This window comes from Stegostoma tigrinum, chromosome 28, assembly GCF_030684315.1.
Source record: "Stegostoma tigrinum isolate sSteTig4 chromosome 28, sSteTig4.hap1, whole genome shotgun sequence".
NCBI lineage: Eukaryota > Metazoa > Chordata > Chondrichthyes > Orectolobiformes > Stegostomatidae > Stegostoma > Stegostoma tigrinum.
This window is the reverse complement of record NC_081381.1, coordinates 30219322-30363500: the sequence shown is the minus strand read 5'-3', so window position 1 is coordinate 30363500 and position 144179 is coordinate 30219322. Positions and strand designations below refer to the sequence as shown.

The 144179-nt window shown below is 40.6% G+C and overlaps 2 protein-coding genes across 3 annotated transcripts; both read left to right on the top strand.

The window, feature by feature from the left end:
- The first annotated feature begins 48052 nt into the window (after nucleotides 1–48052).
- On the top strand, nucleotides 48053–128689 carry ssu72 (SSU72 homolog, RNA polymerase II CTD phosphatase). Its single transcript, XM_048561588.2, has 5 exons — nucleotides 48053–48239; nucleotides 60394–60537; nucleotides 124318–124457; nucleotides 124549–124667; nucleotides 128399–128689. Exons 1-5 carry the CDS (start codon nucleotides 48160–48162, stop codon nucleotides 128498–128500), a joined length of 585 nt encoding a protein of 194 aa, XP_048417545.1. The 5' UTR covers nucleotides 48053–48159; the 3' UTR covers nucleotides 128501–128689.
- A 240-nt stretch (nucleotides 128690–128929) lies between these two features.
- On the top strand, nucleotides 128930–133808 carry LOC125466787 (transmembrane protein 240). 2 transcript variants are annotated; one of them, XM_059655679.1, is made up of 4 exons: nucleotides 128930–129151; nucleotides 129646–129752; nucleotides 130368–130576; nucleotides 132147–133808. In XM_059655679.1, exons 2-4 carry the CDS (start codon nucleotides 129667–129669, stop codon nucleotides 132293–132295), a joined length of 444 nt encoding a protein of 147 aa, XP_059511662.1. In that variant the 5' UTR covers nucleotides 128930–129151; nucleotides 129646–129666; the 3' UTR covers nucleotides 132296–133808. The 2 variants fall into 2 exon arrangements, with proteins under 2 accessions (XP_059511662.1, XP_048417766.1); XM_048561809.2 differs by lacking the exon at nucleotides 128930–129151 and adding an exon at nucleotides 129248–129484.
- Nucleotides 133809–144179: the final 10371 nt, after the last annotated feature.

Below are 144179 nucleotides of genomic sequence, written 5' to 3'. Positions count from 1 at the left end.
GCGGAATATGAGTTGCTGTTCCTGCAACCTTCGGGTGGCATCATTGTGGCACTGCAGGAGGCCCATTGATGGACATGTCATCTGAGGAATGGGAAGGGGGAGTTAAAATGATTCGCGACTAGGAGGTGCAGTTGTTTATTGCGAACCGAGCGGAGGTGTTCTGCAAAGCGGTCCCCAAGCCTCCGCTTGGTTTCCCCAATGTAGAGGAAGCCACACCGGTACAGTGGATGCAGTATACCACATTGGCAGATGTGCAGGTGAACCTCTGCTTAATATGGAAAGTCATCTTGGGGCCTGGGATAGGGGTGAGGGAGGAGGTGTGGGGGCAAGTGTAGCACTTCCTGCGGTTGCAGGGGAAGGTGCCAGGTGTGGTGGGGTTGGAGGGCAGTGTGGAGCGAACAAGGGAGTCACGGAGAGAGTGGTCTCTCTGGAAAGCAGAGAAGGGTAGGGATGGAAAAATGTCTTGGGTGGTGGGGTCAGATCTCTGATACAATCTCTGGGGAGATGTGGTTAATGAAAGCAACAGAATATCGCTTCGAGAGTTCAACAAAAGCAGAAATTGCTGGCGAAACTTAGCAGGTTTGGCAGCATCTGAGGAGAAAGAAACAGTGAACGTTTTAAGTTCAAGGGTCGCTGGACTCGAAGCGTTAACTAATTTCTCTCTCCGCAGATACTGCCAGATCTGCTGAGTTTCTCCAGCACTTTCTGCTTTTTTATGTTTCGGATCTGCAGCATCCACAGTTCATTTATATTATTGAATCAAACCGGGTTGGACACTTGTAATGCAGTGACAGCGCCCTTACCTCTAAGCTAGGAGACCCGGCTTCAGTTCCCGCCTGTTCCAAGAGTCTGTTGTAATATCTCTGAAAAGATTGATTAAACATATCTCGAGTTAAACGAGAGAGTCTACGTTCAGGACGTTGGCACAAACTGGGCTGAGCTCTGGTCGGCTTGCACCTGGAGTTCCTGAGTCAGTTTCATAGGTGTAAGAACACTGCTGGACAGACAAGTAAAATAGAATGAAGGAGTTGCCATTGAGCATTGAGATGAGGAGAAATCTCATCACTCAAAAGATGTGAATCTTTGGAATTCCATACCTCCCAGAGAGCTTTAGTCTTTAGGAATATTCAGGACAAAGGTAGATCTATTTTGAAAGGCAATCTTGGGAAATGTTTAGTACTGCAGCAAGCTGGAATCGAAATAAAAGATCAGCCACAATTTCAATGAAAGATAGAGCAGCATGCAAAGACTAAGTAAGTTAGTTCACTTTCATGATGAATTCTTCTTCCACTCGTTTCTGGAAGGGCATTGATGTCTGAACAACTCACTGTGAAAAACAAATCTGCTAACTTGCATTTTTTTATGTCCTTGAATTACTGACTCACCACTAAAAATTGTTTTTCCCTTTTGACCATGACCAAATCTTTCTTGATTTTGAGCACATTGATTAGATCTGCTGTTTCCATTTCCTGATCCAGTCCTATTTTTTTCGCATCTCTCTCCTGATTATGAAAGGGTCTCCCCTGAATAAACAACTCACTAAAACAGACCCAGCAGGTAACAAGGCTAAGAAAGGCAGATTTGAAACAACACTTCAAGATAAGTCATAACTGACAAACAAAGACATGTTCGCATTAGACAAAGATAAATTTACACCAGAGAATTGTTCACTAATCAATATGGTATTTAGAGGAATGCCTGGGCAGCACAGTACAGGAACAAGAAATGAAACATTTTATAAATAATTGATGAGAGAACTAAAATGGGCTAAATGAATATCTCATGATTTTTAGTGTAAGCAGATGGAAACAGGATAAAGATAGAAAGGTGTTGAGCTGGATGAACACAGCAGGCCAAGCAGCATCATAGGAGCAGGAAGGCTGATGTTTTGGAGCTTTACACCCTGTTATCTCGGATTCTCCAGCATCTGCTGTTCCTACTATCTCAGAAACAGGATAAAGGTGTGATTTAATTTGACTTTAAAAAGCATGTTAATAATTTATAATTTTGTCTAAGGTGAACTAAAATATGTGGAGGCCAGGTGCTGAACTTAGTTTAATGCTTGTGGAATTTTACTATTGTCCATACATTGTTATAGAGCTCATCATGAAATGTATCCATATCCTCTAAATCACAATCCACTTTCCTAGAGAAAGTTTTGAACAGTTTTGGGCTTAGGAGCAAAAATAGGGCATTTGGCCCTTCAAGCCTGCTCCACCATTCGGTAAGATAATGGTTGATATATCTATGGTTTCAATTCCACTTTCCCATCTGAATTTCATAACCCTTGACTCCCTTGCGTATTAAAAATCTATCTCAGAGCATGAATAAATTTAAAGACAGCCTAAACTGTGTTCCCGGTTTTTGCCTTCACCACAAGTGAAATTCTTTGGTTATGTACCATATGCAGTCCCGTCAAGACCTTATACGAATGCTGCAAGATGAGGAAGTTATTCTGCTAGAGATATGTTGAATATTCATATTTGTTTCAACATTGAATGACACTTTTTTGTAACATCTTTTAATAACTACATACTGAATGTATTTTGAATGTATTATCTAATAGTGTTGCATTTTTGATGCCTAATGCCTCCCTGTAATGATTTGCAGGGGTATCACAGTAGCAGGTTATAATATTTATGGGCCATCTGATATTTGGCAAAGACACAATGGAGACTGTGGGCAAATTGATTTCAGTGAGGGAACTGAAAATGGAACAGACTTGGATGCATTCCTAAGCAATCTTGTGTTCAGAGGGATTTGAGTGTCCTTGTGCAAGAAGCAGAGAAATATAGCATGTAAATACAGCAAGCAAATAGGAAGGCAAATGATACTTCAAACTTCATTGTAAGAGGGTTAGAGTTTAAAATAAGGTAGTCTTGTCACAATTGGCCAGGACTTAGCAGAGATTTCACCTGAAATACAGTGTACAGTTTTGGTACTTCTACTTAAGGAAGGAAACATTTGACTGAGAGGGTGTGCAAGAAAGGTTAACTTGGTTAAGAGGTTTTTCCCATGAGGAAAGATTGAATATAATGGGCCTATACACTAGGGAATCCCAAAGAATGAAAGGTAATCTAGTTGCAACGTAGAAGATTCTGAAAAGGGTTTGACAACATAGATGCTGAGAGATTGTTTCCCCAGTTGAAGAGTTGAGAACTGAGTCAGGGTCTCAGAATGAGGGTATTTTGAATTGACATGAAATGTCCTACACACAGTGTGTTGTGAATTTTTGGAATGCTCGACCTGATAGGGTTGTGAAGACTCAATTACTAGGTATAATCAAGGTTGAGATTAATAGCTTTTTGGACTGTAAGGGAATAAGGGATTTGGGGATCAGGTGGAAAAATAGAATCGAATCCAAGGAACGAACATGAACTTATTAAATGGTGAAACAGAATTAAGTGATTGTAAGACTGACTCCTACTCTGATTTCTTATGTTTCTTATCATCCAAAAGGCTTCAAAACCTACTCACCGTGTGCTTTCCCATCCAACAACCATTTGTGCCAATTGTTCCCATTTTTACCTCTTCCTTCTCTGAGGGCCCTCCTTTCTTCTTCTCCTTCACCCAATCTTCCCTTTTTTTAGCAATGCTCCATACTTCTGATTTCAGAGCCCTCTGCTCTCTTTCTCCTTTAAGTTTCTCCTCTACCTAGCACCCTGCTGCCACTGTATCTAACATGCTTAACACCTTCCTATCTCAGCACCTGACCAGTCAATGCCCTCCACTGTCTCACACTGCCAACATCATTAACTCGACCCTACCTTTAACATCAAACCAGCTGTCTTTACACTGCCTTTTCTGTTCTCCCCAGAGTGAGAGTTGCTGGTTATGTGCCACAGGGAGCAGTCTACTTAAACCACTGAATCTTGGAGAATCTCAACACTTGAAGGAGCTTTTGGGAGTGGAAATTGAGTTCTCATTTTCCTCCAAGAACTGTGGAGAGTGCTCAGGATGGCAAGTGGTTTGATTCTGCTCTACTGTTATACTAGTCCCAATAATCAGAAAATAGCTAACACTCAATGCATTTTTATTGTCCTTGCAAAAGTTCACAGTAGGCATGCATAACCGATTACATCAGCAGTACCATAACCTTGTCACTGCACAACAGCGCCAACATTTACAACCAACTAGAATGCAGAGAGTTGGAAAAGTAAGATCTTTATGCTTCTTGCCCAGCGCAGATACTATTGATATAACTGTAATGTAGCTCTGTCTTCCAAAAAGATCTGCATCAGGCACTGGTGGTGAATTGAAGAGATTGGAGATGAGGCAAGATGGAGCTCTCTGATTCTTGGTAGACACAGTCCAACAACAGACACTTGTTTATCCTTTAAATCCAGTTTTATCCTCTGTTCAGGAATATTCCAAGCCAAAGGCAAGTTGACTGCTTCATGGACACAGCTCTCCCTCACGCAGGCCAAATGCAGCACCTCTTAGCTCTCAGGTAATGTGGTCGCAGGTCTAGTGCCAAATGGAGAAGTTGTTTTGTGGGCGTCGTGGAGAGGATACATTCAACAACAAGGCTACAATTGATGAAGCCAAGCGGAATGAGCCACTTACATCTGGTTAATTGCTGTCCCTGAGGCTTCATCTCCCTGTTCACTCAAAGCACTCTCCTGAACTGCTGCCATCTCAATATGATGGAAAATCTAAAAACAAGTATAAATGTCATAACATATTTTGAGCAGGTTATTTTAATGATTGATATGGATTATTGAGAGCAAGATATAATTCAGGAGGATGGGCAAGTGTGGAGATTATGCAAGCAATTGGGAGGTGACTGACTTGTTTTCTGTTTCCCACTGACATTTTGTATAGCTACTCAGTACATCATTGTAGCCTGGATAACACCCATCACAGGCTTTCTGATTTATCCTCTGTGACACATTCTTTTTCAACTTTATTCTTACAGCTCACGAAGATAACTCAGCTCTGAGCTACTCGGCTGTCCCCTATAGCCCTTTGTTCAGTTGCATCAATAAGAGATGATGTTGCTTTATTTGACAATCTCATTGATTACTTTCTTCTAAATATTTTAATGAAAGCTCACTAAATATGAAGGAAATGGGGAATTACTTTAAATAGGCTTTTGAAACACTTGATCAATGAAAAATAAAGATATTGCCTTTGCGTATTGACTTTCATAACCTTAAGAAGTTCATCTTATAACTAATGAAGTCCTTTTTGAAGTGAGGTCATTGTTGTAATGTTGGGAATGGCAGCTGCCACAACAACTATATGATGATATTACATTTTTAATGATGTTGAGTGAAGGATAAATGTTGGCCGGGACACTGGGGGCAACTTCACTGTTCTTCGAAATAGTGTCATGGGATCTTTTATACTAATATTTACTAGCTTTTCTGAATAACATTAAGTATTTGGCCCTATTTTTACATCATCCTCATCAATCAGGAGATTAATTTATAAATGTGATAGCTGAGTGACCATTATAACCCCTGACTATAATCTGGTCAAAGTCACAATCCCCTACAGCATAATTGTGCACCCTTTGGGAAGTTCTTTGTAAAGATGCTGAACCCTCTCTGGATTCAATTAAATCTTGCTTTCTCAGAAAATGAGGTACATCTCACTGTCCCAGCTCCTGCTAGGGCTGCAGAATGGAATGTTTATCATCTGAAAGTCAGAGAGAAAGACAGAGATAAATATCCTAAAACAAATGTTCTGAAAATATGACTCCTGAATGTTGACATGAATCCAAACCCATCAGCTGGGGCCAAGTGAGAGCACTTGATCATCTGGGAGAGTGCAGTACTTGTGCTGTGAATTGGCTGCTGTGAATAATCTGTCTCTGTTCATCAAAAAGTATCCATGTAGATAACAGTTCATTGAGTGATGGAGTACCCTTAATTACACATATTGAGACCACTTAAGCGTTCATTTAAATACCGAATTTCCATGTAATTATCCTCTTGGTTTTCCTGTACCTATCATTGAAAATTCATTCACGCACAAACTGACGTATATGCGGCTGTTAGTGTTAGGAATCCGACCAATGAGCTTGTGTATGACACTGATGCCTGAATATTGAGTGCCAATCAACCTCCAGTCTGGTTCGGTAAACAGCAGTAATGAATCAGTGAATTCTGTTTTTGGTGGTATTGTGTTTCTTTTAAATCAATTTAAGTCAAGTTTGTTTCATTAATATTCTAGGGGACCAATTAAGCATTCAAAAACAAATAAAAACTAAGATTTTTGACACTATTTGCAAATTAGCACTTCCAGGTCAGGTGCAGAGCAGGTTCGGTGCAGGTTAAAACTCATTTATCTTCTTCATTCTTTCATGGGACGTGAGTGTTACTAGCAAAGTCAGCATTTGTCACCAATCCCTAATTGCCTTTGAACTGACTCATTTACTAGGTTATTTCAAACAGCAGGTAAATATCAACAATATTGCTGTGATTCTAGATTCACACATAAGCTGGACAATGTCAGGATGACATCCCCTAAATACTATTAGTGAAACTTCCCTTGACAATAACTCATTTGCACTTCCAAATCATAACTCAAATGATACACAGAATTAAACAATCGTTTATTTTCTAAAAATGTTCATGGAACGTGGCCATGGTTGGTAAGGCTAGCACGCGTTGTCCATCCCTAATTTCCCTTGAGAACGTGAGAGTGAATTGCCTTCTTGAATTTCTGCAATCCGTGTAGTGAAGGAACACTTGTAGTACTGCTAGTGAAGGAATTCCAAGATTTGGACCTAGTGATAGTGAAGGAACAATGACATAATTCCAAGTCAAGGTCATGTGACTTGGAGAGCAACTTGTAGGTGGTCATGCCCCAGCTCATCTTCTGCTTTTGTTCAGCTAGATGGCTGAAGTTATGAGTTTGAAATGTACTGTTGGAGAAGCCTTTGTGAGTTGGTGCAGTGCACCTTGTGGCTGGTAAACACTGCTGCCACAGTGAGCATCTGAAGCCACAGTGTTTATGTGACTGGTAAATAGTGTTCCCAGAATGTTGATAGTGGTACATTCAATGACGGTAATGCTGTTTAATGTCAAAGGAGAGAGTTAGAATCTCCCTGGTTGCAAATAGTCATTCTGTGGCATTTGAATTAATATGTATCTTACCAATTATCTGTCCATCATGAATGTTATGCAGCTCAACTTGTTTAGGCACACCTTGTTTAATTACCTGTGGAGTTGTGAATGGGATTAAACACTTTGAAATCATTAGCAAACATCCCTGCCTCTAATCTTTTGTTGAAAGGAAATTATTGCTGAAATAACTGAAGAAAGCTGAGCCTAGGACACTACCCTGAAGAACTTCTTATGTTGTCTTGGAATGGAATAAGTGACATCCGAAAAGATAACCACCTTCTTTTTTTGTTAGGTATTATTTCAGCCAATGAAAAGTGTCCTATCCCCACCCACTTTTTAGAGTGTCTAAAGAAGCTGTTAAACTTGAATAAGAAGCTCAATGTTCCAAAGAGAGTCACTGATCCTAATATCGACTGCAGTGGGGCAATCCAAATTGGGTTAGGGTGAGGTTCTGTTGGCTTCAAAAAAATGCGGAGTTTCAACTCAGCGGCATGCCTATTTTGTAACAATAATTCCCCGGAAATCAAATTGGTCGGACAGGAGAAAAGACCACAGCCGAGGTGCAAGTGAGTTTGTGTTGTATGGGTTACAGGTTACAAAAATGGCAAATGTGGAGCATGATGTGGAGGATTAGGTGTGAATGCAGGGATTTTGAGAGATTGGGAGAAAAGGTGGTGAGTTCATAATAGTGGAAGGTGTCCAATGTATATGTGTGCCTGCGTGTGTGCATTTGGCGAGGGGATCCCAGTTGCAGTGGATAAGTTCCTGGGGAAAAGATCAGATTTTGTAAGAAAGAGTTTGCATCTATATGGTGCCTTTCTACAAATTCTGAATGTCCCAAAATGCTGTCCAATCAAATGTGTAGCCACTGTTATTAAGAAAGAAATTAGTGCTTTTTTTCTTTAACGCAAGCACAGTCAATGCAATCCCCTCAACCAGGATTTAATTTAAGAGAATTAGAGGGAAATCTTCAAGCTATTTTACCCTCAGCATTTTATGTCTTTACTTGGCTAGTCACAGGAGATGATCTGGCTCCAGTTGAGTGAGGGATATTTATTCACAATGTTTCGGATATTAAGTCAGTGTAGGAAAGATTGGATGGAACAGATGGTCCATTCCTGTCTACAATTTTCTGAGGCTCATTTGTCATCATGCACATGTGTAGCGAGCACATGGGCTTTTTATCTGTCCTATTCTAACACATTTTCCCATCTGAGCCACATGAAGGCTTGAACTTGAGGTACAATTGGCTGATTCAAAACAGCAGTAGACTTTCAAAAAGAAGGAAACTCAAATAAAGGCCCTGTATTTGACATGAACAGTAAGAAAGTTGTCTCTTTGTTATGGATTCCTTAGGACCTTCTTCCTGACAAGTGAGCATTGTTTGGGTACAGAGGAATTTCATACTGTAAGAATGACCAAGAATTGTTCAAACACATTGGGATTTGGTAAAGAAGACTTGATGCAAATTAATTCGATACAACAGGAACATTGGAATATAGAAACAAGGGGTCATTTAACTCTTGAGCTTGCACTGCCATTTAATTAGATCATGGCTGGTTTACATCTTAGCTTGGTTCCATTACCCTTAGTATCTTTGCAACACAATCATGTATCTCAGCATTTTCATATTCAATATCAGGGCCTAAGCTGAGATAGAGTTTCAGGTTTCCATTCTTTGGGTGGATAAAGATTTTGTACAGAATTACCTGCCAGAGTGAAAAATTCATGATGTGATTCATATTTGAATTATTCTGACAAGTTTGCAAACATATTGCCGGTGCCGTTGGATCAGATTCAATGTTGTAGTTATATAAAATATGCATGAACTTTTATTAGTGGCACAATTTGATGATTGTGCAGAATGTTCAGCCACCAGTGAGGAAAGTCAATTGTGGCAGCCTTTGGAGATTAATTCACATCTCCATGGATTATAATAGATGGTTGGTTTAAGCACTGCAATTACCTCAAAAGTCATAACTTTAGGAAGAGCGTATTCGAGTTAGAACCATCAGACTTTACTGGGTAGCACATGAGAAATCAAATCCTGTTATTCCCAGTCACACGAAAATTAAATATTTGAAAATAAATAAAGCAAAAATCCCCAATTTACCTGATTTTCAAACCCAGATTGATAGAAAGCATGGACCTGGCTTCTGCACTGAACAAGAATCGCAATTTATTATAAGTAAAAAGACTCTAGCTACAAGTAAACAATTATAAGCCATCTTATTAACTGCTATTTAAAACTCTAATTCCCTTATAAACACACACACACACACACACACACACACACACACACACACACACACACACACACACACACACTTTAGGTAATGGGCATAGAAAATCTGGATGCAGGTAGATGGCTAGCTTATAAAGGTTTCATCTCCGTCTTATCAATTTAAAAGCTTACAACACAGTGCAGGGCAGCATGGTGATTCAGTTGTTAGCACTGCTGCTGCACAGTGCCAAAGACCTGAGTTCAATTCCAGCCTCAGGCAAGTGTCTGTGTGGAGCTTACACATTCTTCCTGCATCTGCACAGGTTCCCTACAGGTGCTATGGTTTCCTCCCACAGTCCAAAGATGCACAGGTGGGGTGGATTGGCCATGCTAAAATTGCCCATAGTGTCCAGGGATGTGTAGATTAGGTGGATTAGACATGGGAAGTGCAGGGTTACAGGGATAAGGTAGGGGCTGTGGCTCTGGGTGGGATGGTCTTCAGAGAGTTGGTGTGGACTTGTTGGGCTGAATGGCCTGCTTCCACACTATGGAATTCTATGAATACACAGACCTTACAATACTTAACTAATGTTTAATTCTCAAACAAAACGTTTACACAGAGAACTTGCAATAAGGAGCTGTTGGAGAATGGAATTGGAATTGTGAGCATTAAAGAACATTATTTTTGGGTTGAAACTTTGCTATTCATTACTGCAAATCACAAGGATCACTCCAATCCTTGAATCAATTGGGTCATAAAAATCCAGATATGCCCCATAAAGCAGACGAATGATCATTAGGCCTCCCTTGTCAACTGCATAGTCATGAGTTCTTGACAAATTGTTTGAAGCTGGAATGAGTCCACCCACTATGGTGCATATACCACTACTCTCTCTCAGGATTCAATGGTCAATAACAACTTATAAACTAATGTTTGTATAATCAGCCTGATGGTCAGTGGGCAAATGTTCTGTCCATCTATGGAACCGAGGTTTACAAACAAGGTCCTGGTGGGTAAAGTTCCATTTAATGTTCAATTTTCTTGCTCGGCGAGGATATTAGTTTTCCAGGAAAGGAATTGACATACAGCAATGGATCATTGGGATTGTTTACACAGCTTTAGCACAGCATATGTCGATATTAAGCGAGTGGTACTACAGCATGTGTTAGCTAACAAAGACACAAACCCTGGTAAATCAGCAGTAGGGAAGCTACCCAAGCATAGGGATCTGTACTGTGGAAATGAGTGCCAGCTGAAGATTCCCAGTTAAGCCTCCATGGAATCATACCTCAGTGTATCAATGCTTGCACACTATCTCCCCACAAGGTCAGTTCCAGGTGAGATGTACCCCAACCAGACAGTCCCAGTGGAATCAAGGAATTAGATAAATTGATTTAGATCCTGTGCTGGGCACAGGCTGAATTTCACACAAGTATGTTTTGCAACTCACACTGGCTTTTATGTTTTCCCTGATTCTGTAATAATGATATGTCTTGTGGGACGTTTGCTTCAGTTGGAGAGATTTATAGTTCACATAGTTCTATTTTATTATACTGCTAGATTGTGATACTTCAGGCAAACATCAATCAAATATTCTCTGGAGATCCTGAGTGAAATTATTTGTAATACTTACTAAATAATGTACTTGTAAATGTAATGCTTAGGATGCTGCTCACGTAGATGTGTATATGACTAAATATATTTTGTATTTTGTATCCTAAGACCACAAAAGTCTACTGTCTTCATCCCAGGAGCAATGCAGCCACAAAACAAAAAGATTTGGTGGGTGTTATAATGTGTCTGAAGCAACAAAATTGTGTCTGCAACATAGAGACAATGAGGACTGCAGATGCTAGAGAATCCAAGATAACAAAGTTTGGGGCTGGATGAACACAGCAGCCCAAGCAGCAGGAGCATAAAAGCTGACGTTTCAGGCCTAGACCCTTCATCAGAAAAGCTGAAAAAATGTCTGCAACACGTCTTAGTGACTACCGCCCAGCAGTTCTGACCTCCATAATCATGCAGTGCTTTGAGATGCTGGTGATGGCCCACATCAACTCGAGTCTCCCAGCCTGCCTCAATCCTCTTCAATTTACCTAACCGCTGTAACAGGTCCACAGAGGACATGATATCCATAGCCTCATACTCATCTCTGGAACATAGGGACAACAAAGACGCCTACATTAGACTCCTACTCATTGATTGCAGCTCTGCCTTCAACACTATTGTCCCCTCCAGACTGATCTCAAAACTCTCAAAGGAATCAGTGAAGATGGACAACTGTACCTCCTCCCCAACAACACTCAACACTGGCACACCCCAAAGATGCACTCTCAGCCCACTCCTGAACTGCCTACACATCCATGACTGTGTTGTCAAATTTTGAACAAATGCCATCTCAAGGCTTGCTGACAACACCACCGTGGTATGATGGATATCAAACAATAATGAGCCAGAATACAGAAAGGAAATAGAGGGCTTGGTGACCTGTTACAATGAGAACAACCTCACTCGCAATGTTGGCAAAACTAAAGAATTGGTCATTGACTCTAGAAAGCAGGGTACTGAGGTTGAAAGGGTGGGAAGTGTCACATTCCTAGGAGTGATGATAATCGACTGCTTGTCCTAGACATCCCACGTGGATGCAATAGTCAAGAATGCACATCAATATCTCTTCTTCCTCAGGCAGATCAGGAGATTTGACATTTCCACAAGGTCCCTCACCAGTTTTTACAGATGCACCATTGAAAGCCTACTGTCTTGGTGCGTAACGGCCTGGTATGACAACTGCTCTGCCCAGGACCATAAGAAACTACAGAAGGTGGTGTGTACTTAGCCCAGACCATCACAGAAGCCAACTTTCCATTCATGGACTCCATTTACACAGTCTGTTGCCATGGAAAGACTGCCAACATCATCAGAGACCCATTGCACCCTGGCAATCCTCTCCTACAACCTCTTCTGTCAGGCAGAAGATACAGAAATGTGAACACACACACCAGCAGGTTCAAAACAGCTTCTTCCCTGCCATTATTCGACTGATGAATGGAGTCTCTAACTTCAAATAACACTGATCTTGCTAAGGTTGATCTTGCCTAGCGCACACACTATGCGATGTAATTTGTAAGTCTCTGTCCAGTTGCTTTCACCATTTGCTTACTGCTGTACTGCTCATAAACAAAGCTTTTCACTGTACTTAGGTACGTGTGAGACTAAATCAATCAAATCAAACAAAAGTTACAGAATATTCTCTGGAGAGAGTAAAGCTGCTTTATACAACTAAAGATGTTGTTTAGAAAGCCAACTTACTTCTTCTGAGTTTGATTAATACTTAAAAAAAGTACAACGTTGCAGACTTGAACTATTCCAATTTAGCAAATATTTGCTGGTGTTGACAAAATTCCTAATGTAAATATAAAACCTGCTCCTGCAGTATTGTGGCTGGTGCCAAGTTCACCTCAAGACAACAGTGCCAGAAATTCCAAATGAATGTTCTTTTGGAAAATATCTCAGCATTGCTGTTGTTTTGACTAAAATCACTGACAGAATGACTAAAATGTTCATGCTGTAAAATTGATCACATTGGCAACTTTTACCCAAAGTTTAACAAGATCTAGAACCGAGCATGTTTTTCCAGGTCAGGGATCAGTAGAATGTCGCATTCATTAATTGACACAAACTAATATTACTTATGGCAAGGCTGTTGGATGATTTTGAAACAGTAAAATCTCTATGCAGTCTATTAAAAAGGATGTAATAGCAGAACATTTAGAAATACATTTGTCATAATATGATCAAGCAGAGTCAGCATGGCCTTATGAAGGGGAAATCATGACTGAAACATTTACTTCAATTCTCTGAGGAAATAATAAGCAGGATATATAAAGGAGAAGTAGTGGATGAAATATATTTGGATTTTCAGAAGGCATTTGACATGGTTTCTCACATTAGGTTACTCAATAAGAGCCGATGGTGCTGTAGGCAGCACATTAGCATAGATAGAGGATTAGATAATTAATAGAAGACATTTGGGATAAGGGAGGGAACCTGTAACTAGTGGGGTGCCATAGGCACCAGTGTTAGGCCGTAATTATTTACAGTATATATTAATGATTTGGAAGACGAAAGTGGAAATACTGTAACCAATTTTGCAGACGGCACAAAATTAGATGCCAAAACGAGTGGTGAGGATGACACAAAGAGTTGGGGATACAGACAGGTTAAGCAAGTGGGCAAAAAACTGGTAGATGGAATATACTATGGGGAAATGTGAGGTTACACACATTGGTAGGAAGACTAGAAGAGCTGAAAGTTATTTAAATGCAGAAAGACTGTAGAAAGCTATGGAAGGGTGAGATTTTGCGGTCAGGGGAGACAAGTGCAATTTTAGCCTGTACTTTGATGGAAATAGAGAATAAAAGTAGCTAAAGCTGTAAAAAGCATGAGTCAGACTATAGCTGGAACACTGAATTGTTTCAGATCCCTTATCCAAGCAAAGATATACTGACATTGGAGGCAGTCCAGAGAAGGATCATTGGGTTGATTCAGGTGTGGAAAGATTGTTTTAAAAGGTGAGGTTGTGGAAGTTGTACCTGTACTTACTGGAATTTAGAAGAAAGGAAGCAATCCTGTTGAATCATACAAGATTCTTAGGGGACTTGAAAGGGTAGATGTAGAAAGGTTGTTTCCTCTTATGGGGGTATTTAGACCAGAGGGTATAATCTTAGATTAAGGGGTCAAATATTTAAGACAGGGATGAGGAGGAATTTCTTATCGCAGAAGGTAGTGAATCTGTGGAATTCTTCACTGCATAGGGATGTAGGGATTGGATCATTAAGTACATTTAAGGCTGAGCCTTTAAATGAGTAAGGGAATGAAGGGTTATGGGAAAAGGCAGGAAAGTAGGATTTAAGGTTTTCGCAAGGATTTATATACTGTTTAAATAGTGTCCTAAGACAGCTTTGCTTGTGGATATTGGAGTAGTTGCTGCATAAGTTGAGGATTTGGTCGGCAACCAGCCCAACATCCATAAACAAAGCTGTGTCAGGACACTATTTAAACCACCGCTGCAACACACCAGAGATACACAGGAAAGAGTAAGAGCACTAATACAAAATCTTTGCTATGAACGATATCCCCTCAACTTCATCCACAGGTGCGTATTAAATAGACGACACCAAGAGGACAAAGTACACCCTAACACACTGGCCACACTGCCCTACATCAAGAACATATCAGAACTGGCAACAAGACTCCTCCGACCACTAGGAATCATGGTAGCACACAAGCCCACAGCCACACTATGACAACCACTCACAGAGATTAAAGACCGCATACCCATGACATGCACAACCAATGTAGTCTACAAAATACCGTGCAATGAATGCCACAAACATTACAACAAACAGACAGGAAGGAAACAAATCATCAGAATACACAAACATCAGCTACAGCAAAATGGCAGATGAACTTTATGTAATGTCAGTACGCTCGGACAATGAAGAGCATCAGTTTAACTGGGACAATGTAGCCACAGTAGCCCAAGCCAAACATAGACATGCATAGGAATTCCTGGAGGCATAGCTCTCAACCAATAATGAAATGAATAAACATATAGAATTGAACTCCATATACAAACCCATAAAAAACAGAACTGGAAATGATGCTACTCACCATAATGGACTGGACAGTATAAATTCCAAGTGGAGTAGAACAACTTCTCATCATCAGAGGCCTCACTGATAATGTTAACTAGCATGTTGATGAAATGTCCGAATGAAAACAAACTAGAAAGGGAGCAAGGAAAGTGGGATTATCAGGTCAGCTATGGTCTTGTTGATGGTGAAGACCCAATGGGGTGAATGGTCTATCTTCGATTTTACATCTTATGGTCTTATGATTTAATCTATTTATTTGATTTGTGTATTTTTGAACTCAGAATATTACATTATTATTTCTTAATCAGATGTTTTGTTTACCATTAAGGTGGTTTGTCCCAGCTTAACCAATTTTCAGCTGCAAGTTTGGTGAGTTTAAAAATAAATAAAATATTTATTATCACACACATGCTCCAGCTTATGACCATGCAACATATCACACACACTACCATACATACGAAAGATTTGGTACAACTGAGATGAGGAAAAATACAGATACAAGTTGTAATGATTTCAATCTGTTTCATAGCAGCCCTGTGGTTACTTGGCTGAATTGGTGCTTCAGCTGAAGTGGAGTTGGCAGAAGCAGATTATAATCAGTATGCAGCAAAGTTTTTTATACAGTAGAATTGCTGGGAAGTTAGCGAGCAGATGACCATGAATTTGTATGATATTGAGACGGTAGTCTATCTCATACTTTTAAGGCATAGCTGTTTCACCATTGTTGCTTAGTTCATTGACAACGGGTTCAACAATTCTTCAATAACAATATAGATTGTATACCTGATCTGAACAGATTCCACTGATATTTTTAAGGACAAGTGACATACATAGCTATGTTAAACATAGGCGTTGGGGTGATAGCCATCCTGTGATCTGGCCTTCATTCTTTGACAATTTGAGACAGCTAGGGTCTGCTTAAGTAAATGACCTATTTAATAAGAGGGAGGTGGTGGCTTAGTGCTAATGTCACAGTACTAGTAATCCAAAAGCTCAGATTAATGTTCTGGGGACATGGCGTTTAGGGAGGAAATTGCAGGGCCCCTTTCAGAAATATATGTATTATCTATAAATACATGTGAGGTGCCAAATCACAGAAGAGTGGCTAATGTTGTGCCTTTTTATAAGAAAGGCTATACAGGGAAGCCTGGGAACGATAGACCTGTGAGTCTGACTGCGGAGGCAGGTAAGTTATTGGAAGTGATTCTGAAAGATAGGATGTATATACATTTGGAGAGGCAAAGATTGATTCGGAATAGTCAGCAAGGCTTTGTGCAAAGGAAATTGTGTTTCACAAGCTTGATTGAATTTTTTGAGGAAGCGACTAAGAAGATTGACATGGGCAGAGTAGTAAATATTGTTTACTTGGACTTTGACAAGGTTCTGCTGCTGTGGAGGTGCTGGTGTTGGACTGAGGCAGACAAGGTCAGAGATCACACTACACCAGGTTATAGTCCAACAGGTTTATTTGAAATCCCAAACTCCTTCCAACGCCTTTAGCAGGAGTAAGACTTTGAAAGCTTGTGTTTTCAAATAAACCTGTTGGACTATAACCTGGTGTCATGTGATTTTGACAAGGTTTCACTGGATTTACAACTCGTGAAGCCAGATTACATGGGATTCAGGGAAGTTTGCCAATTGGACGGATCATCAGGTGACAGAGAGTAATGGTGAAGGGTTGTTTTTCAGACTGGAGGCCTGTGACCAGTAGTGTACCACAGAGATCACTGCTGGGTCCATTTTGGCTTGTCATTTATATAAACGATTTAGATGAGAATATAGAAAACATGGTTTGTAAGTTTGCTATGACACCTTGGTGTTTTGGGGACAATGAAGAAGGCTACTTAAGATTACAAAGAGACCTTGACCAATGCTCAATGGGCTGAAGAGTGGCAAATGAAGTTTAATTTGGACAAATGTGAGGTATTGCATTTTGGTAAAACAAACAAAGATAAGACTTATACAATTAAGAGTAGGGCCTTGGGCAGTGTTGTAGAACAGAGAGACCAAGGGGGTTTGGGTACATAATTCTTTGCAGTTTGCACCATGTATAGATAGGGTCGTTAAGAAGGTGTCTCGTACACTTGCCTTTGTTGCTCAGGCCTTCGAGTATGCAACATTGGTGAGGAATCTTCTGGAATACAGAGTCCAGTTCTGATATCCTTGTTATAGAAAAGATATTATAAAGCTGTAGTGGGTTCAGATTTACCAGGAATTTGCCGGGAATGGAGGGTTTCATTTATAAGGAGAGGCTGGATAGGCTGGGGCTTTTTTTGCTGGAGGGTTGGAGGTTAAGAGGTGACCTTATAAAGGTTTACAAGATAATGAGAAGTATAGATAAGGTTAATGGCAGGTGTCTTATCCCTAGAATGGGTGAATTCAAGATTTGGGGGCACATGTTTAAGATGATAGGAGAAAGATTTTAAAAAAGACCTGAGGGCAACTTTTTCTTTACACCGTGTGGTTCATGTGTGGAATGCACTTCGAGAGGAAGTGGTGGACATGGGTATAGTTGCAACGTTTAAAAGCTATTTAGATAAATACATGAATAAGAAATGTTTGGAGAGATATGGGCCAAGCGCAGGCCGGTGGGACTAGTTTAATTGTGGATTATGGTCAGCATGGGCTGGTTGGATCAAAGGGCCTGTTTCCATGCTGCCTGACTCTATGATGAAATTTGAAACCAATAAAAATTTGAAAAAAAAGTTAGCCTAATTGTGACCATGCAACCAGTGTCAATTGCCTATTGTTCACATTCAGGCAGGAAGAAGACTCAGCTGGAATATCATAGTCTTACTTGTTTAAAATGACTTAAGTGGCTGGGATTGTCTGTATTTATTGAGATTCTTGTTTGTCTGAAGCCAATATGACCAAAGGCACCTGCTGTGCCATTTTAAAATCTGGTGTTTATTTGTCAAAAATACACTTTAAAATTTGTTATGTCTTAATACCTGTATTAGACATGACGCAGACTTCACTGCTGACCAATCTTCTTCATCTCGTCTCCCAACTCTCCCAGTCAGACCTTTCTGAAATCTCTACACCTTGTTAGTGTTCATTGAAATCTGCAGAATCCTCTTCAAGTTGCCTTCATTCAGGTGCCAGCATAGGTACAAAATTCTTATAGGCAATTCAACTATAGTAGGCATCACTGAGTGCTCTATCGTACCTATCTGCTTTCACTGGTCATCCAGGAGCACTTTGAAGGCAGCTGCTACCAGGCTGGCATTCTGACGAAGGGTCACCAGACCCGAAACATTAACTCTAATGTTTAAGATGCTGCCAGGCCTGCTGAACTTTTCCAGCAACCTCTGTTTTCGTTCCTGATTACAAAACTCCATCTGGTCTGTATGCCTCAGTAGTACATTTAGCCATTTAGATTTAGCCCTGAGACCATATCTTCTAAAAGAGAAGCATCGCTTACTTGTGGATATTTAGCCTGAAGCCCTCGGGCGATATATAAATCCTGATGCTTGATGATCTGAACCTCAAAGCCCAGGCAAGTGATGGCTGAGATGTTTGGGAAGGACAGCATTTAATGTAATTGTCAGATTGGCAGAATAATTACAAAGAAGAGTGGTAAGATCTGTTTTATTGAGAAACCTATGACAAATGCCAAATTTTTGATTTAAAATTGCTTAGCAATTCCATGCTTGAGTCGGGGTCAGGGATGGTGGTTACAGGTTTTGTAGATAAGTCAAATGTTCTGGAAATTAGGCCTGATATTGCCTTAATCAAATAGGGAAAGGCAACTGAGATATGGGAGTAAGAGCTCACAGTTCCATTTTCTAATGTCCCACAGAGAATTTGAAGGTATATCCAAGTGAATTCCATGACTACTCCCACTGGACGCAACCCTGATGGGCCCAGCATTGCTGGTGTAGGTGCCATTCTCAGCAAAATGTAGGCCCCACCAGAAAGGAGCTCAGGCTTACATTTTCCAGACTTACTTGTCAATATGGGATCATATCTCCTCATTCTGCACATAAAATGGGCATCTGGCAAGTTAAGTGATTCCAGATTATCAGCTTAAGGGACGAGTAATGTCCTGGGGGTGGTTGCTACTCTGACATTCTGGTTGGAACTTTGGGTGTCCTTTATAGGCAACTACATATAAATCCATCTAAAGATTCAGAACAAGGTAATATCCAGATCAAAGTAATAGCTGGAAGTTTTACAGGGCTGAACATCCAGTGGTATATTGGTCGTTACTACAGAATTTGTGGCTGTGGAAGCTGTATTGTAAGCATTCATCTCGTCCATGAAATCAAAAGCTTTAACAAACTTGAATGTAAGTCATTTATGTTGCAAGGTATTATATGTGTATCAGCTAAATTGAGCCTACTAACTATTTAATAGCTAAATCCCACATCTGTTTCAGAAGAAACATCAGCTCTGAGCAAGAATTGTTCTGATGTACTTCCACTGGAGTTTACTGACAAGAAAAGAACAATTTAAAATATAACTAATGAGATAGTCTAGGCACTGTCATGAAGGGAACAAAATATCTGGAAAAGCAAGCATAAGAAAAACTAATGTTTGTGTTGGACTTAGTAATAGTGGTGACTCAGATGGATCCATTCATTGTGTAAGGTCTGTTTCTCCCACTTGATGTTGCTTCCAATAATGTGTTCTGTGAATAACTTACGTTTACTTAAGATGACTCTGTGTTTGTTCAAGCAGAAGCTTTTCCATGTGCCTGTGTTCTCAATAAGGTAGAGCTAATTTCATCAATAGCTCATTCTTAATTTTTCATTTTCTCTCTGAGGTCCTGTGGGGTTTGTTGTTTTAGCACATGTCCTTTCTCACACAAGATAATTCATTGAGCCTGTGGCAGGTCATTCTCGGAAAATGGCATTCATATTGGCTCAGAATAAAAGGGACCATTCATCAAGTTATGTTTCCTTTCAAGCTAAGTAGAAGGCTAAATCCACCTGACATTCCCAGTATACAAACAAATTCAAATATTCTAATCATTGAACACATATATTCAAGCAGAGCTTTTCTGATAAAATTTACTTTTTGTCCATTTTTCTCTGTGCTGTAAAACATATCCCAACTGAAGAACAGATCATACAAAAGCAGAGAGGGGAACAAATGTCATTGACTGTCTTTCCAAGCTGTATACCTTTTTCCTAAAGATTCCTCTCCTTTGCAGTGAGTGATTTCTCATTACTGGTAATTGTAAGCTTCACTTCAACTCCTGCAGTCTATTTTCCTATTGATTCACATATAGTTTCACCAATCTCCCATAGTTTCTAAACAACATACTTAAGATAAACTCCTCTTTATTTCTTGTACCTCACTATCTCACCTGGGCTTTTTGTACCCTCACATTAAACTCTAACCAATTTCTCATATCCTTTATTATCCACACCACCCACATCCAACTCCATCCTGACCTGAATCACATCACTTTCACCTTACATTCATGAAAAATAAACTATTCCTGAATCTCAATTTACAAGCCAAATTTCAATTTCCTTTGCCTTTGACCCTCCACTTTTCAATACACCTTACCAAAAAGCATTTAGCCTGTTTAAGCACTTCGTCACTGCCAGGTTCAATTTTTTTTTCTTTAATCATTAACAGGATGAAGGGGTCATTGGCTAGGCAGCATTTATTGTACATCCCTAACTGTCCCGAGGGCAGTTCAGAGTCAACCGCATTGTTGTGGATCTGGAGTCACATGTAGGTCAGACCAGGTAAGGATAGCAGTTTCCTTCCTTGAAGGATGTTAGTGAACCAGATAGGTTTTTCCAACAACTGACCATGGATTCATGATCATCATTAGGTGCTTAATTCCAAATATTTTTTATTGAATTCAAATGCCACCATCTGCTATGGCAGGATTCAAACCTGGGTCTCCAGAACATTATCTGGGTCTCTGGATTAACAGTCCAGCAATATAACCACTAGGCCATTGCCTCCCCTTTTCAAAGTTGGGTAGAGTATTTGTGATTTGATAGGCAGGATGTTAGAATATTTGACATTTGCAAAATAATAAGGAAGAAGAATATGTGGTCCCTTAAAAATGATGTGCTTTCTTCCCTGGGCATGGGGAGTTTAAGAAAGTCTGTAAGCAGTAGCAGCTGCACAATAAATTCCTGAATTGAAACATTTGTATTGAAGGAGTATACTGTGAGCAGGCAAGCTGGTTTTTACCAAGACAACAGGCTTTGAATTTAACCAATTAATTTAAACCTGCCCCTACATTCCAAAAACCAATTGGATTTGGACGTGATGGCTTTGACAACCTCGGACCAATCCTATTGTAAGGAATTAATAGCCCATCAAGAGTATTAAAGGAGACAACATTTGAAAATCAGCAAGAGCTAACAGGCTTCTGTTAAGAGAATAGCTCTCAACAGCCATCAACACTAAAGAAAATATCTCTGGCTGTCACAGAAATCTGTAAAATCTCAGCACTCTTACCTAATACTCCTGACACAAGAATTTGATGGAGGAAGGTGTTCCTGACTGAAGGATAGCGGAGCAGGCAAAGAACATTCTGGAAGACTTATCCTGGCTGTAATTTTGAGAGATTAAGCATTTTTTAATTTATTTGGTTTATATAAGTGGGATTTCTATTTACTGGAACAGGACACCATTAGAATTTTGTCTTATTCAGAAATAGTTAGTAGTTAAAGGGGAAATGTTTGGTTTGTCAGTAGTTATGTTAATTTATTAACCGTAAGGGTGAGATAAATTGTTACCTGTTGCTTGTAGAGTGAGTGAAAGGATTTCATTTAATTTAACCTCCCCTTCATAGCAGATTAGAAGATAAGAGGCAGGTTATACCACTTTTCACATTTCTTTAACAGGTTCCGAGATGAGGTGAGCTTCTCTGGGGGTTTCATTTTTAATTATTAGAGAGGTGTCAACCACTCCTTCATAACAAATAGTATTCTGAACTAAGACTGAATTCCAGCTGTGCAATCCCTCTGGCATATGCCCCAGTTCTGTGGGTCTCAACTTTGAGGATCGCTAGCTCCAAAGCACCTGGAACATAACTGGTTTGGTAGGCCATTGTCAGATTTGGTATGACCCCATCAAGAAACGTTTCATTCTCTGCAATCAAATTAGCCCACTGTAAGAGCATCTTGGAAAACAAGGATAACCTCAGCAAGTTTTCTACGGGCAGACATAAGGATCTAGGCCTGAAACGTCAGCTTTTGTGCTCCTAAGATGCTGCTTGGCCTGCTGTGTTCATCCAGCCCCACACTTTGTTATCTCAGATTCTCCAGCATCTGCAGTTCCCATTATGCCTGCCTCATATTAATCCCTTTCATCTTGTACACCAAATATGAGGAACTCACAGCTTTTGTCTGTCCAATCTATACAGCTGCCAATGTAGCTCTGCGTTTTCCAAGACAAATTCAATCCCATTTAGTTTATTTGTGAAGTCTTTGTTTGGAGATTGAAAAAGAAAATCACAATCTCCACACGTGGAGTGTTGCTAGCTGGCCAGTATGTATTGCCTGTCTCTAGTTGCCCTTAAGAAACAAAGTAAACCTACAGCACAGGAACAGGCCCTTCAGCCCTCCAAGCCTGCGCTGATCAAGATCCTCTTTCAAACCTGTCATCTATTTTCTAACAGTCTGTGTCCATTTGCTCCCTGCCCATCCATGTACCTGTCCAAATATATCTTAAAAGACGCTAACGTGCCTGCATCTACCACCTCCGCTGGCAATACGTTCCAGGCACCGACCACCTTCTGTGCAAAGAACTTTCCACACATATCTCCCTTAAACTTTCCTCCTCTTACTTAACTCATGACCCCTAGTAATTGAGTCACCCACTCTGGGGGGAAAAAGCATTTTGCTATCCACCCTGTCTATACCCCTCATGATTTTGTAGACCTCAATCAGGTCCCCTCTCAATCTCTGACTTTCTAATGAAAATAATCCTAATCTATTCAACCTCTCTTCATAGCTAGCACCCTGCATACTAGGCAACATCCTGGTGAACCTCCTCTGCACCCTCTCCAAAGCACCCACGTCCTTTTGGTAATGTGGCGACCAGAACTGTACACAGTACTCCAAATGTGGCCAAACCAAAGTCCTATACAACTGCAACATGACCCACTAACTCTTGTACTCAATACCCCGCCCAATGAAGGAAAGCATGCCATATGCCTTCTTGACCACCCTATTGACCTGCGTTGTCACCTTCAGGGAACAATGGACCTGAACACCCAGATCTCTCTGTTCATCAATTTTCCCTAGGACTTTTCCATTTACTGTATAGTTCGCCCTTGAATTTGATCTTCCAAAATGCATCATGTCGCATTTGCCCGGATTGAACTCCATCTGCCATATCTGCCCAACTCTCCAGTCTATCTATATTCTGCTGTAATTTCTAACAGTCCCCTTCACTATCAGCTACTCCACCAATCTTAGTGTCATCAGCAAACTTGCTGATCAGACCACCTACACCTTCCTCCAGATCATTTACATATATCACAAACAACAGTGGTTCCAGCACAGATCCCTGTGGAACACCAATGGTTACAGGCCTCCAATTTGAGAAACTCCCTTCTACTACTACCCTCTGTCTCCTGTTGCCCAGCCAGTTTAGTTATCCATCTAGCTCGCACACTCTGGACCCCATGTGACTTCACTTTCTCCATCAGCCTGCCATGGGGAACCTTATCAAACACCTTACTGAAGTCCATGTATATGACATCTACAGCCTTTCCCTCATCAATCAACTTTGTCACGTCCTCAAAGAATTCTATTAAGTTGGTAAGACATGACCTTCCCTGTACAAAACCATGTTGCCTATCACTGATAAGCACATTTTCTTCCAAATGGGAATCTATCTTATCCCTCAGTATCTTCTCCAGTAGCTTCCCTACCACTGACGTCAGGCTCACCGGTCGATAATTACCTGGGTTATCCTTGCTGCCCTTTTTAAACAAGGGGACAACATTAGCAAGTCTCCAGTCCTCTGGGACCTCACCCGTGTCTAAGGACACTGCAAAGATATCTGTTAGGGCCCTGGCTATTTCCTCTCTTGCTTCCCTCAGTAACCTGGGAAAGATCCCATCCGGACCTGGGGACTTGTCCACCTTAATGTCTTTTAGGATACCTAATACTTCCTCCTTCCTTATGTCAACTTGACCTAGACTAAGCAAACATCTATCCCTAACCTCAACATCCATCATGTCCCTCTCCTTGGTGAATACCGATGCAAAGTACTTGTTAAGAGTGTCACCCATTTTCTCTGACTCAGCGCATAACTTTCCTTCTTTGTCCTTAAGTGGGCCAATCCTTTCTCTAGTTACCCTCTTGCTTTTTATATATGAATAAAAGGCTTTGTATTTTCCTTAACCATGTTTGCCAGCAATATCTCATGTCCTCTCTTAGCCCTCTTAAACCTTTTTTTCAGATTCGCTCTACATTCCCGATATTCTTGCAAAGCTTCGTGTGTCTTCAGTCGCCTAGACCTCATGTATGCTTCCTTTTTTCTCTTGGCTAGTCTCACAATTTCACCTGTCATCCATGGCTCCCTAATCTTGCCTTTTCTATTCCTCATTTTCACAGGAACATGTCTCTCCTGCACGCTAATCAACCTCTCCTTAAAAGCCTCCCACATATCAAATGTGGATTTACCTTCAAACAGTTTCTCCCAATCTACATTCCTCAGATCCTGCCTGGTATAGTCGGCCTTCCCTCAGTTTAGTACTCTTCCTATAGGACCACTCCTATCCTTGTCCATGAGTATTGTAAAACTTACAGAATTGTGGTCGCTATTTCCAAAGTAGTCCCCTATTGTAATATCAAACACCTGGCTGGGTTCAAGAAGATGGTAGTGAATTGTTATGTCTCTCTTTGAAAATGAAGGAAGTAGTCATTTAGAATATTTGGAGCTTTGTTTCTCATCTTCATTTTCAAACCAGTTTACATCTTTAAAGTTTTCATCTCCTGATTGCTCTCTTGCTGTCATGCTATTGATTTCTTTTTACTATCACACTTGGCTTAATTTACAATGTATCTTGCTAATCTCCTTGCTTTCAACATCACCTTTTAAAATGAGTTTCTCATTTTGCACAGTTTTCATTCCTTAAACATTTCCTTCCTGGGAATTTGTGGAGGCCACTTCCCACTTTTATCTCTCTTTTAATTTGTCATGAACCAGCTTCGGGTCACATTACTAACTGTGTGTGAGTTTTAGGAACACATTTATCCTGCAGGCTAAGCATAAGAACTTTAAAGGTATTCCATTTGTCATCTGAAGAATTGTTGAACCACCTCCCCCAATTTATTTGCTTTAGCTTGTTTCTCAATTCATTGGACTTAATGTTAAGTACATATCTGACCATTTGGCTTAACCATTTAGCTTACATAATTCTGATGCCTGTATCATGTTACCTTTATCATTAAGCAGTTTCTACCTTCTGCTGGCTTCCCCAACTTTCACTGTCTATATATTTTATGGGTCACATCAATGCCAGATAAAGATGAATATTGCTTTCCATGGTTCTTTTGATACATGGGGCCAAGAAATATCTTGGCACAGTGAGTAAGCCCTATGCTCTTGGGATAATCTCAGCATTCACTTGGTAAAACTTGCACTCTTTAGATACATTGAATCCTTGAAAACAGAAATGACAGGTGGATTCTAGTACAGAAACTACTGTGTGTTGTTCTTTTAATCCTGAAATAAGAAACCAGCATTGTCCTTCAAGTCCAAACAGGAAAAAAAGGTGTAGAGCTGAATGAACACAGCAGGCCAGGCAGCATCACAGGAGCAGGAAAGCTGACATTTCAGGTCAGGACCCTCCTTCAGAAATCTCCAGACCCAAAGTGTCAGCTTTCCTGCACCTCTGATGCTGCTCGGCCTGCTGTGTTCGTCCAGCTCTACGTCTTGTTATCTCAGATTCTCCAGCAACGGCAGTTCCTACTATCTCTGATATAAAGGAAATATATTTTTAGATAAAGAATTACTACAATCTCCAATGCACAGCCTGAAAGGGCAGAGATAACAGATTCAATGATAATATTTGTCAGGAAACCGGATAAGTAAATGACTTAGAGGTAATATGGGGAAAGAACAGCAGAATAGGATTCATTGGAAAACTCGACCAAACAGCTGGTACAGTCATGAGGGGTTAAATCTCCTCTATTTGTACTGGATCTTCTCAGATTCAATGAACACATTTGCAATAGTGCAAGGCATAACATCCATATCAAGTCTTCCTCAAGGCAATATATTATGTTTCATTGACAGGTTGTTTTGCATTTGAAAATGGCTCTGGATGTATGACTGATAGCCTGCACTACAAGTGCACTATCTGAACTCCAGAAATGATAGAACAATGATTAAAAACTAAAATGTGGAACAAAGAGTAATTATCTATATTAGAAGAAGGTAGAAAATAGTTTTCCACAAGCACCAATGCTTGGACAGTCATTCATAATTTCTACTAATCGTTTAAACTCGAGACTAAGTAACTCTATGTGACAATTTGTATGTGTTACCAGGCTACATAACAATTGAAGAAAGCAATAAGACATTAGAAAATTCATGGACTAGACAAATTGGCTTTAACATAGACAGACAGAAGGGTAAAACAGAAATATGACTGATGCCTTAGAAAATAAGAGACTAAATATTGTGGAAGAGCAAGTGAATTTAGAGGTAGAGGTGAACATTGAATTAATAACAGGATTGCATGTCAGAAAAACAATTATAAATCCTGGGAAATGGAGCTCAAAAGTGCTTAAGTTAAGGTAAATTTGTGTAAGACTTTGTTTTGAGTACTCTGCATAGTTCTGGTTTACATAATACAAAATTAAGTAAAACTACAGAAATTGCAAAGAAAATATTCAAGGATGGTACCAAAACTGAGCATTTATAGTAATTGGGAACTATATGATCATTTTTGGTTGTAGGTTGAGGCTACCTTCTTTAGAAAAGCAATTACTTGAAAGTAACTTGATTAAAATTATTATTGGAATGGAAAATATGCATGTGGAAAGAATCATTGCATTTATAGGAGAATACAAAACAAGAGAACATAATTACAAGACAGTAAATTAAATAGGAAGTGGTTAGAACCTGCAACCTGAAATAATTAAGGCAAGGTACTTGACGTTTTCAAAAAAAAGTCACACGGACACATGAGTATGTAAGGAATAAAGAGGTTTACTGAATAATTTACATGAAGAATCATCATTAGGGCAGATGAGCTGGGCTGAAAGGCCTGATCCCATGAAAGATATTCAGAGTAATTCTGTCATAACCTTGAGCAGTGATATAAACCATGTGATTGGAGTGAGAAGTGAGCCTTGACTTTTGGTCCTAAAACAATACCCATCTGTTTGAAGGAAATGAGAATCTGGATCCAAAATTATGCTGTGGGTCAATTCAGTTATGTTCTTGTGTCCAATAACTTTTGACAATAAGATGAGCCAGCAACTTAAAGCTGAAAGTCCACAATAGATTCTGCAGTGATAAATACATTTGTGCATGAGGTCTAAAGAGAATGCAGTCCCTGTAATCCAGTCATAATTAAGAGAAAGGGAGCAAATTATTTTATTTATATTTGCAGACCTGATTCAACATGTCAGCTCTTTAAATACGAGCCACGTTTCAAACAATGTTAGGTTAAAAATTAGATCTGCTTTTTTAAAAAATTTGCTTGCAATTCTGTTTATTGCTCCAATGTTCTATTCAGTTTTTGACTCCACCATTTCTTTGGAGGTTAAACTGTCAGCGAAATCAGGATTTATATCAATGTTTAGTGATCTCATATGGGGAGTCTGATTACTTCATTCCCAAATGGAGCAGAGAATATTTCTCCTCCATTATTCCATAGTGCCAATAGGGGGCAGTGGCAGCCTAACGATTAAATTTATATGCTGTCCATTTCGGCAAAACAGCAGTGTAAAACACTTTCAAGTGGATTAATGGATGGACTGCTAGTTTGTGATTGTAGAAATGACAGTTTACAAATTCAACTGCTGTACAAATCCATGCAGAAGAGAATGGAATTAAAATGTGTTATAATTCATTCCTGAGACTTTCTTCCCCCTTCTGCAGAGAATGTGCTTTTTCTCTCGTTTACAACTATATGCCAAAGCTTACTTTGTTTAGAAACATTAACAGTTTAATTGAACTGTAGTATGTATTGATCAGCAGGCTGTAGACAGGTTGAGAGACAAAGAGAAAGGACCAGTGTTTGATTCCTTACACTCTCACAGTTTTCTTGATCAACTCTTATTTTCTCAGCATTATCATTGTATCCATATTGACTCAATGAAGGCATAAATTCAAACTGATCGAACTAAATAATATAGTTTTATAATGGCAACCCGAGAAATGAGGTAGAGGAGAACAATGGATGCATTTCTATTCTACACTTAATTATTTTACATTGTTATTCTCCATTTAACTTTACAACATATATCTATTCTTCATTTAACCTTTTTTATGTAAATTGATAAACCTGTAATGAAATGGATAATGAAAAATGTTATATTTTGAAATTTTGGGCTCGAAATAGGATCAAAAGATACAGAAAGTTTAAAAAGAAAAGGATCAGAGTGTACAAACACAGCAAATAGGGCCAAAAGGGGAAAATTGTTAAAAAGGCAAAATTAATGGCACGAAGAGAGGTTAATGGGTATGGTTTCCTAACCATTATGGAGACATGGTTGCAAAGACATCACGGCTGGAAACTAAATATTGAGAGTATATGTAAATTTTCAGAAGGACAGGCAGTAACAAAGGGGTCTGGGACAGCTTTGTTTCTATAGATTAGAATAAGAATGGTGGCAAGAAATGGTCTTGAGTTAGAGGACGTCGAATCCATCTGGTGGAGGTAAGAAATAACATGGGGAAAAAGACACTGGTGGGAGTGGTCCCTTAACTGTAGAACAAAGAATAAGTTGGAGATGAAGGGCATGTAAAAAAGATAGTAGACTAATCACGCGTGATTTGAATCTTCATGCAGATTGGGAAAATCAAATTGAAGAAGGTAGCTAGGAGGAGAAACTTATAGAATGCATTCAGGACAGTTTCCTAAAACAATATGGTGTGGATCTAAACAAATATTAGGTTATTTTGGATCTGATAATGAGGCAGGTTTAATTAATATTTCCAGAACTAAAGATTCCCTAAGCAACAATAATCATAACATGGTGGAATTTAGAATTCAATTTGAGGGTGGCAAACTTGGATCAGAAACAACAGTGCCAAACTTTAACAAGGGTATTTGGAATGGAACGAGGGTAGATTTGGAAGAAGTGGACTAGGGAAAGGTTTTGCAGAAAGGCAGTTAATGAGCAGTGACAGATATTTAAGAAAACAGTTCATGACTTGTAACAAATATATATCCCAGTGAGGAAGGAGAATATTAGGAAGGCAACCATGATTAACTAGGACAGTTAAGGATAGTATCAAATTGAGAGAAAAAACATCCTATGAGGCAAACATTAGTGATAAATCAGAGGATTCGGAAAATGTAAAGACTAACAAAAGATAACCAAGAAATGAGGGTGAAAATAAAATTTGCAGTTCAACTAGCAAGTAATATCAAAAAGGACATCAAGAAAACTTTAAATATATATAAAGAGATAGGCCAAAGTGAACACAGACTCTCTAGAGAATGAGGCTGGGGAAACAGTAATGGAAAATCAGGAAATGGCAGAACAGTTAAAGAAATACTTTGCATCAGTCTTCATTGTAGAAGAGGCTAATAGCACTTCAACAATCCTAAATAATTGAGCCAATAGTGGGGGATGACATAAATATAACTACAACTGGAGAAAAAGTACTAGGGAAAGTAACAGGGCTAAAGGTTGATAAGTCCCCTCAACTTTGTGGATTGAATCCTAGGATGTACTGATAGTAATTTTCTGAGAATCCTGAGATTCTGGAAAATTCCCACAGGATTGGAAAAATGTCAGTGTAACACCCTAAAACAAAAAGGGAGATAAAAACAGGTTTTTATAGGCCGATTAATATAACATCAGTCATTGGGAAAATATTAGAGTCTATTGTAAAGAATGTACAGTAATAGCAGAACATTTAGAAATACATAAATCAAGCTGAGTCAACATGGCTTCATCAAAGGTAAATCATATCCCTCAAATCATTAGAATTCTTTGATAAGGTAAAAGGCGGCATTGATAAAGGGAACCAGTAACCTGACTGAATTTCTGAAAGGCGTTCAATAAAGTACCACACTTAAGGCTACTTAATAAAGAGCTCATGGTGTTTGGGGACAGCATATTAGGCTGGATAAATGATTGGTTAGCTAATAGAAGACAGTTGGAACAAAGGCATTTTCAGGGTGGCAACCTGAAATCTGTGAAATACTGGGACCACCACTGTTTACAAAATACGTCAATGATCTGGATGAGGGAAGTGAATGTTCTATTGCCAAGTTTGCAGATGTGACAAAAATAGATGGGAAGTGTTGAGGATAACATAAAAGAGTTTACAGTGTGATACAGACAAGTTATGCAAGTTGGCAAAATCTTGCCAGATGAAATACAATGTGGGAAAGTTTGAAGTTATGCACATTAGCAGGAACAATAGGGAATGTGAATATTATTTAAATGGGAAAACATTGCACAATCTGGAGCGCAGAATGGATCCTAGTATGTGAATCACAAAAAAAGTATCCAAGTTCCAAGGGTAGCAGGGAAGGCAACTGAAATGTTGATCTTCACTTCAAAGGGAAAGAGGTATAAAAATAGGAAGTCTCACTAAAACTATACAAGACATTAACCAGCCCACTCCCAGAATACTGTGAATAGTTTTGGTCATCTTATCTAAGGAAAGATATACTGTCATTGCAGGCAGTCCAGAAAAAGTTCACTAGGGTATGGATGCATTTTCCTATGAGCAAAGACCGAGTAGGTTGGGTCTATACTCATTGGAGTTCAGAAAAATTAAAGGCAAGCTATTCAGTAGACCCAGACCTCAAAACCAATCTCTCTTCCTTTCATCTGGCAACATTGAGGAGAGAGTGTATTTGCTTTAATAGAGTTGTTTTATCCAAGACTGATTTCTAGGAGCAATTTAACTTGAAGATCTGCTGCATTGACTATTGCTACCTTTTCACAATCTAACTTAAGGCCAATTTGACTGAAGGTCGCCATTTAGCAAAATCTGCACAAATGATTTAGAAATGGGAAACACTGATCGGTTCCTACCTAATCACAAAGTACAACTTAATTAATGGATAAAGGACATGTTATTTTATTTAAGAAGCCTTTGCCTAGTAACATTTATGCTTAAAAGAACCATTATGACATTACTAGTTCGGAGTTTGTACAGATATTTTGAGAATGCTGACATTGTTGTCTATTTTCTAACATTTCAAACACAAAAATTGACAGATTTTAGAAAGATGAAGAATATGCCTATTGACCTAAGGTGGAAGGAGAAATTAGCACACAGGTCTGCAGAGCAATTGTAGTGTATTTATAACTTGAAAAAATGCAGAAGCACAAAACAGGCACATTTTCTTTAAGAAGGAAGCTCTTTGGAGAGTTGATGTAGGCTCAATAGGCTGAATAGCCTCTTTCTGTACTGTAGAATTCCATGATTATTTGGGGAGGGGGCTGAATACAGAGTTGTATTAGAAGGAAATTAACGATAGTCCGATCCATCTTCATTGTGGTAAAGAAGACTAAATATCAGGACCTGATGGGACAGGAAAGTTTCCTTAACACTATACAAGACACTAATCTGACACCAAGCTGGAATACTGTGAACAGTTTTATTCCGCTAATCTAAATTAAAAAAATTGGCATAGGAGGCAGTCCAGTGAGGGTTCGTTCGGCTAATGCTGATTTTGGAGAGACTATCTTATGAGAAAACATTAAGTAGATTGGGGCCTGTACTCACTGTCTGTGCCCTCTCTCACTGTACCTGATGAAGGAGCGGTGCTTCAAAAGATTGTGATTTCAAATAATCCTTTTGGGCTATAACCTGATTTTGTGAGATTTTCAACTTTGTCCACGTGAGTCCAACACTGGCACCCCCACATCATCTGTACTCACTGGACTATAGAAGAATGAGAGATGACTTTATTGAAATATGTGAAATTATTAGGGAACTTGAGAAGTTATTTCTTGCTGAGGAGGAGACTAGGACCTAAGGGGAAATCTCAGAGTAAGGGTTTGCGTGTTTAAGACACAGATGAGGAGGAATTTATTGTCACAGAGGATTGTGAATCTGTGGAACTCTTCACCATAGTTGGCTGTTGAGGCTGAGTTATTAAGTATATTCAAGGCTAAGACAAACATATTTTTAAATCAGTAATCAAGGATTATAGGGAAGAGGCAGGAAAGTGGAGCTCAGGATTGTCAGATCAGCCATGATCTCATAGAATGGTGGAGCAAGCATGACTGGCTGAATAGTCTATTTCTGCTCCTATGTCTTATGGTGTTCCAGGATGTATCCTAGGACCAGAGGTGCCTGAGAAACGAAGTTGCCAAGGTAGTAGAAATTTTAGGGAGCAACATTAACCTAAATTACTGCATTGGAATGTGGCTAGGGGGACAGAGTGGCAGGATTGGGTCAGCTGTTCATGTTACACCCTTCCCTTTTTTACCTCCAATTTAGAGCTTTAGAACTGTACAACACAGAAACAGAACCCTCAGTCCTACTTGTCCATGCTGACCAAATATCCCAAATTAATCTAGTCCCATTTTCTAGCATTTGGCCCATATCCCTTCAAACCCTTCCTATTCACATACCCATCCAGATGCCTTTTAAATGTTGTAGTTGTACCAGCCTGCACCACTTCCTCTGGCAGTTCATTCCCATGTAAGGCAGATAGCTGACTGCAATACCCTCGACTAATCCTGTTTTGTCCCTGTTGGGTTAAGTTAAAATATCGCCTGCATTTCTGGGCTGTATTCAGTGCAGTGCACTTGAAGACTGGAGATACTAAAGTACCCAATTTTAAACAGGAGACAGAGTTTTAGTGGTTGGTCAAAAGTGAGTTATCCAGTGAAAGGGAATAAACTACAATATTTAAGGATGATTTACCATGTACCTGTGTAAAGTTATGATAGAAGTAGGCAGTTCTGATTCCAAAATTGGTGTTCTTTCTTGAAACAGAATTCTTGAAATGGTTACAGAAAATGATACATGGATAAAATCTGCTGGATGTAGTATGCAAAGTGTTTAAGGAAAACCTTTTAACAAGATACAGAAGATGACTGGAAGAAATTAAGCAGTATAGAGACAATGAAGGATGTTAAGGGTTTTTGATAAGGAGTCCCAGGTTCAAGTCCCACATACTCCAGAGGGATATAATAAGATCTCTGAACAGATTGATTTGAAAATAACTCAATGAAGAATGGCAAATTGGATTAAAAATGCTAGAAAGGAGGAAACAGAATAAGAGTTCAAGGCAATTGCAAGTGGCTAGGGGTTGCCTGACCCGGTGTTTATTGTGGGATAATTCTATTCACTGCATATAAAATAGAAGGTTTTGTAAATAATTTAAATGCTTAAATAAAACTGAAATTAATAAGAGGAGTATGTAGGCAGTTGAAATTCAGTACCAGTCAGTCTAGTTTGATGAGATTTGTACATTTTGGCACAAAGATAGCATCAGTCATCATTCTGTTAATAGCTGTTTACTCATACTATTGATGATCAGAGAGCTTACCTGATCACAGGACGTTACAGGCAACATCACAGGTTGACAAGATTGTTTAAAGAAAAAATAATGGTCTTATAATCAAGATTTGATAGAAGTATCAAACTGATGAAAGCTGTAACAGGGTATGTAGAAACAGCCTGTTTCTAATTGGTTAAGGTTTATAGATGTAAGATTAATTGTGAGGAACGTAGGAAAGTAGGTTACATTTACACATTACAGACTGAAATTCACTTCTAAGATTTGTGCTTGAGGCAGAGAGTGTGGTAATATTCAAGATTCATTTGGATAGGTTGATGAAGCGGTGTGGGAATGGAGTTGGTCAATATGAAAATGTGCTCATTTGAAGGGTGAATGCCTTCACTGTTTGATTGGACTGAATGGGCCATTTCTCTGTTGTAACTTTTATTTATGGATGTGAGCAAGTATGAATGACTTTCAGTGAACACACAGGCTTGCATTCTCACTGGGGCTGCCCAGTGTACAAATGTGTACAAATGGTATTATTATCACTTAAATGGTGAAAAATTGCAGCATGCTGCCATGCAGAGGGAACTCGGTGTCAATCACAAAGAGTTGATTTTAAGGTATAGCAGGTCATCAAGAAGGCAAATGGAATATTGTCCTTCATTGTGAAAGGAATGGAGTTTTAAAACAGAGAGGTTACGCTGCAGCTGTATAAGTTGCTGTTGAGGCCACACCTGGAGTACTGTGCACAGTTTTGGTCTCCTTACTTGAGAAACGATGTACTGGTGTTGAAGGGGGTGCAGAGGAGGTTCGCTAGGTGGATTCCCAAATTAAGAGGGTTGCATTTTGAGGAGAGATTGAATAGACTGGGACTATGCTCATTGGAATTTAGAAGAACGAGGGAGAATCTTACAGAAACATATGAACTTATGAAGGGAATAGATATGATAGCATCCGGGAAGTTGTTTCCACTGGCAGGTGAAACTAGAACTGAGGATCATGGCCTCAAAATAAGGGGGAACAGATTTAGGATGGAATTGAGGATGAACTTCTACCAGGGGATTGTGAGTCTGGAATTCCCTACCTGCTGAAGCAGTTGAGGCTATCTTTTTTTTAAGGTTATTAAGGCAAATATAGATTTTTGAATAGTAAAGGAATTAAGGGTTATGGTGAGCTGGCAGGGGAGTGGAGCTAAGTCCACAAAAAGATCAGCAGTGATCTTCTTGAATGGTGGAGCAGGCTCGATGGACAAAATAGCCTACTCCTGCTCCTGCTTCTTATTTTCCTATGCTCTCATTACCAGAGAAAATTTAATGGGAGCATATTTCTGTAAAATATTGAATAAAAGCTAAAGGAAAACATTGTTACACAGAAAAGTGATTCAGTGAATCCAGCAAATAGTTGTCTCTGATGCAGGGCTCAAATCCTTAGAAGCAGAAGTTAAAATTGAAGAAGCGTGAGGAAAGAAAATAGGAGACTGTTTTCATACGATCAACAATCAAATTGTGGAGTAGGCCAGTTCAGGGCTTTCAGCACAGGAGTTAAGACAGTTCATCAATGCTCATGAAGTAAGGGCAGGCAGTGGCATAGTGGTAATATCACTGGCCTAGTAATCCAGAAACCTAGCCGAATGCTCTGGGGACGTGGGTCAAATCCCACAACAGGTAGATTTAATTGAATTCGATAAAAAGCTAGCCAAGTGGTCACCATTGCCCTTTAGGGAAGGAAACCCTCCATTCTTAATTGGATTGGCTCATGTGACTCTGAAGGTATGGACAATAAATATTGGCCTAGCTAGTGATGCAAATATCCCATGAATGAATTTTAAGAAGTGTATAAAATGGCTTGACAGGTATGAAGGATATTCTACAAACGGTATGGTGAAAGAGGTCAAAAGGTGTGTTGAGAAGCTAGGCAGGATTGAAGAAAATGATACAAAATCTTGGATTAAGAGATACAGTGAGGAAATTAGATCTAAAAGAAGGGGACTTTATGGCTTGTGCAGAAGATTGCTTCTGTACCTTCATTAATCCATTGGGCTAAAATGGGGATATCAATGATGGAACACTCCAAGGATGCACTTTGTGTTGTTAGAAATGCAGCAGTTAGGTTGAGTACTGCAATTGGGATGTTAGTTTCAGAAACAAAAGTTTCATAAGAATGTAGAGGAGTAGTCAGCTTTTCAAACCCTGAAGCCTGCCCTGCCATTAATTAAGAACATGACTGGTCTCAGCCTCAACTCTTTTATGCCAGTTCCTCAATGTCCTCAACTCCTCAATATTCCAAAAATGTATCTGCTGCTCTTTAAATACTTTCAAAAGCACAACTTTTAAATAGCACAACTGTCTGGGTTAGATCATTTCAGACATTCATAACCCTGAGAGAAGTCATTCCCTCACATCTCCATTTTAGATGAGTGTCCCTTATACAGTAACGGTGACCCTATTTCGAGATTCCCCATGTGGTATCTATACCACCAAGACCTCTCAAAATCTTGTAGTTTTCAATAAGACCACCCTTCATTTTCTCAACTCTAGTGAATAACAGCTTATCCTTGATAAGTCCAACCCAGGAATCAGCCTCATGAATCTCTATTGAATTGCCTCAAAGCTAATATATCCTTTCTTAAACACAGGCAACAAAATTTGTATGAAGTACTTCAAGTGCAGTCTCACCAACATCCTGCAGAGTTGTGATTAGACTTCCCAATGCTTAATCTCCAAATCCCTCATAATAAAGGCCAAAATTCCATATGACCTCTTAATCACTTGCTGCACCTGCATGCTAACCATTGTATTTCATGCACAGGAACATAAAAGATCCCTTTGTGCCATGTATTTAGTTAAATATTTTATCATATTTGCAAACCTCAATGCATCTGGATTCTTACAGTCAGAACATACAATCAGATTTTTTAAAAAACTGTACTGCACTATTCTTCCTCAGAGGTCTGTGCACCCAAAACAGATCTTGTCATGCATTCAAGGAAAACACTTGATATATATGGTGAACCTCTTGTTCGCTGTCTTTGGTCTGTTGAATGTTTCTGAAACAAGTCAGAATCTGAGGCAGAAATTAAAATACAACAATTCTTCCTTTGCCAATTTTCCTCCTCCTTCCTCTTGAGGTCCTGGCTGGGGTAAGGATTACTTAGCCATCAACCACCTTTAAGCACATTAACAGAAAGGCCTCTGTACTTTAAAAGAAAACCCAAACAACCTGCAAGTGTGTTGCAATGAAAAACATATCTCAAAGAACAATGGATGGTGGCAAGCAGAGACTATGTCATCACTATTTCATGTAATCCCTTCCCTTTAACTCCAGCAGTTGTGGCTTAGTTGGTGAGAATTCTTTAAGTTCAAGTCCCAGTTCAGAAACTTCAACCCAAAAAATCTTATCTGACACCCGAATGCAATACTAAGTGATGACTGGCTGAAAGGCTAAACCATGACCCTGTCTGCCCTCTCAGGTGGGCATACAAAATCTCATGGTACTAACAGCAGGGGAGTTAAACCTCGTGCCCTGGCCAATAATTAGCCCTTAAGCAACATGGCAAAATAAAAACTCATCTTGTCATTATCATTTGTGGGATCTTGCTGTGTATGATTTAGCTGTTGTGTTTCTATAATAGTGAAGACACTTCAAACAAAACCTTGACTGGTTTTAGTTTGCTCAGAGATTATGAAAGACTATATATGAGCCCAAGTCTTTTCTCCCTCCTGACCAAATCTCCACATTTTCCTTCAACGGTCACCAATAGTGATTAGGAGAAATCCTGGCAGATTTTACTCTATCTAGTACATGACAAGACCTTGTTTCCTTCAGTACAGCTAATTGCTTGTTTGTATTGTTCATAATAAGTCAGCTTCTGAAGAGCCTTCTGCCCCTTGGTAAAAGTTACCATTTTATCCATTGGTAACTTGTGCCGGTCACTGGACAGCCAGCCACAATGGAAATCCCCAAATTAATTGCAAAACAACATCTGGCGTCTCTGGGACTGAGGGGAGTGATGATCAGACTCATCTGTCATCAAGCTCTGCTTTCTTTTCCTATACTGACAGCTCTGTCCTGGCACATCTCCTAGATCAAGTACTCAGCACATTATTCCCAGCAGACTGACAAACATGGTTTACAGAATCAGACTGCTGCTGTCAGCAACCCACTCTCTGTCCACTCTCCAGCTTGATTAAAAGAGAAAAAAAAGATTGAAATTAAATTAGATCTGTTCAGTTCTCCTCTAATACAAAGTGTATTTTCATTAACAATCTGCCTATTATAGCTAACATTTGTCAGTCAGTTAATGAAGGCCGTTGTCAGAGAGGCGATCGATTATTAAACTGTAGGAAGATTCAAGGACTAGTCAGATCTGTTTCCATTCAGATAATGAATGCATCCTCCATCTAAATGTGTATTGTTTGCTCTACAAACTAAATTTGATTTATATGTAAATCTGATAAACTCCATCCAGCCCATATTCCAGGGAGAGGACAAATGTTCAGTGTTAAAGTTAGCTTGTGTCACTATGAGTTATACCGCACTGCTCACACCTTGACTTAACTCCAATGATAAGGGTTTCTCACATAGCAGCTATCAACTCTGCTTATAACAATGACATTTCCATGGCTTCTGTACTTATCAATGCTTGTGGCCTTGCATTCACATCAAATGGAGGTCTTCCAGAAGCAGTCAACTGTGCTTTGAAGCAGACCTGAACGTAAATATGGCTTGTGAGTTGGCACAACATGATCTGACAAGTGAGGGTATAAATTCTGTTGTGCCACTTGTGGTGTGGCAGGACTGCAGCTTCTTCTCTGTGTCTTATACCCTAGGGTTGGTGCTGGTGTTTGTAAGGATAACAGAATCAACTCATGGAACCACTGTGATGTTGAAGCTACAGTCTAAGAGGATAATCCCATTGAAAATGAGACTAACAACAAAATATGGTTGAGCAGAGCTTATATGACACAAGGCTTCAATTGCAATGGCAATGCATCCTTATGGAATCAGTTGCTGTTTGCTGGTGAAGTTTAAAACCCATTTTATTGACCAGGAAATCTGTTCAGCAAAAGGCACAACTTGCCATTGATGGCTTGAAGATGGTGAGGAACACAACAGGCCAAATTCTAAGAAGCAGGGAAATTGACGGAGCTTATTATGTTTCAATACAGAGAGGGTTGAAGGCATGGAGCAGAATTTTCATTTGTGGGTCCTGATCCATGATGAAATGCAGGTCAGGAACTGACTCAAGCTGGCATTGGGATCCAGAGGATTTCTGGAGAAGGAGATTGATTGGGTTGCTGCCTCAAGGGCCCCAGTGTTATTCACAATACAGAGCGGGCTTCTAAGGAGGGCCAAGAGGAGGCTTCCCAGCTGTGAAACATTGGCATCCCCACCATCGGGGCACACCCTCCTACTGAATGACTGGAGACTGCATCTGTGGTCCTGTGGGGCAAGTGGTTCTGAAGATGTATGGAAAGGTGACACAGGCCAACTACCTTCCAATCTGTCTTGGGGAGGCTGCTTCAATCAGTTAGTATTTCAGATTCAATGTGGGGCCCATGCACCGACTTTAAAATTCCTGTCAACTTGTGAACATTGGCCTTAATCGGCCCTTTACGTGACTCAAAAGGTTTGGCAGAAGGAGGAGCATGACAGGAGCCCTGGCAAGATGATGAATGGCAGGAAGGTGCAGACATTCCTGCCTCCAGTGCTGTCTCTAGCTGTGGCTGTTTAAAAATTTAGGCTATGGCAAATTAGGAATATCATCGCGGATTTAGGCAGCAGAGACTTAAGTAAAGTTATGGTGCCGGCCATAGAGCCACTGGAGAAATAGGTTTAGTGTTATTACAGACAAATATAAAGCTTTCAGCTTGAAATTGGGTGGAGGGAAGGCAAGCATTGTTACAGAGTTAGTGGTTAGTGGTCTTAGTGATGGGTAGGAATGTTAGAAGATTAGCTTGGAGCTGAACATATTGCCAAGAATACAGTGTGCCTATGGCATTATGGAGAGTGGAGTTAAACAAAAAAAAATGGGCAACCCTGGGTCTAGCCGGAGAGAATTAGATTTCACCCAAGAGTGAGTCAAGCAGTGGGACAGAAAACAGTCATTCGAGGCACATAGAGAGTTGCTGAAGAGGTTGGAACAAATTGCACCAGCTTGCATTTAGAAGGTAGCAGTGAACTTGGGGGAATGAAAAGGAAGAATAAGCAGACTCCTGAAACAGCTCACAGAGGCTGGTATCTCATCACCAAGTCTCCCTTTATTTCCACGTGGAAAGCCCTTGACTCTGGCACAGAGTCAGCACCCACAGAGTCAGAATGTCTGGTGCTCCTCGTCTTAATCTGTCTGCCAGAGCTCCCTGAATGGATTAGATTAACAGCCCCAATTAGTGAACTCCTACTGTATGAGGTCCAACTTGTTGACCTGATTGACTCACCTATGAGTCCGAACATATAGGTCAGTCCTTTGTCTTGGAGGGTCTCCTGTGGTGCTTTAGCACTGGCTTAGAGTCTGATACAAACGTTGTGTATCGTACAGGAGCTTGCCTCTTGCATCATGAAAACCTTGGAAGAAATTCACTCTTCTTCAATCGGCAAAGGTATCAATGTGGATCTTTCCATCTTGGATTCAGAAGACTTGCCAATACTTGGCAGCGAGGGCAAACCCAAGGGTTCCAGCAGCCTTTCTGACTGTTCTGAGGGGCAGGGTATGTTTTGGTTCCATGCTATTTGCGAGTTTGTGGCTTTCATATGGTCCACATGCTTGTTCTGTATTACATGGACCCAAACTTTAAACATCACAGGTCCTGGCCTCGTATCAACCATGGCTTTTACCCATGCAGGGTCATTTCCATGGTTATTAAACCAAACATCATCCCCCGTACTAAACAGCCTCTCTCACTCTCTTGACAGAGTCTTGGGTCTGGCACTACATGCAACCCTGCTGCTTCTACCCCTGTGGTTTCATGCAGGGTAGTTGTATAATCAAATATGAACTGTGACAACTTGGTATCTAGGGTTAGGCTGTAGGCTGTTCTTCAAGCCTGCCTTTAAAATTTGGCCAGCTTCCAAAAATCTGTGATCCAAAAAGATACGTGCAATTTTTCTGTTGTTGTGCCCACGTTTGATGAATGGATTCTATGTACATCCAACCACTTTGAGTGGGCATCCACAATGTCTAAGAACGTTGAGGCCACAAAAAGACCCACACAGTCAGTGTAACTATGTATAAGGTTTACCTGGCTATTCCCACAGATGTCGGGGTGGGGTGTGCTGCTTGTGGTAATTTTTGTCCTTGTTCGGTACTCTGCCCCACCAGTGCAGCTTTGTCTGGCCCAACCAGCAGACATAACCTCTCACCAGCATCTTCATTTTGGAGTGCCCTGGATCATCCTAATGAGTTCAGCTATTTTCTGAATATCGTTCAATTGGATACCATTTATTGTCATGTATGTTCAAAATAAAATGCACTGAAAAGTGAGCACCATTGTTCACACATAAGCATACAGAATAAAATGAAGAAAGATAACTTAAACAGAGTTCAACTTTCCTTCTTTGCTGCTATACCACTGCTAGAGTCCTGTTCCGGGCTTTCCAGCCCACACTACGGGTGTCCTGCTCTGGGCTACATCTGTCCGTGCCATGCTGCTGTCGGGGGCCTCCTGCACGTGGAAAATGAGAGCCCCACTCCAGGCCTCACAGGCTGATTGACTGATTCAGCTGCTGCCACCGAAAACGCAGCTGCTGCTCCAAAGCACATTGAAGCTGCCTCCCATTGAAGAGCTCTCTCGGCCACCTGTTGTTCCTGAACTCTTCCCCACGATGCCCTGGTTTTCATGGCCTCCCCATCACTCCGGCCCACATCTTATCTGCCAATATCGCTCTGGCCCACGCTCACTCTGCTGCCACTGCAGGACACGGCCCATGCACTTAGCTCCCACCCACTCACTGGAAGCAACTCCTTTCTTCAGATTAGGGTTAAATACTTAAAGGTTGTTGGGGTGGAGGGGGGAAGGGGAGACAGAGAGAGGAAAAAAGAAAGGAAAAGGAACTGGCAAGCAAAGAACCTCCGTCTGGAGCGTCTCACTCGACCACCATCCTGCTAGTCGTATCTAGCAGCGAGTATCTGAATATCTCTTATTCGAATATCCTTTTTGTCGCAAACATTTGATGTCATGTCCTTTGATCTAGACAATCACTCTCGCTCCCCATAATATGCTATCCTCTACTCTAAGCTGGTCTGTTGGTCCAAAAATATTTCCATTCTGGTTGTTGACAGCCCATTGGTTTTCTCTCATCATCACCAGCTGTTCCAGTTTTGACAGAACTGGATCTTTCTGCAAACCAAGTCTGACATTGTCAGCTGTGACGAGAAGTGTGTCCAGAAAATTTAAAACCATTACAGACTACTCTATTGGGTGTACCATCAGTGGTGCATCTGCCAATGGGAGGTAGTTCAATGCATCCACATTTGCTATATGGCCTCCTGGACAGCGTTGTAACTTTCATTATAGGTACTTAGTATTAAAGCTCACTGCTGAATTTGGCCTGAAGCTGTGGCTTGCACTACCTTGTCCTCTTTTAGCAGACCGAACAGGGGTTTGTGGTCTGTTATTGTCACAGATTTTCATCCATAAAGGTAACTGCCTTACTCCAAATATGGTCAGCATTCCTTCTTTCTCTACCTGGGCATAATTATGCCCTGGATTTTCTAAAGTCCTGGAAGCATATGCTATTGGGCATTTTCTGCACCTATGAGTTAATACTACCCTGACCCAAACTGGGAAGTATTGCATGTCAACACCTCAGAGAATGGGAGTTGTTTCTTCAATTCCCTGAAGCCTTTGGCTTGGCTATGCAACTATTTCCGAGGCTAATAAAATGTGAGGCTGGATGAACACAGCAGGCCAAGCAGCATCTCAGGAGCACAAAAGCTAACGTTTCGGGCCTAGATGCTGCTTGGCCTGCTGTGTTCATCCAGCCTCACATTTTATTATCTTGGAATTCTCCAGCATCTGCAGTTCCCATTATCTCTGATACTATTTCCGAGGCTGACCCTTTTTGAGGAGCTGATGCAAAGATGTCAGCATGGATGCAGGCTATGTATGAACTTTCTGCAATAATTTACCAGCCCAAGAAACAACATATCAGACAGACCTAGGAGCTGGGGCACTTTTGATCACCATCACTTTATCTTCCAAAGGACGTGACTGGTCGAGTCAACTCCATAGCCCAAGTCAGTCACTTGAGGAGCTTAGAACACACATTTTTCCCTTCTTAGGCATACACCTACCTTGGAAAAATCTCTATGTCCAAGTTCTCCAAGTATTCCTAATCAGTTTTCCATGTTATTAGTGCATCTGGCAGAGCTATGTGGATTTGTTTTTTCCCCTTAAAGAGATGCTTAGAGACTGTTTGTACGAAGGATTAATGATGTAGCCATGCCAAAAGTGTCTCCTAGCTGAAAGCCCAAGTAGGCTTCAAACAGACACTACAACTGGCTTTAGCTTTGGAAAATGCAGCAAACGGAGCACGAGTTGCAGAGTTTTCTGATGGACGTTCGACACCAGTCCAACTGAGTTTGGGAACACCACCTGAGTGCAGGCAATTGCCTAGCCTCACTCAGGAAATAGCTGAATGGAGGGACTTCAGATCAGCCCTTAGCATAACCCCAAAATGGCTCAGCCAAGTCTTGGTCAAATAGTTAAAATTCTATTCAAGATTTGGGCCTGCAAGCCATTGTATTTTGCTGCTGGTACGTGGATTCAAGACAGTAAAATAGCCCTACTAGACATAAACTGAGCCAAAATAACTCCTAATAAAACTAAAAGAACTGCAGATGCTACAAATCAGGAACAAAAACAAAGTTGCTTGGATTCTCCAGCATCTGCAGTTCCCATTATCTCTGAGGAGAATTACTTGTTGCTTTTCGTGCACCCTGAAATCATTTGCCCAGAAAAAATAACATGTTCTTTCCACATGTTGGGCTCAGTCTACAGCAGGGTTGAACAGGTCAAGCTTCTCAAAGCGTGGCATGATACAAGAAATGCTTATCCCAAACTCAAGGACAACTGTTGTGAGCGAGTTTCTTCAGGAATGTTCTCTACTCACATCACCACTGAATTAATTCCACAGAGACCAATATCCAGTCACCAAGTCACCCTTTATTTACAGGTGACCCATGCTTGACTCTAGCACGACTTCATCAGATCAGCATCCAGGGTGTCAGAATCCCTGACACTACTCTTTTTCTGTTAGCCAGGGGTTCTGATTGGACCAGTTTAACAGCCCAAATCAGTGAGCTCATATTCTATGAGGTCCAGCTGGCTGGCCTCGTTATAGTCACTATATTTTCCAGCCATAGAACAACATAGGCATTGGAGAGAAGGTTGGAAAAACAGGGTGATATCAGCATTTAGGAGATTTCCAACTTTGAAGGCCTCGTTCCTGTGCCACACTTTTCTTTATTCTTAGAGCAAAATGCATCATTTTCCAAACGAGTGTTGAATAACAACAAGAGTTTCTGTAGTAAGACCAGTTTTCATGCATTAGCATGTATCAACATCCACTTATTAGTTAATCACCTTATTAATACACAGTTTCCCATTGTCCGTCCATTGAATGGAAATTAGATAGTGGCAGTTTCTGATATGAAACTCTGAGCAGTAATTGGGCAACTCCAACTTGCTAAACAAAAAATTGAAAGATCTGCAGATATTGGAAACCTGAAACAAAAACAGAAATTGCTGGAAAATCTCAGCAGGTCTGGCAGCGAAGTGAGGAGAAATCAGGCGTAACATTTCAGGTCCAGTGACACTTTCTTCTGAACTTCTGTTTTGTTTCTGACTCCAATTTGCTGCTTGCATATAGGGCTCTCCATTTTGGACAGCAGTCACCAAAACCTCAAGGCACCTTCCTTGGGCAGAGACTGCATGCAACCCCCATCTACCCTCACATCTTTAATTCATTTCCAATATGGTTCTGCACTTCAATGCATTTTGGAGCGCACTGCCTTGCACTGGAATGCTGCTGTCAGAAAACTCTGCACACAGGTACAGGCATCAAACTCATGAATTGGACCAGGCTGCATCTCTGGGATCCTTGCTTAGCCATTTTGCATGTACTTCAATGATCACAGCATCTCTGCTTTCCCCTTCAGCAAGAGCTTAAATTCTCATATGACTTCTATTTTGCCTTGTTATAGATACTGATTGAACCAAGCTGATTTTCACAATTATCAGTCAAGGGGGTGGACATGTTGTTGCATGTCACCATGTCACCTAAATCTCACATTTTTACCATGTATCCACACGTATGGGGCAAACACATTGCATGCGCATCAACCAAATGGCCATGTGTCAAGGATTATGGGAAGTAATCGTCAGTCAAGGGAGATATCCTTCAGTCAGGGGGTGCTGGCAAAGTAAGTCAAGGGCAACCTCTGATGTTAGTCCAAATGCAGTTGGTCTCAAGTGTCATGGTGAGAGTGTCCATATCTCTACACTTTCACAGAGTGGGCCATGGTCTAGTGAAACCAGTCTAGAGTTGCAGGAACTCAAGATGGGGAATGGCACACAGATTCATAAGGACTAAATCAATCATCAGTCAAGGCTGTCTGTTCAGGTTGGTCAAGGGTGTGAACTGTGATCATTCCTGGGGGCCCATCCAATGAGATCAAGGGGAGGGGCTACCAGGGGCCAACGGAGGAAGAAAGCTGCGGAAATCAATGTGTATGGCAGAGCCAAAAAGGCATGGGAGAGAAAGGGATAATGCGGGAGTGGGGCTTCAATGGGTTACAATTCATTACTATGTCTGGTATGATGAGTTAATAAGCTTGAGGCTTAAAGGGAAATGTGTGGAGATGAATGGTTAAATGAATGAGTGGTTGGGAGTGTGAAGAAAATCAAACCCAATGAGTTTGATGGAGATGTCTATCAAAGAGGGAATGGGAAGTTTCTTTTGGGGCAGGGGATGGGTCACCTAAACAGAGAGGCTGAGTGGCTGCATGAAAATAACATGTGTTCAACGGAGATGGAAATGTCTGCCTCACACCTGAAGTGGGTGAGCATGAACGTTTTCATTGTTTGAGGGAGGGTAAAGAGGCCCTTTGCAGGTCAACAGGGGGCTAGTATGTGGTTCATCCTTCAGTGTGTGCTTACTGCCATCCTGTCTCTTTGGGAGCGAGGGGCACCTGGAACCACTTGGCCCCTGACTTCATTACAACCTTGATCCAAATCGAGACCAAAGAGCTGAACTCCAGATGTGAGGAGAGAGTGACTGTCCTTACACTTAGTCACCATTTCACCAAGTATAGCATCAAAAGTCTTACCAAAACTGGAGACAATGGGCTTCAGGTAGAAGACCTGATTTGTTTGGAATTACAAGGAAGATGAAGATAAAACAGGAATCCTTAGTAAAACTCAGCAGCATCCAGGGGCAGAAAGCAGATTTAACACCTTGAGTCCAGACACCCTTCTTCTGAATTGCTGCAGCAATTTCTGCTTTGTTTCAGACTTCCAACATCCTTAGTTCATTGCTTTATCACATGGAAGATGGTTATGATTGTGGAGGTCTATCATCTCAGTCCCACAATATCTCTGCACAAGATCCTCAGGGTAGTGTCCAAGGCCCAACTATTTTCTGCTGCTTCATCAATGGTCTTTCCTTTACAATAAGGTCAGAAATGGACATGTGCACAGATGATAACACAAAGCTTAGCCCCATTTATGATTCCTTAGATTCTAAAGCCTTCCATAAGTCTATCCATGTATGTATGCATGCAGCAAAACTTGGCAATCTCCACATGTCAGCTAAGTGGCAAGTCACATTCTCACCACACAAGTGACAGGCAGTGACCATCTCCATCAAAAATGAATCTAACCATTTCCCCTTGACATTTAAATGCATTACTTCTACTGAATTATTTGTAGTCAACATCCTGGTCATTACCATTATACAGAAAGTGAACTCTCAAATAGTATTAATTGACCTACAGTAGGCCAAAGCTAGGAATTTTGTGGTGAGTAAATCATGGATGCGCGGAAACACCAACAAAGTTTCCCCCAAATCACACACCATTCTGTGGAACATTATTACCATTTATTGACTTTTGCTTGGCTACAATCGTGGAACTGTTTTCCTAAGAGCAGTGTGTGTGTGTGTGTGTCTGTACAGGACTGCGGGTGCTCAAGCACGCAGCTCACCTGCCCTGTCTTCCAAAGGAAAATTTGACAATTAAATGCTGGCCAGAAATGCCCACATCCTATAGTTGGTGTGACAAAAATTGGTGGATGATATGCCAATCAAGCAAGCTGCTTTGATGTGGATTTGTGTCAAGCTTCTCGAGTGTTTCTGGAGGTGTACACATCCAGACAAGTGGGGTGCATTCCATCGCATTTCTGATTAGTACATTGTAGATGGTGGACAGGCTTTGGGGAACGAAGAGGTGAATCAAAACAAATATTTAAGGCAAAGGTAGGTGGATTTTTGACTAATAAGGAGTGGGCCACAAACATAACATCCATCACCATATCAAATGGTGGAACAGGTTTGAGGCCTACTTGTGCTCCTAATTTCTACATTTTACAAGTTATTGACTGCAGAATTCTGTCTTTGAACTGTTCTTATAGCCACAGTATTTATATGGCTAATCCAATTCAGTTTCTGGCCAACTGTAACCAACAGGATACCATGGGCTACAAACATCTAAGTGTCATAACACATGTATTATAGCACTAGTAAATCTAAACATCATAGGGACAACAATTAATAAAAGATTTATACTAGCAGGTAGTATTGTAACTACTTTAAAATAACATTTGAAAATCAGCTCCTTGGGAACAAATCCTCTTATTTTGTAAATAAGAAATTGGATTAGAATTGTATAAACTAAATTTATTTATATAACAGAAATGTTGGCTCGGGAACTGTGCTGGCTGTGGTCAGTTCGTAGCTACTTTTGAGTCTGTTTTATAAGTTCTACTCCAGGCACAAAAACAGAAAATATAGGCTGTCTTTTAAACATGACATTCTCTGACAGATGTAAAACATCTCATTACACAAGTACAAAGTGCATCAGGAAAATTTTCTCTTTTGACTCCCCAATACCCATCCTTCTAGGCCTCCTAGTCTACACGTACTGACTCTACCCCGGCACCCCAAGAAGGCCCAAAATGTGGCGAAAACAGATTACCTAATCATCATCCCCTGGCTGTCAGTGACATCTTGTGACTTAGTTGGCATATCCCCCAACAATGGCCACTCCTCAAACATACTGAGCTGATTCTAAAACGCTTAAACGTATCTTTAGCTTAAAAACAAACTGAGGATTTGGAATCTCTTCAATAAAAAGGCACGATTAAGAATATCAGTCTTGTAATTGCCTGGTCGGGGATTCAACTGGACGCCACACTCAAAATGGAGACGGGTGCGCTCCTCAGTTGAGGTCATTTCCGTTATCGGAAGTGCGCACTTGGATTATTGCCGCCGGAAGTAGGTGATAGTGCGCCGCCATTTTGTGTCTGACCGGGCTCCGGTCGCGCGGTTGCCGCTTCCGGTCGTTTTATTTTCGTTACTTTTGGCGACGGCGCGAGGAGGAGATGCCCCAGAATCCGCTGCGAGTGGCGGTGGTGTGTTCGAGTAACCAGAACCGGAGTATGGAGGCGCACAGTATCCTCAGGTAACCAGCCCCGCCGCCTGCCAGGCCTGCCAGCCAGGAGTGAGCAAACCGGGCCCGACGTCTTGTCTGCCCGCCTCCCTCCTACCCAGCCTCTGTGCCTGCTGCGTCCCTCCGGGAATTGTACCTCTGTCCGCCGCTGGGTCCATCGCGTACCTTCTAGAAGCCGTTCCATCGTTCCGGGCCCAGCGCGCGCCCTCAAAAGATTAACTCCACGGCCTGGGCCTGACGCCGAGTCCATGCTGTGGCCGCACCCTCTGTAACAGAACTTGATTGTCGTTCCCCTCTGTTTCTTTGATCCTCTCTTCCTCCCCTCCCGCGCCGTTATACCACCAAACGAGTCTTTGTGCCGCTTCTGGGCCAACCTTTTCTTCCTAGCCGTATACTGTCTGCTGGTGTGTGGTTCATCTTGCGTTCTCCTAAGTCTTAAGACCAATGACTTGTCTTCATTCCCCTCTTTATTTCTGTCGTCTTAGCACCTAGATTCCAGGAATGCATAATTAGGCCTTGGCTCTTAATGACCATTCACACCCCTTGAATGTGTGATGATCTCCCTGCCTTTGTGAGATCTCTGTTCTACCCTTTTCTCTGAGTATCTTCGCAAACTTGTCTCAATGTTTCACCTCCTTTCGTGTCTCGCCCCCTCTTTCTACCACTACCACTTTGCAATGGTTCTGGACTCCAATCTTAGATCCATCTCGTATTCTCTTACAAATAACTACGAAAATGTAACTCACCTAATTTTCTTTTCTCGTCTCCATGTAGCCTTTGAACATGGAGTACTCCATTTTACAGTTTTCTTATTTACAAATTGCATTTTGTGATTGCCCGCAAGAGCCATCTGCCTTTGTAAACTATTTGCCACATTTCATTGTCCCTTTCCCATCAGGCCTTTGCATGTGTTGCTACTTTGACAATCAATGCTTGTTTTAGCTGTCGTGCTTTCTTTTGAGCCTGCTCATTTGTGAATTTGCTACTTCCACGGTACTGAAACAATCGCAGAGTTGCAAATGTTATCCTAGATATGCCCTAGGCTTACTATTCCTTTTGACCTGTATGCAGTCATTGAAATGATTGACTGCATTCTCCTGCAATGTCTATCCCTATTGTTCAGGTGAGTAGGACTTTATGGCGACACAGTGGCTCAGTGGTTAGCACTGCAGCCTCATAACGCCAGGGACCCGGGTTTGGTTCCACCCTCGGGTGACTGCCAAATCTGCACATTCTCAGTGTCTGTGTGGGTTTCCTCCGGGTACTCTGGGTTTTTTTCCCCACAGTCCATAGATGTGCAGGCTAGGTGGACTGGCCTGCTAAATTGCCTGTAGTGTTCAGGGGTGTGTGGGTTATAGGAGGATGGATCTGAGTGGGATGTTCCAAGGGTTGGTGTGGACTTGTTAGGCCGAAGGGCCTTCTTACACACTGTAGGGATTCTGTGATAAAGACTGCTCATTTCAACCACCCTATAAAGCACAGAGCCTGCTGTGTTGTTTTTGGCCCCAGCCAAACTTCAGTCCTCTGTAATAGCACAGGAACATCATGTGCTGACTCCTGGACTAGGCTAACATTGCTTGAGTGTTTTTTGGGTCAGTTCATGGATGTTGAATTTACTGAGAGCAATATTTTTGGACTTGGTCCTGGTCACTGGCCTTGGTGAGATACTGGGGTTGGAAAATTGGCAGACTTTGAATCTGAGATTCTGATGTTCCAAAGTTTTAAATCATTTGAATATGCTTAATTCAGGGTCAGAAATGAAACTTTGTTTTAAACAAAAGCTTCAGATCACTTTTTGATAACTTTTCTACAGGAGCATTTCTGAATTTTAAAATATGCGTTAACATGCCCAAGTGTCTTGCGTAGCTTTTCAAAAGATTTGAGTATATCTAACTTCTAACAATAATCTCCCTGTGCAGCTGTGTTATCTTGCATTTCTGCGGAGATTTGTGTTTTACGGATTGCTCTTTTATTATCCTCAGTTCATTCTAGAGAAAATCTGACCTTTGAGCAAGAGTGAGGACCTAATTCAACTCGAGAAACCTAAAACCTATATTTCCCACCGAAGTGTGTTATTTCATGAGCAACGTGGGTAGTTGCTTTCTGATTCCACATATGGTTTGCCTTTAATTAGTCTCAGCAATTACATGTTGAGGTGGCTTGAATTGTTGGTCACCTAAGATTACTGATGTTTGCTCCATTAGCTTTGTTCTTGGTTCTTCATTATCTTCAGTTAATTATTATGTTAGAAGAAGTTAACCTTTCAATTGGGGAAAGTGATTAATACAAAATGAGTGTCCCTTATTAACAGTGCATACACTTTCCCCAAAGGATATTTTAACTCTTTCCCACTGACTGGTCTCAAGTGAGCCTGTTCAGTGTAGTCCATAACCCTAGAGAATTTTTGTTTTGTATGAATTCTCTTTTCATAGCTCCATCACACTTAGGAGAACAGAGTTGTATGAATTTCCAAGTGACACTGTTCTAACTTTGATTCCGCTAATCATTTAGTCATGCAAGATTGAGCAAATATTTGACATAAAGGGACTCTCTCTTGATGGAAAATACTTGTTTCCTTCAGTTTTCTACTGGCTTTCATGGGGATTTAGTCAGATGTGTTTAAAAGTGGTAAAGGTCATGACTTCAGCTAGCAATTGCTGGCAAGCTCCATGATTTCATTTTTGGATTGGACTACCCACATGTAGCAGTATCAGACTGTGCTTACTTTAAAGGAAAAGTATGGTTTGCTTGTTTGTAAATCTAATTTAAGCCTGACTTCTGCATTTTCATTTTGACTGTCTTCATTGTTTCAGATGCCAGGTGCATTAGCTCAGGCTATTATGCTGGTGCAGACCTAGTGCCACTTTGAAGTCTTGGGAATGTCTCTGGCTAAAAATAACAAAAGCGCACAGTATTTCAGAAGAAGTATTTTTGGCCTTGTAATGGATAGGGGTAAATATTAAACCCTTAAAAAGCAATATTATGTTGTCTGTTACTACTGTCTTGTCCCCTTTTCATTTTTTTCAAGAAAAATATCTTGATGTGATGGAGATCTCATAAATGATAGTGAGTTGGGTGGAGATGATGTGGAGAAGATGTGTTCCTTCTGGTGGTTCAAACTAGAGACCCATAGTACAAGGTAGTTACTAATCATGGATAAACTTATTTACACTCACAAGATGGACATTACAACCCCTCTGTGCAGGGAGCAGCTGAAGTATGGAATACTGAAAGAAAACTGGATGAATAGGTGAGAGAAAACAGACCAAAATCAAAGATAAAATAGGTGTAGTTTAGGGAGGAGATGGGGTGCTTTGGTGCAAACTAGTTGGAGTGAGTAGCCTGGTTCTGTGCTGTACATTCTTGGTAATTACAAAGTACCAGATTTGGAAACATGTATTTTTGGTAAATCTTGTATTGCTTTCAACTTCCATTAGCCCTGGTTGGTGCAATCCATTTGTAACCTTATTTTGATTTAACTTTCTAGAAACCCTTGGCAAATTATGGAAGCATGGTGCTAAATCCAATACAGTGTGTACCCTGGAATGCTTAGGCTGTAATTGTTTTTTTTTCATAAATTCTGTTGTTTTGGCTGAATAACGAAGGACCATATCCTTATGAAAATAAGGAAAAGTATTTTCTACCTTCATATCCCCTGAATCCTAGTACAGCTTCAGCAAACTGTCTTGTGGTGATCTCCATCCATATTAGTGAATTTTTTTCTTGTTTTCCTGGCCATCTTGCCTTGGACAGCTTTTGTGGTTGCTAATTATCTCTGCTACTTCACAAGTTGCCATTATTGATGGATAAGCAGGCACTGACTTCCCAGAGTTTGGGGCCTATGCAGTTGTAAGTAGAGTTGTCATAGTGTAACAGTTTTGCTTTGGTGAAAGACGAGAGAACTATGTTGGAAAAGTGCAGAGATCTGATGGTTATAGAGCCAGAGAGGTGTACTGTCGGACTAAGTTGAAGTTAGTGGGACAAGGTCATGATTTGGAAACAATAAAGATAATGTTGCAACATTGCTGCACTGCATGCGAAATGTAGTCCGAGTTCATGTGTGAGTAGGACTGGTCTTCTCTGGAAGATAGCACTTCAGTACCAACGTGGGGTTATGAGTTTCATCTTGCAATTTCTGACTAAAACAGTGATAAAACCTATTGACCATCTGATTACCTTGAACGGAGCAGAGCTGGTTAAACCAGTTAACTGCCCACCCAACTGAGATTTGCAAGCTTGGCAGTTATCAGGAATTGCCTCTAGGCACTGTGCTTGAATTGGCTTTCTACCTGGGTGGTAGTTTTATTTGAGTCAGTGGAAAGTTGAAATTTTTTAGCTGAATAATTACATTTTTATAGCTTTTGTGCAGTGTTTCAAAATGCTAGGATTTCTATGCAGAATAGTTTCTTACAAGTTTTACAGATTGATATCAAATACATGATAGTGTGTAGAATAGTACTAGATGAGGCAATTAAAGGTGGATTTAAAAGTTTTGTAATTTTGTTCAGGATTTAATTAAGAGATAATGTCTTGGCCGAGCCAAATGCGAAGAAATATTCAGTTTGGCTTTGATGCAAATCTCATTAAAAGCATTGGTTGAAACTACTGAATCATTGCAGTGGCCTTGTAGTATAATTACTAGTCTGTTAAACTAGAGACCGAGGTAGTATTCTGAGGACCTGGGTTGGAATCCTGCGACCGCAGCTGGTGGAATTTGAACTCTGTAAATAACTGGGACTGAGAGTCCAAGGATGACCATGAATCCATTGCCAATTACTGGAAAAACCCCACCTAGTTCACTAACATGCTTTTAAGGAAGGAAACTGCTGTCCTTGCCTTATCTGGCCTATGTATGACTCCGAACCCACAGCAATGTGGCTGACTCCAAACTGCCCTCTGGACAATCAGGCATGTGCAATAAATGCTGGCCCAGCCAGCAAAGCCCTCATTACGTGAATGATTTTCTAAAAAAATTCTGCTCTTTGAACATTGCCATCTGGAACTCTTGTTCTGATTCCTCTTTCAGTAAAGATAAACTGTACTTGCAGCTGTGCAGGTACAGGTATATGGTGATGTCGTCTACTCTGTAAAAGGAACAGGAAACTCTGCATAGTTGCTTGCTTTGAACTTCTCCAAATGTTACTCACTTTGCAGGCGATGGTTGTGTCATCCATCTTACACTGTCTTTTGAAGCTTTCTAAAGTGTGTTTTTCTTAATCCTTACTGTTTAACCTGAAAACTCACTTGGTTGACTGCTTTTGTTTTAGATCCCACTATTTTCTTTACTTGTTTTCCCTCCTTGCTTGTTAAGTTCTCTTCACCCTTGCAAAACAGTCATTCTAGAGGCCGTGAAATTTGTTTGTAATCTAAGTTTCTTGGCTTCCGTGAATCTTAAAACAATGCACAAAACAGAATTCATCTTAATTTTTTAATACCCGCATCCAAATAAACCCAAGCCTTTGAAATTTTGAGGTGTAGTTTCCAACAGAATGGTTAAAGTACATAGTAGCCTGTAGCTGAAAGCTTCAGAGATTCTTTCACATTCAGAAAGGAATTATTGCTATATAAAAACAGTTTCTATATCTTAAGTTCAGTCAGCCCTTGGTTTTGATCAGAGTCCATAGTTCCCTCTGCACTATAGATTTTAAGTTATTGTGATTAGTTTTTGAAGTGGGTAACTGAGTTTTTAATGTTTTCTCTGCCATCCCCAAAGAGGATGGTTACTCTGCATTTCCTGCTAATTCATGCAATATGAGATGAAATTCAAATCAATTAAGTAATACTCATTAGGGTGTTACAGAAGCATAAGTAAAGCCTAAACAAATCACATGTTTGAATTAGGATATTTGAAGGAACTGCTGCTGAAATATCGTAGCTATCAAATTGCAGAGCGGTAATAGTCAGATGTGTGAATTTGAGTTCAAATTGTGTATTTTTTTGGGATGTAAAATTTGCCTCATACAGAATCCAACTTTAAAACCCATTTGGAAAGAGTTTTCGGAATTATCTTGAGCCCTATTTATCTTACGAATTTTATGGCTTTTGGAATATATTAATATATGGTAAATACTTCAAATCTCTAATAATATGATCACTTTTAATCAGTTTTTAATCTTAAGTCATTGCAATTGTTTAGCAGTTTGGCTTTGCTTGAATGTTACATTCAGTTCTATGGCCAGAATCCACTTGAAGTACGGTGACCTTTTACCATGCAAAGTGTTTCTCTATTTCCCATCAGTATTAGATTGGGCATCAGATCAGATTGCATTCACTCTAGATATTGTTGACATGAGGTGAAACTATGCCCTCTTGCAGATTGTTGGAAATGCAACAGAAAATACTCTTTAATGTAACGTGACAATCATATTATAAAGTAGCTGCAATGTTGAACCCAAGTAATCTAATCAAATTTCCGTTAAAACTACAACTTATTAAGTAGTCAGCAATTTGATTGCAGGTTTTTTTCTGATTTTTATTCTGAATACAAAACAGTTCAAAGCTTTCTGTGTAAACATAACTGAGTTTCTGTGCAACTCTTTTTTTTCCCTGTAAAGTTCAGGTCTTGGTCTGTGGGCAGCTGTAGTTTGATTTTGTTCATATGGGATACCCTAATGAAAAGTTTATCTATGTGATTGTCAAGTTGGGGGTGTGGGATGGCATCAGCTATGAGTTTTGCCAAGCAATTTGCAGGCAGCACAATTTTCTTCTTGTTTCTATTTAGTAATTACTAGTTCGATTTTTGTGAATTAAGAGAGACTTGAGGCATGGCATAGGATTTTGAAAACAAGTACTCTGAAATTGATCGCAGCTGTTTAAGAATGCGCCTGGACAAGTTGATAGGTTGAAAGAACAGGAGATATGGGAATAGAACATGCATGGGTGAGGTCCATTACTTAGATGAACAAAAGTGGGCTTGCTGGGCTCTTCTGTGTAAATGTTATTAAAAGTGCTTTTGACTAATGAAAATCAGAATGCTCAGACTTCTTGCACTCAAGACTTTAAATGAATGCAGACCAATTGGACTGTAATTTTAAACTCAGTATGTGATCTTCAAGTGCCTATGCTATTCACCACGACAATGCAGAAAGTTTGGCTACATCTGGTCTAGGCTACTGCATGGAATTTTTGCCTGGATGAAGTAAATAGCATTTGGCCAAATGAGGCAGAACTTTTCCAATATCAGTCAATATGTTTGGGACCTTTGAATAAATAACAACCCTTCTAAAAAGAATATTTCAACATTAAGATTGATAAACTGCCTGTTGATCTGACACATTAAATGAATCAAATCCATAGTGTTCTTATTCTTACTGTGTCCTTTTTCAGAATGTGTTAGTGATGCTTTTGACATTTTGTAATTATCAGTAAAAATTCAAGATCTTGTGCACACCAGAATTTAACAACTTAGTATTTGACAGACTATTTGATCCCATTTGCCTCAATTAATGTTGCATCATTTGGATTGAGTGCACTGGGTTTCAAACTGTCTACAAGACTTTAACCCTACTGAGCAAGTCTTGTGTCCAATATGTCCTTTAAAGCTCTCTGTTCTGGGAATTTTCTTATTCCTGTGTACCGGCAATGGAGGTGAGTTTAAATTCCTTGCCTTCGATATTTCAAGAATCTCTAATGCAGATTAAATATTCCTACAGTTCATCATTCAACACTGCTGCACACAATCCTACTGTGGAGCCATAACACTCTAATTTTCTGAATCAAAATCCCAGAACTGCTTCTGGAACAGGACTGTAGGTGTACTTACACTAGATACTTTGAACATTTCAAAAAGGTGGTTCACCACTTCCTGACACGCGACTGGCCATTAAATGCTGACCTTAGCAGTGTGCTCTGATTCCATGAAATAATTTTTAAGACTACTTAGACTTCTAAATTGACCCTAGTTGATTTCCAAATTCAAATCCTTCCTGAAATTCTGTTACCTACCTTTTCTTGAATCAACGTGTCTAGGTAGCATTTGCAGCTGTTGTTTGCAACTCTGTTGTCTAGTTTCATTCCCTTTAATCATGGAATTCAAGAACGTGTGAATCTAGATGAGTCTTTAAATGAAAGGCTGTGTTATTTGGAAGAGTTTCAGGTGAAATCAGACTGGTGTGCAATGCCTATTAGGAACTGGTAGTTTCATTTTGACTGTCAGATGTGGTGTTTTCCTGAAGGCAACTTTGGCATTCGGCCATTCGTGATTGCAGTGGCTCTAAGTTCCGAAAGAACTACTTTGTCCAGATATACAAACATTTTTTTTTCAAGGATATATTTTTCAAGGCAGCACTTGGAGTTCTGAACTTTGTTTTTGTTTCTAAAGAACAGTTTTTAATTCTGTCTGAGACACAGTAGATGAGGTTCCCTACAGTGTGGAAACAGGCCCTTCGGTCCAACAAGTCCACACCGCCGCTTGAAGCATCCCACACAGACCCATCCTCCCATAACCCACACACCCCTAAACACTATGGGCAACTTAGCATGGTCGATCCACCTAGCCTGCACATCTTTGGACTGTGGGAAGAAACCGGAGCACCCGGAGGAAACCCATGCAGACATGGGGAGAATATGCAAACTCCACAGTCACCTGAGGCTGGAATTGAACCTGGGTCCCTGGCAGAGTGAGGCTGCAGTGCTAATCACTGAGCCACTGTGGATTATTGTGATGCCCTACAAGTGGGCAGGAGGAATGTTTACTCATAAGTGATGTTTGGGGTTCACCTGTCTAGAGCAGTGGTTTAAACAGCAGTGGTTATGAGTACTAAAAATTTATTTTCCACAAACCTGTCAGTTCTTTAGGTCAAAAGTTGTATTCTTAAGTTTGCATACTTTTGTTTGGCTATGCTGTGTAATGTATTTTCTAATGAGTTAAATAATGAGCAGTCATCAATCCTGTGCTATCTACTGCTTTTAATGTTTTCAATTAAATTTCTGTTTCAGACCACAGTATTTAATGGGCTGATGCACCTTGCGCCTTCCATCTGGAAAGGGAACATGATTGTAAAGTGCTAGTCAAGTGAAAACTGATAGTTCAATAGCTTGATGCAAATTTTGACATTGTCTGTGATTCTCTCAATGTAACTTGTGGGGGTACAACTCCATGAAAGCCCTTGATTTCATACTAAAATGGCCTGTCCTTGCCCAGCGTTTCTTGAGGACTTTCTAGGAAGTAACCATTAGCAAACAATTGACGTTTCTTTTTCCTTCTCCCCTGCCACCCAGACATGGAGACCAGTTGACTCTAATACAATTCTGGCTTAGATCAACTGACTTTGACCAAATAGTGAGGCAAGGATCTTTGATTATTTGTGTGGTGTAATACCATCCCAAATGTCTTGTGCACAAGCTTTAATTCTGCCCACCAGCTGGACTTCTGTGGACTGTTCCTTCAGTGTAATCATCAGTATTGCTTAGTGAGATATTATCTGCCTGCTGAATTCATTTTCTGTAAAATTGTTTGTTTGAGTCGTTGAGTTCTGTCGTGGGCTTGCCTGTAGTTTTCTGTCAAAGATGGTTGATGAAACAATTTTGCTGCTTTTCGCAACCTTCATCCCCACCACCACCACCACCACCCCGGCACCCTGAATGGTTTCAGGCTTGATTATTTGCTTGATATACCTGAATTTGTCCCCTAAATGGCAGTTTGTAGACCAAATCAATTTGAAACCTATAAAGAATAACTAGCCCACAAACTGAGCCAGGAACAAGTACTGTTTATGCAGCCTTTATCATTGTTTGATGCCCCAGTTTCCTGCTGTTTCTACACTGAGATGTTAATGAAAGTACTTTTCTAGTACAGAGTATTAAAAAATATTTTGATTATTTGGAATGTGACTCTGCTTGTAGCTACTTCTGTTGAAAATCTAGCTCCTTTTACGTATGCAGTGACAGCTTGTGTGCATCACTACTTACAATAAAGAAGTGCAGACAGGCATCTTGGTTCATAATTTTTATTTTACCTCCTAATAAATGTGTTATTCAAATTTTAGCATTTTTTTTGCATAGGACTGTTCTGTTGCTGTTTGAAAACATTTTCTTTCACTGCTTGCGGCTGTTCGATTTTCTATTCATAGTCAATGCAAAGCTGCTACTTAAAGTAACTTGCAGGATGAGTTGTAGCACTCTGCAGCTGCTGACACCACTCAGCCCTCCAATTTCTTTTTGTTCTATTTGTATAACTTATGAATTTTTGAATAAACAAGAGAAAAATGATATTTGTGTCGGAGAATGCAAACATCTTTACAAAAACTATGGGTGCAAATTATCTTTTGTTTTGAAATAATCTAGCCATTTAAGCACTTGTGGGTATGTTACTTGAAAATTTTTTCAGATTTGATACCTCTGCTTGACAAAGCCAAACATCTAGTGACCCTTCTGTACAGTATTTATTGTGGAAGTTCATTTATGGAAGATCCTGGTTGGGACTCTTTGGACTATGCGCTATTTTGCAAATGTGAGCATTGAAGTAAATGCAGTTTTTCAATTGGGCTAATTAGCGCTCAGATTCAAAAGCATTAAGAACTTTTGAAGTATTTTGAAACCTAGCAGTGAATGGCAGCAGCTGAACACGGAGGCTGTGCCCAGGTAATTGTCATAAATATGCACCCTATTAGCATCTGAAATGCAACGCAGATCTATGTATCGGGGAGACCAGACACAGACTTGGAGACCAGTTTGTGGAGCATCTATGCTCTGTGTGCAACAGCCAACCCAACCTTCTGGTTGCCATCCATTTTATTCCCCCTTCCATTCCCCTGGTGATATGTCCATCCTTGGCCAACTCCACTGTCAGAGTGAGGTCAAATGCAAACTGGAAGAACAACACCTGACATTTTGCCTTGGGAGCTTACAGCCCCATGCCCTCAATATTGACTTCAGCTTCAAAAATCCACCCCCCCCCCCCTCCATCCCTGTATTTACTTTTGGGCTCCTCTTGCCCCTCCCCAGTCCTGACAAAGGGTTTTGGCCCAAAACATTGATTTACCTGCTCCTTGGATGCTGTCTGACATGCTGTGCTTTCCCAGTGTCACATCTGTTAACTTTGGCATCCAGCATCAGTGATCCTTACTGTCTCCAAGTCACTGAGTATTGGGCAAATAGCAAGACAGCTAACATGTAAAATTTGGAAAGTGAAATTTCAATCAAGATCTAGTTTGAAGTCATTGAATCATTTGACTACTCTAAATTTACTACACAATGAAAAATTAGCTATTAATCAAATTACAGAATTCATAGAGCCCCATTGGTGCGGAAATAGGCCATTTGGTCCAACAAGTCCACACTGACTTTCCAAAGAGCATCCAATCCTATCCCTGTAACCCTGTGTTTTCCCATAGTTAACCTAGCCTATACACCCCTTGACGCTATGGGCAATTTAACATGGCCAATCCACCTAACCTGCACATCTTTAAACTGTTGGAGGAGACTGGAGCACCCAGAAGAAACCCACACAGCCACGGGGAGAATATGCAAACTTCCCCCGTACACTTAAGGCCGGAATTGAACCTGGGTCCCAAGAGCTGTGAGGCAGCAGTGCTAACCATTCAGCCAATGTGCCTCCCTAATACCAATTGGCTGGCCAAAATGCCCTGTTTTTTGTGCTGTGCAGCAAATCCTGAACGCAGTTTTTATTTAGCAGATAAACTTGCGGATACGTGGTGACTGGTCATGAAGTAGCTGTAGTTGAAATCTGTGGAGACCACTAAATAACCTGTCCGTGTCCAGTACTCCACCTACCCTCCTTTCTTCTCTTACCAGCACTGCCTAGCTAGTTCAGAAACTGAATGTCTTCCTGCACCTGCTTTCAGTTTGGTTTTAAATAATTAATCCTTTTTAAGGTACAAAGGTAAAATACTGTGGATCCTAGAAATTTGAAACAAACAATCCTGCAGAAACTCTGATCTGGTAACATCTGTGGAGAGAAAGAGTTGACTGAGTCTTGTAAACTTTAGAACAGCAGTTCAGTTCTGCAGTGGTCTTTTGGACTTGGTTAGCTCTGTTTCTCTGTCCACATGCTGCCAGACTTGCTAAGTTTCTCAAATCCTCCAGGTTCCAAAATGTTCATACAATTTGTAAAGAATCCAGTCGTTTAATAGATTTCGTGGTTGATATTGAAATTATTTGTGATTTTCTGAATTTTAATGTTGTTTATTTCTCCCTTCTTTTACAGCAAAAAAGGCTTCAATGTCCGATCGTTTGGCACAGGAACGCACGTGAAACTACCAGGACCGGCCCCGGACAAGCCAAATATATACGATTTCAAAACTACATATGATCAGATGTACAGTGATCTCATTAGGAAAGACAAAGAACTGTATCCATGAGGCACACTTTATTTTTAGGTCACTGGTTCCAAGGTGTCTGTGTTTGTATTTTTATTGTAGTGGTGCACCTACTCTGCAGTTCTATAAATTCAAAGGGTAAGAAAATAGTGCCAAGGATGAGTCAGGTCTCTTGCGCCTTCTGGTGTTTTGTCAGTCTGCTTTAGTTGAGTTATGCATTTAAGCAAAGTGTTACACTAAGCAGAGGTGAAATAACTCCTATTACAAGGTTGCATCATAACTTGTGTAGCTAATGCAGGGGCCCATTGATTTAGTTGCTGCATGTCCAGCAAATTTCCCCCACTCAGTTTTAAGTTCTTCCTATTTAGGTGCTCCAGCTCCTGTAATAACCTTTAATTTTCATCTGAAAGAAGTAGGAACTTTGGCACAGGGCATCCTGTTCTTCACTGAGGAGTAACAGAAACATAAGGGCCAATTTATAGCTGAATGATCCATCTCTGTGCAACTTTTTTGAATGGGAAATACAGTCATGACTCAACTGCTAACTAGAACAGTCTCAGAAACAAATATAAACAACAGGCATTATTACTGCACTGAATTATGAAATTAGTGCAGTGGGATTAATGTCTTCAGTTCTGATTTGTGTATATCTTCTTCATTCTGAATTCTAGTAATCTTGATTACCAAAATGTGATACGTGGAGTGTGATCTAATCCATGTTGAATGAATTCAAACTAGTATGGCATCATGGAGAAAGCCTTGCCAGACTTATCATTCATAGGTTTGAGTAAAATATATAATTGCAGTAACATGCACCAAGTTTGCAGTTCAGTTCGTTGGACAATTAAACTAGTTGAAGAAGATTACAGTGCACAGAGTGAAGGACTAGTGGCATTCACTCTGGTTAAAAGGTGAAAATGAGTAAATTTATTAGAAAAGTTGCAGCATTAAACTAAATTGTGAACACATTCATTGATATTGCAATTTGGTTGGGACTTTTTTCGTTTGCGCACAGGCTGAAGCAAATACACTACGTTGAAAATAATCAAACCAGTGATAATGATCACTGGCTCATCTTCAAACTAATTGCTGAAAAGTAATTTAACTTAACACTCGTTAAAAATGGGTCGTTTTCTCATGCTCCTGTAGTTTTCCTCGTTTCTGCTGTTTTGGCTTATTTTGAGTTGTACAACTAGATTTGTACCAAATGTATCTTTTCTCTATGTAGTTTTCCTTATTTCCTAATCAAGGTATTCTGCATTCATTTTGCATTTAACTACTGGCATAAACTGTTCTGGAGACTGACAGAATTATTCTCCAGTACTCTTTTTGTTGCCTGAAATGTAGGCTCAAAATCTGGTTTCCCAAATGGCAGCTCAGTTTCTAAGAATTGACATGACTACAGTGCAAATTTTTGTGAAAACTCCTAACTGGCAATCTGCCAAACCTTAGCCTTATTTATCTTTCAAGGTAACATCCTAGGAACTATAAGAGAATGAATGGTTAAAGTTAAGCAGAAATAAATTGTGGCTAACTGATGCTTCATTAGCAATTGTAATCAGCTTAGATTTAGGAATTTGAACCACAGAAGGTCATTTGGCCACTCTGTTCTAGTCAACCATATTAATCTCATTTTCTACCTTTTGACCCATAGTGTTGCCTTCGCCTCCAAACAAGTGACTGTCTAAATGCTGCATGAATGTTACATACGTTTTTGACTCTTTGACACTTTTAAGCCGATTTCCAGACTTCCAGCAACCTCATTGGGAGTAGAAAATTCTCCTCAGCTCTTCTGAGAACCTTATAAATCTTTGTCCCTTGATTTATTGACTGTTCTAATAGAAAAAAAGCCTTCCTATTTTCCTCTATCTGTGCCCTCATAACCTGTACACGGGTAACAGGTCCCCTCTTGGCCTTTGCTGCTTCAAGGAAAATAACCTTAACCTTAACCTTAACCTCACTCAAAGCTCCAACTGGAGCAAGATTTTGTATATTTCCTCTGCACCATCTCCAGTGCAGTCAGAACCTTTCTATGATGTTACCAGAAATGAACAGCTCACTCCATTTCTCCCCTAGGCAGAGTTTTGTACAGCTACAGCATAACCGCCTTGCTCTTGTATTCTGTGCTGTACTTATAAAGGCAGGTATCCCCATGTGCTGCCTTACCCACCATACCTACCTGTCTTGTTACCTTTTCAGAATCTGGATATACACATCAAGATCCACCTGATCTTCACTATTTTCCAGAGTGCTACCATTTATAGAGTAATCCTCCCCAGATACATTACCACACATTTTTCTGGGTTGAATCCCATTTGTGACTGCTAGGTCCACCTGACCCAAGCAGTCTGTTTACAGTCTGCAGATTGTAGCTATTCTCCTTGTTATTTGCTGCACTACAAATTTATGCCACCATGGACATCTTGATCATATCCCCTACATTTAAGTCTAACTCATTAATATATGCAACAAACAGCAGGGACTGCAGCATCAAGTTATGTAACATCTCACTGGAAAGAGACAGCCAAACACACACGCACACACACACCCCTCTACCATATTGGCTTCCTGCCTTTCAAAAGCCTTGCTAATATCCACAGACCACATCAAATAGATAGCCACATTGTCATTCCTAGTGCTTTAAAAAAAAAAGTCAAATTTGTTAAATATGACTTTTTTCTTAACAAATTCATGCTGTCCATACTTGATAAATCAGTGTCTCCAAGTGGAGACATGTTCTGAACCTAAGAATCCTATGTAATAACTTTCCCACTACTGAGGTTGGACCGACTGGCCTGTAATTTCCTGTTCTAATCCTGTTCCTTTGTTAGTAACAGAGCAATGTTAGCAGAAGCCTGGTACCTGACCTGTAGCAGAGAGGATTTGAAAATAATTGCCAGTGCCCCTGATATCTCCACCTTCAGAAGTCTGTGTCCATTTCACCCAAACTTGTGGATTTATCCTCTTTAAGGCTGCTAAATCTGCTGTACCTCCTCTTTCAAAGTTCTCCACCTCATTGTGTAGCTGCATTTCCTCTTCCACTGTATATTCCATTTAGTTTTGCTATACCTCTTTCTTGTCTAGCCTATGTTACCTCTGCTTTCCAAACTCACTTGCATTTATTTTAACTTAACAATTCCATCTCCATTTTTCCCCCTCTGAGCTACTAGCCATGATCTCATACCACTGCCAGGCTAGTTTAAAACCATCCCGACAGCCCTGCCGAAACCTTGCAAGGTTGTTAGCCCTGTTCTGTTTTAGGTATAATCGTTGCGACTTGTACAGAACCCCAGAAATGGTCCTAATGCCTTAATAATCTAAAGCCCTCCCTCCAGTGCCATCTATCAAGCCATTGATTCATCTGCATCATTCTATTCTTCTACTCCCTATTTTATAGCATCAGGAGTAAACCAGAGATTAGTTTTTTAAACTTCTGCTTTTCAATTTCCAATTTAGTTTCCTAAAGTCTGCTTGTAGTACCTAATCTCTCTTTTTTTTGTCATTGATCCCAACGTGGGCCTTGACTCCTAGCTGTTCATCACCTAAGAACTCTGAGCCGGGCACCTAGAGGTGCATGTATGCACGTGCACACGGCCTCTTGCGAGTGAGGTCAACATATCCTTTGACTTCTGAATCTCTGCAAGTGCCTGTTTACTTTCATTGTCTGGTGTGCAAGGATATCCAAATCCCTTTCTACATTGATATTACCCAATATGTCACCATTTAAATAATGCTGCTTTTCACACTGAAGTGTCTTAATTTCACATTTGTCCATGTTATGCTGCATCCATCATGTGTTTGCCCACATGCCGTCAACTTGTCTAGATTACATGGTAATTTCCTTGTTTTTCTCTCAATTGTATATAGTTTTGTCATCAAACTTAGAAATATTCCAGTTGGTTCCCTCTTTCAAGTCAATTATGTCAGTTGTAATTGCTGACATCCAGAAATTGATCCCTGCATTGCATCACTAATCACTGCATGCCACATAGAAAACGACCCAGTTATTCCCATTCCATTTCCAGTCTTGTCATCCAATTCTTAATCCATGTCACTGTGACTGTAATCCTGTTTAATTTTGCTCTCTAGCCTCTTCTGTGGGACCTTTTATCAAAAGCCTTCCTGAAATCCACGCGCACCACATCAACTGGTTCTCCTCCTTCTAGTTACATTCTTAAAAAAAAAACTACTCGATTAAGTTAGCATGATTTCCCTTCCATGAACCCATGTAAGTTGTCTTGTTCTGTTATCATGTCTCTTATAACATACCTCAATATCTTGGCCACTTTTCATGTTAGACTATATGAGCTGTTTCCTTCTTTTCACTCTCAAAAGCCATAAAGAATACTGGTTTGAGACCGCAGTCAAAACATGAAGGAGAAAGGTAATAATTACCAATTTCTCATTTTTATAACAGTTAATGTAGAGAGCAGAGTATTTTTTTTCAGGGGTAGAAAGGGCCTCTGGGAATAGAATGGACGAGTGTGTGGCTGCTGTAACAACTGGAGAGTTTAATACCATGCTTCCATGTTCGTACTGTGGGTTAGTTTCGTCCCTATGAAGTTGAGTCTGCTGCAATTTTTTTTAATGCAAGTTTTATGTGCTTCACACTTAAATGCACGATTACCATTTTTATATCGTGCAATTTTTAAAAAATGTTTAGTCTGTTTTTTTGTTAAGCACCCAACGTCACCCACTGCACTGAACATTGAGTACGGTATGCAAGAAATAGTGCTGCATCCAAGCACTCTTTGGATTATTCTTGTTCCAAATCTATTTTTGAAATTGAATACTGTCATCCTCCCTAGCCTCCCCTGTATCCAGGGCAGGTAGTGTGACAGCATGCAGCCTGTGAAATATGGTGATTGGGAAATTGGGTCACAACACATGTGCAGTTGGAGTAAGTTAGAATGGCATTTTTACTACAGGAGCAGGTAGACCCAGCACTTGTAGTTGTATGCACACAATAGCTGAGGCAGATTCCTAACTTTCCAATAGAATTGGAATACTACTGTTTGAAGAGGCTCAATGGATACTTTGGGCAAAGTATTAAGCTTGTGATGAACTGTGGTTTCTGTCCGGATATATTTTGCTTGAGGACTACTGTAGAACTGCAAATTACTACTGAATTATCAGTATAAATTCTGTAGCTTGTGTTGTGACACCTGGATTAAATGGTGCTTTGGAACTTCCCTTCACATCATCCAGGTATTCTGTCTGTGCTGTAGTTGTAATGGCCAGTTGAAAATTCTCTGGATGACTGTCAGGTGTAATCAAAGTTAAATTGGGAGTTATAGAAGACAAACCCCTTGTCTCGAGTGTATTCCAAAACACTTGAACCATTTAAACACCTCTAGTACAGTCACTTGAGTTCTGGTAGTATACCTACTGGGTAATGTAACTCTATTGTCTTAAGGTGCCATAGCCTTACCAGGTTTAAGGGGTATGCTCTCATTAGAGAGACATTTGGTGGTTTAACCTGAGGTCACCACACCTCATGAGAGTAGAGTCGGAGAAGGAGTTTTTTCGTGGTAACCACCGCCAGTGTGGGAATTGAGGCCATGCTTTTGGTGTCACTTTTGCATTGAAAACCAACTACATAACTCTCAGATTATAATCTTGCTTCAATATTTTTCCTTCCATTTGCAGCATTTGACAGGCAAAAAGTCACTTTGGCCTGTGCACTCTACCATGAGCATAATTTTACAGCATTCCCTTGCCCTCCAACAGCTGTTATCATGCCCAATGCCCAACTGTCCCTAGTTCCTTCATTGGTGAATCTTTCTTTGGCACATTGTGCAAACATCCCAATATCTGACTATGTTTGGTACTATTTGAGATTTCAGATGTTGAACCAGTCTTTGTTCAAATGCAGTAAGGCCTGGATAACATTGTCCAACATCAGTGGTGCAAATGACAGTGGTCTTCAATCAGAGAGAATCTGCTACTTTCCCTTGATATTCAATGACTTCACCATTGCTGAATCCCCAACTGTCACTGTCTGTGGGTAGGTTTGGGACTGATTGAATGCATACTGTGGCAACAAGAACTGGTCAGATCCTTGGAGTTCTACAATGACTAACTCACCTGCCTCCCTAAAGCCTATCCATCACACCCATGTCACAGGTAAGGGGTGTATTGGATACTCTCCACTCACATTTTCAACAGCACATGAAGCTCAACACCATCCAGGACAAAGCAGCTTGCTTGATCTGTACTCTATTCATCACCTTAATCATCCACTCCCTCCATCACCACATAGTGGTAACAGTATTTACCATCTGCATGTTGCACTGCATAAACACTCCATGGCTGCTTCATTACTGCTTGCCAAACATGACACTTACCACGTAGAAGGTTGAGATGAGCAGATGCTTGAGAAGTTTATTTCCAAACCACATGCCACTCTGGCTTGGGATTGTGTCACTGTTCCTTCAGTCAAAATCCTGGAACTTGCTTCATTTATATGCATGAAGGACATTGACTGTAGCAGTTTAAGGATGATAACTCGCCTTTCTTCAGGACAGTTGGGGATAGGTAACATGCTGGCACTGCTTGCATCCAATAGAATTATTTTTGCATAAAACCATAATCAATTTAGGATGCAGATGAACGTAGAAATATAGGAACAGGAGGAGGCCATTTGGCTCATTGAGCCTGCTCTGCCATTCTTAGCAATCATGACTGATCGTCCAACTCAATGGCCTAATCCTGCTTTCTCCCCATAACCTTTGATCCCATTTGCCCTAAGTGCTATATCTCATCGCCTCTTGAATACATTCCATGTTTTGGCATCAGCTACTTCCTGTGGTGATGAGTTCCACAGCGTCACCACATTTCGGGTGAAGAAATGTCTTCTCATCTCCATCCCAAATTGTCTCCTCGGGCAATCAAAACTAGACCAGGTGACCAAATTGACAATGGCTTGTATAAAATGCTGTGTGCTTTGACAATCATAAGCCAGGTATGTGATGTTGTCTACATGTTAAGAGGCTGCACACTGACTTGCTAATTTTTGTAAATGTTAACTTTGGAAGAGAGACTCTTCTAACGTTAAGTTGTTAGGGTAACCTAGTTTCCCCACCTTGTGAAACTTGAATGTATGGATCTTAGTTAATTTTCTTGCTCTTGCTCACTCTTTCTCAAACTGAATAGTGTTTTGAGGCCTAATCAGCACCTTGTTTTGGACTGTGTGACATTGGGTTTTTAGTTTAATTGCCCTGGTATTGCAACCTAATGCTGTATTGTTTCATGGCACTGTTTGCTTACCTTGAGAATTAAACACCTGAGTAATCTTATTCTTTCTCAACAAACTTTAGTTCTTTACCATGTGGGAAACAAGCAGGTGTGACATTGGCTTTGTTTGCCTTAACATCCGACTGTTAATTTTGCCTGATGTAGACCGCTTTGCTGTTGAATCAAGGCCTTCATGCTGGCACATATCTTTGTATCGTACTTTTAGGCTATTTCTAGCCCTCCTGCTGTGCCTACACTCAAGTAATGAAAATAGTTCCTAATGGACTGTTTCCTTTTTGTTCCGAGGCGGTTCTCTGCTCTGACTCCAATTAAGTTCTGGATGGAACATCAAGTTAACGTGACAAATGTATGTTTTAACCTCTTTACATTAAAGGTCCATCTGCAAAAGACAAGTATATTGTTTTCAATGCAGTTGTTTATTTCAGCAAGGACTTACCAGCTCAAAAGCTGAATTAGAAACTTCCATAAGTGACATCACTCTTTGACATCACCTGGAAATTTGTCTCCAAGCAGGCCCATAATGATTAGTTTTGCAGAAGTGCAGTTAATTCTTAATCCAGTATTGACACTTGCTACCTATTTTAAAAGCAATTGCAGCCTGTACAGCTGCTTACTGTCAAAAAAACCTTTACACTAATCCAATGTGATTTCCAAGCCTACCTTCATCTGCCAGCCTCGTAAGTTTCTAAAGATTCTGTTTGATTATGAAGACACTAATTTCTACAGAATTTGAATGTCTTTAAGTAATGTGCCATTCAGATGATCATCTTGATCGTCTAGACTATCTTGCCTCTGATTGAAGTCATTGACTTGCTCTGGTGCAGTTCTGCAGGAACCAGCATCCCTTTATTTCCTTGTAAATGGCTATGCTTCATTTGTGAATACCAGTGGTAAGTATTAACAGTCTATTTCACTACATGTGAAGAGTAGAGAATTGGTAGGATGAAAGTTAAGCTGCATTGTCCTCTTTGACAATTACATTTGCCCCTTCCTACAGGATAGCCATGAGACATCTTTGCAGCCCATAGATTCTAAGATGTCATGGCTCACTATATGTAAATGTCAGCTGCTTTGTGCAGTGCAGGCTCCCTTATTTGTCTGGTTGTGTTTCCTTGAATCATGGAGAAGTTACTTTTGGTTAATTTAAGCTTGCTTTACTCTGTCATTGCCTTATTAGTGAATTTTACCTGTGGTGAAACTCAAATCATTCATACATCAGTGAAAGCCGTTTTCCAATTTCAGAAATTGTGTAGCATTATTGTAGAATGCTTAACTTCTTTAGTTGTATTTATACAACATTCAACTGCACTAATCATTACTCCTGTTGAGGATTTATAATTTTATACAGAGTAGGTAGACTTTAAGAATCTGCCATTAACTAGTGGGTTTTTCTATAACCAGTGAATAATGACGCATTTGTACTGGGCTTTCAAATGCCTGACTAAAGTGTACAAAACTTGAGTTAGGCTTCTTGAAGGTATTGTTAAGTACAAGTGTAGGTTGTTCAGCACAGGTAGATCATTTGGTCCAACTAGTTCACCTGATGTTTACTCTTTCCACCAACTTTGCATCCTACTCTTCATCTAAATGCATAATCTACAATTTGTTTTCCTTTTATGTGCCACTTGAGTGAATCTCTCCTGTTCTCATCAACTGTGTTAACTGTGACATCAAGTTTTACATTCCAGCCTTTCCAGTAAAGACTGTTGAAAAGCTTATTTATGGCCACTTGCTTTTTTTTCTTCCCAAGGCTTTTCCACCTTCATTTGCTATTCTGTTCCTCATGTGCTTTGCATGTACATGAGGACACTAGTAGGACAGTTAATATTTTCCCTTTTGAAATAGCTGACTGGTGAGAGTCTGCTTGCTGTAAATACTTTCTGCACATTGTAAATTGTTACTTCTCATAAGAAGCTTTGGCAAGAGTTTATCAATGCATCATTTGGAGAACCCAAATGTGGGATTTGGACTTGGATACAGTTTTAATAATAGAACAGAAATGGTTGTCTTTGAGTTTGGGTTTTATCAGTCCTGAAAATTCAGGTGAAGGAATTTACTGTGAACTACCATGGACCAAATGAGCATTCTGAAACCAGTATTGCACAGAAATCTTTAAAGGATCTGATGCTGTTGTGACTGGCTGTTTTTCAGTTTGCTCTTTTCCTGTCCCACCCCCTCCTTTTTATCGCAACTCTTTTTTTGAAAGGGATGAAAAGTTCTAAATTTGTACCTTTGTCCATTGATATTATCCCTAATTTGTTTTTGTAACATTTGGGAATCATGACAAATGCCTGTAATTAACCGGCTGTGTACTGTCAAGAATACAAATGATGAATTTTTGGAGTACTTGTTCTTGTTATATTTGGGGCTTAACTAGTTTCTGACCTGGCTTGGGAAGATTATCCAAATGAATTTTTTTTGGCTTTACATCTGCCGAGATATGTATTGATGGCCAGTGAATACTTAGTTATGTAGCTACACCCCAGATAGACTCCACTGGTATTCCTAACTGCTACCATTAGGTGGATCTGGAACCAGTAACATCTTGAGCACTCTAATTCACTCATGGGATGCGGGGTTGCTGTCTGGCTAGCATTTGTTGCCCATCCTTAGATGCCATTGAAAAGATAGTGGTGAGATGCCACCTTAAACTGCTGCAGTCCATGTGCTGTAGTTAGCCCCGTTTTGCTAGGACTCCTTGATACCTATATACTGCTTTGACATCAACCTTGCTTCCCCCTCTGAAGATCAGCTCTTGTCCATGTATAGATCATGGCTGTAATGAGGTTAGCCTGAGTGGGCCTAGCATGACTAAATGTGGTCATGTTGAGTAAGTGTTGCATTATAGCACTGTGACAGCACCCATCAGCCCACTCTGTGTCAGTGATGGAAGGCAGTTGGTTGGAGTTGAATTTGCCCTACTTTGTGGAGACAGAATGTAAATTAATAATTTCCATATTTGTTAGATGCCAGTGTTGATACGCTGGAGTAGTTTAGCTAAGGGTGTAGCTAGTTTGGTGCATAAGTTGTCATTGTCAGGGTCCCCATAGCCTTTGCTATATCAATGACTTCAATTCATTCTTGATACTACGTGGAGTGAATCAAATTGGCTGAAGGAAATGGCTGAGATGGATCCATCCACTTGGCACTTCTGGTTGAAGACAGTGGCAACTGCTTCAGTTTTGTCTTTCACGGTGTGCCAGATCCCACACCTTGGATATATGTAGCAGTACCTCTGATAAGTTAAATTGTCCAGAACCATTCATGTCTGGATATGACATGACTTAAGAGCTTACATCCGATCTGATCTGTTGACTGTGGGATTGTTTAGCTCTCTCTCTCATTTGGCATGCTGATAGTGCTGTGTCACTTCACTAGGTGGTTGCCTCATTTTTCAGTATGCCTGGAGCTGATCCTGGCATTTTCTCCTGCACTTGTCTTTGAACCAGTGCTGATGCCCAAGCATCATGATAACGGTAGAGTGAGGACCATGAAATAATTTAACAACTACAGTGCCTCAGGGTGCCTAATCACATGTTGCTAGATCTGTTCCAAGTCTAATCCCTTCGGTACACTGGTGGTTCCCCACAAGGTGGTGGAGGGTATCCTCAATGAATAACTTAAAAACAAAAACTCTGGTTTAGGCCATTTTGCTGCTTGATCCTGCTCCATCATTTGTTATAAATCATGATTTAACCTCTAAGTCAGTGCCCTGTTCCTGCTTTCTTCCTGTATCCTTCTGATGCCTTTAATCCTGAGAGTTCTATCTACATCTTCATTGGCAGTCTTCAATGTTTTGGCCTCTGGTTTCCTGTAGTAGAATTTCACAGGCTCACAACTCTGAAGAAATTCGTACCTATCTGTTAACTTTGGACTGTGATTCCTGGTTCTGAACTCTCCAGTCATCACCTACCATGTCTAATCCTGTTAAATTTTAGAGGTTTCTATTGAGATCCATCTCATCCGTCTAAACTCCAATTAATCCTAAATTGCCCACTGTCTTCCCATGTATACATCCCATTATTCCAGCAATCAGTCTGGTAAACCTCCTTTGCACTTCAGTAGGTGGAATACCCAACCTCGGACAAGGAGACGGGTAGGTGGGACTTCATCTTTGCACAGCACTATGCTGTGGTCTCTCCTAATCTATCATGAGTAGATGCATTTGCTGTAGGTAGATTGATGTGGACAAGGGAAACATATTTTTTCCCTCTTGTTTCTCCACCACCTGCTGCAGACCCTTACTTTGTTCTTTAGGACTCCAGTCAACATAATCTGTATTGTGCTCCCTTGTCACTGGTGTTAGATCTTCCAAAGTTTCCCTCTCAACCAGTATACATTCTATGCCCTTGCTACTCTTAGTGCATTCTTCAAGTGCTGCTGAAATTGGGGGAGGGATGGTAATCAGGAAGTTTCCTTGTCCCATGTTGACCTGATGCTAGTCACTTTGTGGGGTTCAGAATCAATTGAGAGGACTTTCAGGGCAACTCCCACATCTGGGGCTGTCCTGTCAGTGATGTTTGAGATTTGGGCATTCTGACGGAACCATACCTTACGATAATGTCAGATTGTTTGTTTTTTTTTCTTTCCTCATTCACGGAATGAGGGTGTCGCTGACCAGGCAGCATTTATTCCCCCCCCCCCCCCCCCCCCCAATTTCCCAGAGGGCAGTAAAGAGTCAACCACATAGCTGAGAGTCTGGAGTCACATGTAGGCCAGACCAGGTAAAGATGGCAGTTTCTTTCCCTAAAGGTCATTAGTGAACCAGATGGGTTTTTCTGACAATCAACAATGGATTCGTGGTCATCAGTAGATTCTTAATTCCAGATAGTTTTATTGAATTCAAATTCCACCATTTGCCATGGCGGGATTTAAACCCAGGTCTCCAGGACGTTGTCTGGGTCACTGAATTAACAGTCGAGCGATAATACCACTAGGCCAAGCCCTCCCAGCTCTGCCTGACTACGTTATGGGACAGCTTCCCAATTTGGCACAAGCCCCATATGTTGGTAAAGGAGGACTTTGCAGGGTTGGTGCTGTATGCAGCTGTAGTTTATGGGGCCTACATTGTTGGAGGGCCTGTCCCGTTTTATTTTCTTAAATTTGACTTATTAGTGTATTGATATAGCTACGTGGCTTCCAGGACCCGTGAAGCCCACAAATGAATAAACTTTCTTTTTTAAAAATAAAAGAAAGTCACTTACGATGCTGTGAATCTGGAGTCACATATCATCCAGACCTAGTTAGGATTTTCCTTTCCTGGAGGATAACAGCGAAGTGAATGGACTATTACAACAATTGGCAGTTTCATGGTTGCCATTAGAGTAGCTTTAATTCCAGATTTGTTAGTTGAATTCAAATCTCACCATGGTAAGATTCACTCAATGTTCATTGAGCGATAGGTCTGGTCCCTGGATTACTACAACGATAAGATCACTATTCCACTGTTCTTATTCTCTCCTGTCTGCCGCCGCCACCACGATCACCCCAAATTGCTAATGGAGCCTCCACCTTCACTTAGATATTTATTTGCTCTCTAAATTCCATTCTTCCAAATGACAGGGTTGTTAAGCTTTGACTTGATGTTGGATGTGGGGTTTCATAATTATACTGATAGCCAGCTTGCCACTGTTCTGTGCATGTCTTGTGCTACCTCATTGGGTTAGTAAATAAATTATTGTCCGAATGTAGAATGATGTGCCTCAGGCAAATCAGCATTGGTCACCTTTCTGGATTAAGAGGGGCAAGTCAAACCATAAAATTAGAATCATCTAATCCCTACAGCATGGAAATAAGTCATTCAGCCCAACAAGTCCATATTGATCCTCAGAGCATCCATCCAGATCCAATCCCCTATAATCCACCTAATTCACACATCCCTGAACACTGGGCTATTTTGCATAGCCAATCCACCTGGTTTGCGCATCTTTCGACTATTTGAGGAAAATGGAGCACCTGGAGGAAACTCTCAAACATGAGAAGAATTAATTAGTATGTAATGTATAGTGTTGTTGAAGGTCACCTAGAATGCCCCCCAATTAGTTGAGCTATCTCAACATAATAGTGCACATAATATGAAGGCCCATGTCTTCAGTGTGCAGGGCCTTTGGCTACATGAGGATAAGATGATCACTTGTACCTATGTTATAAATACATAAGTTAGAACCGGTACTGCGTTACTGTCTTGTAAGTTAATCCGTGTTGGCATTGTCACCCTCTGATGTAAGCCCAGCCTGGCAGCCGCACCCTTTGTAGCTCTGTGTGGTGGTACTACTATATCAGTATTGGTGACCATTTGAATTCTCCACTCGGGATACTAATTCTCCCCCTGCCATTTGTTTTCTATAAGTAATGTTCAGTTCAGTAAATCATAATCTTTGGTAGATTACCCTCCTCAAGCTCATGAATCACCAAAGCCCCTCACTTCCAATTTTGTGAAATTGCCTGACTCCATCCTGCCTCACTTAATCTGCTGAAGTTTTCATCAAAGTCTTTGTCCTAGGCACGAGTAATACAGTGCCGTCCTGGCTGGTCTACATTCTTGCCTATATAAACTTGAAGTCATCCAAAATTCTGCCACATCTCTTCTAGTACGTAACAAGTGTCATCCATCTGTTGCTGGCTTTCATAGTTCAGCAATACCTAAAATTCTCTCCTTTATTTTCAAATAACCCATCTATTAACTCTGTAATATCTAACGTTCTCACAACCCTTGGATGTTTGTGCTCTTTCAGTTGTGTTGTGCATCTTGATTTTAGTTGAATCACCATTGGTCCTGTGCTGCCAGCTATCAAAGATGAAATTGCTGGAAGGAAATCCCTCAACTTTTCAAAAGGCACTCCTGAAAACCTACCTCTGACTAAGCTCCTAGTCATTCTCTCTAATATCCTTAATGATTTTCTGTCAGAAATTGCTTGATAATATTCCTCTGAAGCAAATGACTGATTTAAAGACACTCTATAAGTATCTGAGTTTGGCAGGAAGTTTTTGTCGATATTTAGATGTCAAGTAGTATGCATGTTATAAGCAAACATATTCACAACAGATCAGACAAATAACAATTGTGACACAAAAAGATAATACATCGTTTGTCCTCCTTGTCTTTTGATTCTTATGGTCTATCTCCAATTGCCTCCAGTCCAGAACTCCCCTAATATCACGCTTGCGGGTAGATTATTGCAAAGGCCAGTAATGAATTCTGAGATTTCATTTTTCTTTTTACTCAACTTGTTCCAGCCAAGCCATGTAAATACCAGTGGTTTTTTCGTACAATTGTTCAGGTGATGTTCAAGGCCAAACTGATGTTATTGCCTGTCCTACCTGCACTTGAAAGTTGTGGTGAGCTGCCTGTTTGAATTGTTGCTGTCTGTTGACAGAAGGTACAACTGCAGCACTGTTGGAAAGAAGATGCACGGTTTTGACCCAGTTCTGAGGACCCGGATATGGTTTCAAGTTACCATGGTGGGTTGGTTGGATGGGAATTTCATAGCATCTCTGCCTTTCTAAGTGATAAATTTTACAAGTACAGGAGATGGTGCAGTGTATCCATGTAGGTGGTACATATTGCTGTCACTGTCCATTGGTGAAGGCAGTGAAAGATGGTATGCCAGTCATGTAGGCTCTTTATCCTGAATTGCCAAGTTTGTTGAATATTAGAGCTGTGTTCATCCAGGACAGTGGAGACTGTACCATCGTACCCTTTATTTGTACCTTGTAGATGGTGGACTGGCTTTAGGGAGTTAAATAAGTTGTCCAGATTCCTAGACTTTAACATGCTTTTGTAGCCACAATATTTCAAATAGTTGGTTCAGGTTCTGGTCATTGGCAACCCCCAGGATGTTGTTAATGGGGTGTTTACCGACAGTAATACAATTGAATATTGAGGGGAGATGGTTGGATTCTCTCATGTCATAAATGTTCCTTGTCATCTATCAACCCATGCTTAGATATTGTTCAGGCCTCACTGTGTGGGGACAGGCTGTTTGCATATTTGAGAAGTTGCAAATGATGCTGAACATTGTGCAAACAGAGAGCATCTCCAATTCTCTCCTTATATGGAGAGAAGCTGTTCCAGATGGTTGGCCCTGGTATGCTATCCTGAGGAACTCTGCACTGATGTCCGGGAACTGAGATAATTGACTTTCAAATTTTTCCTTTGTTTGAGGTGTGACTAAAAGGGAATTTTCACTGCTGTAACTTCAGTTTTATTTTTTGATGCCACGATCTATTGAATGCTGCCTTGATGTCCAGGGTAGCCATCTCACTGCACATTAGGAGTTTAGTTCTTTCATCCGTCTTTGCACCAAGAATACAATGAGGTGGGCTGTTGAATAGTCTTAGTGCTATCCAAACTGAGCATGTTATTGCTGCGCAAATGCTGCTTAATGGCACTATCCTTGGCTCCTTCCATTATATTGCTGATGATGAAGACTATTAAGGCAGTTATTGGCCGTGTTGGATTTGTTCAGCCAGCGTTCATTGAGATCTACTGTTACAAAGTACAATCACCGCACAGAAGGAGGTCGATTATCAACTGATGTCTATGCCAGCTCAGCATAAGCAAGTTAACTAGCTTCTGCATTTCTTTGTAGCTTTGCAAATATTTCCTCTTCTGATAATTATCCAGTGCCCTTTTGAAAGCTAAAATTGAATCTGTCTTCACTGTACCCGTTGTCCTCCTGTTGTTTTTGATTCTTTTGCCACTTTGCTTAAATTTTGTCTTCTGGTTTCCAAGCCTTCCAACAGCAGAAGCAGTTTCACCCCATCTACTCCTATGATTTTGAATATTAGCCAAATTCCTCTCAACCTTAATTTCTCCTAAGATGAACAGCCTCAGTTTCCCTTACCTGTCTATTAACAGAAATCCATTGACACTGGAGCCATTCTTATAATTTTTTTCACCCTTGCTGAAGCCTCTCATCCATCCATACTTCCTTCCCAAAGTATACTCTTAAGGCCAAACCAATGTTACAAAGATTTGTGGCATGGTGGCTCAGTGATTAGCATTGCTGCCTCACATTGCCAGGAACCTGGGTTCAATTCCACCCTTAGCAACCATGCAAACTTGACGCGGACATTCCCCCGTGTCTGCATGGGTTTCTTCTGGGTGATCTGGTTTCCCCTCACCGTCCAAAGATGTTTAAGGTAGTTGGATTGGCCATGCTAAATTACCCAAAGTGTTTCAAGGATGTGTAGATTAATGACATGGCTCTGGGTGGGATGTAGGTTGGTGTGGACTTGTTGGGTCAAAGGACCCGTTTCCACACTGTAGGGATTCTATTTTTAAAAAATGCCATGATGCTCTTGCTTTTGTACTCTCTCTGCCTCCGTTTTTAAAGTCCAGGATCATGTGTGTCCTGTGTCCTTTAGGTGCCTAAAGCAGGATCAGTGTTAACAAGATCAACATTATTTGAAGTTAGAAGCCCATTCATCAGTGTGATAATGGCAGGGAAGAAGCTGTTCTTTGAATTTGTTAGTACATGTCTTCAAGTTTCTATATCTTCTGCCTGACGTAAGAGTTTGTAGGAGAGAGTTACTGGGGTGGGAGGAGTCTTTGGCAGCCTTTCTGCAACGAGAAGTGTAAACTGAGTCCATGTATGGGAGGTAGAGTTCCGTGATGGACTGGGCTGTGTGCATAACTTTCTGTAGTTTCCTATGGTCCTGGGTAGAGTAGTTGCTGTACCAGGCCATTGTACACCTGGACCATATGCTTTCAGTGGTGCATCTGTAGAAGTTGGTGAAGGTCTTTGTGGACATGTCAAATTTCCTAAGCTGCCTGAGGAAGAAGAGACGTTGTTTTGCTTCCTTCACTATCACATCTGTGTGGGAAATCCAGGACAGGTGGTCCGTTATCGTCACTCTTAGGAACTTGAGGCTCTCGACCTCTGCTCCGTTGATGTAGATGGGGCATGTTCTCCTCCCTTTGTAGATGTACGGTTTGTATAGCTGATCCAGTTTGGTTTCTCATCCATGGTAGTTTGCAGGATGTTGTTAGTGTTTTTGGTAATGCCTTTGAATGTCAAGAGCAAGTGCTTAGATTTTTCTCTTGTATTGGACATGGTCATTGCATGGCACATGCCTGATGTGGATATTGCTCACTGTTAATCAAAGTATTAATTTTACAATGTGAGTTTCCATTATTCAGTCTTGCATTTAACATTATCTGAATAGTTGCTCGACAGGTCAACGTTTCATATGACTGTTTGTAGGAATGAAGACCTTCAACAATCAATTCAGAGTTTGAACAGCACAAAAGTGGCTCTCCAGCCCATCTAGCCTGTGCTGGTTATCAAGCATCCATCTGTCCTAATCCCATTTTCCAGCACTTCACTGATTGGAGAAATTGGGATAGTCTTGAAGAAAAAATTGAGGATATGTTAAGTATTCAAAATGATGGGTCTGTAGCCATTGGGAGCATGGAGAAACACAGCGTGCACATTTTAAGGAAATTGGCAAAGGAAGCAATATTAGCAAAAGCAAATATTTTTCTGCAGTGAGTAGATGGTGTCTGGAGCTTCCCTGAATGTGTAATCAACGTGGTTCAAATGATGAATTTTAAAAAATTGCATCCTTCTGTGAAGGAGAATAATATGTAGGACTAATGGGAGAAATGCTTGGTGAATTAAAGACAGCACACTCCTGTATTTTAACCATTCTGAAATCTTTTTGTAAAACATTAACTGTATCACCTTTCTTGTTTACATGGAGTGCATTTGGGTTTTGCATAAGTATAAGCATTTGCAGTTGCTGTACCACTTCTGACATTTTTCTCCAGATTAGAATTTTCTATATTGTCCAGATTGTTTTCTCTCCATATTCTTTAATTTCTGTGGACTTTAATTTCTCAATCTGTGTTCCCTCCTAGGATGTGTTCATGATTAATTTAGAATGTCATTGGAGCAGTAGCATCTAATTACTTCAGATGATAGTTAATTTTAGGAATGTGTTTATGACACTACGCCCAATTTCCAAGAAAATGACAGAGTTTCATTTATGTAATGTCCTTCCTGTCATTGCACTGCTTGAAAGCACTTCTCAGATTTCTTTCTGTTCGTTGTAAGCAATTTGCCCACAGTATGGTCTGACAAAAGTCACTTAATTGACTATTTTGACTTATTTTGGAATTTATAAACAAAAATAGAGGTCTTGTAGCATCTGCAGAGAGACAAAAGCAGATTTAACATTGACTTGCTAAAGGTTGCTAGAACTTGCTCTTCTTATTTTCGATTTCCAACTTCAACAAACTAGAGCTTTTGGTTTGTTTTTGGTATTATTTGAGGGATCAGTGTTGTCTGAGACAGTGGTTAAGACCACAAGCCTTTAGAAACAGAGGCTGTACCTGTCAAGAATAACAATTCTTCAAATATTGCAAACTTGGAAAACCTTTAACCCATTGACCGTGTTTCTTGTGTCTAGTGCCCAGTTACATTCTGGATTCACCAGTCACATGATTCTCCCCAGTGTGTACCAAGATTCCAAAGTTGGTTGCCATTCCAACATTTGTGATGAGCCAGAACTTCCTGTCGATAGCCACAGATAATTAATGTAACTGACCCTGTGTTCTTGTGAGGATACCACCCCTTTACGTTTTTGTCTGATTTGAGCTTGTGTGTGGTTACTGCTTTTCTGCTTGACTTTAAGCTTATGTTCAAACCTATAACCAGTCCCTGTCCAAAAAGACACTTCTAAAACTCCAAATTTTGGTGCTTGTCCTTGTTGTCATGCTTGCCTCTTCCTATTCTTTTAATTGCTTGAACGAGATTCTCTTTAGACAAACAGCTCTAAATTAATTTGAACCCACACCCTGTAACCACACTCTAATCCTAACCATCCTACTGGCCCATACCAATTAGCCCTGTTCACCAACTTGGTGAATTCAAAGTCTTTATTTACAAAATCCGATAGCCTCATGCTTGAGCACTTATAAAGTGTCCTTCTACAGTTTGCAACCATGCTGTTGGGTATATTGCTTCTTTGAAGTGGTAGTATGTGGACGACAAGTGGTCTCGTCGTCTGAATCCTTTAACATCAGAATTTCCTTATTTGATCTGTCTGACACATTCGGAAAGCTCTTTAAAACATACTTTTATTTTACACTTTATGTAAAATAAATGGAGGATTAAATCCTGGATGATAGATGTAAAAGCTATCCAAATTTTCCATAAATAACCTGCTAGCCAAGCTGCCTTGACATTTTTCTAAGATGTTGGTTGATCAGTTAGATCAAAATGTTTGCCATATGGCCAGCTTTTCCCTTTGCAGCTTTAGCCTGTCCATACTCTATTTATGGTTAGCAGAACTAAATGGATCAAGCACTGAAGTGTTAACTGCCACTGTTTAAGATCCATGATAAATATAACTAATGCCATTTGGCTGGGTTTTGAGGATTACACATAATTTGGTTATATCAATAAATAGTAATAGCCCAAGAGTTGTGGCATATAGGAGGAACATGCCATTTGCCCAAACAAGTCCTCGTTACTGTTTAACTTTCACTTTAAGTACCTGTCATTTCTCGAATTCGTTTTGTGTTCATCTGTCAGTGTGATCTAATATTGTATCATATCTATGGCAAACACTAAATTTGTATTAACTTTCACAACTTTACAACTCTGCAAGCAGGTTTATCTCAGTCTCCTTAAATCTTGAAGGTATGGCAATTTGTTGTGAACATCTCAACGTTGTCAATAGTCATACATGCCCTGTTCTGCCCTTCCATAACACGTCATGTGTCATATCACTTGATCTGCATTGCTGCGATGAAAAATCTAGAACTTTTCTCTTTTGCTTTTGTTTCCTTGTAGTACAAACTGAAAAATTGACTTTTCTTTTCTGTAGTATTCTTCCTGCATGCTTAGTTCAATCCTAAGTATGCTAAATTAAATTATCTTGAAATTTTGTGTAGACTCATCAATTTCTGTGACTTTTGGCATTGGTGTTTTTTTTTGGGTTAAAACCTTAACTACATAAATACAGAGAACTGCCTTTAATATCCCTAAACAAAAAAGTGACCTGCAGATTTTGGAAATCTGAAACAAAAACAAATTGCTGGAGAAACTTGGCAGGTCTAGCTGCATTAGTGGAGAGAAGGCAGAGTTGACATTTCTCAAATTGCCAGTCATTCACAGCACAGCGCACTTTTTTGCACTTTAGCAATTTTGCCTTTCATTTGAGATGTTTGAGCTTTTTTCCAAGGAAGCCTCCCCAGCAGTTGTCATCCATGACCATTATAACTTTTGGTCATAGAGTCATAAACCACAGAAGCAGACCCTTCAGTCCAACTTGTCCATGCCAACCCAGACTAATGAATTGCTTTTGCCTCCTTTTGGCCCATATCCTACTAAACTTTTCCTGTTCATTTAACAGTCCAAATGTCTTTTAAATGTTCTAAAGGTACCTGCATCTATGACTTCCTGAGTTCATCGCACACACGAGTTACTCATTGCTTGGAAGAAGTTGACCCTTGGTTGCCTTTTCAAATCTTTCTCCTCTCTCCTTAAAATTGTGCTCTCTAGTTTTGGACTCCCCAAATCTAGAGAGAGACTTTTGCGACTCACCTTATCTATGCCCCTCATGACTTTATACACCTCTATAAGGTCACTCCTCAAGCTCCTATGCTCCAGCGAAAAAAGCCCAGCCCCTCCTAATTCAAACACTCCAGTCCTAGTAACATCCTTGTAAATATTTTCTGCACCCTCTCTAATTAAGTAATATCTTATTGCAGCAGGGCGACCAGAACTATACACAGTTCTCCGAAAGTGGCCTCACCACTGTCCTGTACAACCGCAACATGATATCCTAACTCCGGTTTTCAGTGGTCTAAGCAATGTAGGCAAGTGTGCCAAATGCAGACTTTACCACTATCTACCAGTGACACAACTCTTGGTGAACTATGTACCTGAACCCCTAGATCTCTCTTCCACAACCATCTTCAGGGCCCTACCATTAACTGTAAGTCCTGCCCTTGTTTGTCTTTCCAAAATGCAACACCTTGCATTTATCTAAAGTAAACTCCAATTGCTGCTCCTTGGCCCGTTGGCCTAATTGATCAAGATCCTTCATGATCTTAGATACCCTTCCTCACTGTCTACTGAGCCACCAGTTTTGGTCATAACCTAGCTTTGTTCTCTTTTGTACTGTGCCTTTATTCTCTGACGTCAGGCATTAATGCTTAAGATAAGCTTTGTAGTTTTATCTGTATTAATTTTCCCAACTGAACTTGATCTTGTTTAGCATTTTTACAAACTTGCTTCCAAAGCCAAATACTACAACTTTAAGCTTTTGCTTCCTGAATTTTTTTCTGTAATCATCTTACGTATGTGAGTAATGTGTTTCCTTATATTAGTATCAGAGAGAAAACCCCCCACTGAGAGTGACTGTTGGTGACTAATGAAGATAGTCAATTTGATCAAATATTTCCATAGTATTCAACTGCAAAGATCCTAACTGCTCTCCCATTGGCTTTTGCATGTACCGGTTACAACACTTAAATAATCGACCTTGTAGTCTGCATTTTACTTGATACCCAACTCTACTTCCACCAGAATCTTAATTTGGACATTAGTGAAATTGAGATATGTGAATGCTCTGTCTGTAACATGATTTCCCAACATGCAAGTATCTCACTCTTATTTTTCTAGGGATGTCATTACAAGTGCTCAGTTTCCCTCCTCCCTCCACCACCCCATTTACTTAGCTTGCAGACTCCCCACACCTTGACACGCTTTGGGCTTTTCACTTCGCTGAAATTTTTTTTGTATATTTAGTGTATATTGAGATTTTGTTTCGGTGGGGGCAGGGGAATCTATTTTAAACTCTAACTTTTTTTTGCCTTCCTTTCCTAATAGTTACATACTGGGTTAGCTATTCCGTTTAAAGCTACTATATATCTAACATAGATTTTAAAATGCTTAGAAAGTCAAAATGCAATCCATCAGAGCCAACATAGCTTTATGATGGATAAATCCTGGATGTGAGTTTGCTTGCTGAGCTGGAAGGTTAGTTTTCAGACGTTTGGTCACCATTCTAGGTAACATCATCAGTGAGCCTCCGAAGCGCTGGTGTTATGTCCCGCTTTCTATTTAATATAGAATTAAATAGAAAGCGGGACATAACACCAGCACTTCGGAGGCTGACTGATGATGTTACCTAGAATGGTGACCAAACGTCTGAAAACTAACCTTCTAGCTCAGCGAGCAAACTCACATCCAGAACCTCAACCTGAGCTACAAATCTTCTCCAAAATGGATAAATCCTGTTTGACTAATTTGCCAGAAGTTTTTGAAGATGTAACAAAGAAAGTGGATAATGGGGGTCCTGTAGATGTAGTATATCTGGATTTCAAGAAGGCATTTGCGTTAGTGTGGCATTAAGTTAATACCCAAGGTTAGAAAACATGGGATTTGGGATAATATATTGGCTTGGATAGAGGACTGGCTAACCGACTGTAAGCAGTCATTGGGATAAATGGGCCTTTCTCTAGTTGGCAAGTCGTAACTTGTGGGTTTCCTTTGGGTGCCCTGGTTTCCTCCCACAGTCCAAAGATGTGCAGGCTATGTGGATTGGCCATTCTAAATTGTTTGTAGTGTTCAGGGTTGGGTCTGGGTGAGATGTTCCGTGGGTCAGTGTGGACCTTTTGGGCCAAAGGGCCTGGTTGCACACGAGGGATTCTGTGATCTAGTGCAGTGCCACAGGGTTCAATCATGTGCCTCAACTATTTACAATCTATATTAAGTTTGGATGCAGGGATACAACGTGCAATAGCCAGATTTGCAGATGGCACTAAAAGAGGTGAAAGTAAGTTACAACGAAGAAATAAGAAACTTGCAAATAGATGTGGCTATGTTAAGTGAATGGTCAAAACTAGAAGGTGCAGTTTAATGTGGATAAGTGAACGGGTTACCCAAATAAGTTGGAAGATTGAAAAGGCAACTTATTATCTAAATACTGAGTTTCAGAATCCTTCAGTTCCAAAGGATCCACCTGGCCTGGTGCTTGATTTTCAGAAAACTAGAATGCAAGCCTAGCTTGTAGTAAGGAGGGCGTATGCAATTTTGACATTTTATTACTAAAAGAATGGGATAGCACATTAGATAAGTGTTACAATTGTATGAGGCATTTGAGAGATGGCATTTGGAGACTGCATACAGTTTTGTGCTCCTTACTTGAAGGATGCAGTTACATCAAAGGCAATTCAGAGAAGGTTCAATTGATTAATTCCAGACATGAAAGGCTTCTCCAATGAGAGTTTGAGCAGTTTAGACCCATACTGTATAGAGTTTAGAATGAGAGGAGACCTAGGTGAGGTATATAAGATGTTAAAGGAGACTGTCAAATTATACTAAAAGTAGATGTTTCCCCTTTGGAGCCATCCAGAATTGAGAGGCTATAGTTATAGGCTATTGGGTGGCATATTTATAACAGTAATTACTACTTTCAAAGGGTTGTGAATCTGGAATTGGCTTCTGTAGAATGAGGTAGATGCTGGGACATTTACTAAATTTGAAGGAATACAGATTTTCAGTTAGTATTAAAGGGTTATAGTGTGCAGATAAGAAAGTGGTGTTGAGTCTGAGATGAGATCAGCCATGATTGTGGGGTAGAATTGCTTGCTCCTGTTTCTGTATTATATACCTAAATGAAGCAGCAGAAGAATTGAATCTTGATTCAGGTTGGCCACTGGACATTCTAAATGTTCAGCCAATTCCCCTTTTTGAGGAAATGGATTGAAGAGATCAAATTCTACAAAACAGGGACCAGGACAAACAAACAAACTTGTATGCTGCTCTTTTCATGATTACCAGATGTCCTATGGTGCTGTGTGCCTAATGAAGTTGTTTTGAAGTGTAGTCACTGTTTATAACATAGAAATTGTTGCAGCCTGATTACGTGCAATAAAACTTCCACAATCAACTAGTGATGGCCATAAAATCTGTTTTTGTATGATGTATTTTGAGGGAGAAATATTGAAGCACCTTGAAACTAGTTCGTTGGCACTTATTCAAAATGGTGCTATGGGATTTTACATCCAGTGCACTAAGGTTGGGGCCTCTTTGTCTACATATCATGTGAAATACGATACTTCCAACAGTGCAGCACAGGAGCACTTTGACTCAGAGGCAAGAGTGTTACTACTGAGCTGACCACTTACATTGTTCCTTATCTACTGTGGACCCCTGAGACATTTCAACAGTATAGATAAGAATTCAGACAGGAGTTTGATCAGTGATGATTAAGATCAGATCATGAATTTTTTGTTTGACAATACATACTCCCTCGTAATTTAAGGGTCAAACCTTTCTAGTGGAGAGTATGGCTAATACTCAACATTTTGAGTGGAAATGGCTTATGCCATCAAAACAGGAATATCAAGGATTCCATGCTTGTTCGTTCTCAACAAGTACTACAGCCTTTTCTGTAGATTGCCAATCAGCAAAGTTTGTACATCTTAATATAAAATAAGTCTGAAGGAAATGGGCTAGAAAGAGTGACAAAGATGAGTTTCTACCTTTTGTTGGAAGTATAAGCCAGAGAAATTGAAGGGAAGAACCAAGACAGCTAAGGCATCTGCCACTAATGATGGTTAAAAGAAGAAAAAAGGTAGGAACAGGAGCAAAACACTCTATCCCTTGTTTGTTTTGCAGTTTGATTAGTTCATGGAGATGTCTTCTAATCAACCTGTTCAGAAATGTCATACCTCTGGTGCAGGTAGGACTTGAATCTGGATCAGAAGTAGGATCACTAGCACTGCATCACGAGAGCTTTCTCAACATACAATGTCAGAACATGATCATTTCTTATCAACTTGTGGACATTCAAAATTCGGCCCACGTTTCAACTGTAAAGTCTGATTCAACCAACCCCTGTATCTTGTTGGCCTACCTTGGCTCCCAGTTAAGTCATGCCTTGATTTTTTTAGGATTAAATCATGTTTTCAAAACAATTTTTCAGCCCTTTTAAGATGTGTGCTCCCTTAATTCTGGCTTCAGCATTCCAATTTTCTTTGCTTCACAATTAACAACCATGCCTAGAGCAGCCAAAGCAGTCAAATTCACTCCCTAAAGCTGTCATGTTCCACTCCAGTTTATTTTTAATACTGTAGGCCTCCCTTTAAAACCCATACCTTGACCAGGCCTTTGCTGTGATGTTGCCTTATGTGGCTTGGTTTCATATTTAGCCTATGCTACTGTGAAATGACAATAGACGTTACACAGGTCAGTTATGAATACAAGCTACTATTGCTGGCTGTGGAAGTGGAAATATCAGCAATTGTGGGGATACGTGGATGGGGCTGATGGTAAATAGATTATCAAACATAGTTGGGAGGCTGAGAGTCAAGGAACGATAAAGCACCATGATTGCTACAGGGGATACAGTTCTTGACTGTAGATGGATTTGTTTCATTACTTTGAAATCTGCACTGTTTCTGGCAGATGTCTTCTATGCAGTTTATCCTATCAAGTTCTTTGCTGTACCTCACCTGAAGCACAAGCTAGTGCTGGTTGCATCTCTCACTCTCTCAATTAAACTATTGCAGTCAAGTGCCACTGTGTAGTTGGTGTAAAACACTCACTCTTTCGTTGAGTAGCAGTTATACCTTTCCCTTTGGATATCCTCTGTTACACAGTTTTTACTAAGCACAAATGTTATATTTTCAGTATTTGCTCTTTTGTCTGAAAGGGAATCGGAGTAATTTTGAAGAAACCAAATTTTAAGCCTCATGAGAATGCTGCATCAGTCCTGTGTTTATAAACATTGAAACCTATGGTTTGATTGCTTTGGGGTTTATTCTAGTAGTAAATGAAAGATCTTCAGTTTGAAGAATGAAGTGTTCTCCAAGGTAAGTAAAATCCACCTAAATGTCTTCCTCTCATATCCCCTGAACATCTTGACTTTAAACTTTTTTGAAACTGTCTTTTTATAAAGAGTGGGACGTTTGACTTCGGGCTTATCTTACTAAGGATGACTGAGTCACTGAAGAGATTGTTTCTTAAACCGTGGGATCAAGACACGTGGAGAATTTGGCATTAGTCTCTCCCCAAGGAATGAATCCAATTTTTCCATCTTTGTCTACCATAGGTTACAGCACAGGAAGAAGCCTTTCAGCTGTTTTTTTAATGCTGAGAACACTGGTCCACTCCTGCCCTCATAACATTGCAGTTTTTTAAATCTTCTGATGCTTGGTTGATTCTCTGTTTGAAAGTCTTAGTTGAATTCTGTCAACAGTACACTCAGGGAATACATTCACGATCTTTGCCACATGCTGCAGAATGTTGTTATTACTCATGTCATTGTTATTGGCTTCTCTGCCAAGGCAATAATATCCTCCTGACTACTCTGTCCAGATGCCTCCAATTAATCTCCTGTCAATCTTCTCTAAGGAGAACAGACCTGCCTTCTCCAATCTGAAGTCCTTGATCCCTGAAATCTGACTCAAATCTTTTCTGCACCCTCTCAACTGTGGAGCCCAGAAATTTTGCCAAAAAACTTTGAATGCTGAAACCTGAAATGACAGTTGGAGAAACTCAGCAGCCTGGCAGCATCCATGGAGAGCTAGCTAGAGAGTTAAGGTTTCAAATCCAGTATGATTATTCTTCAGAGTTCCTCACTCTGGTTGAGGCTGGGCCAATTTTCTCATAATATTAGTGTTCCTTGTTTTGATCATCTGCCTCAGTTTATAAAACCCAACATCCCCTCTATGCCCTTTTAATGACTTTATTAGCCTGCCCTGCCATCTTTTGATTTGTGTGCCTATTCCTCCAGGTTTTGCTGTTCCTTCATCCTGTTTTAACGTTGCACCCTCTAGTTATGTGGCTTCTCCTTTCTCATCTGTTCAAAATATTTAATGTCACATATCTGAATTTTAAATTTAACTTGCTGTGAGTGCAATTTCCATGTTCTCTTAAAAGTCTAATGTTCTTAGTTCATCTATTTTTAGTCATTTGCAAATCTTGAAGTTGTGGCTTGCACACCCCAGCTTAGGTAATTCATATCAAGAAAGATAGAGGTCCCTATACAAACCCCTTGAAAACTCCACTTTTTATACCACCTTCCAATCTGTGAAACACTTCATTACTGTGGGTAGATCAGATATTCTATTTAAGAATCCTTAAACATGACCCTGTCATTGCATTGCTTTTATTTAATATAATCTGAAAATAATTGTGGTAATGGCTTTGATGTTGCCCCTCTAAGTGTTAACTTGTTGCAGTACACTCTGCTGAGTATCAGTAGTTTGTTGAATCCATGTTTGTTGCTAAATAACCGTGCATGTGGGTGTCAGGTGGAGAGTAGAGTTGCCATTGCAGTATGGGCTCTTAATGCAATGAGGGATGTTTAATGGACAGGCTTGGCAATAAGCATTACGCTGCAGTTTAATGGTTTGTTTTCTTGCCATGTTGCAGAAACGATATATGGTGCAATCTTGTGTATGACTCAGTCTTGGGGGGGAGCAAGATGGCACCTGAGTGTGTAAACCAGAAAAATTTCACACTTTGGTTTGTGAATTTGTTTAATGAAACAAAGATAAATGTAGGTAAACTTCCTTCCTTCTGTTCTCTTGAGGGTATAATCCATAACCAAGGAAAGGACATGTCAAAGCAGAGGGACCCAACTTGGTGTAAAAACCATTGAAACTAGGAAAGTGCCATTGATGGATTTAATTGAATGAGCCAACTTTGCTTTCTTGCTGCTTTCAGTCTCTGCTCCAGAGTATAAAATAACAGCCCTGTTTTGTCTAAATTTGGGGTGGTAAGCAGTGTGGTATGGAAGGACTGGGTGATGTAGTTACAGCAAATATTTTGTAGAAAATTTGTGAGGACCAAGAAGGAGGTGCAGTTTTGAATGTATAATCCATTTGATAACTCCTAATATTCATAACTCCAAATCTATTCATTGTGAATGCATTATATTTGGAGGCTCTTGTTGTGCGCACAATGAATTCTTAGCTTGTTTTCTTGAAGTGGAGAAGGAAATTTTAGCTTCTGTTGCATAAATAACTAAAGACAGTCCTGGCTACTTAAGTATAGATGAGCAGCAGGTTGTAAAATTAGTTGTTAAAATTGTACTTCAAAGTCAAGACATTGAGTACTACCACCACCAAGACCACCACCACCCATCTCCCCTAACCCCCAGAACAGGAGGACTAGATTGTTAAATTGAAGCTTACTAGCTGCCATTTGACATGCTTCTGATGAAAAACAGACTATTCAACTGTTATAAAGGCTGTTTCACTGCGCAGTGGAAGGAGTTGGAGAATTGACCATCTAATTAGTATGCTCATTTTAAACAACAGCTCAAAAATTCTGAAAAGCTCAATTGACGGTCCTGTAAATTGTTGTTAATTCTGCAATACTTGGGCATTTGGATATATGTGCAAACATGAATCAAGCAACACCTGCAGCAAGATACAAAATCTTCATTATTCTAAGAGTTTAGGGAGGAGTTTAGAGTAGGATACAAGACAAACCCCACTGTGTTTTGAATGAAATTTCACATAATCAAAAGTCATTTCAATGCAACAGTGTCTTAGTATTACGCTGGAATGTCAACCCAGATTATCAGATAAAGTCCTGTGGGGGGGATTGAACCTACAAGATTGTGCCACTGTAGTGCTTACAAAGGATCCAAGCTGAATTAATCTAGAGCAGCAAAGTTGAATTGTTTACCTCCGCCTGGTGACTTTTTATGGGGAATGGATGACCGACCTTCTGGGTGGCTGTTGCGTAGACCTGAATGTGCCTTTACCAGACAAAAGCAGCAATCTTGGAGGACCTAGTATAACTTAATACTACATCAGCTGTGCATCTCAAGTATGTAGGATTTCATCAACTACTGAAATTCAGTGCAAGTTTCATTTGCTTTTTTAAAAAAAAAACCCCATGTTGGACTTTGTGTAGTGTGCCCAGAGCTAAAGCGTAGTTCCTATGAAATCCTAGTTTTTGGCTCTGGGCGCAGTTGAGTGCATGCATTGGCATGCCTCCTATCCCCATCTCCACCCAGAAGTAGGTAAGGAAAGCAGGTGTTTTGGCTGGGGGGTACCTACAGATTCTTGGGAACGGTGTACCTCTTGGCTATGCAGTGGTCATGGGGGAATCGAGAATAAGAAAGATAAATGGAGAGTCAGTCATGATGACCATTGAACTGTGTTGAATATGTATGTAGTCAATTTTTAAATGTAATAAAAACAAGTCTGACTTTGAAAAGGATTTGGTCTCTTGAATGTCTGAAACAACACACAGATATTCAGGTATTTTCTGCTGACAGATATCTAAATGTAGCAGTTTCCCACTGGTATTTTTGTTGACTGTCAGCATCTGCAGCCATTTTTAAAAGAGATTAAGTCCTATAATTTGCAAGCCTTGTAATCTTAACAAGTTTGGTATGTGCTAAGACCATATTGTTCATTTAAAGCAATCATTCGTGAGCAAAACAAACCATTTCCAGGTATGTTTCAGGCAGCATCTGCAAAGTTGTCAGTATTTTAAGATTCACTCTTAGCTTTTAATTGATTACCAATTCTGATTGAAATGGAGCAAATCTAAACACAGTTGATGTTAGTCTGCTCTGCATCTGAACACAAGCATTAAAAATGTTTAAATTGTAGGTCTGGCATAGCTTAATTCAGACACAGATACCTTTTGCATTTAAAACTGATTGAGAATTTAATTTTGAAACCAAGCTAGAATCATTAGGTGCATTTAGCTTCTCTTCATTCCAGTGAATGTTAGTCAAATTTGAAGTTATTTCTTAGGTTACTAAGCAGCGTCAGAAAAGCATAGCTGTCTTCTCACCATGCTGTATTTCAATCTGTAAATCAAATTGCAAGATACTTAGGGATAGCAGGGATTTACTCAGCATTTGAATGCTGTCGTTAACTACAAAGTAATAGAACCATCACCAGAGTTTTTTTTGTTTTGCCTCACTGCTCAACAAATAGTTGCACCATTTTATCTTTAAGGCTTGATCCTCTTTTAAAGCACTGGTGGCCAATGCAGCAGCAATTTCTTGACCTTCTGAGGACTTGTAAATGTGAAACTGCTAAATTTAGTCTGCCTCCTAAGTACAGTTCTAAGTGCAACCATCGCAAAGTCCAGCTGCTCTTCCTAAACTAACTGAACATTTCACTCTTTGCACCTGTTCTGTAGCAGTCTTAGTCCCAGCTTGTTGGCTGTCTGTTTAATGAAAAACAATAGAAGCATGTTACGACAAAGTGAATACTGATTGTTTATGGCTTTTAAAATGAATGATAGAGAAATGAACAACTGAAAATTATTAAAGGAGCTTAATTATTTGGATTTCTTTTTATTTGCTCTGCTTTAGTCCTAGTTGAGTTGATTTGTAGCCCTGTTGTTTTTATGGGGTTTTGTTCCTTCTAGTACGAACTCTGGTTCTTCCTGTGAATTAAAGTTTTCAAATATCGTCACATGTTTGCAAGGTGATTAAAAGTTGGTGTGTGTTGTATTGATCAAGTGGGAACAAGCAAATTATGTATTCGTAGTAAATATTAATGCTCCCCTTTGAATAACCACTGTTTCTTCAGGGAATAATTGAGCAGTGGATAACTTATTTTGATTTAAAGCTTACGATTATAGACTCTTATCTGTTTTGATTGTTTGTACTTTATCATTCAAAAGTTACAACTTTTTTATCCTGATTAGGATGTCAATTGTACTTCTCCACTGTGGACTGCCAACCTGTTGCTCTATGACATTAGACATAGACATCCTGTTACATCTGGCTTCACTTATTCTCCCATTGAAAAGCTTCCTTCACAACACTCACTTCCTCTAGTTAGTGTTGCTATGAGTATCTAGATGGGTTCTCCGTATGCCTGCGCTATTTTTGTTGGTAGAACATATTTTGTTCCCCATCCGCGCCCCCTTGTTTTCTGTCATATTCTTGACTATATGCTGTTTCCTGCTCTCATCCTGAACTGGAAAATTTAATTAATCTTTATTTCTGTTTTTTTTTTCACCCAAGTCTGACCTTTATATCCATCTCCAGTTCTCCCCTTACTTGACTTATCTCTTGCTGGGGAAAGAATGTTAACTTACTATTCACCATAAGCTTATTGATTCCCACAGCTACCTTGACCTATTTTCTCACCTTCTGTACAGCTGCTTTCTGATATGTCTTTCTTTTACCTCTGGGGTCATTTTTCACATACATCTGTCACCGCCACCCCACCCCTCCACTTTCCACAGAATCACAATTAGGCCTACCTTGTCCTTGTCTTCCACCCTGCCTGTTTCATTTTAAATTGGTCATCCTCTGTCACCTGCAACGTGACCCAACTTGGCATTCCTTCCACAATATCCTGGTCCATTCCTCTATCAGCTCCCCTTTTCATGGAAGCACAGGTGATGCTACACCGAGTCTTTTGCTTCCTCTCCGTCTTGTGCCCCAGATGAAATAGCGATGTACTAGTTCGAATATGTGTACAATTTACACGTCTGTGAAATACCTCCGTTCTCTCTGCCAGTGTGAAAGCAAGTTTCCAGTCTCCTGTAACTTTAATTTTCTGCTTGGATCCCTGTCAACCTTTTCAGTCCTTAACCTACAGCAGTGTCTGTGAAGTTGATTACAAGCTTCACCAACAGCTCTGCCTGTTTTGACTCTGCATTGTGTAGCTTTCAAGACTCAACATTGCATTCAATGGTTTAAATCATTAATTCTTCTCCAATTTATGCTTTGGTTTACTCTTGTTTCACCTTGTTTTTTAATGGCAGCTATTCATGGAAACATAAAAATTTGAGGTAGGCCATTTGGGCCTTAGAGCCTGCTCCACCATTGTGCGATCATTCTGATTGCGTATCTTAATGCCACAATCATCATCATCATCATCATCCTCCCTCCTCCTCCTCCCATTCTCCCCCCCCCACCCCATCTTTTTGCCTTTTAAAATCTGAAATTTTATTTGTCTCCGTGAATATATTTATGCTTTGGCCTCAACTCTTCGGCAGTGTTGAATTTTTCCTCATCCCAACATGGTCTACCAGTATCCAAAGCTGCATGCTTCACTTCTGAACCCAAGTCATCTTGCAGGAAAATTCCAATGTACCATGTGCTTTCTATTTGCTGCTGCACCTGCTGTCTATTTTCATTAATTGGTGTATAAGCACCCAGTTCCCTTTGTACCTCCACAGTTTCCAATTTATCACCATTTAAATATTACTGTTTTTCACACCAAAGTATGTAACTTCATATTGAGCCAAGTTGTACTACAGCTGTTTGAGATAGTAGGAACTGCAGATGCTGGAGAATCTGAAGTAACAAGTTGTTGAGTGGATGAGCACAGCAGGCCAAGCAGCATCAGAGGAGCAGGAAGGCTGATGTTTTGGGCATAGCCCCTTATGGAAATTTTATGACGAAGAGTCTAGGCCCAAAATGTCAGCCTTCCTGCTCCACTGATGCTGCTTGACCTGCTGTGTTCATCCAGCTCTGCACCTTGTTATCTCTACTACATCTGCTATGTGTTTACCCATTCATTCAATTTGTCTGAATCCTGTATGGGATCCTGTCATTCACACCGCCTCTAGACGCTTATACTAAAACACAATAGTATGGATGCTGAAATCTAAAATCAATACATGAATGTCAGAATGATTCACCAGGCAGCATGCATGAAGAGAGGGCCAATGTTATGTTTCAGTTCAATGATTTTTTTCATCAAAATGGTGAAAGGCCATTGAGTCAATTAAATCTTTGATTCTCCACTATTGGCTGACCACCTGAATATTTTATTTTCTCTTTGCATATTAATTGTTTCTTTGTTTTATTCCCTTAAGCCTTACACCATGAAACCTTCTGTCATTTAATCTTTACTAAAAGCCAAAAGCAAGTTCTTCAGTTCTGAAGAAGGGTCACTGGACCCAAAATGTTAACTTTGTTTTCTTCTGCATAGATACTGTCAGATCTGCTGAGCTTTTCCAGCAACTTTGTTTTTGTTTGCCATTTAATCTTTCTTGTACTTTTTCCTTCATCCTATCACAGATTATCCCTTTTATTCAAAACCTCCCCTTTTCTCTCCAAAAATCTATTATATTTTCTAACTTTGGTTGATCTCATGGCTCACAGACGTGGAGAGAGTGTGCTTGACCTGAATGTTTCGGGCTCTTACTTCAGACGTTCAGTATCCAAATATTTTGCTGCTTGTATGAAGTATGTCCAGTCTTATGAAGAAACTATTTAAACTTTTTTTGGGGTTTTCGTGGACTTTCTGGGTGCCAGCTGAGAAATTACCCTTAATTATGGTTTCTTCTATAATCCTGTGGATGTTGTGTGGTAAAGATCTTAATTTGAGAGGTGTGGGGGAGGGATTTGAACCATGAGAATGTGCATCTTCCCTAGCACTTCTAAATTGACAAAGGAATATATTGTAACTTCTAATGAAATTTTTCAGAGGCTACTTGTAACTGAGCACTGATTTGGTTATGTGTTTGTAGTGACCTTTTTTTCGGGGGTGTGATCCATGTTTGTAGTGACCTCTTATTTTGGGGTTGGGGTGGGGTGTCTTTCCTGATGAGTCATTCAAATACCAGGAACCAGGGACCCTGGCAAATTTTCAGGTTATTGTGTTGGTATTTTCCTGACGTGATCAGTTTGGGTGTACATTGCTTTTCTAGAACAGGATCCAACTGTCTCACCATATTTACAATCGTAGCTGGTGATTTTACACAGCTATTTTGCCTCTGATTTATATTTGTAACCAATTGAACATAAACTAGTTCTGTATCTCCTTAAATACATGGGGAAAGCTGATTAGCTAAATGTATATATCATCCCTTCCTAAAGATTAAAGATAAAACAATATAACATTGTCAGTATAATCTTGTTTAATCATTTTTCTGAACATCTTTGTCTTATGACATTTAGTATTGCAAGCACTTCTCTACCTGTACTCTGTTCTCTGCAAACCCTCAAATTAGGTATTTATATGGGAGCTGATGCTTCATGAGTAAGTTGATCAAGCGGATGACTAAAAGGTATTATGTAAATTGCATCTCAAAGTTTCATCAAAAGTCAAGCTGCAAAGCACCTGAAGAAAATGAACTACTTGACTGAAAAGACAGAGGACTGTACTCTGGCCTTCTGCTTGAAGACTACCTCAGTAGATCCAAGCAGTTCAACAGCCATTCCATACATGTAAGTGGTATTGTAGTCCGTTTCAATTTGATTGTTATACTAGCACACATCACTGTCTTCGTAGGTAGCATGGTGAATAGTACTCAGTTGAATCACTGAACAACTTGGCCTTGGCAATTGAGATCTCTCCTAATCAGTTGCTGGTTGTCTGCGAGCTTCTTGAGCAACTTGCTAATTTCAAGGTCCTTGTGACTAAACCTGAGTTTTATTTAGATTTCGTGCCCTTTACTTAGTATCAACATCAAATACATTTTGTGGATTGCAAAGCAAAATACACTTGGGACATAGAGCCATAGAATTTGACCCCTTAGTCTGCACCAACCCTGCAAAGAGCATCACATGCATACCCCACCCCATCCCCATAACGTTACAAAGTGTTTTTACCATGGCTAACCCATTTAACATCCATAGACATGGAAGCGTGCATTTTAGCACAGCCAGTCCACGTAATCTGCACATTTTTAGACAGTGGGAGGAAACTAGAGCGCTGGGAAGAAACCCACAAGGACATGGAGAATGTGCAAACTCCATATAGTTGCCCAAACCTGGAATTGAGCCCAGGACTCTGGTGCGTTGAGGCAGAGTGTTAGCTGTTGTGCTGCAATACCAAACGAGGAGTAGGCCTTTCAGCAACCTGAACCTTTTGTTGCCTTTTCAGTTGGATCATAGCTGATCTGTATCTTCCATTTATTTTCCCACAGCTTAGTACCACTAGCTAAGGTGAGTTTTAGCTCAGGGTTATAAGAGCTTAGTTACCTCAGCTCATAAGTGACCAGTAGAACAATTAGTGAACATTGAGAATTGCATTTTTAAGACATTATTAATATCCACTCTGCCTGAGGTTTCCTCTTGTCCTCCCAAGGATGCAGTTGGTGTATGGTTCCACAATAAAAATCACCTTCTGATATTGAAACCAAGTTATGTTGATCATACATATAAAAATCAAAACTTTGAATTGAATGTCTAACTTTTAAGGAAGGCTGCCCCTCACTCTTGACTTGAAAGGCTGAATTGATCTTACACCCATATCTTTTGGCATTGTGTTCTAAATTTCCACTCTGTCAAATCAAAGTGGTTCCTGATTTATTTTCAAAATGACCTAGCTCTAAATTTAAAGATATACGCAGTTATTCTTGATTGACCTACTAGAAGAATCTATCCTATCAAACTGCTTTCTAATTTTGAGCACTTTGATATAACTGCCATGCATCCTTCTAAACTCTATCAATATAAATATCAATTTATAACTATAAATATCAAATTTATGCAGTGCAACTTCATAAATAGCTCCTTGAATCCTAGTTTTCTCATGAATCTACGCTGTCTTCCAAGCCCAAGGTTGATATCCTTAAGTATGATATTTCTAGGTGGGCTCTCCAGGCAAGAAACAAGACTGCATTTGACTTTGTCATTATTTTCTTACTTGTCCTCTAGTTTTTTAAAAGTTTATATTTTTACTTTTTGTTTCCTTTAATATTTAGAAGGACATCTAAATATATTTGCTCCCCTGGTTTTATAGTCTTCCACTATTGGGGGGAAAAATTCTAATTCATGTGACATAAAGCAGTTAAGCTCAGAATTGTGACCTTGTACTCCATCTGCCATAATTATGCCAACTTAAAATTTCTCCTCCTAACTTTGTCCTACATCCACACAGCTTACTTGTGACTTAGTTCCATTTTGAATTGGTAGCTATCTATTCCTTCATCTAAGTCAATGATATATGTGGTTATAATCTGACGCCCAATTTGCATAAATCTTGTAGGGAACATTGTTACCATATTTCAGAAATTACAAAATGAAAGTTTATCACTTTTAATCAACCTTTTAAGGTGTGCGTCTGTCAGATTTTGTGTGAACTCTGATCTCCTAAACCAGAATAGGAACTGAAAACCCTGAACCCTTTATTCATGCTGTATTGTCCCCACTTCGTGACCATTTGCTAACGCATGTGACACAGTTACTTATAATTTAGAGTTTGTAATTTTGGTTAATCTCCTGGGCAAAACTTTAGGTGCCTTGAAGACATCCATTTAGACAATATCCATATAGACAACATAATCTTTGATCTGCCATTCTTGTGACCATCTCAAAACATATCACTAATCAAAAGTGACTTGGCCATCTCTTAAACCATGTTAATTCTGATCAGCTGATACGGTCGCTCTGCTTATGCAGTTCTGGAATTCTGTGACCAGCCCTCTTAAGTGATGGCATGACATCCAAAGGTAGAATACTTGTTGAAGCTGAAAAACTTGGAATAATTGGTCAAAGCTAACAGTCCTGCAGAATTGTCTGTCCAAAGTGCCATTACCTTCTCAGTGTTTACGTTTTTAAAAAGTTTTTCTTTCTTGGGATATGTCCCTGGCAAGGCCACATTTGTCAATCTGTACTTGCCCATGACCTTAGCGCCTAGCAGAGCCATTTCAGAGGGCACTTGAAGTCAACCTCCCTTCTGTAGTCTATTGCTTATAGGTCAGAGCAAGTAAAGTTTGCAGATTATTTTTTAAAAATTCAGTGTTAGCATTGCTAGCAAGTCAGCGTTCATTGCCACCTTCAAGGCCAATTAGGGATAGGCAATGAGCTGCTGCCTTGAACTGTTACTATTGTTGATTATAGGTTCTCCATAGTGTTCTTAGAAAAGGAATTCCATTATGTTAACCAAGCAGCTGCGAAGAAGCGGTGATTTTACTTTCAAGTCAGAATGGTGTGTGACTTGGAGGGGAGCATGCAGCTGGTGGCCTTCGTTAGCCCTTGGCCTTCCAGGTGATTGAGATTATGGGTTTGGAAAGCATGGTCCAGAGTGCCTGGGTGAGTCTCTACGGTGCATCTTGTGGATGGTACAAGCAAGCAGAAGTGATCATCTTGTGTGGTTGGAGCTGCACCAATCCAGACATGTACAGAGTATTCTATTTATGCCTCTATAGATGATGGACAGGCATTATAAAGACAAGGGCGTTATCTGCCACGGAATTCCAACCTCTGATGGGTGCTTGTAGCTGCAATATTTGCATAATTCGTTCTGTTTGTCTTTAGCGCGTTACTTCAGGATTCCTAGCTTCTGACCTACTTTTGTAGGCACAGTATTTATAAACTAGTCCACTTCAGGTTCTGGTCAATGGTAAACCCCAGAATGTTGTTAGTTGGAGTTTCAGCAGTTTTGATGCCATTGAATATTGGGATAATGGTTAAATTCTCTCTTGGAGGTGGTCATTGTCATTGTGTGGTATGAATGTTGCTTGCCACGTAACAGTCTGAGCCTAGATATCACTCAAGTCTTACTGCCTTGGATGTGGGCTGCTTCAGCATCTGAGAAGTTGTAAACATTGCTGAGCATTGTATATTATGCAACTAATATCCCCATATCTGACCCTATGATGGAAGAAAGGTCATAGATAAAGCAACTTGAAGGTTTATACGGCGAGAACAATACCCAGACAAACTCCTCTATTTAATTTCCTAAGGCTGAAATGATTGACCTTCACCAACCAATGCAGTCTTCCCTTTGTGCCAGCTATGATTCCAACTATTGTAGAGTTTCCCCCAGATTTCCAATGATCCTAGATTTTTGCTAGGGCTTGTTAATGATACATTCAGTCAAGTGCTGCCTAGATGTCAAGGGCAGTCATTCTTGCTTTACCTATGGAGTTCAGATCACTTGCCTGTCTTTGTAATGAGGTCAGGAGCTGAACGGCACTGGACTGAAGCCATGTATCAGTGAGCTGGTTATTGCTGATGTTATTAGTGAACCTGTTGGAGTTTTGCCATAATCATTGCTTGGCTTCATTAATAACTAGCTTTTAATTCCAGATGTTAAAATTGAATTTGAATTCTGCCAACAATTGCGGTGGGACTTGAACTGACACCCTAAGAGCATTGTCCTGAACCAGTATTACCAGCCCAGTGCTGTAATTGCCTTGCCAGTGTTTTCCCAGTTTTTATCTCTTATGTCCACTAGTTTCTCCTTTCTAATTTTTAGGTCCCTTTTATAGAAAACCATTAAAAGTGCTGAATAGATAGAGCTCACCAATCTTGTTGCAGAACTTGTTTGATCTGCTGTGCATGTCAATATGGGGATCTCTGTATTGTGAAGAGTTGCCTGTAACCAACCTGTCAATAAAAGGTTTCCAAGTCCTCTTTTATGTGGTTGGGTAGCTTGACAACATAACCATTTAGGTTATTGGGAATAAATGGGAATATTGAAGTTGGAACACAAATGAATCAATCGTAATCTTTAATGGCAGAGCAGATTTGATGGACTGTTTGGCCTAATTCTGTTCCTAATTAGTATGTTTATACTTGGTCAGGAGGATAAATGTCTCTAAAAATAGGCAGATGGACCAATTCTGATCTCAGTAATAGCTTGTTGGTTCTTTAAAGCTTTTCAAAGCTGAACTTGGTTTTGTAGCAAAAAAACTTGGCTGCTCATTTTTTGCTTTTGATCGGGGATCACATTCTTGGCTCTGGATAGCTGTCACAGCAAGAAAGGTGGTTCTGTTTTTGATTTGCGAATTCTTTCACATGCTTCTCTCCCACTAATTCATCTTGGATCACCTTCTAAAATGTCTCCACCTGCTGAACCACAAGTGATTTGTGATGGATGTGAGTAGGTACTGATGTAAACAAATGCGTCATTTACTGTAGGTACCTTGCTGTAACAGTTTTTAAAAGGTGCTTTGTATGTTAAGCTTCAAACTAACACCTTGAGGGCAAGTTTGAGGTTACTTTGAGTTCCTTGCTTTTACTGAACTGCCTCAAATGATCATCGATCTGGCAGATTCCCAAATCCTTCTGTACCTGTCTTATCCCATTAACACAAAATGGATTAATTGTTTATGGTTAAATCTGTTAGGAGTTAAATTAGTATTTCAATGCTTTACATGCGGCATTCGTTCAGTGGTTTGACATTAGCAGAGACCAGATTTGAGTCTCTTGGAATTGTAATCCTGTCTGTGACTCAGAATAGAAGCAGGAGTAGGTCATCCTGTCCCTTGATATATTCTACCATTTTAATTATATCATTGACCTAGCCTTAACAGCTTTTTGGGAAGTGTTCTGAATTTCTTCTGTTGTGTGACGTGCATGTGATGTCACTCCTGAATAGCCTTGCTTTTATTTTAAGGCTAGACCACATTGTTCTGAGTTGTGCCACCAGAAGAAATGATTTCCCTCGAACCTACATCAGAAAGTTTATCTCATTATTTCAAACATCTCAAATCTCTCTATTTTAAAAACCTAGATTTTTGCAACCTGTCCTTTACAATTTAACCCTTAATAACTCTATCAATATGAATCTGCAGTATGCTTTTTTAATGCCGTCATCCTGGAAGGTAAAGTCCACAACAGAAAACTTACCTGGTCCTTAGTTGCCTTTCAGGAGGTGATGGTGAGCTACTGTCTGTAAGGTGTAGATAGACTGAGAATGCCGTCAGCGGACTAGTTTCAGAATTCTGACCCAGAAATGAGGATTGGCAATATATTTCCAAGTCAGAATGGGTGTGTGTGTTGGAGGGGACCTTGCAGGTGGTGGTGTTCCCATGTTTCTGTGCCTGTGGATTTGGAAAGTGCTGGTGAACTTCAGTACATCTCTTAGATGGAGGCAGGCTGCTGCTACTGAATATTGTGGACGGAATGGATGGCACTATATCTGCAAACCAGGTGGCTGCTTTCTTTGTGGATGGTATCAAGCTCATTGTGTTGTTGGAGCTGCACTCATCTAGCCAACTGGGGGGTATTCCATCACACTTCTGACTTGTGTTTTGTAGATGATGGCAGGCTTTAGGAGTCAGTGGTGAGTCAGTTGCTGCAGGATGTCAGCTGTTGTAAGCACAGTATTTATATGGTTTGTCCAGTTCAGTCTCTGGATGAATGGGATATTGATAGTAAGTGGAATTCAGCAATGGCACTGCCATTGATTGTCAGGGGGGTGATGATTGGATTCTCTCATTGCAGATGATCATTGCCCAACACTTGGGTGGCACAAAGGAAGTTTGCTAGTTGTCAACCCAAACCTAAATGTTGTCCAGACCTTGCTGCATTTGAGGGCACAAACAGCTTCACTGTGGTTCGAACTGAAAGTTTTACTAGAATTTAACATTTTTTACCCCAGCTCCACTGAGATGGGACTAACATACTATTCACTGTTTAAATCATTTTGAAGGTATTTCAAATTATTTCTATCTATTTCTCCAATTTGCTAACATATCACCATTTCTAAATTACTCTAATTCATTATGATACAAAGTAACTGACCCCGTACTACCTCGCATTGAACTCGGTCTATCAGAGCTCTGCCCTTTCGCTTAATTTGTTGATCTTTAGCAACTTATCTCCTTATTGCACACTTACTCTGCCACCTAAACAAGGTTGCAGATTTGTCTGTGTAATTCTGTTCCATCATTTATATTCTTCTCCAAAGTGGAGCTCCAATAAGATCTCTGAAGAATGCCACTGGTCCACATACCCCAGTACCATTTCCTATCCATGTCAGTAGGTTGCTGAGATAACAAGGTGTAGAGCTGGATGAACACATTTCAGAACCCCCCCACCCCCAATTTCTGAAGAAGTGTCTAGGCCCGAAACATCAACCTTCCTGCTCCTCTGCTGCTTGGCCTGCTGTGTTCGTCCAGCTCCACACCTAGTTATCTCAGATTCTCCAGCATTCTCTCTGCAGGTCTGACTATCTCAATGAGTTGCTTCTGGTTCCAGAACCTTTAGTTTTTGCTAATGGCCTGTGTGTGTGTGAAGCTTTACCTTGTGCTTTCTGGAAGTTTGTATAAATAGCATCCTTTTGAAGTCGCATTACCTGGTGGACAACATACCTTTTGTGATTCTCCCAGAAGCTGCTGGAGTTATTTGGAGTGTTGAACGATGATGTAGTTTTACAGATGTAGCTGAGGACCTTCCTCAAAATAAGACTTTTGTAAATATAAATAACAGCTCAATAGATAGTCACAAAACCCATAAAGGGTATTTAAACACAGGATCTATGCCTCATGGACTTCAATTTTTTAAAATGAAGAACTGCCTTCCTCCTGTCCTCAAAGGAAAAATACGTGCAATTTAGAGTTTCATCAAGTCACTGTAGAGCAACTATTGAATGCAACGGTGATGCAAAACATGAGCTCTTAAGTACTCAAGTTGTCAACAAATCCAACATCGAGTTTGGGTGGTGTAAAATGATTTTGCACGTACTGCAATCAAATCATCAAATAAGGTGATCTATTAAATCACGGGTATTTGAATTACATTTCACGTCAAGACTTTGACAGGAGTGCAACTCTCATTTCTCTAGAGCATTTCTGTACTAAAGCTACCAACAGGCATTTCAACCAACTGAGCATAGTGCCATGTCAGATATTTAATGCTGCTCAGAATACTATGATCTGCAGAAATCTTCCATCCAAAAACTGGACACTATCAACAAACTGAAGTGATTGGGTAACAGTTGTTGTCATGACCTGCAAAAAAAAACACAATCCCATTCTTTAAGAAAATTTACACCTGTCAATGTGAGTGAAAATTGACTAATTGTGTGTCCGGTTGACCTAAAAATTTTGACATCTGCTGCTTCCTCTCTCAAGTTGAACAATATGCTTAACTGCAGTCAAGAAGCGTGCATCTTTTTATGACTGACTCAGCATATAAGGTTTATAGATGATTAGATTCCCTACAGTGTGGAAACAGGCCCTTTGGCCCAACAAGTCCACATTGCCCCTTGAAGCATCTCACCCAGACCCATCCCCCTATAACCCACATACCCCTGAACACTATGGGCAATTTAGCATGGCCAATCCACCTAGCTTGTACATCTTTAGACTGAGGGAGGAAACCCACGCAGACACGGGGTGAATGGTTGCTGGGAAGTTCTGAGGAACTAGTAGTTTTTGTGTTTTACATATTGTCCAGGAGCTGCACTGGCATTGCTGCCCCTCATTTTGTACATGTTGTGTAGTAAACAACTGTAGAGCACTTGTCCCATAAAAATGGGCAGGATGTGAGGGCCAGTGGTGGTAGTGAAACCCTGTTTGCTGACTTACTAGGCTGTTCAGCACCTCTTGTGTTTTTAGTCAAAGATTTAAGGTTATCTTCAAGCGATTTTTTTTTTTTTTTTTAAAAAAGTCCTGTTATCGAGGTAGCAATCATTGTAGTTTCTTTAGGTTTTAAGGAAGTGTAGATGTATTGAGGTACAGGTTTTACATCTATAATCCAGCAGCCTGGAGACCAGGCCTTTGCTGGACCAGTGAATTTATCAGACCACAGAAGGTCAAGTATATTCAATGCACAAACACTTTAAAAATGAAGACTTTTGCCTTTACATGTATCAATCATTGCCTAATAGATGACTGGCTTTCCAGTTCACTGAAAATGGAATCTAGTTTAACAAAGAGTAACGCAAATCAAGATTAACTCGGCGCTAGTTGAGGGTACTTCAGGTAAAAACTCTTCCTTTTGTGTATCTTACATGGGAGTGTAGTGTTGGCAACGACAGCCCATTAGCCTGTTTAGACATCAGTTTACAGCTAATACCAATTTGTTGAGCTGTATTTTAAATCTTTGTTACATCCAATCATGAGTATCAGCAAGTCGTTTTTCAAGTGGTAGCTGTGAGAAAGACCTCCTTTAAAACTTCTATTACCCAGTGGCTAAATAAGTTGCTCAGTTTGTTTATTTTTTCTCATTGGATGCATGTTGCTAGCAAAGTCCACCATTTGTTGTCCTTTTCTTGTATCCTTTAGAAACTGGTGAATTGCTAATTTGAGCACTAAAGTCTACTTTAGGAAAGGAGTTTGGCTTTTAACTCAACAAAGGAACTGTTGATTCATTCTAAGTAAGGATGGCATGTTTCAAGGGGAATTTGCAGGTGTTCAATGTTGCCCTGAACCTGCTACACCTCTCTGGGTGGTAGAGGTCAATAGTTTTTGTCAGAGCAGTTGAAGGAGCTTAGTGAGTTGTTGCAATGCACATGTAGAGGGGCATACTCCTGTATACCAGTGTTGCAGGGTATCAATGTATAAGGTGTTTGTTATTGGAACTGTGCTTATTGTGGTAAGTGGACAGTATTCCTTCACAGTCGTGATTAGCAACTTAAGACAGTAGGTAAGCTTAGGAGAGTCAGTTACTCTCTGCAGACTTCCAGCATCTGACCCGCTCTTGTAGCCGCAGTGTTAACATAACTGGTCCAGTAAAGTTTTGGGTTGGTAGAAATTTAAAGGATATTGTCGCTAAATGGGAAGGGATGATCAGACATATCCGTTCTTCTACTCTGGTACTTTGCTAGCACTCAATTAGGTATTCTGTGTTTGGAAAAAGTGTCTCGGAAGCTTGACCTGACCCATTTGTGACTGCCATCTTTCAAAATACTTCGCATAAAACATGGTGAGAAATTTGTTACATTAAAGATGTAACCTTCATTTTAAGGTTTTACCTTTATGCTTCATTTGAAGCCTGTTTGTGTTCTGATGCTTGTGGCTGGAAAATTTCTGGTTAGAACAACTTGGCTAACTTTCTTTTTAAACAACTAGTGTTAGCAGAAGCTTCAAGGATTAAATTATATCTCTCTGGTATTAATTTGGTGTGGTACTTTGAATATTTTATCATTTATCTTAATACAACAGTTGGTATTGCTGAGCCGTGCATTTATCCACTATTCTCCCATTTTATTGTAACATGCTCCTATCTATCCATCTACGGGACCTCATGGTTCAAGCCGAACTGATTAGCATTAATATTGCTACACGCAATCTGAATAATTCTTCAAGGAGTTCCTGATTAAATCTGTTGATACATGCATCAGAAGCACAATGTACCTGCCTTACTGATGCCCTGTAGTGGTAGTGTACCTGGTAGTGCTGGTAATATAAAATCAGTGGTGGCTAATGTGGAGGCACATGTTCAGAGACTTTTAGCCCTGTTCAGTCTCAAAGTGCCTATCCATGACCGAAGCTTCTGATTCCATTTCCTCTGTACCTCCAAGACAACTTAATTCCATCCTTTGTATCACCTGTCTCCATCCCTAACTCAGCTCATCTGCTGTAACCCTTATTTTCATTATCATTGACAAACCCAGCTGTTTCAAGGACAGTCATACATTTCCATAAGCTCTAAATTTCAAAACCCATCCAAATCATTCACTGCCTGAGTCTGATCTCCCGCAAGTCCCATTTGAAAGGACTCACTGCTGTGCATTAGCTTATGTTCCTGAAAAGCACCATGGTTTTAATATTCTCGAGTTCAGATCCCTCTATTACCTTGCTGAACTATTTCTAACCTTCTACAACCCTGAGAGATCTGTTCCAGTAACTCTTGACTGAAATGTTGTCTATCCTCCAACCTAGCTCAGCAAGTGTTCAGCAATTTATCCCCTTATTCTTTGGAATTTCTTTTCTGTTCAAATCTGCCTCATCTTTTCTTCCCTCAACTGTTCTTTTGAACCCTACTTCAAGCAAATGTTTGGTGACCTATGCCAACATCCTTAAGCACAAGACCAATTTCTATCTGATTGTATACAATAGGATGTTTTTCTTCATTAAAGGTGGTCTGTAAATTCAGGGTTTCTAAAACTATTCCCTGTGTGTAATGGTTGCGGGCTGACAGGCATTTATCAGCCGAGGACTGTCTCCGTATCTGTGAAATTGTGAATAGTACTGAAAATTGCACATCAGAGAATGTCCCTGCTGTGTACGTTATGGTGGAAAGAAGGTCATTGCTGAAGGAGCTGCAGGTGGCTAGGTCTAGGACACTACCAGCCTGTCCTGGGAGTGAGGTATTAGCTTCCATTGACAACAACCATCTCCATTTTCATCTCGGAATAACTGTAACCATTAGAGAGTTTCTTTGATTCACGTTAATTTCAATTTTGTCAGGGCACCTTGATGCCACTCTTGTCCCTTGTACTCAAGATAGCATTTCACAGTCACCCTTGTCTCTCCTCAGGAAATCAGCTGTTCGTCCATTTTGGACCAAGGCTGTAATGAGGTCAGAAGCTATGTGGCTTTGATGCTCATCTTGGGTGACATCAATGAACTGCTTCTTGCTCGGTGCTGCTTAATAGCACTGTCAATGACTCGTTTCATCACTTTGATTGAATGATGGCGATTGAGCAGAAGTATAACGGATTTATGCTTTTTGTGAACAGAACATACCTGGGCAATTTTTTTCTCTTATCAATTAAGATCCAGTGTTGTAGCGGTAAAATTTACACCCGTCATGTGCCTACTGATTTAATTGTTTTACTGGTTTTTTTAAGGAATGGATATTAGGCAGCTCAAAAGGGCGAGCTCACTTGTTTTTCAAAATAATGCTGGGATATGTTATTTCTGCATCTAAGAAGGCAGAATAGCCTCATTTAACATCTGAACAATAAGATTCTCATTTCTGCAATGTTTCCTCAGTACTGCACTGGAAAGTCAGCCTACTGGGACTTGAATCACAGTCTTCTCACTTAGTGGGGACAATGTTATTTACTCAGTGACAGGTAAAACTCAATTGAAGGTATCTGTTCAGTCCCTCACTTTGACCTTACACCATTTGCTTGCCTCCACCTGCAACCTCTTCCTTTTTTTGACATATGTTCTTTTCAGTTTCCATTCATACCCTCCAGTGTCTAATCTAATCAATGATTGTAGATTCCCAAATTCCTGATTCCGCATGTAAGGTGTGTGCAGCAAAGATATTTTTCCTTTCATTCCATGTATGTTGTGCTCCCAGAAAGTTGAGGTTAAATTTAGAGCACCATTTTGCTATTGGTTGCCATTTTGTGTTGTAGCCTGATATCTGTATCCCAGCCCATGCCTTTATAAATCTCAAATTGCTGGGAGAACTCGGTGTGTCGGTGGAGAGAAAGTAGAGCTAACATTTTGGGTCCAGTGACCCTCCTTCAGAATCTGTATTCCACAGATGCTCCAAGATACTATCCGACCTGCTGAGTTTTTGCAGCAATTTTGTTTTTGTTACTGATTTTCAGCATCAGGTCATTTTTTTCCTTTATAAATCTCACTTACTTTCTGGTGTTCGATTTGTGATTCCTGTACACATTGCTCGGAACAAGTCATTATTCCAATAACAATTCTCTTACCTACACTTTATATTTGATATAAATATTCTGTCTACTAAATTTCCTGATACTCACTCCTTCCTCACCTTCAACCTTGTACACCTTCTCGTTTTCCTATTTGCCTTATCCCAGCATTGATGACAGTCATTGTATGCTAATTGAGATTAGCCCATTCAGTGCAGATCAGAAACTGAATTTGGTGGTTTTTAATGATATTAATGTTTCGTTTGCCAAGTATTGCCTGAAAGTTTGCAAATGAAATACAATACAACAGTTTCTCACTTCTCTGAACTTATTACGTTTGTTTTAGGAAGGCTGATCTGAATCTCTAAGTTTCTTATTTCTAAAATTGCAGGTACATTTGCTTTCTGAATTGATTAATATACTTAATGATAAAATGGGATTTCATCAAAATATTACTACCATGAAATGGGAACCTTGGCAGAATATTGAAATTGCCTTTCGCTCCCTGAGCGCAAGTTAATGAAAATGAAGTAGAATTAAATTAACTGAACTGGATTCCACTTAAAGCCTAACTTCACCCAGTGCACTCTGCTATTAGGCATTCATTTCGTTAAGCGGCCCTGTTTTCAATGCAGTGCACTTGGGCCAGATGTGTATGTTGCTACTGATCTTCTATTTATGGCCATGGGCAAAACACACAGTTCTGATTTAAAATCATCATTTAAACTGTCCTTAATATGCACTGGGCAGTTTTTCAGCAGCCTTGCTGCAAATGAAAAATTGCTTCGAGCAAGCATGTGGGTTATGCAGGTGAATTTATATTTTATCGTTTTGCAAATGTGCATTTCCATTGCTTAATGTTACGATGTGGTCAAAGGTGCAGACTACGTTGCCTTCCATCTTCCTTTTTGCAAGTTAAAAGGATTAACATTTACAGCTTGGACGCTGATTGCAACAGGTCCCTGAAATATCTTCAGCCTTAAAATAGTTGCAACCTTTTTAAATTTGCTCCACATCCCAAGATGTAAAAAGCAACAGATGCAGTGATAATACAAGTAAAATACACCAATTCAGCTTCTAAACAATGCCCTCATCAGGGACCTCTGTCTTTCGCAGTTAACGTTCAAGGCTTTTGATGGGTAGTGCAAGTGCTTTGGCAAAATGGTAGGCTTGCTTCTATGATTTTTAATTTCAGAAAGTAACACCTCCTACGTCAGTTTCTGTACAGAAGTCGGAGTGCGAAAATACATATAAACTGAAGATTTGCTGGTTTTACTTTACCAAGTCATGTTCCTGACAAAATGTGAAGGATCGTGTTGTGACTTACAACAGCCCACAAGCAAGTGTTTGTGAAACAGCTGATTTAATTGACTGCATTTTGACTAAAATCATATGGCAAAGTACAACCTTCTCCATAGAATGACTGGATTTTAAATTCTATACTGCATGTCTTTAATGCAGATGAGACTGACAGAATTAACCATAGAACATTACAGCACAGTACAGGCCCTTCGGCCCTCAATGTTGTGCCGACCTGTCATACCGATCTCAAGCCCATCTAACCTACACTATTCCATGTACGTCCATATGCTCGTCCAGTGACTACTTAAATGTACATAAAGTTGGCGAATCTACTGCCGTTGCAGGCAAAACGTTCCATTCCCTTACTACTCTGAGTAAAGAAGCTACCTCTGACATCTGTCCTATATCTTTCACCCCTCAATTTAAAGCTATGCCCCCTCATGCTCGCCGTCACCATCCTAGGAAAAAGGCTCTCCCTATCCACCCTATCTAACCCTCTGATTATTTTATATGTTTCAATTAAGTCACCTCTCAACCATCTTCGCTCTCTAATGAAAACAGCCTCAAGTCCCTCAGCCTTTCCTCGTAAGACCTTCCCTTCATACCAGGCAACATCCTAGTAAATCTCCTCTGCACTCTTTCCAAAGCTTCCACATCCTCCTTATAATGCGGTGACCAGAACTGTACACAATACTCCAAGTGCGGCCGCACCAGAGTTTTGTATAGCTTCACTATAACCTCTTGGTTCCGGAACTCGATCCCTCTATTAATAAAAGCTAAAACACTGTATGCCGCCTTAACAGCCCTGTCAACCTGGGTGGCAACTTTCAAGGATCTGTGTACATGGACACTGAGATCTCTCTGCTCATCTACACTGCTAAGAATCTTATCATTAGCCCAGTACTTTGCCTACCGGTTACTCCTACCAAAGTGCATCACCTCACACTTGTCTGCATTAAACTCCATTTGCCACCTCTCAGCCTAGCTCTGCAGCTTATCTGTCTCTCTGCAACCTACAGCATCCTTTGTCACTATCCACAACTCCACTGACCTTAGTGTCATCTGCAAATTTACTAACGCATCTTTCTATGCCCTCATCCAGGTCATTTATAAAAATGACAAACAGCAGTGGACCCAACACCGACCCTTGCGGTACGCCACTAGTGACTGGTCTCCAGGATGAGCGTTTCCCATCAACTACCACCCTCTGTCTTCTTTCAGCAAGTCAATTTCCGATCCAAGCTCCTGTAGCTCCCACAGTTCCATTCCTCCATACTTCTGGCTACATTTCAAAAAAGTGCTGTGAAATCCAGCTGGTAAAGAACTGAAAACGAGCCCACTTGTCTCCATATCTGATGCGTAGGCTTGCAACAGTCTTTCTAAAAGCTTTTCTCCAGCCCCAAATATGGAACAAGTCTATCTATGTCCCGAGTGTTCTGACTTACAAATACTTTGTTGTTATCTGTCATGAATATTATAATTCAAATACCTTGTTAACATTCAAATGTTCATTTTGGAGTATACTTGAAATGAAGGGCTGACTCAGTAACTTTGGAAGTCTGATTTAGTCCATTTTGTTCTGACAGCCAGGGTTATGACAGGATCATGGAGTCATACAGCATGGAACAGGTCCGTCGTCTCAACTTGTCTGTGCCAACCAAGCTTCCTGAACTAAGCTAGTCTCGTTTACCTGCATCCCTGTAAAACTTTACTATTAATGTACCTGTCCAAAGGTCTCTCAAATGTTTTAACTACTTGTATCTCCCACTTCGTCTGGCAGTTCATTCCATAGATGCTTCACCCTCTGTGGAAAAGGTTACTGCTCCAGGTATGTTCTGTCATGGGTTTCTGAATGGATCTTATGATTGCTGCTTGGGTCAACTCATCCCTGGTTAGTGCTCTGTTATCTTGGGTTTTCTTCAGGTTTTTCATCTGCGTGCAGTACTTTTTTACTTCGGTTACTGTTGATGGAAAAGGGATTGAAATTTTGACAACTTCTTTAATTTGCTTTATAAGAATTTGTCACCCCTTAAACCAGTTCTTTCATGAAAGAGAAAACTCTCTTTTAGCTTAGCCATCTAGTGTCAAGTTGTCAAGATTTTTCAGCAAAAGAGAATGAAAAGAAGATAACATTTAGTTGAAAAGATGCACAAAACCAGCTTTAAGAGTCAAAATTTATGTTACTTTCATAAATACTGAAAGCAGATCTGGTAGATTTAAATCGGAGCTTGGCAAGCTTTCCTCTGAAGTGGGAGGCAGTGGTTACTTTCTGTTCCCAAGATATTTATCGATTTCAACCATTTGAAATGCCATAATGTTTCCTGTGACACAAGTGTAGTTAAATAGGTACAAACCACAAGTAAACTAGAGATACGTGTGATGCCGGAGGAATGAAGCAGGCTGGGAAGCATCCGAGGATCAGGGAAGCTGATGTTTGAGGTCAGGACTCTTCTTCAGACTCATTTTCTGAAGAAGGGTGCCGATCCAAAACTTTTCAGCTCCTCTGCTGCTTGGCCTGCTGTGTTTCTCTAGCACCACATTGTGTTATCTCTGACTCCAGCATTGACAGTTCTTACTATCTCATGATTAAACTAGGTTTCTTTACCCACAGTCAAATCCTCTCTTCCTCTAAGTAGCCCAGGAAAATACAGATGCTCCTTTGTTCACCTTAACGACTTCCAGCCCCTTTGCAGTAGTGCCAATTACAAGGAGCAGTGGGTCATGTTAAGATTTGAGACTTTAATTTAAGTAATGCAGCCTCTTCATAAACACTTCTAATGCTTGGCTTCTCTCCATGAGCTTTCCTCGTCCCTACCTTCAGCTAGAATATTGATACCCACTTGTTCCCTTGATTCATTCTGAATCCACCTCTTGATCCCTAAACTTTACCAACATCTTTGTGTGTCCCTTTTCTTTTTATCTTCATTGACCCATTAATCCTATAAAGAGCATGCTGTCACCCACTTCCATTCTCCTGTACTTCCATGTTTCATTTCAGTCAGGTTTCTGCACTGGCCTCCACCAAATGCCAACAGCCTTCCCTGATATGTAGTCCACCGTCACCCAGTCTCCAACACCTCACCACCAAACCACCACACCACCACCACCACCCCCCCCACCCCCGCAACTGCTGCTGTGCTGAGGCAGTTAATGGAAAAGAATGCTTTCAACATGTTTGGCATTGGCTAGTTTCAGGCATATCATTGTTCCCTCGAACAGTTGAATCTGTCTCAGGAACAAATTTTGGATCTAACTAACATGAGCTAGTTGACCTGATAGCTTTACGGACGGCAGAGTGTGAGAGTGGTTTTAAAGCCAAGATGGGATGTTTTCCTTTTGAATTTTGACTGTCCCAGTTGTATTTTGCACAGTGTTTTTAAAGAAGGTGTGCTGTTTCTGGCATGGTTCCAATTAACTAAGTTGTTTGTAATCTAATGCAGCATCTAGAGAACAGTTTGCCCTTCATGGATTGTAGTACTTCTGCACTGTGTGCATATTTGAAGCTTGCGCTGTGATTTACTGTAAGAATAAAAGTTTCTGCACAGAAATGGTGAGTTGACCAGTTGACTTGCGTTCAAAACAAAACAGTTGCAGTACTCTGAGATAATAAGGTGCAGAGCTGAATGAACACAGCAGGCCAAGCCGCATCAGAGGAGCAAGAAGGGTCTAGGCCTGAAACGTCAGCCTTCCTGCTCCTCTGCTATTTGGCTTGCTGTGTTCATTCAGCTCTACACCTTGTTATCTCAGATTCTCCAGCATTTGCAGTTCCTACTACCACTGCAGTACTCTGATTCATTTTCCTGGTCATGATTTTGTAATATTCCTTAACTTTCCAGTTCAGTGTTATGGTTGACTGTCTCCACTGGTTTCTTATAATGCATTCAATCATCAAGCAACCCATTCTATGCCAAGTAAATCATTTGATCCTAAATCCATGCAAACCCCAAGTCCTCCAACAATCCTGCCAATGGTTAAGGTTCCAGGATTGAGCAAATTGGCCTCCCAACAATTATTCTAGTCATGCGTTAGTCACTTGAACCAATGGAGAATTTTATGCTGTTTTCCCTTGAGTTCAATTTTAAGTAGAACTACTTGATGCCACACTTTAAGTGCAGTCATTCTCATCTTACATCTGCAATTCAACTCCTTTGATTGGAACAAACTGATAATGAAGCCTTGGCTGAGAGGTCCTAATAAACTGAAGTGCAACACTGTTGTGTCACTTGTGAAAGTGCCACCTTTGGTAGTGCTGTTGTCAGCATTTTGAATCGCCTTGCTCATCTTTGAGAGTAGCTAGATTGTGTTTCTTCTAGATAGCACACTGCTGGCAACAGGAAGATGTCATTATAGGTATAGCACAGCACCTTGACAAAAAGTGCAAGTCTTTGCTACAGCTAGATGATGTTCTTAACCAAGATGGTTTTGTATACAATATGTTCAGCTATTTCTTTATCAGTTGAAATTAATTGGCTAAAGACTGGCTTTTGAGATTGTGGGTCCTCCAAGAGAAGGCTGAAATTGATCATTCAGCGCTTTTGAATAAAGTTTACTAGTTGTAAACACTTCAGTATTATCTTTTGCACTCATGCTCAGCTTTGCCATTGTTGATAGTAGGGTGTTAATTGACCCTACTTGTCAAGAAAGTTGATGGACTCAGTATGGCAGACTACACATTTCTGATTTTGTTCCATTTGGTTTTAGGGATTATTTCTGCTCTCTGTGGCGTGCTTGTCACCAATCATTGATCAAGAATTGGCACTGCACATGCCCAGTTTTGAATTTGCAGTTCTGAAACTCTGTTCAGCATTGTGGTAGCACCAGACCATGAAAGATGGGACTTCATCTCCTCCAGGACTTAACAGATTGCTTCTACCTACTAGGTTACAATGGTCAGTTGGATCTGTGACAAGTAAATTGGCAAGGGCAAAGGCCAATTTGTGTTTCCCTCTTGCTGCTCATGCAGGCCCATGCTACCAACTGTCCTTCCTGATAGATTGGTCAGTGGTGGCTCTCAACTTGGTTATCCAGAGTACACTTTGCACATTTGCTACTCTTAGCAAACCTTCCAAGTGGTCAACATGGAAAGGTGCTGATTTATCATCGTAGAGAGGTATATGGCAGTTAACAAGATGATTTCTTGCCCATGGTTGATCTGGGGTATGATTTAGTGATTGACTATTGTGTAATCATATGAAACAGGAACAGGAGTTACTCATTGAGCTCTGGAGCCTGCTCCACTGGTCAATATGCTTGTGGCAGACCCATGATGGCTCTAACTTCATTTTCTTGGTTGTCTCCCATAACACTCGACTGCTTTTTCAATCAAAAATGGTTTTGCTTGGCTTTGAATAGGTTAGTCAGATTTTCAGCCCTTTGCATCTGCACTAGTCAAAAACAACCACCAACTGTTTGTTTGCTTTTTCTGAGAATTTTTTGAGAAGGGTCTTGACCTGAAACGTCAACTTTCCTACTCCCCTGATGCTGCCTGGCCTGCTGTGCTCCTCCAACTCCACACTTTGTTATCACCAACAGTTCTAATCTCATTATATAACACCCACAGCCTTGTATGCCATAGCTTAACACATGCACATCTAAATACTACTAAAATGTTATGTGGATTTTTGCCTCTAATTTTTGCAGGCAGTATATTCCAGATTCTCATCACTCACTGGGTGAAAAAGGTTTTTGCCCTCCTCTAAAACTTCTGGCCCTTACTTTAATTGATCCTTGTACCAAGGGGAAATGTTTCATCTTGTCTACTCTATGCCTCTCCATATTTTATACATCACAATCATTTCCCTTCCTCGGTCTGTTCAATCTCTCTCCACAACTGAAATTGTCCAGCCTAGGCACCACCCTGGTAAATCTTCTCTCCACCCGCTCCAGTGTTATCACATTCCCTCCTATAATATCAATGACCAGTGTCTACTACTTGCTGGAGTGAGTTCCAGACAATTAACCACCTTCTGAATAAAGAAGTTTTTCCTCTGTAGGCTGGAGATTCTTAATTGAGTGTGCTATGCCACACCTAAGGCACAAGTGACTGACAGGTAGTTGCTAGATCCATTTGCACTGCAAGTGGAATCTCTCCAGCATTCCACCTTCCTCCTAGTTTAACCTTCCATCATGTCTCCATCTGTGCTTTGTGCTGGGTCACTGACATAGCCTGCTTCTGAGAGTCTGTTGATGTGCATTCCATAGTTGACGACATGAATCTTAAATTCATAAGTTTACATTTTATTCATAGCTTGGTTTGTGGACTTGATGATTTTGTCATTTGCACCTGGCTGAACAAAAGAAATGGTCCTGCACCCCAATGTCTTCGAAGATACTTTATACAAGTTTGCTGTTTTGATTTTTCATCTTTGAGCATGCGGTTGTTTGCGGATGGAAGAACATACCAGTACGAGCATGTTGGGGATTTATTGGCAAAACAGAACAAGCCTTTAACCTCCACCAAAATTTTCTTTGTGAACTTGACTGCAGCTGCAGTATAAATTGAAAGCCAGAATATAATGGTGAAAGGCTCAGAATTCATCTGATCACTCTCTGGTTTAGAGTACACTCCTATCAACCTTGTTTTAAAATAAAATACATGACTGTAATATTTTAGAATTATTTTAAATTCTGCAGTAGAGCAACTGTTTGGGGGGTGTTGTCTTGCTTTTTGCTGTGGTTGTAAAATTTCTCTCCATTTAAAAGGAAATTGTCAATCTTATTTTCAAGTCTCTGGACTTGCATCTTTCCATCTCTAATCTCTTCCAGCCCTGCAACCATACAAGGAATATCTGTGCTTTTCCAATCTGGCTACTTGAACATAATTGGCTTTGATTTCAATTCATTAAACATTTCCACCTCCTGTATACCTTCCAAGAATCCTCTTTTTAAAAATAAAATCCCTCTTTAAAGTCACTACATAAGTTGGTTAATGTAATAAAACACCCCAGGGAGCTTCACGGGAGAGTTCCAAAGCACCAAAGTGCATTGGGAGATCGGGTGAGCAAAAGATTTTGACCACTCACTGAAAGATTGGCAATATATTTCCAAGTCAGGATAGTGAATGAGGAGAACTTGCTGTTGGTGGTGTTACGATGTATCTGCTAACCTTGTCCTTCTAGCTGGCAGTGGTTTTGGGTTTGGAAGGTGCTCTGTAAGGACCCTTGGGAGAATTTCTGCAGTGCATCTTGTAAGTTGTACACACTGCTGCTGAGCATCAATGGTAGAAAAAGTGAATGTTAAAGATGGTGGATGTGGTGCCAGTCAAGCCAGCTGCTTTGTCCAGGATGGTATCAAGCTTTTGTTGCAGCCACAGGCTCCTTCAGGCAAATGGGGAGTATCCATCCTGACTTGTGCCTTGCAGATGGTGGCCAGGTTTTGGGGAAACGGGTGGTATTTGCTGCAAGATTGCCAGACTCCGGCCTGTTCTTAGCTACTGTATTTCTATGACTGGTCTAGTTCACTTTTTGGTTACTGCTAACCCCAGAATGATAGTGGGGTGTTTGGTTATACCATTGATTGTCAAGGGGTGAATGGTGCTGACCATTATAGTCCTCAGCAAACATTCCCATTTATGACCTTATTGTTCAGCAAACATCATCGGTGAAGCAGCTGAAGTTCTTTGGATTAAGGACATTATAGTGATGACTGAATTCCAACCACCACAGCCAGCTTCCTATGTACCAGGTATAATTCCATCCAGCAGAGTGTTTTCTCTCTGATACCCAGTGATTCCAGCTTTGTGAGAGCTCCTTGCTGTGTCAAAGGTGACCATGATGTCAAGAGTAGTCGCACTTTTACCTCACTTCTAGAATTTAGCTGTCTTGTTCCTGTTTGAACCAAGGCTATAATGGGTTTAACACCTGAGTGACCCTGCCTGAATCCAAACTGAGTGTCAATGAGTGGTTTGTTGCTGAGCAATTGCTGGTTCATGACACGTTCCGTCACTTCTGATAGTGTAAACTAAGGGGATGATAATTGGCTGAGTTGGATTTGTCCTGGTTTTTGCATTTATGAATACCTGGGTAAATTTCCACATGGTCAATTTGTGACTAGTGTTGAAGCTGTACTCTGACAGCTTGGCTAGGGGTGCACCATGTTCTGGAACACAAGTCTTCAGTACTATTGCTGAAATGTTATTTGGGCCCGAAGCCTTTCTAGGATCCAGTGTCTCCAACTGTTTCTTGATATCACATGGATTGAATCAAATTGGCTGAACACTAGCAGCTCTAGTGCTGGGAGTTTCTAGAGGAGAACAAATTTGGATTGTCCGTTCAGTACTTCTGGTAGAAGATTATTGCGAATGCTTCAGCCGTATCTTTTTTTTTTAACTGATGTGCTGAGCTCCCTGTTAAGGAAGAGTAGGTTTGTGGAGCATCCTCCAGTGAGTTAATTATCCACCACCATTCCCAACTGGATGTGGAAGGCCTGCAGAGCTTGTGTCTGATCTGAGTTGTGGAATCACTTAATTCTATTATTTTCTACTGTGCTGTTTGCATGTGTTGTGGCTTCATAAACTGACATCTCACTTTTCTGTGTCGTCTGGCACTGTTCCTGGCATGTCCAGTTGTACTCCTCCTCCTCCTCCACCTGGCTTGATGGTAATGGTTGAATGTGGATATGTGGCACTAGCCCCCAATAAGCAGTATCAACAGGGACTGTATTTGTTGTTTCTAGTACCAGGTTACCGTCCAGTCCTTTCTGGTGATTGATACCACTAAATAACTTGCCAAATCTTTTCGAAGGGCATCTAAGTCAACCACATTGCTGTGGGTTTGGAGTCTGAGCTTGGCAGTCCTGTTCCCCCAAAAAACATGAAACCGTCTGATTTGGTAATCATTAAACTTTTAATTCAAATACCCACAATGGGACTCAAACCTGGGCCCCTAGAACATCACCTAGGTCTCTGGTCCGAAGGCCATACACAAGGTTAGCACCTTCCCTTGGAGATTGACTGACTAGAAAGTTTTCATGACTGAGGGGATTGCGGTTAAATGGATAAACTGTAACAAAGTGGGTTTATTCTCCTTGAGAGCAGAAAAATTGTAGAGGAAGATACAGGTGCTTAAAATCTTGAAGGGTTTAGATAAAGAGAAATAGTATCCAGTGGCTGACAGGTTTAAAAAAAAATCAGTTGAAACAGATTTGAAGTGACTGAAAAAACTGAGTTTTCTTATTGCAGTGACTAGTTAAGATATGGAATGCACTGCCTGATATGGTGGAAGCAGTTTGAAAGTAAGGGGAATTTGACAAATGAGAAAATGCAGGAACGTGAACAGAATGATGCAGGACTAATTGGCCAGCTCTTTGGAAGAAATGACAAGATTTGATGGGCTGGATAACATCTTATCCTGTACAAGTTGCAATGCAGCACCAGTCTTTCACTAGAATTTGAATATCCAGATTCATACTTTTTCTGTTCTGGTTGTTTGCAGCTGTGATGGAGTAGAATTAGATCTGATTATTTCTGCTCAAATTAGAGGGAAAAGTCATCGTAGTTAATGGACCAGCTGTTCTGTCTGCTTTACGCAGTGCACAAACTATCTCCTTTATAGGTGCAGCAGTAGATTTAGATCATTTAGCTTCAGGTGTTTACTCTGCCTGGAATAACTGAAGTGGTGCAGACATGAAAGGGAATATCAGCAGAAATTGAGAATTTTTTAAACTATTTCTCTAGCCATGTGACAAGAATAATCCAAACAGACCATTTGTACCTTTCACAGTGTAATCGGACCACTGCTTTCGTGCACAAGAACTAATCTGAAAGATTATCAGTAAACATCATGTGCAAAAATTCTCCACTAAAATAGAATCATTTCAAAGGTCATGAGAAAAAAAGCAGTGGTGAGTGAGGATTGTCTTCAACAAACTGTTGTTTTGCTGTATATAAGCAGACTCTGCCAACTATACTGCTTGCTGGCCATGCACGTGACTTAAAATGAGAGGGGCTCTTGGCACTTCAAACCTAATCTTCCATATTTCATGAATGACCATTCTGTTTGCTGACATTTCCTGCTCAAAATGGCCATGCTTCCTAATCTCCATGTGAATCCATTCATCAACACTTTTGACAAAACAAAGTGCTACTAACACCCAATGGGCCTGGCAGCATCTGGTAAGACAAACTTCTGAAGATGTTTCGGAACCTATGAAAACAGAGAACCAGTGTTAATGTATCATATCTGACTTCAGAAGTCTGTTTCTGTCTTGCAACAGATGCTGTCGACGTACTGAGTGTTTCCAGCAAATTATTTTTTTCAACAACCAGATTGTGGATTTTATAAGAGATAATGGGAACTGCAGATGCTGGAGAATCCAAGATAACAAAGTGTGGAGCTGGATGAACACAGACCAAGCAGCATCTTTGGAGCACAAAAGCTGACGTTTCGGGCTCAGACCCTTCATCAGAAAACATCAGCTTTTGTACTCCTAAGATGCTGCTTGGCCTGCTGCGTTCATCCAGCTCCAAACTTTGTTATTGTGGATTTTATTGGAAAGTTTGAGGGCATGATGGCCAACAGTAACGCAGTCAGTTGTTCAAGCAGGTACAGCTTTATAAGTTTCTTGAATATCTGTTGTAGGTTTTGGAAAGATTATACACCAATCTCAATCAGTAAAAGCAAAATCTCTCCCCCCACCCGTCCCCTTCTTGACATGCTCAGCGCTTGGTCAACCTTTTGCTCTACATGAGGTCTGGTAATGATTGTGTTGCACTAGGAAAGGTGGAAACCCTGCTTTCTTCCCAAGATGATGCACAAATCTGTACCTTAAATTCTCTACCACTGCTCCCTCTTTCTATTTGGATGTCTCCATAACTTCTACCTCTTCACCGTCTCATTATTAAAATGACTTGTTAAAGCACAATGTTTTAATACCTCAAGTTACACCTTCAGCATAACTTGCACCTGAGGATGCCAGAGAGCAAGTGGCCTACTCTGTGTTTGAGATGGAAAGCAAGTGATAATCATCAAATATTTCAGCGAGAGAGAATTGACCCTGACTTTCTGTGCTGGGCACAGGTATGTGTTCAACTAAATGTAAACAGTTGTAGATAGAACAATTGTGAATATAATTGCTGAATTAATGTAGGCCGGTTTATTCAGCTAACCTTCAAAACATTGTAAAAAGTCTGCAGTGATTCATATTTTTAATAAATCTTTGTGCTCAGCAGAATGTTTATTGCGGTGTTATTATGAACATATTCTGAATTGGCAACTACTTTTGCTTTGCTTTTTTAACACTTCCTGACATAGCTAATTTTCTGACAGTGACAAGATTTAGCCTGGTGTTCATCCATTGGTAACTAGTTAATTGTACTAGGATCCAGGAGAAGGAATGAGGTATGATTTGGAGGTTAAGAAAGTCAACTGCTATACATATGCTACACACTAAATGCAACTGCTATTTGACAGCATCCAAACAACAATAATGCATGGGTTTCCATCTAACATTCCTTTGAATTACTAAACTTCCTACTCCATAACACATCTTGTTGATTTTCATTTATCAGTTCCTTCCTCCATTCTCGGTATTTTTCATGCATCTCTAAAAGATGTCTATTGTTTGAATTACCTTCATTCACCAATGTTTTACTTGCCTATTATCACTGACCAACCTCAGGATAAACCACATTGTGGTCTTTGACTTTTAAGTTGCCTTTTTGTGCTGTTTTCTTTCTCTGCTCCCCACTGCTAGGCCAGATTTCTTCCATTACAGCTTGGCTATCTATCTTGTCCAGTGGCCATTCTTCTTGTGGCCCTGAATAATAACACTCAATAAGCTTCCCACTTGGGGTGAAACAAATGGGCCTGGCCAGGCACAGCCCAGTCTGCATATGACAACATTTTTCTAGTTTTATTAGAAACTAGTTTGAGAACTTTGTGGCCCCCCCCCCCCCCGCCGCCATAAAACACCACCACTGCCATTGCTACAATCACCAAAAGGCTAATTATGGTACTTTTGCACATTACTTAAAATTAATTTACAGACCATAAATCAAATCACTGCCCTCCACTGGTGTGGTTCAGTTACACACTCCTTTTAATAAATGTTGCTTCCCTCTAAGCAGCGCCACGCGCTGACATTAGCTGGTGACAGATGGACAATGACTTCCAAATATTTGATCAGACGTGCCCCTATGTCTGGCAGTATACTCTGGAACATTTTGCAGTAACTCCTTTTGAGATTGGCTGGCTGAGCATCAGTCCCACCCCTCAACAAGCTGGTTGAAGTTGAGAAGGAGATGGATATTGATGTACACTTACTCCACATTTTGTTTCTAAATTGTCACTGTGCTTTGGTTCTGAATATAGATACCAATTCAGCTCGCTCCAAAATAAGTGGTTTACAGCTGTATTTCCTGTCATGAAGATGGCCCGTCCTCAGAAATAATTTGTTTGGGGTTGTCCTGAAGCTATGAAAAATGATGTATACAAGAATGTTATTTTAGATACCAATTCTTTATCACCATCTGGAACAATTGCTATCTTCTCTCTCCCATCCAGGTTTCTCATTATTAGAGAAAGTTGTAGCAAATTAAAGTGTAGCAGAATTGCCATTAAATGTTAATACAGTTTAGTTTCAGTGCTAAGTTGTAAGAAATTTACAAGCTAATTACTGAACAAGATAACCACAAACAATTTGTCAAATCATTGTGTGGGGAGAAAACTGAACGGTAGCATTCTATGGAATGACCAGTTTCTGCATTCAAGAATAAACCAGGCTAAGCAATTTGCTTACCTCTTCTGGAGGCTGATGTGTACACATCCTGTGGCAGCCAAAGCATAGTGACAAGTTAAAAATAGAGTCTGCAGCATTTTAACGTCACATTGCTTGATACAGATACAGAGATAATGGGAACTGCAGATGCTGGAGATTCCAAGATAATAAAATGTGAGGCTGGACGAACACAGCAGGCCAAGCAGCATCTCAGGAGCACAAAAGCTGACGTTTCGGGCCTAGACCCTTCATCAGAGGCTCTCTGATGAAGGGTCTAGGCCCGAAACGTCAGCTTTTGTGCTCCTGAGATGCTGCTTGGCCTGCTGTGTTCGTCCAGCCTCACATTTTATTATCTTGATACAGATACAGTTGTGTTTGTGCACTCAGTAGTTTTTGATCTTGAGACACAACACTTGAATTTGTGTCCAAAACTAAACTTCTGACATTGCTTTTCTGAAAGAGATATTGGAGCATGTATCTTCTCACCTGTGGGATACTTGCAAAGCAGCACAAGTCAATCTTTAGCATAATCCATGCACCAGGTTTTCTTGAGTCCCAACTGGCTGAACCTTTGGGTCAAACAGTCAGACTTCCCTGAGTTCACCAAATGCATGTAAGTGAGATTCATTTTCGTGAATTCATTGTAACCCTTGCTGAGTTTGCTCATGAAGTTCCTTCCATATTTGTGAAGTAGTCTGCCTAATTTTATAAAAATTGAAAACTGTGAATGCTGTAAATTAGGAACAAAAACAGACATTGCTGGAAAAGCTCAGTAGGTCTGGCAGCACGTGTGAAGAAAAATCAGAGTTAATGTTTTGGGTCTGGTGATCTTTCCTCAGAACTTGGGTCACTGGACCCAAAACGTTAACTCTGATTTTTCTTCACAGGTGTCACCAGACCTGCTGAGCTTTTCCAGCAACTTCTTTTAGTGCCTAATTTTATCTTGACATCCACCTTTCCATGATCCTATTCTGTATGATTGCTTTTTAAGGCATTTCTGTATTCCAAATTGCTGGTGATTTGTAACTGGCCATATAGTGAATAACTTGATCATCGAGCTTACTACTCTACCCTTAAAAGCTAGACAACAGCTCCCATTCTAAAACATTTGAGGTTTAAATTTATTTTCATTATTTCCTTATAATGTGACTGAGGAAAAAATGTCAGTTTTGGAATTCTCCAGTGATTAAACAGCTAATTCTAGTGAGATGGAACAAGCAATTTTTTTTTGACATGCAAGTGATGTTTGGATTTTTGTGTCCCCAATGTCAAAAGTTAGCTATCTTCATGTGTTACTAAGTTAGTGAGCTGATCACTGGTGTGTCAAACCTGAAACCTTGCCCCCTTTTTTTAGGGAGAACTTTTTAAGAACAGTCAAGATGTTTCCAAGACAAATGCATGTTCTCACGTGAGTGATTGTTATTAGTGCTCTGTTTTTTGCGAATGATTGAAGTAGTGGGATTTTTTTCTAATAGAAATTAGATGGCAGATGTGATGGTTAATAGGATATTCACTCTGCCAGACAATCATCATTGAAGGATTTGAGAGTTGAAATCTCCATGTAAATGAAGTTCTCGACAAACTGAAATCAAGTGTTCTGAGCTATTTGCTGCTGTGGGGTGAGATTTAGTTTACATAATATGACCATATGGCTAATACTTAGTTCAGTACCAAAGGAAGCTAGTTATTTTGAGTAGTTTACATGTAGCTGTTATATTGATACTAGTGGTTTGTTAAACTTGCTGGGCTTTATAAAACTTTGTTCACTGCAGTCATCCAAACCATCAAACTGTCCATGCTGCAACCCATCTGATTACGACTTTCCAGGCAGTGTCATCACTGTTTGTGATCACTGTTGCGTATTCCATATAACCCCTACAGTGTGGAAACAGGCCCTTCAGCCCAACAAATCCACACTGACCCTCAGAGCATCCCACCAGACCTACTCCCCAAACCTGCCTAATCTAAACATTCCTGAACACATTGGGCAATTTAGCATGGCACATCCATCTAACCTGCACATCTTTGGACTGTGGGAGGAAACTGGAGCACTTGGAGGAAACCCACACAAACTTGGGGAGAAAGTGCAAACTCCACACAGTTGTCTAAGGGGGAAATCGAACCTGGGCCTTTGTGCTGTGAGGCAGCAGTGCTAACCACTGAGTCACTGTGCTGCCCATATTGTAGCTTGAAAACTGGGCAGGAAGTTTCTCGCTTGTACAAAATGTTGCTTTTAGTTCAAATAGGATTGTGTTTTCTTTTAATATTAAATCTTTTGGGTTGGAAAACAGCTTTTCTCTCAGCGGTTGTAAATAAAGTATCAAGACCTTCTTTGCTGCTTAAACTTTAAACAGTTTGATTGCACTGATAAAATGTAATTCATTATTGTCCCTTGTTTTGGTCTGAGCTGTTCCATTACTGCTGGTACCAATAAGTCATCAGGGCCAATCACTGTAGGTTTCATAACTTACACAGCTTTCACAAGACTCTCAAGTTTATTACTCTTTTTGAGAGCCTTCTGCATATTACCATACAAGGAACAAGTAAATTTGAGACTGGATTCGGGCTATCAAACAAGAGAGGAGAAATTGGTGGACAGTGATGTCAATGGACTGGTAATCAAGGGACCCAGGCTAATGTTCAATGGGCTTGGGTTCAAATCCCACAATAATAGAATTAATAAATAAATCTGGAATTGAAAGCAGTAAATGTAAATGCAAAATAATCATTGTTGTAACAACATATTTTGTTTTCATGAGATATGAGTTCTGCTAGATGGCCAGTGTTTATTACCCATCTCTAATTTCCCTCGAGAACCTTTTTGAAGTGCTGCAGTTCTTGGAGTGAACAGGGCACCGGTGCTATTCCTTTCAGAATTTGTAACATTCAAATAGAACTGAATGGCTTGCTAGCTCATTTTGATGAGCACACTACGAGGATATGGAGTCACGTGTAGGCAAGAGCAGATAAAGATGACAAATTTTGTTACCTAAAGGATGTCAGGGACAGCTTTTATTCACTAATGACCTTTCCTTTTACTTAAGGAAATCTGTCACTGTTGCCCAGTCTGGTTTATTATATATGATACTAAATTTTCGGCAATGATCGGTGGTTAACTTCTAAGTGCCCCTGAAAACACCCAGCAAGTCACTCTGTACAAGAGCAAATAATGATGGACAATAAACGCTGTCTTTTCCAGCAACACTTGCATCCTATCGAAGAACTTGAGTTTTTATTCCCCCAGTATTCAGCCCGGATTTATAAATTTGAGAGGTTGTCTTAACTGGGTCTAGTGTACAAGCTGTGGAAAATCTGAATCCTATGCAAGTTTATAGGTTACTCCATGTGTACATTATGTTCCTTGACCTCAGTGCAGATATACACAGAACGGAATTCTTCACATGTTGGACAGAAACAAGCGGATAAAATCTCGACCAGAACGTTTCCAGACCTGCAAAGACCAGTTTGATCTAATAGTGACCTGTGAGGAACGGGTATACGATCAGGTGCTTGAAGGTAAAATGGCCATCCCTTGTGTTCGCCAAGCCTTTGACCTTGCTGCTTATGAAACGTGGTTTGCTGATGCCCCCGTATTATGATTTCCCAGATCTGAATTCGAGAGAACAGGAGACATTCCAGTCAGTGCATGTCATAAACGTGGACATTCAGGATAATCATGAAGAAGCCACAATTGGAGCTTTCCTCATTTGTGAACTGTGCCAACGTGTAAGTGTTGCACCTTTTGTGTATTGGGAGGACTGGGAAAGAATATCAAACAGCACAGAATAACATCTCAATGAATCCAAATGCGATCTCCTGTAATCCAGCCAAATGTTTGCAGGTGAATGTATCTTGTTTTACTGAACACTTAACACATTTTACTTGTGTTGCAATTTTGACATTTTTGTAAGAATTTTACATAGCTATTGTCATGTGATCGAATAGTCAACATTGAACATGTTTTGCAACGTGTTGGTAAGTGCACCAATTTGGCATGTGTTCTAAAGAAGGTGACTATGTTTTGAGTGAGGAACAATCAATAGAAATTGAGCCATTTTTGTTAGAACAATTATTGAAGTCTTTCAGAACGCCTAATGCTAGGATCTTCGCTATGATGCTCCAAGCTTGTTACACCAATGTCATTTTTCCTGCAGCCGTATCCCTGGCAAAATTGGATTAAAACTATTCAAGTTTGATCCCTGAAGTCTATTTTCGATAAAGCTGATAACATACTTTTGGTGCCAAAATATTGAAATTACTCATGTAGTTTTCTGAAATAACAATTCCTCTGAGAATGTTGTCTCTCCTTTCACTGACATTACCTATTCTGTGCAACTATTACTGTTCTGTATTTCCTGTATAACCAGAAGCTGACAGAATGGCTTCTGCAGTGATATTTAACATAAACTGTTTGGTTTACATTCATAGTGTGGGAATGTTAATTGCAAAGCCTCAAAATCTTAGTGTGAAAAGTGCCGTAGAGTCTCATGCTGAGTATTTTGCGGAACACTAGGACACTTACCAGGTAGCAAAATTCATAGAAAGTATCAAATTATCAAACAACGTCCACACTTTGCAGTGACTGAAGAGAACTGCATTTGGGCAAAATACATTTGGGAGGATAAAGTGATGAAATTCTGTTTCATTTCTAAAAATTATCCTCTGTTCACTCTCTGTTCATTTGGTAATAGTTGGGGGGGGGAAATGTAGTCTTTCAAGCTGATTGTTTGTCATGATTTTAGACAAACTCCTACATTGTCGATTCAAAACCTAACCATCAGAGGCAACCTGAAGGGAACAACACTGCTGGATTCCAGGGTGGCTTGGAATTCAGTTCCTATGGGGAGAAATTGAGCCAAAATATACTTAGCAGATTTTGCTATAAGAATATAAAATGCACGGGCGCAAATAGATGATCTGTCCTTTTTTTTAAACTTGCTCAACTGTTCAGAAAGACCACAGTTGATCTCTCCTCCCAAACCCTATAATCCCTTATCTTTGTATCCAAAAATGTATCTGTCTGTCTTGAGTGGACTCAACAACTGAGCATACGCTGCTCTCTTTGGAGAATTCCAAAAGTCCACAATTCTGAGTGAAACTTTCTTTCCTAGCCTGATAAACAGTACCCGCTTTGTTCTGTGACTCTAACCCTTCCTTATAGTCTCTGTGGTCAAGGGAATCATCCTTCCAGTATCTGCCCAATCAGTGCCTTTTTAATATTTTTATTTTTCATTGGGGTAATCTCTCATTCTTCAAATTTTCAGAATGTAGTCTGTCTGCTTGATCTCTCCTTAATGGCCACGTCCTCATCCTAGGAATCCTTCCAGTGAATCATTACTGCACTCCTTCCAAAGATAGTTATGTAAAGAGACTAAAGCAATACACTGTATTCACAGGTGTGGTCTCATCAGGGTGCCATACAATTGCAGTAAAACTACTTCACTCTTTTATTCTTTAATCTTTTTTATTCATGTACAAGAATACACAGGTATCTCCTAAATTCCCAGATGTAGGCATTCAAAGAAACACACACACGCACGCGCGCACACACACACACACACAATATCAGAAATACTTGAGCCCTAAGTGGTGGCATTCACAGTACCCCACTTGATAGAACCTGCCTACCTGGAAATGGCCTGTTTATTCCTACTGTTTGGATCTGTGGTTCTTCCTCAACTGTAGTCCCGTGAGCCCTTTTTTTGTATAATAACCTCATGCACAATGGATGACTTATCCATATGAATGGATATGGTGCTTCATATCCACTTTTTCCCCCCTTGCCTAATGAACTAGTTACAGCTACAAAAATGAAATTTGTCAAACACAACTGCCTTTCATAAATCTGTAGCTGCTGCATAATTATTTGACATCCTAATTGCTCCATTAACACATCCCTAATAGATTCTAGTGTTTTCCCTGTTTTGATGTTTGATTAACTAGTCTTTAGTTTTCTCTCTGTTCTCCTTTCTGGCATCAAAACAAACTAAGTAAACACCTCTTTCCTCCTGCCCCCCCCCCCCAAAAAAAAGTGTTATGTGCTCCGCTCAGTGTTGGACTTGAACCCTGAACCTTGTGACTCAGGCAAATGTGTGCCCAACTGAGCTGCAGATGACCGCCAATGGAGTCCTGTTTGCAAGTCGGGGAACTTCACATCCCCACAGTAATCCTGACCCTGATATTGCTACCTGCTCTGCATAATTGCCACTGAGCCCATAGCGGAAGTGTGCATCTACTTTCCCACTGCAGGGAAATGCTCAGCCCTGCTTTTAGGCCATTCCCATGGTAACACTGTGAGAAAGTTAGCAAATAGGGTATTAAGCTTGCCCATCCTTTTGATGGGACCCAGTGTTTATGTTGTAGCAGCTCAATGCTTCCACAATTTAAATGGCCTCCAGTTAGAACATGGTACTTAAGGCAGGACTGTGCAGCAGGAAGGGAGTGATTGCTGGTAATCATCCCCCTTTCCCAAGTCCCTGCAACCTGAAAATCTTAACCACCCCCCCGCCCATCCCAATATGAATTTAAAATTGGATGAACATTCTACAGTCTAACAGTTTAGTTCATTTTAAATCTGCTACACCAGTTATGTACTGTTGTCACTGTCATTTTTAAAAGTTAGAAGATTATCCATCCACCCCCTCCACCCCCCAATTGAAACTTACACAGGAAAGTGCAATCTACCCATGTAAATTCCAGTCACTTTCTTTAACAACTCCAACTAAAGCAGTAGTTTTTGTCCCTCCACACTTTTTAAAAATGTTACTATGTTTCTACAGTTTGACGTTTTATGGGTAGGAGGGAATTAAGTAGAGGAAATCATGGGTAGGAGGGATTTAAGAGGAAAAGGTGGTTTTGAAAAACAGGCTTAACTGTTCTCCATTGGAGCGCAGGTGGTGAAATAAAATGGGAGGGGAGGGCTAGGCTGTGGGTTGAATCCCAACAGAGGCAAAACTACCTGAGACAACACGGTGCCGTGCTGCATTTGGGCATGAAGGCCATAGCCCCACCTGGGGATCTCTGGACCAGCCCCTGCCTGTTGGCTCTTCCCCGTAATTGTAGTTCACGGGACGTCAGGTCTGAGGGGAAGGCTGAGCCCTCGGCTAGAGCTGGGAAGGTGAATGAAATATTGGTGGCTACGTTTAAGTTGTGGTTTATGATAGATTCCCTTTCTCTCTCCTTTCTCCCATCCCCAACAAATACCGAAGGAGTATTCCAAATTGTGTTTGTTTTTTTAGTTGTCCTCGACGCGTGAGACTCCATTTTTAACCAACCTCTAGTTGAATCATTTGGAGCAGAGGCCAGCTGGCATTGCGTTCTCTGAACGTGACCATCTCCTGAGCTCCTGTTCCTTCGTTCTCCTCATCCTCCCCTCCCTCTTCTGTCTTCCTCAGCCTCAGTCCTTTCACGATCCCGCTGTTGAACGTTGACCTTTTTGCCATGTTGGTTGTGTTTAGATCCAGCGGACCGAAGACATGGAGAATGAGATCGATGAGCTTATCCAGGAACTGGAGGAGAAGAGCGGCCGGACCTTCCTTCACACTGTCTGCTTCTACTGAGGGCGGGGCGGTGGGCTCTGCGGTGCTGATCTGTATATAATTTATAGTTTATTTTAAGTTTGAACCGCTGCTCGGCGCTGGTCCTGTAACGTGTCTCAATGAATCTCTCTTGTAGAACAGAGTCTCCATCTAACGATGGTGCAAAGTGTTCCAACGTGAAGCTTCATTAAAACAAAATCCTTGGTCAGAGCCCAGCCTCCTCTCTGTTTATTTCTCCAATCATCACACTTCACATGTTTACAAAATAATAATGTGGGGGTGGGGAGGAATAGTTCACGGTGTGGTGCTAGTTTGTGGGTTTGATACTAGCGGTACTGTGCTGATGAATACAGAACGAGCAACACATACAGTTATACAGAGAGCCGTGCCTGGGCGCTGCAATGTCAGCACTTGCGGGGGGGGGGGGGGGGAGAGCGCTGTGTAGCCACCGTTATAGTGGGAGGGGGGGAGAAATAACTCCACCTTCCTGATCTACCCCATCCTACCCCCCAAATACTCAGCTTTTTCAGGGTCTTTCATGCCCGACTCCAGACTTTACAGCTGCTGCCTCCCATTCCCAATTAAGCCCTGCCTCTGAATTATTTATCGACTGTGGGGCGGATCAATGTGTAACTGCGGCAGGGAGAGAGCCTCGGCAGCAATGTGGCGCATGTGAGGGATTCCGAGGGGAGGGGGAGTAGGGGGGGGGGTGGTGGGGAGGCCGGGCTGCTGTTTGTGTAGGGATAGGAGGGAGGACGGGGGAGGGGAGGGTGAACGGTTCAAGGGTCCGGGAGGACTGGTCCCCGCTTCTCTTTTCTACTACCACCCCCCCCCCCCGACCTCCCCCCCAACTCCCCACCACTGAGAGCAGGGGGAGAGCGGTCACCGAGTGAAGCGGTGCCCGAGGACACGCTGCCCGCAGCCAGGAGGAAGCAGAGGCTGCGATTTATGCTCCTCACCGCCAACACCATGATCTTCATGTTGGTGGGGACGTCCATGGTGATGGTAAGCAGCACCGGGGCCCGCCTGCTGCATGCTGTGTGTTGCGGTAATTTGCATGAGGCTGGCGGCGGCGGCCAGGCTTTCGGAGCCGGCGGCTGTGTCCGGGTTCACGCTCACTCATACCGCTCTCCCTCACGCTGCTCTACCTTGTCGGCTCTTTACAGGCGATAGCTTGCATCGTGGATATGAACGCGCTGTTGGACCGATTCCACAATTATATCCTCCCGCATTTACGGGGTGAAGACCGGGTCTGTCACTGCAACTGTGGAAGGTAAGTGCTCACCTTCCACACAGCCTGCTCTCACACAGCACCAGCGGAAGGAGCTTCCTTTGGTGTTAGTGGGACCTGACTGAAGTGTACCCCCATCCCTTCGACATTCACCACCCTTCTGTCCCTTTCTATCCCTTCACTCATGACGAGCCCTGTGCCTTGGCGCTCTGCTCTCACCACCACCCTCTTCCCCCATATCATTGTACCCTCCCAAGTCCCTCATCACTCTTTTCTCACACCACCTTCTCCTCCTCCCATCTTCATTACCTCTGCAACCCCTGTTTCATCCCTTTCATCTACACCTCCAACCCTTCTCACTGCACCTCCTCCCTCACACATTAGCCCCTTCCCCCACTCCCCATACTCCTGTCCTTACCCCTATATTCTTGTACCCTCCTCCTCCCCCCCACAATTGCCCCTCCCTTTCCCTCCCTCATTCTCTCCCCTCCTTTCAGACTCTTGCCCCCACATTAGAATTCCCCTTCTGCCCCACACCTCCCTCTTCCACATGCCCCACCCCCTCCACTCTACTAGCCATCTCCCAGCTCTCTGAGTACTGTCTGTCTGCTCTTCTAGCCTTATCTACCTCTAACTCTCTCCCCCACTTTCTTATAGGCACCACATTCACTATGTAATTCCCTACGATGCTGATCAGTCCGTGGTCGATTCCTCAGAAAATTACTTTGTGACGGACAATGTGACAAAGCAGGAGATTGACCTGATGCTGGGTCTGCTGCTGGGCTTCTGTATCAGCTGGTTCCTGGTGTGGATGGATGGTGTCCTTCACTGTGTTGTCAGGGCCTGGAGGACAAGCCGGCGTTACGGTGAGTGGGCTATTGACGAGAAGGTGGTGGGGAGGTGGGCCAGCTTTTTGAATGTACATGTGTCTGCACCAAAAACTTATCCTCATTTCTAAATCCTTTGGGTTCACCAACTTAACTCTCCCCTACACTGACCCACACTGGGGCCCGCTTGATTCAGAAATCAAGTTTGAACAGATTCTGGGGAATAGATTCATCAAAGTTCGAAGGCATTAAAACCTGTGATTGGTTTGTCCTGGTCAGTCTGATTTGTCCAGACCTCATGCTGTGTTGGGCTGGATTGGATTCAGCGAGACTCACACTGGAAGAGGTGATTCTGGACTGAGGGAGGGCAGTTCGGGCGCTGGGAGAGGTGCATCCGGACTGAGGGAGGGCGGTTCGGGCGCTGGGAGAGGTGCATCGGACTGAGGGAGGGTGGTTCGGGCGCTGGGAGAGGTGAATCCGGACTGAGGGAGGGCGGTTCGGGCGCTGGGAGAGGTGAATCCGGACCGAGGGAGGGCGGTTCGGGCGCTGGGAAAGGTGAGTCCGGACTGAGGGAGGGCGGTTCAGGCGCTGGGAGAGGTGAATCCGGACTGAGGGAGGGCGGTTAGGGTGCTGGGAGAGGTGAGTCCGGACTGAGGGCGGGCGGTTCGGGCGCTGGGAGAGGTGAATCCGGACTGAGGGAGGGCGGTTAGGGCGCTGGGAGAGGTGAATCCGGACTGAGGGAGGGCGGTTTGGTCGCTGGGAGAGGTGACTCCGGACCGAGGGAGGGCGGTTCAAGTGCTGGGAGAGGTGAATCCGGACTGAGGGAGGGTGGGTCGGGTTCTGGGAGAGGTGAATCCAGATTTAGGGAGTGCGGTTCGGGTGCTGGGAGAGGGGAGTGCGGTTCGGGCGCTGGGAGAGGTGAGTCCGGTTCGGGCGCTGGGAGAGGTGAGTCCGGTTCGGGCGCTGGGAGAGGTGAGTCCGGACTGAGGGAGGGCGGTTTGGGCGCTGGGAGAGGTGAGTCCGGACTGAGGGAGGGCGGTTCGGGCGCTGGGAGAGGTGAGTCCAGACTGAGGGAGGGTGGTTCGGGCGCTGGGAGAGGTGAGTCTGGACTGAGGGAGGGCGGTTCGGGCGCTGGGAGATGTGAGTCCGGATGTCCGGACTGAGGGAGGGCGGTTCGGGCGCTGGGAGAGGTGAGTCCGGACTGAGGGAGGGCGGTCCGGGCGCTGGGAGAGGTGAATCCGGACTGAGGGAGGGCGGTCCGGGCGCTGGAAGAGATGAGTCCGGACTGAGGGAGGACGGTTCGGGTGCTGGGAGAGGTGTGTCCGGACTGAGGGAGGGTGGTTCGGGCGCTGGGAGAGCTGAATCCGGACTGAGGGAGGGCGGTTCGGGCTCTGGAAGAGATGAGTCCGGACTGAGGGAGGGCGGTTCGGGTGCTGGGAGAGGTGTGTCCGGACTGAGGGAGGGCGGTTCGGGCGCTGGGAGAGCTGAATCCGGACTGAGGGAGGGTGGTTAGGGCGCTGGGAGAGGTGAATCCGGACTGAGGGAGGTTGGTTCGGGCGCTGGTGCGAGGGTAAATTTTGCTGAGATGCTGTTTCATTTTCTTTTGCAGATAATTCCTGGTCCTGGATCCCAAGGTTATGTAATCTGAAGGACTTTAGGAGACGTTCCCACCGGCAGTATGAGGACTCAGCGGGGAATATGGTGCATATCAAACAGAAACTATATCATAATGGGCACCCTAGCCCCCGACACCTGTAACTTTTAACTGCTGGAAAGCTGGGACTCAAAACTTGGAGCCTGTGGAGACTCCAGACTGTTTTTAAACTGGATGAAAAGTCAACACTGCTCCCCCCGATGAGATGGTGGCTGTCATAAGGCAGCTGGAGTGACCTGTACATTTTGTAAATACCCTGGGTTACTGCCCAAAGTGGCTGCTTCTCTGTAATCGTTTCTTATTTGAGTACGTAGAACAAGAGGTGCTCGGAGATGACTCACTGGTAATCTGGTTTTAACTTTTTTGCAAATCACCCCATTATGTTAAAATCTGCTCATAGATCTCCTTCCCTGCCTGTGTACACTGACCTCCCTACGTCAACCTACCAGTCTACCAGAGTCTGTGTAATCTGGTAGATTAATGGGACTCCTGTCTCTTTTGAAGGCAACATTTAAGACCCACAGTTTGTGAATGAAATACAATCAACCTGAATAATTGCAGCCAACCCAGGAGTGTATTGGCTCTGTGGTCACTGTAGAGTGAGAGTACTCATGTCCAGTGTTGGTTAGAAATTTAGTCCAATTGACCAGTTTAGACTTTAAAATGCCCTGGTGTTTTGTTGTGGAGGGTTCTTAGTTATTTGGAAGTAGGTATGTTTGGACCTGGTTTTCGGTAATAGGAGCAGCTGAGAAATCTTCAGGCAAGGAATTCAAGGCCAAAATCAGGTCCCAGACTGTATGCTTGAGGCAATTTAGAATCGTGCTACTCTGTAGGATATTACCACAGGATGTGTAAAGATTCAGTAGTCTATAGTACACTGTAAACCCACCACCATTAAAAATATCAATTCCCACGCTCCTCCTTTTATTGAAATTTAATATTGCAACAAAAGGAACTGTAATTTGTAACTAAAATTTGTAATTCTTTTGTGTAGTTAAATGTGAGGGCTGTTAAACTGCCTCTTCCAGTTATTCCCACCCCCTCCATTTATCTGCTCCTCCCTATCCTGTGCATCTCTACACAAACCCCCTTGCACTGGAAGGTTGGTACATGCCATTCCCCTCCAGTCACTGCTGCTGAACAGGAGATTTAACTGGGCAGCTGGAATATCTATCCGATGTAAAGAGCTGAATTCTGAGGGCAGTAGGTGGAATTGATTAATAATATAAGAGCAATTAACTGGAAAATGCCATAACCTGTTGTGAGAACTGTCTAATAACATTGAATTGCCCACTTTCTCTTAGGAAACTACAATAATTTCCTATATATTTCCAGAAAGGCCATTGCACATAAGACCAATGCTGTCAGCTCTCAGATACTTGAACACTATTCTGACTGGGATGAGAACTCGGGTAAAGAGGGATATCTGAGCTGTTTCAATACCTGCTAATTGTTAATTTCTTTCTCACTAGTGCTGATTTGTTATCTTGTGGAAATGTGTGTGAAATGTACACGGATGAGGCGGGCTGAAGGCACAAAGTGTGTTTAAAAATACAGAACAGGTGAATGTGAAAAGTGTCAGAGGGGAATAAAAATTAAAAGTAATTTTGATGTTGATTTGTGTAAGGGTTAGATTTTTTTTTGTTGCCAGAAATCAGCCAATTCTCTGGGATGGATGAACACTATCCAGAGAATTTACAAAGAACAGAAAAGTTGTCTATGAATAGAATGGAAATGGCTAATGTGACAAAAACTGGTAACTCGAAGCCCTGTAAGCAGAACGAATCTTGGCAAACAGAGCACTCTTAATGAAACTGTCCTGGTAATCACAGTCCAATTAACTAAAATCTCAAGAAACAGAAAGCTGATGACCACAGCAGTACCTGTATGACGATAGCCCAATAAATGGCAGTCATTGTGGATTTGGGAGCAGCGTTCCCTGTTTACTCCAATTTTTATGTGAATAACATTACAAATTGAGAGAATTCAAATAACTTTCAAAATTGTATTGAAATTACAACATGGGAACAGATCATTCAACCCTGCCATAGTTGATATGAGCAGTAGCTCATAATCCTGCATGCCAGCCATCCTTCCACCTCCCTTATAATCTCCTATCTAATGTATTGCAAAAATGTTCACAGAGCACTCCACCACCTGAAGAACCTCAGCAATATCAGTAATAATAGCCTCAGAATTATTGGGTTGTCTTTAAAACCCATCTGATTAACACCTACCGGGGAAGGAAATCCACTAGCCTTCCCCATGCTGGCCTATGTAATTCCAAGCTCGCAGCATTGTGCTCACATCTTAGCTGCCTTTTAAAATTGCCCGGCATGTTATTCGGTTGATTTCAAAAAAGTGATTCACCATGACCATCTCTAGGGCTCTTCATTAAATTTTAGCATTACCAGTGATGCCCGACATCTTGGGAATGAAGTTTTAAAAATGATTAAGGGTTCTAATGCTGTCTCCTAATCTTTTACATTTTAAAATTATTCCTATATCTCTTGTTTATACTCATGAGAACAGTTTGTTCTTTCTATTCTGTCATTGCAGTCTATGTAAGCATCAAGTGTAAGATATGAGATAGTAAAATGTGAGGCTGGGTGAACACAGCAGGCCCAGCAGCATCTCAGGAGCACAAAAGCTGACGTTTTGGGCCTAGACCCTTCATCAAGTGTAAGATATGAACTGGGATTTTTAAATGGCATATTCATAAGGGAGCAAGGGTATGTATAGGTAAGTATTGAAGGATGTTCCCCAAATTTCTGTGCTAAGCTGTATCTCTCTCATGTGACGTAGAAGTTAAGGCTGCAGTCAATAGATTTGTTCTGAAGGCAGAGCTCATTCACTTCATGTGAGTGAGATTGTGTAGAGGTCATTCAAAGATCAAATGAAATGCTTACTGTCGTCTAGATAAAGTGACAAGTCATAATGAAAGGAAGGGAAGATTATTCTCTATCTAAACTGCGACCCACTTGCTGTGCAGTTTGCTCCCTTTGTGTTCCAATATGTTATTTTTATGTATATAGTCTAAACACGTCATCTTTGTGTTTAGCATTATGACTGGTCCTTTATGTCCGGTGATAGTCTAACATGACTATCTGTGTATATAATATGAACCTGACTCCAAAATTTCTACAGGATGCTGCCATTTGTAAAATTTATTCAGTGGATGTGAGCGTTGCAGATTGAGGGAAGCATTTATTGCCTATCCTTGTGTTCAGTGTAATCTCACTGTGTGTCCTATGTGTCTGAATCCTTTGAGTATGACTTTACTTTTGCATACATATTACTCCTGATGATTCAGTCATATATTACTGAAATTTGCATTACGCATTGTAAATTACAGGAGGGATTTGGTGCTAAGGATAAATGATCAGATAGTTACGACTAAGTGTATTCAAATCACTTGTATTTAAGCCCATCTTTCGCTGTACCAGCCCCAGGCTTTGGAATTTACGATCAAACCTCTTCATTTTTCTTAAGACCCAAACTCCCTTAACACTCACCGCTTTGTCTAAATTTTTGTTTATCCGTATAATGTATTTTTCTTTGCTCATCTTTTAAAAATCTCATTTATGGGAAGGGCCTTAGCTTTTTTTGGGCCTACATGCCGTGATGTGACCCCTCCTCTCTGCATAATTTAATTTGTCCTCATTTCTGTAAATGGTGAACCTGTGTATGTAAACATCATCACATTCCCCTTTCAACTGCAGTTGCCTTTATATACACTGCAAACCTTTCTGTTAGTGTACAATGTGATGTCTATTCCCTTGTATGTAATGTCACCCCCTTTTCTTTCATTAGCAACCTCTAGATTGGGATCCTCCACAAGTGGAAACACCTTTTCTACATCTACCCTATCAAACTTCATCATAAATTTCAACTTTTCCATCATATTACTACTTGGCCTTCTCTTTTCCCAGTGTAAAGAACCACAACCTGTTTGATAGATTTCTAGGTATCAAGGAATAATGCAGGAAAATTGCACTGAAGTACCAGATCAGCCATCACATAGTTGAATGGTGGAGCAGGCTAGATGGGCCAATATACCTACTCCTGCTCCAATTTCCTATGTGTATTTAGCTTTCCTTGATGAAAATAGTCTCAGTTTTTGTGGAAAATGTTTTAGCACTTTTTTCCAAACTGCATCGCTTTGATAAGATGAAGATCAGAACTTCAACCTTACCTTGTCATCACCAGCTCAACTTCTCTACAGTCTCTGATTTGTCACACTGTTTGTACAATATCCTATATTGGAAAGAGCAGAAATTTGCTACAGTTAAAGATCAGCTAAACCAAGCATTTTTCTTATCTTCCTACCACAAACTCTTTTTCCTAGCCTTTGATTCCTTTCCTGCCCTTTGCTAAAGCCAAGCACTCAACTAGACAGCTTGCAACATTGGCATTTGATTTCTCCTGAAAAGACCTTTGAACCTGTTCCATTTCAAAGGCTGCCTAATTAACACTTTCATAACATCACCTACCTTCCACTGCTTCAGATCATCCACTGCAAATATTCCTTTTACCAAGTCTTGTTCATCCAACATCCTTTGCTGGCTGTCCTCTGGTTCTCACTCCAGCAATGCCTCAGTTTTGAAATTCACATCTCCAAGTACCACCATGGCTTCAGCGTCTTCTGTGTTTGTAACCTCCTGCAACCTTCTGAGATTCCTGCACAGCTCAATTCTCACTCCACCTTTGACAGACAGGGGCACTTTCAGATATCTAGATCCTTAGCTTTGGAAATTCTCTCCTAAACCTCTCTAATTCACTCTTTTCAATATTCCCTAAATCCCACTTCTTTGGTCAAATTTCCTGTGATCTTCTACTGTCACTCAGCATTTATACCTTGCAAGTCATGTGACCTCCATAACCCTTTTGTACAAATATTCTCCCTTCTTTACATACAAACTAAGACGTGACTCAATTTCTATACATAATTTCTCTATTTTGCATGGAATTATGAGTAATGTGGTTCCTGTTTTTTGTTAGTGACAACTTTAGAGTATATTGTGACTACTTCCATCCCCAGTTTACTTCTTTGTGGCAAGTTTGCTGTATATTATGTGTCAGGAGTTGAGTTCTGTCTTGCTTCATATTCAGTGAGAAAGTTGTGAAAAGGACTTAAAGACATCCAAAATTTTTTAAGTTTAGTCTCAGATTATAGCAGGACTGTCATTGCTAAACTGAACATCTCAATGCAGAGCCTTTATTACTCTTGTTCGCAGTTTAGATTATAAGAGCAGAAAACTCTTGTGTAGGGTGCAGATTCAGATGTAAAGGAACATCCCAATCTGTAATTGTGAAATTATTGATTTAGCGGGGATGTACTAATCCTGTGCTATGGTGTCCCTATTATTTAATGCCTCATTCCGATCAATCTTCTCATATTTATTTTCAAAAAATCTATAAAACATCCAATCTGTGCAGGTATATTCCTGTGTTAAAATGATCTGTCCTCGGGGACATATTGCTTAGTTGAAGTGTGCACATTTGCTGAAGAACTGTGACATTAAAAGTTTGTTTCTGAGAGCAGGACTGTGCGTGCCACTGTGAAATACTCAATAGAAAGGGTGACCAGTGGAATTTTCACTGCTGCAGATGTACTGTGGTGGGTTTGCTGATCGTTAATGATAGATGGGGGTGGACTTGTGGAGAGATAATTTCTTGGCAGACTTGTTGATTTCTGTGGGTTTCACTGAGTCATTCAGGTTTTTAACTAGCGTCTCCAGGCTGTATGGAAAGATTTGCAAACATGGGAATTCAATACTTATAGGTGCCAGATGTGGGTGTTGGTGAGCACAGGTGATGGTGAGTAAGCACTTTACAATGTGTTATGGTGCATTATTTTTCTTTGTGGTATCAGGGCATTAAATCAATGATATTTAATAGTGTTTTCACTTCATTGATTAAAAATGTCTGCAGATGATCTAGTTCAGTGGGCATAATTGTGAGCTCTTCCCACACATTGGCATGCATTCAACTTTTAAAACATTTGAGTACTGAGTCCTTCACTGTTGGTGCTGTGCATTTCATTTTCTTTGTGGAAGTTGCATTTCTAACACTGCGTTCTGATTTAATTCTGCTGCCAGCTCCATTAACTGTCTCACTGTCTATCTTTTCTGCCTTCTGATCACTCATCAACCTTTCCTTGCTGGCGTGGTGAGTTAGACCTTTCGCATGTTCACCACTCCTCACCTCTTCCCTTGAGATTCCTCATCCACTCCCACTTACCTTCCTCACTAACCCAGCCATCAGTGGATTGATAAACTCAACATAAAATGGTCAAATTTACAGGCGAACACAAACTAAGAGCAGTAACCAAATGAAAGGAAGCAGCCTCAAAAATTCCAAAATAAGTTGGACAGATCGAGTCAGTGGACAGAACAATGGCTGATGGAACTTCATGAATGCAGTTGTGCAAGACATGGAAAGGCAATTGATGATCCGCACTTCCTGAATGGGGCATTGAGGCAAATAAAGTAGGAAGAAGCCAAAAGGGCCTCGGTAGATTCAATGTCCAACATATTTAACGAATTAAGAGCTGTAATCAACAGGACCACTGGATCACTGAAAACTAAATAGCACAACATGAGTCAGAAGACTTTGAGATCGATTTCTGGTACTGAAGCAGAATGTACACCAAGTATCTAGCCCTGGTTACTGAGACAAAAGGAAGATATCTAAGTATCACACAAAATGCAGGAACGGACCACCTTCCCGAGAGTCAATATAGTGGAGATGTGAAGAAACTTGGGATTTTCGACTTTGATGGAAGGTGCAAAAATGGTGATCACTTTGAATGTTTATAAAATATTAAATGGCATAGAAAAGACACCTATGGAAAATACTTTTGAATTAAATTACAAACTAAGGCAAGGGACGATATGGATAAAGGATATAAAAGAATCTTGTTGAGGGAGCATAAACTCTTGGATACACCAGTTGAGCTACATGGTCTGTTTATGAGCTGTAAATAGCATGTGCTGTGGTATGTAAATACCTTCTAATACAATCCAAAGTTGGTTCCCTGGATTCGTCCCAAAATCCACCATCTCACAAGGTGATGCGACTATGACTCTGTAACAGACTGAAGAGCTGTGTCTATTCCGCTATGAACCTGTAACAGCAGAGTCCTTGAGGTACTGCACCAGGCATTATCCCTGGCCATGAATTTGAAAGATTCATTTTGCTGAATGAAGAAAATACACTGAATTTCAAAGGAAACTTTTAATTATAAAAGCTTCATGAAACTCAGTACATTTCCCTTAATAAGCAATATTAATATTTTACAATTGAGTGAATAAACTACACAAAATTCCAAAGGTTGCCATTTTAAAATTAGTTTGAACTTCAAACTATATTTTCAACTAAGATGAAAGAATGTAAATAAACAGTGAACAAGAGATCAGTCAGACAACAACCAGCTCCTGTACAGTGCTGTCGGGTAGAAATGAATCACCATCTATAAATGAGCTCTAAATGGGTCAACGAAATGAAAGTTCCCCTATATGTAAATATTCTATTCAGGCAAATTTCTTTCCCTTCCATTTCTCCTGAAGATTCTGTGTCCAGTCCTTCACCCAAGTGGCCATTCTTGACGTGCGAGCTGAGACGGCGAGTGTCAGCAGGTATTCACCGAGCCTGATCTTGTCATCAACTGCCAAGTGCGTACACGCACGCAGAGAGCTTCCGGGCAGAATCACTGGATAGTGCTGAGGAGTAGGCACTAAATTTCTCATCCTTAATTCAAGGACAGTTAGGAACCCTTGCTGAGCCCATCTGGTCTGTACAACTCAGATATGTGAAGTTTTACTTATAAATAGAAATGCAAGTTATAATTATTACAGCAGTGGGCATAATCCCAACTGCAAGGTTTTACAACCCTGGTTGTTTTATTTTAATCTCAGTGGAGTAATTAAACCATGATAGATCCAAATCCACTTAAATCACAGAATGCAGCAAGGGGAAATTATTCCTTAAGCAAGAAAGAACGACAGCTACATCTATTTGTGACCTTTAATTGAGAGTGTGAAAGGCAAACTGTTGTAAAAATGTTCTGGCATCTTGTCGAGCACTGAGGATCATTGTTTAAACATTCTAATGAAGCTGAACAATCACGATTCATAAAAATGTGCAGCATCACTTTCAGTTTTTTCATTGGTGTCTCTCAAAAGCCTTATTTATATTACGTAGGCTATTTAACTCATGGTGTCTCGATAACCATGTATTCAGAGTATGATCTGTACCCCAAAAGGACTGGTGGTTAAGTGCTAAGGGAGCCATGTTACTGTTCATCCGACCTTATCAATTCAGATGATTTGAATCACACAAATTGCAGGAATCTATGTCAATTAACTTCTCATGCCTGTGCCACTGACAAACTTTTAACTGTTATTCCCTTTCTCTGCACTTGACAAATTCTGTGTTAAATGCTGATCTTTGTCAATATCTTAAATGCATTTCATATTCTAATAACCCCATGTCCGACATTCCTCTTCATTCTTCTGGTGATAATTTTGTTATTGTTAAGAATTTGCTAATCAGTGGAAACGATTTCATTTGTATAACAACTCAGTTCTGAAAAATGCAATTAGGTATCTACTCAATTACAATAGAAAACACTTTTCAAGCGTTTCTTCACAATTATGACATCTCTTTTCTAATATTACTCTTCTATGACTTCAATGTTGTTTCCACAATGCTGCACACATAATTGTGTACAAAACTCCAACCATTCTGAACGCATCTCTTCTTCAGTTCTTTATTCAATGTCCCAAAATGTAAAACCAAAAATCTTATTTGCTTTGTTTGGAATTTACATTTGTAAACCTGTTTTTAAAACCTCTGTCATTGGTACACATACTTACACTGTTCTTTCTTTAATCATTTATTATATTGAACTGTACCTGCTACTTCTCTGCCCCCTCTGAAACCACAAAAAGTGATCACTTTAATTGGTGGGAATTGTAAAGCCGCATTTGGCTAATTACCCTTTGTCCTGTGAAGCTGGTCAGGAAATTTCCCTACATTAAATGTATTATAGAAATGCAGGTTATCGTAAGAATTTCCACCATGTTCTCATTCTCAAGTATCAGTCTTTATTATCATTATTACTGCACTTATTAAAGCTTCACTGTTGACCTTCATGGTGATCTTTTATTCTCTTGCCGCATCTTTTTACTTCAGTTTTATTCTCTGAATCTACAGAACTTCCTCCAACTTCTTTTTGAAAGGACAATGTTACCTACTTAAAATGAAAAATTATTCTATATGTGGGCATAGGAGTTTCTGAAACTCTTTAAAAGGGAGCAAGTTAAGTACGAAGATCTCTGGTCAAACTATCAAAATTTTTAAATGTCTTTAAAAGTTAAATTAACTTGTTCATGGCTTAACAAAAAAACGGTTCGAAGGTCAGAAATGTCACTGAAAGCCAGCTTTATTATTACCCTTTCCCACCTGTCCTCAAGAAGTTGATGTTGAGCAGAATACAAATATTCTAGGAGCTTTTTTTATTATAACTTTGCATTTTAAGTGGTTGAATTATAACTGTTGTCTGAATCTCCCATGAATCAAACTTCTTTTGAAACTGCACAAAATAGCATCCACATTAAAATCAACAAATCATATTTAGTAATTGACTTTCTGATTTATAACCAGTGGCTTTGACTTAAAACCAAATGCCCTTGAGATGCTGTTGATTAGCCTTCTTAATTAATCTTACATTGATTGGAACCTTCAATGTTCAGTCATTGCCAAGAACATAATCCATTCTGTAGGTTTCTGCCAATCACAGCGACACATTAAAATACCACCACCGACTCATACTGATGCTTCAAGAGATCATCATGACAGACATTGTTTAAACAGCTCCGTTTTTAGTAATTAAAATCAAAAGGCCACAGTACAATATCTTGCCTCACAATCTCGATTTAACTTATTCCAGCCAGTCTAATTCTTATTTTTTTTTCCCCCTGAACTTGATTACATTGCACAAGATTCCCACTCTCCACAGTCACTTAATTATTACAGCAGTTGCAATTTTCCAAACGACATTATCTCTCTGTCAAATGCTCCTAGTCAAGTATATTAACTAATTTTTATGGCCACTGTATTCAAATTTATTATCCTAGAAGGCAAGAATAATCCACAGCTCCTTTACTGCACAATAAACTGTCTCCAGATCTCTGTTCTCTGGAGAAGCGTTAATAAACTTCTTCATCTCTAAGATTGTGATAGTGTGCAGCTGTCCGCTGCCATCTCCCATTTTTCCCCTCGATTGCCCTCCTTTCCTACTCTTCATATCTTCCCATGCCTCTTGTCACACTTGTTTTCATTTATCCACACTTATTACTTCCTGCTCCCTTATTCTCCACCTCCAGATTCCAATTTGTTATTTGTTGACTATATTAATTCCCCAAAGACATTTTCCACCTCTCCTTGCTGTCTGAAACTTTCCCTTAACTGTACATCACTAAAAGCGGAAATCATTCTTTTCAAACTCAGGTTCTCCTCCTTTTATTGATTTCTAACCCTTCATGTCCACTCAGACGGAATTAGCCCATTTCAACACCCGTTATCTTGTCCAACCCAGACTGTTTTCTTACTTCACTGCATTTACCACCTCCATTCTTACAACTTCAGTCCCCAGAAGGTGGAATAAATCTGTAAAAATTTGTCTGTGTAACATTGACTGTAGTTTAAAAATCTGCACCATTCTTTGGGATGTCCCATGACTCTGAAGGGGGAGCTTTGAGAAAAGGCAAGGGATTTAATTACCATCCTTCTTGCAGACTCACCATCACACCTCTGATGTCAAACTTTAGCACCCATATCCAATCAAATCAAAAATGCTTGCGAGTCACCTGATGTTTGCATTTGTTCCACCCCAATGCATTTAGAATTCTAATTTTGGTTATGAATCTTCATACCACCTTCTTTCTGCTATCTCTACAAATCCAGTGGGTAATACCCTCCTTTTGCATTGCTATTGTTGGCTCAGCATCCAGCCTCATTCTTTTCTATGCCATCCCTAATTTCGTCTATCTTCTGTTCTCCATTTTCTGGAGGACCATGTAATGAGTAATAACTACTCCCTTCCATAGCTCTGTTTTAAAACTTGGAACTTACAACCCTCCAAAAATTGGAAACTATAAATGTGGACTACTATTAATTTTGGGGTTGAATGGCAATGCTTTCGGCAAATTCAGACAGTGGGCACCATTACATTACGGCTCCCAGCACAGCACTTCACATGTCCATGGCTATTTTCTCCATTCTTTAGGTGGATACAAAGACTAATTCAGAGCCAATTTGCTAAAATTTTACTTATCCATTGGCCCTTGAGCTCAGGTTATTGAGAAATTTCAAATAGGGGTCTGTCATTTTCCTTCACCCCACAGGTGGATATATGGGAATGATACTTTTCAGCCAAGTATTGCTTTTGAGGTTTAGATGATCTTCAATGGCAACACCACTTCCTCCCAGAATTAGACCAGTATTAGTCATTCCACAAAATAAATGCTAAGATAATTGGGAGTGAGAGAAACGGAACAAACACTTCACCATAAGTTGCAGGTGCCATGGCAGGTTCATCGTTTCATTGTTGTAGCCACAGAAACAGGCAACCATGCCACGATGTCACTGTTGGGTTTATGACACCAAACACAGGCTGCTCATAGCTGTTGACACATTGCTTGGCATGAACTGACTGCAGACTGCAGTTATGAAGCACCAACAATAACAGCCTTAGATTCCTCGGGGAAGGGCTACTTCAATCACTATGTTGTAACTGTATTTACACAGACTAGTAACTGAGCTGTAATGGATCGGATACTCTAGATTTTGACATAACAGCATCTCACATTATTGGATGCCTTGTTCTTGGTACTAAATGCTAAGAGCTTGATACCAAGTCAGTTCTAAGGAAAGATGGCCCACTGTAAGAAATTATCCATTCAAATCTAATGTAATTATATT

What these genes read in the sequence shown, in the direction of transcription:
- ssu72 (XM_048561588.2), top strand. Translation starts at nt 48,160, where the DNA reads ATGCCCCAGAATCCGCTGCGAGTGGCGGTGGTGTGTTCGAGTAACCAG. An exon ending in ATTAGGAAAGACAAAGAACT is followed by an intron (nt 60,538 to 124,317) that starts GTATCCATGAGG and finishes ACCTCAGTGCAG; the next exon opens with ATATACACAGAACGGAATTC. An exon ending in ATACGATCAGGTGCTTGAAG is followed by an intron (nt 124,458 to 124,548) that starts GTAAAATGGCCA and finishes ATGATTTCCCAG; the next exon opens with ATCTGAATTCGAGAGAACAG.
- LOC125466787 (XM_048561809.2), top strand. Translation starts at nt 129,428, where the DNA reads ATGCTCCTCACCGCCAACACCATGATCTTCATGTTGGTGGGGACGTCC. An exon ending in TGTCACTGCAACTGTGGAAG is followed by an intron (nt 129,753 to 130,367) that starts GTAAGTGCTCAC and finishes ACTTTCTTATAG; the next exon opens with GCACCACATTCACTATGTAA. An exon ending in GAGGACAAGCCGGCGTTACG is followed by an intron (nt 130,577 to 132,146) that starts GTGAGTGGGCTA and finishes TTTCTTTTGCAG; the next exon opens with ATAATTCCTGGTCCTGGATC.